The sequence below is a fragment of the Heteronotia binoei genome, chromosome 1 (genome assembly GCF_032191835.1).
Source record: "Heteronotia binoei isolate CCM8104 ecotype False Entrance Well chromosome 1, APGP_CSIRO_Hbin_v1, whole genome shotgun sequence".
Classification (NCBI taxonomy): Eukaryota; Metazoa; Chordata; class Lepidosauria; order Squamata; family Gekkonidae; genus Heteronotia; species Heteronotia binoei.
In genome coordinates this window covers 207,214,017-207,327,922 of record NC_083223.1, presented here as the reverse complement: position 1 = coordinate 207,327,922, position 113,906 = coordinate 207,214,017, and the positions used below count along the sequence as shown (strand labels likewise).

General features: G+C 42.4%; 1 protein-coding gene across 3 annotated transcripts; it reads left to right on the top strand.

Annotated features, from left to right (window-relative positions):
• The first annotated feature begins 19,614 nt into the window (after positions 1–19,614).
• Positions 19,615–100,964, top strand: VASH2 (vasohibin 2). Of its 3 annotated transcripts, XM_060247169.1 has the most exons (9): positions 19,615–19,798; positions 20,649–21,107; positions 32,991–33,079; positions 38,349–38,405; positions 62,079–62,153; positions 80,251–80,632; positions 86,505–86,620; positions 87,344–87,382; positions 98,870–100,964. In XM_060247169.1, the coding sequence occupies exons 2-9, from the start codon at positions 20,832–20,834 to the stop codon at positions 98,940–98,942; spliced, it is 1,107 nt and encodes a 368-aa protein (XP_060103152.1). In that variant the 5' UTR covers positions 19,615–19,798; positions 20,649–20,831; the 3' UTR covers positions 98,943–100,964. The 3 variants fall into 3 exon arrangements, with proteins under 3 accessions (XP_060103152.1, XP_060103160.1, XP_060103168.1); XM_060247177.1 differs by lacking the exon at positions 87,344–87,382 and having other exon boundaries at positions 98,870–100,963; XM_060247185.1 differs by lacking the exons at positions 87,344–87,382; positions 98,870–100,964 and having other exon boundaries at positions 86,505–86,624.
• Positions 100,965–113,906: the final 12,942 nt, after the last annotated feature.

Below are 113,906 nucleotides of genomic sequence, written 5' to 3'. Positions count from 1 at the left end.
TGTCCCTGAACTGAGAGTGGTACACAATGCCTTATTAATTTTTTTAAAGTTGATGGATTTGCAGGTGTCTTGAGCCAGTAGGGTGCACTATGGTTTGAAAAACTAGATCTTTCAAGTAGTATTTTGAAGATGCCATTTCTGTATTTCCAAGTAGCTTGGAACTGTATGAATGTGACAATAGGATTTGTAAGTAAGCATGTTCTCAATGTCACTGAGATAAAAATGCCATTGTTTCCATTTATGTGAATCTACAGAAGCCTTGTCAAACTCTTCCTTTAATATGTTGTGTATATAGCGCTTTATAGTTCCCATGGGCTGAACCTGCCATAACTGGCTGAATGCTAAACCGCTTTTCCAAGGAACTGACTAAATAAGGCATGTTGTCAATATGCCACTAGATATGCATGTTGTCACTGGCAATCTAAGCAGGTGGATGAACATTTGTCAGGAATGCTATATGCTTATCCAGCAGTGAGTAAGGGGTTGGACTAGATGGCCTGTATGGCCTCTTTTCAACTCTGTGATTATTTTAGTAAAATAATAGACTGGTTAATATTTATATCCATGCTTCATTAATGTAGGCACACATTTAAAAATGGGCTAACTTACTGGACTGACTTTTTTTGCTAATTTATTGTTTGTTCTGATTTTTATTTCATCTTTCCTGCAAGTGAGCTCAAGGTGGATCACAACATAATATATAATGGTAAAACTGTAGTCCAATAATTTAAAACCGGAGGCCAACAATGGGATGCCCATCACCTCATCCAAAGGTCTGGCAGAACAGCTCTGTTTTGCAGGCTCTGCAGAACAGTAGAAAGTCCAGTGGGGCCCTGATCTCAAGTGGGAGCATGTTCCACCAGGCCAGGGCCAGAGCAGAAAATGCCAAGCAGATGTCTTTTGGGCTGGGGAGAGCCAGTACATGTTGATTTGCTGAGCATATGACTCTTTGGGGCAGATACGGGAAGAGGTGATCCCTCAGATATGTTGGTTCCAGGCCATGAAGGGCTTTGAAGGTGAGACAGGTGAGGTCAGTTTCCACTGTGGTACTCTTTATCAATGAAAACAGTTGGGTTGTTTTTTCAATATGCAGTACTGTCCAAGAATGTTGATGTGCTATTGAAATGAGAATATATTAGATTGGGTTGAAGAGTAAGTTTTCAGCCTTGTTTCCTCTTGTACATCTTTGTGGAGACAGTCTTCCACTGCAGAGCCTGTTCCTCTCATGCTGGGTGCTTCTTGGCTCCTTGAAAGGCTGTGGTCTTGCCTAAGAATTTCCTAGCACCAGAAGAACACTTATGCCATGGCAGAGGATTGCCTTTGCAGCAGATGAAGGGAGTGCCAGTGGCAACAAGATACAGGATCTAAGCCTCCATTTATCTTAAAGATGTACTTGCTTTTTTGTATTATAGATAATTAGGCAGTTGAAGGAAAGCTAGTAATGTCTGTCATAGAAAAGTTTTAATTGACCTCAAGTTGATTTGGGAGCCACAGGTTCCCTGAATTATGTTCCAGACTAGAGCTTGTACTACAGTATCATGAATCATCTTTGTTTGGACAGGCAGCAAAAGTGCATTAATGAGAGACTGGTCTGTGGTTCAGGGAAGTTATGGATCACTAGGGCATTGATGGGGTTGGAAGAAAAAAAACCTCACTGAACAAATCTTAAATCCAGTATACAATATAAGCTTTTATGAACTTGGACCCACTTCAGATACAATGAGTGGTTTCTCATTATACTCTCATTTTATGTAGTAGGTAATGAACAATATTGATTAACAAACTCATGAAATACATGGTCCATTCACTAGTTCTAAGAAGCTAGTTAGCACCAGTACTCAGTGGGGAATCTCAAATTTGCCAAGTCTGTTCCCACATGGATAACTTGCTGCCTTGACTTTCTTGTAGCACTGATGTCATCATTTTTTATTGATGCTTCTGAGTAGTCCCAGAGGGGTGGAAATCATACAGCACTCTGGCAGTGACAATATCCTAGCACAGGCAAAAGGCAAAGCAATTAACTTTATTTTTTATATTAAAAGTACATTTGGGGTTACGCAGAGATCCAGAGGCTGCTAAGGTGTTTTAACTGAAATGCAAGGGTGTGGGCTGGATCCATTCAGCCTGTGGACTGGATCCATCCCCCACAAGGCTCAGAGCTGATCCATGAGCAACTTCCTTCTGCTTCCTTTTCCACAGCTGCTACTGAAGCTGGACCATATCTTGCTCCCCACCCCCACCCCACCCCCGCTCCCTCAGTGGCTTTTTGCTTCCTGCCTCTTGCCTCCCACCCCACCCTTCTCTCTCATACAGAGAGCTCCCTCAGTGGCTGCTTTGTGCATTTCATATGCAGGCTTTATTAGGGGAATCAGAGCATTTTAGTGCTGAAACTGTCCACAGCAATTGCTGTGGATGCTCTGATTCCCCCTGCACTGCAAAATGCATACAGACTTTGTTCAATAATAAATAATAATAATAATAAACCAGTCAACTGTCATCTGACATTTTCCCCTTTTTGTTCTACTCTAGGAAATTGTCACTGTTTGAGAAATGGGCCAGCAATAGATATATTGATCAATAGATATATTAAGAAATATCTATTGTTTTCACTTCTCAGACTTGGAAAGACAAAAAAAAAAAAAGTTTTGCTTTAAGGTTAATATTTTCCAAAACTAACAAAATTGCTGCAATGTTATGGCACAAAGAAAGCCATTAATACTGCCACAGTAAAATAGCCACCAATCAACTGTATAGGACAGATGGAGTTCTGATCTAGATAGGCAAGAGCTAACATACCCTTTACCATGCTGTGTGTTTATCCTATTTTTTTCTTTTGGGTGATTCCAATACAAACTTTCCCCAAACTTACTTATGTGGTATTGTATAATTCTCTACAGGGCTTTTTTTGTAGAAAAGGCCCAGCAGGAATTCATTTGCATATCAGGCCACATACCCCTGATGCCAAGCCAGCCGGAACTGCGTTCCTGCTTTTTAAAAAAAGCTCTGATTATATTTATGCACTAAAATGCCTGCATTTGCTAGAGAGAAAAAAAAATGGCTTGTGAGGCTTGAACTAATTATGCAGATTAAGCAAATGTTATTTTTTTAAAAACTAGCAACTTAAAAAAAAAGAATTTAAACAACTTGGCGAGGACATAGTGTACAAATGTTCTGAAAGCAGGCTGAAAAGTGTGAGGAGAGGGAGAGGAGAGGAGGGAGTATAAGGAGACAGCAGAATCAGGTCAGACAGTACCCAATGGCTGTGCAGAATCCTACCTCCTATCTTATGAGCCTTTAGTAAGCACTGTTTGCAGAGCTGCCTCAAAGGTTTTAGGATGGGAGGAAGGAATGAGGCAAAACAGAAGGTATATTTGCATTATATTGTAGTCTAGAATGCCCCATGATGGGTGCAGGGGATTCTGGGCCATGGTCCCTGGTAAGAACTGTAAGAATTGAGGAAAGAAAAGGTCCCCTGTGCAAGCACCAGTCGTTTCTGACTCTGGGGTGACGTTGCTTTCACAACATTTTCACGGCAGACTTTTTTTTTATGGGGTGGTTTGCCATTGCCTCCCCGAGTCATCTAAACTTTTCCCCCAGCAAGCTGTGTATTCATTTTACCAACCTCGGAATGATGAAAGGCTGAGTCAACCTCGAGCCGGCTACCTGAAAACCCATCTTCCACTGGGGATCGAACTCAGGTCGTGAGCAGAGCTTAGGACTGCAGTACTGCAGCTTTAACACTCTGCGCCATGGGGCTCTTATTGAGAATTGAGACTACTATACTATTCCTGGCATGAGAGTTATCTTGAACTGTGTAGCCCTCAGTGACTTCTAAGTTCACCTGAAGAATCAAGGGCCAATTATGCACTTACTGCAGATTTTCAGAGCACCATTCTTTTTCCTCCAAAGTATTTGTTCTGCAGCTACAATTTTAAAGCAACCTGCCCTTTTTTCTAAATTGGGATGGAAAGTCACATGTAGGGAGTGACATCCAAAGTTTTTTTTTTTAAATTATGCAATTGCCCTATTGCAGCTGTACAGTAGTGTCCAATAAGCACCTTCCATTTAAATCCTCATGGTTCAGGTTTTGTGCATGCATTTTAACTTTAGTTTGTTGAATTAAAAGGAATGGAAAGGAATTCAGACAAAGGGGGAAACCACGTTGAAATTAACAAGAATTTTTTGAAACTGACAAGCAGCTATGAAGCCGTTTTCCATATTGCCATGCACTAGGGGATTCTCTGCTGTGTTATCAGTCACTGTGAAAAATGGGAAAGCGTCACATAATCTCATAATATCAGGGAACATGTTGAGTGTACAGAATGCACAATAGAACCCACTGACACTGGCATTGCAAGCTGTGATTACTGGCTGTGTGTGTGTGTGTGTGTGAGGAAAATGTTCCTGCTATGCTTTTTTAGTTCTAAGGTTTTGTGAATGCCTAGTTTCAGCTGTATGTGGCTTGTTCCAACATTGTATCGCTTTCTTTCTGTGCTGGGTACCTAATTGCTTTGTCACAGTCAGGACATTTATCAGGGTGCCATAGTAATTAGATTCTCTCCCAGGATTTCTCCTCTAGGATTTCTCCTTCAAACTGGCTGGCCTGGAAGACACTGAAAATAGTTTGCTGGGAGACACCTGGATGGGAAAAAGATTGAACAGACTTTGAGCAGGATTATTCTGGTGGGGTATTTTGGCGCTCATCATTAACTGTTAATTGCATATAAAAGTAGAGATGTGACCATTACAGTTAGTCTTGACAAGAGCTGTTCATGCATCAGCTTTGCTCTTCAGTTTTAATCAGGGGTCATTTCGTAGAAGAAGAGGTGCTGGAGCTCATTGGCACAACTTATTTGCATAACTTACTTGCATATGCCACACACCCCTGACATCACCAGAAGGTGTACTAAATTATATCAGATCAGCATCTACCTTAAAATGCTTCTTGAATTATAATTGTCATAATAAAACCTTACTCCCATGCTGTGTGGCCACAGTGGCATGATGAAGATTTCCATCTGTTTTATATGTTTTGATTATTTTTCCATTTTTTTGTGAGAAAAAATATTAGAAAGTTTGTAAAATCTTAGAGTTCAGCAAAATTCTCACAATGGTGCTCAGAAGCAATTTTTTTTGGGGGGGAGGGTAAGAAAGAAAGAGCATAAAGGTTCTGAAGCTCCGTTCCTGTGAGCTCCTGCCCAAAATGAGGCCTGGTTTTAATAAAGCCTTTATCAATGAACACATTGATAAAGGCTTTATTAAAACCAGGCCTCATTTTGGGCAGGAGCTCACAGGAACGGAGCTCCAGAACCTTTAAATTTTATTGTGCTCTTTCTTTCTTAACCCCCCCCCAAATAATGATATTTGCACTTAAGGCAAATGATATTTGCCAATGATATTTATCAATGATACTTGCACTTAAGGCAAATATTTCTAAGACAAAGTAGCCTTAGTAGCAAGAAGCAAAGTAGCAAGGCTACTTTGTCTTAGAAATATTTGCCTTAAGTGCTTTGGAATCAAATAGAGTGCCTTGTCTAAAATAATTATTTGAAAACTTGGACTTAATCATGCTATTAATTAATTGGACCTACAAAATATACAGGGTGGACATAAAAATCATGATGACGGCATAGTTTGGCAAATGCCATTACTATCTGGGGTTCGCTGAGGAAGAAGTCATCAGAACGAGGGATTATTTAGAATCCTTGTGTGGACTAGGACTTCATATTGGATTTCTCATGCACTTGATGGTTTCCATTTGAGAACTAATGAGTGTGAACTTATAATGGACTTTGTGAATTAATTTATTTGTTTATTGGACTTTATGTACTCTGCTTGTTGCTTTAATGCTCCATGTTAAGAGGCAATAATAGTGTGTAAAAATATAACAAGATTCTGTCATCATTGACATTAATGAAAATTGCTCTTTATTTGTGTGCTATTGCAGCTAACAGTTTGTTGGTTCAGTTTGGTCACTCAATCACACAGCAGAACTACTGAGTCAAGCCTCTCTTTCTTCTAGAGAGAGCCAGTTTGGTGTAGTGGTTAAGTGTGCGGACTCTTATCTGGGAGAACCGGGTTTGATTCCCCACTCCTCCACTTGCATCTGCTGGAATGGCCTTGGGTCAGCCATAGCTCTGGCAGAGGTAGTCCTTGAAAGGGCAGCTGCTGTGAGAGTCCTCTCAGCCCCACCCACCTCACAGGGTGTTTGTTGTGGGGGAGGAAGATAAAGGAGATTGTGACCCGCTCTGAGACTCTGAGTGGAGGGTGGAACATAAATCCAATATCTCCTTTTTCTTCTATTGTCTGAGGTTCCTCCCCCTCCTGGTCCCCTGGGGAAAGAAGGAAAGAGCCAGAGCGTTCTTTGCCCAGTTCCATGGATCCCATGGGAAAAATACAAAAAAAGCACCTTTAAGACCAACAAGTGCCAATGTTTTGCATGTTTTATTTAAGGTGTTTTGTTTTTTTTTTAAACCTATTTAATTGTGTTTCTGTCCTTTATAAAGTTTCTATCTTTGCTACCTAATCTTAAATAGGGAACACACATGGCCTGGCCCTACAAGGTCTTGTTTATGTCAGATCTGTCCCTCATAACAAATGAATTTGACACCTCTGTTTTAGGCTTCCCATCTCAGAGGCTGTCTTTACATTTCATGTCACTGTCACTCTGTGCTGACAATCAAACATTCATTTTGTTTGCATGCAGCACTGAATCCTGTTTTGTTGTGCTGGGGATGGTCCAACTTTCAAATCAATACCAGCAGGAAATTAACCCTTGCACAGCTCCTTTTAAATCCCCCCATAGTTTTAATTTTGTTTTATTCAGCAATCTAAGACTAGCAGTAGTCTTATATAGCTAAACTCATGCTGCTTGTCAAAAAAATCCAAAACTTTTTAAAAACAAGGGGGATATGGAGTTTGTAAACCGATAAAGGGAGGAGGATGGTGGAAGGTGCAAAGTGGGTGGAATGACCTTGATCTAGGCAGGGGAATGAACTTTGAGGGGTGGCAAAAGAGTAGGGGGGAATCCAAGGAAATCTATATGCTTTTGAATTACCTTTGGCTTGGAAATGAAACAAGGGAAAATTGGCACAAAAGCGCTTTCAGAACACCTGAGGAAACAGCTACCAGAAAGAGAACTGAGTGCTAAAGGGAGGGAAATCAATGCAGAACAACAAAGAAAACCTGATGGACATGCATGGTGAAGGCAAGGGAAAGCACCCATGCATAATAGGCCAGTGACTACAAAATTTGCTTCTGTACAATGACAGGTGACCTTTACAAGATTCTGTCCAGGCCATCAGACTGTTGCCTCATTAGCACTCTCTTACATGTGATCTTGGCCAGTCACAGTTGTCTCAGAACTAGTTCAGCCTCACCTACCTCACAAGGTGACTGTTGAGGGGAGAAGGAAGTAAGGAACTTTGAGACTCCTTAGGGTAGAAAAAAACCCACATAGTTCCTGGCTAGCATATTTGAGGAGATACAGAACATTCAGCCTGGGTATCAGCTGTGATGGGAAAGTTACTGAGTACCTACCACACAGGGTGTTTTTACATTCAGTTTGATCCAAAGTCTTTAAATCACCTGCCACTGTTCTGCTTTAATTATTTTCCTTTTACATTTAAGCATTTCAATTTGGGGCGGGGGTGTCTCTGATCACAGGGCAGCCGGAATACCAGTGCTTAGTTAAATGTATACGATTGCTTGGAAATTGTGTCAGCTCTGCAAAAACAATACAAATTTAAATTACTAGATGAGGCAAGCAATGATATGTAAAAATTTGAAGTGCTGTCAGTTCTTATGCAGATTACTGCACCTTGTGGTGGAGAGCCAGTTTGGTGTAGTGGTGAAGTGTGTGGACTCATCTGGGAGAACCAGGTTTGATTCCCCACTCCTCCACTTGCACCTGCTGGCATGGACTTATGACATATGAAGCTGCCTTATACTGAATCAGACCCTTGGTCCATCAAAGAGAGCCAGTTTGGTGTAGTGGTTAAGTGTGCGGTCTCTTATCTGGGAAAACCGGGTTTGATTCCCCACTCCTCCACTTGCACCTGCTGGCATGGCCTTCGGTCAGCCATAGCTCTGGCAGTGGTTGTCCTTGAAAGGGCAGCTGCTGTGAGAGCCCTTTCCAGCCCCACCCACCTCACAGGGTGTCTGTTGTGGGGGAGGAAGGTAAAGGAGATTGTGAGCCACTCTGAGACTCTTCGGAGTGGAGGGCGGGATATAAATCCAATATCATCATCATCATCATCATCATCTTCTTCTTCTTCTTCTTCTAAGTCAGTATTGTCTACTCAGACTGGCAGTGGCTCTCCAGGGTCTCAAGCTAAGGTTTTTCAAACCTATTTGCCTGGACCCTTTTTTGGAGATGCCAGGGATTGAACCTGGGACCTTCTGCTTCCCAAGCAGATGCTCTACCACGGAGCCACCGTCCCTTTGTCCAACTTGTGGCAACCCTATGACTTCCAAAACTTCCTATCATTAACAGCCTTGCTCAGGTCTTGAACTGAGGGCTCTGGCTTCTTTTATTGAGTCAATTCATCTCATGTTGCATCTTTTTCTTTTCCTGCTGCCTTCAATTTTTCCTACCATTATTTGGGGGTTTTTTTCCAGTGAGTTTTGCCCTCTCATAAGGTACAACAGCCTCAGTTTCATCATTTTAGGTTCCAGAGAGAATTCAAACTTGATTTGGTCTAGACTCCACTTATTTGTCTCTTTGGGTGGTCCACAGCATCCACAAAACTCTCCTACAACATCCTACAACCGGGTTTGATTCCCCATTCCTCCACTTGCACCTGCTGGCATGGCCTTGGGTCAGCCATAGCTCTGGCAGAGGTTGTCCTTGAAAGGGCAGCTGCTGTGAGAGTCCTCTCAGCCCCACCCACCTCACAGGGTGACTGTTGTGGGGGAGGAAGATAAGGGACATTGAGCCGCTCTGAGACTCTTGAGTGGAGGGCAGAATATAAATCCAATGTCGTCGTCTTCTTTTGGAGGAGTCTTTTAAAATGCATGAAAACTTCTACAATACAAGTTTGAAATACCTGTAGAGAAAAGACCAGATCAAAACTAGTGTGGAGAACAATGCTGCAGCAGCAGCTCCAAAACTCATCTCACCAAAACAAATGTAGATGCTTCGGGGGCAGCAATGATGCAAAACAGTTGTGAGAACATTAGGTAATATAAAAGGTGAGTTTCCAATGTGTTGATAGAGAGTTGCAAACTGCCAGTGTAGAAACACCCATAGTGTGATAGCCCTTGGCTGAGCAGCTCTTTTGGTATTTCCATATACACTGCAACCTTTTTCCCAGATGAAAAGCTCAGGCAATGGAATGGGAATGATGTTAGCAATTTATTCAGTAGGTGGCAGCATATTCCTCTGAAAGCTTGTGGCATTCAGCCAATGCTGTTTGCATGCAGCACTCATGCTTTCTATCAGCTGTATTTGATGCGGAAATATCTCCCTTCTTGAGCTCTGTAGATCTGGCCACAGTAATCCGTGTTTTTGTAACTTTCAGGCTAGACTATTGCAAAGCAATATATGTGTGGCTGCTCTTGGAGACTCTTGGAGAAGCTACGTTTGGAAGCTACAATTGGCTAGAAACTGCAACACTGGCTTCTGCTATTGTTTCTAGGTCTAAATCAGGGTGCTGTTTTTTGCCTTTAAAGCCCATCTTGGGTCAGCTTCCTTGAAGCTGTTCATCACCTTGGATCCTCTCACGGCTGCCTCCATGCTGAAACCTCCTTGAAAACTCTTTGATCAGCCATGGCCACAGGCCTGCTTTAGTTCTGTAGCAGCTCTGACACTATGGATTGCCTACCCTGAAGATGTGCAGAGAAGCCCTACTATGTCTCTTATTCAGCCGTTGTAAAGGTCATTCTTCTCAGAAAAGCATTTGGCAGTGTGTTTATAAGGAGGGATTATCTGGAAGGCAATTTCTATAGCTTTTCTTCCTCCCTGTTGGATTTTTATTTAAAATCCTGATTGTTTGCTGTCTGTTGGTCAGATTTTTGCAAGCACCTTGAGCAATTGTGGTTGGCAGGAAAGGCAGCATATCCAAGTGTGAATTAACTGATTCATTAAAATACATGGCTTGGTTCTATAGGAGCATAAAAGGCTGCAGTGTAGGGAAATGTTTACCCAGCAACCAGTGTGCACACATAGTACTCCTGTACTTCATGCAGACAGCCTGATGGGTTGCTCTTGTATCACCCTCCCAAGCCACTTGGATGGGGGGCATTATTGTATCTGGAAAGTACAAAATTCTTCACAAGCTTTGATTTACAACAGCCTTGTGAAGTAAGTCTAATGGGACCTAGCCAGGCCATGTGATAAGAAAGACCTTTGGGGCCTGCATGACTGAGCAATGAGGCCTCAGAGGAGGGTTCAAACGTTAAGATGCTTTAACACCCCTTGTGTACATGCACAGATTTTTCTTTAAGTCCGACTGAAGCAGTGAAGAGGGATTTAACTGTATTTGCCTGCTAGTGCACTTTTCAAAGGCAGGAAGGCAGACACTGGCAAGCAGGTTAGGGAAATTCAATCAGAAAATATCTGTTTCATCCGTTGTCAGCACAGACAGAAACCAGGAGTTAACAGGCCTGGAAATCTTTCCCACGCAGCACGTTCACAGCAAAGAGAAGCATTGTTAGCAGTGCCCTTCCTGAATGCTGCTTTCTGCAGTAACTAAACACTGTGTAACCCCCACAAAACCCATACAGCTAGTTTACTTTTGCTGTTCAAACAGTCCCTCCATAGGCTCCCTGGTGCTTGTGCTGATACTAATGATGGGCTTCAGTAATTCCAGACTAACAGGAATTAACAGAGATGATTACTGATGAGAGGCAGGAGGAGAGCTGGCTCCTCAGGGTATTGCTTTGTGTTATCTTCCTCTATTAACATAAAATGAATGTGTTAATGACTCAAAAACCAGGAGTGAGCTTGATTAGTAGTTTTAATGTTTTCTTTTACAGAAAACAAGGCAAGGCCAGAAGGTTTTCATCTCAATTATTGTTGTTGTTCAGTCACACAGTCCAGTCCAACTCTTTGCGACCCCATAGACAGGCCCTCCTGTCTTCCAACATCCTCCAAAGTCCACTCAAATTCGTGTTTGTTACATCAGTAACGCTCTCCAGCCATCTTGTCTTTTGCCATCCCCATCTTCTTTTGCCTTCTGTCTTTCCCAGCATCAGGATCATCTCCAGTGAGTGCTCCCGTCTCATTTGGTGGCCAAAGTATTTGAGCTTCAGCACCTGACCTTTCAGGGAACAGTCTGGGTTAATTTCCCTTAGGACTGACTGACTGACTGGATCTTCTTGCAGTCCAAGGGACTCTCAAGAGTCTTCTCCAGCACCACAACTTGAAAGCATCTATTCTTCTGCACTTGGCCTTCCTTATGGTCCAGTTCTCACAGCCATACATTACTACTGGGAATACCATAGCTTTGACTATACTGACTTATGTTGCAGGGTGATATCTCTACTTTTTATTATACTGCCCAGGTTTGCCATAGCTGTTCTCCCAAGGAGCAAATGTCTTTTAATTTCATGGCTACAGTCACCATCTGCAGTGATCTTGGATCCCAGAAATGGATCTACTTCCATGTCTTCCCTTCTATTTGCCAAGGTGTGATGGGGCTGGATGCCATGATCTTAGTTTTTTTGATGTTGAGTTTCAAGCCTGCTTTTGTGCTCTCCTCTTTCACTCTCAACAAGAGGTTCTTTAGGTCCTCCTCACTTTCTTCCATTAGAGTGGTATCATCTGCATATCTGAGGTTGTTGATGTTTTTCCTGGCAATCTTAATTCCGGCTTCAGCTTCATCCAGGCCAGCATCCCACATGATGTACTCTGCATATAAATTAAATAAGCAGGGTGACAATATATATCCTTGTCGAACTCCTTTTTTTTGTTCTAAACCAACCAGTTGTTCCATATCCCGTTCTGACCATGGCTTCTTGATCCTTATACAGGTTTCTCAGGAGACATGTGAGGTGGGCTGGTACTCCCATCTTTTTAAGGATTTGCTACAGTTTGTTGTGATCCATGCAATCAAAGGGTGTTTTTACACTGACAGTTTGCAACTCTCTATCACCGCATTGGAAACTCACCTTTTACATTACCTAATGTTCTCACAACTGTTTTGCATCATTGCTGCCCGAAGCATCTACATTTGTTTTGCTGAGATGAGTTTTGGAGCTGCTGCTGCTGCAACATTGTTCTCCACACTAGTTTTGATCTGGTCTTTTCTCTACAGGCATTTCAAACTTATATTGTAGAAGCTTTCATGCGTTTTAAAAGACTCCTCCAGCCACCACAAGGTGCAGTAATTTGCATGAGAACTGACAGCACTTGAAATTTTTACATATCTTTGCTTGCCTCATCTAGTAATTTAAATTTGTATTGTTTTTTCAGGGTTGACATGATTTCCAAGCAATCGTATACATTTAACTTAGCACTGGTATTCTGGCTGACCTCTGATCAGAGACACCCCCCCCCCACCACCACATTGAAACGCTTAAATGTAAAAGGAAAACAAAGTGGAACAGTGGCAGGCGATTTGAAGGCTCTAAAACTCTGGATCAAACTGAATGTAAAAACACCCAAAGGCTTTAGTATAGTCAATGAAACAGAAATAGACATTTTCTGATGCTCCCGTGCTTTCTCCATAATCCAGCGAATGTTGGCAATTTGAACTCTAGTTCCTCTACCTCTCCAAAACCCAGCTTGAACTTCTGGTAGTTCCCGATCTACATACTGCTGAAGCCTAGCTTCTAAGATCTTTAACATGACTTTGCTGGCATGTGAAATGAGTGCAATGGTGCGATAGTTTGAACATCCTTTGGCATTACCCTTCTTTGGGATTGGAATATAAACTGACCTTTTCCAGTCCTGTGGCCACTGTTGCGTTTTCCAGATTTGTTGACATCATGTGTGCATCGCTTTAACAGCATCATCTTTTAGGACTTTGAATAGGTCAACTGTGATACCGTCATCTCTGCTCACTTTGCTGTTAGTAATGCTTTCTAAGGCCCATTTGACTTCACACTCCAGGATGACAGGATCAAGGTCAGTGATTTCACTGTCATGGTTGTCAAGGTCATTGAGATCCTTCTTGTATAATTCTTCTGTGTATTCTTGGCTCCTCTTCCTGATCTCTTCTGCTTCTGTTAGGTCCCTACCATTTTTGTCCTTTATCATGGCCATCTTTGCATGAAATGTTTCCTTGATTTCTCCAATTTTCTTGAAGAGATCTCTTGTCCTTCCCATTCTATTATTTTCCTCTGTTGTTTTGCATTGTTCTTTTAGGAAGGCCTCCTTATCTCTCCTTGCTGTTCTCTGAAAATCTGCATTCAGATGGGTGAATTTTTCCTTTTCTCCTTTGCCTTTTGCTTTCCTTCTTTCCTCAGCTATTTGTAAAGCCTCATCAGACAGCCACTTTGCTTTTTTGCATTTCTTTTTCTTTGGGATGGTACTGATTGCTGCCTTCTGTACAATGTCATGAACCTCCGTCCACAGTTCTTCCGGCACTCTATCAACTCTAGTTCCTTAAATCTATTCTTCACCTCCGCTGTATATTCATAAGGGATGTGATCAAGGTCAAACCTGAATGGCCTAATGACTTCCCCAGGTTTTTTTTCAGTTTAAGCCTGAATTTTGCAATAAGTAGCTCATGATATGAGCCACAGTCAGCTCCAGGCCTTGTTTTTGCTGACTGTAAGGAGCTTCTCCATCTTTGACTGCAGAGTATATAATCAATCTGATTTCTGTGTTGCCCATCAGGTGATGTCCATGTGTAGAGTCGCCTTTTAATTTGTTGGATGTTTGCTATGACCAGTTTGTTCTCTTGACAAAACTCTATTAGCCTTTGCCTGGCTTCATTTTGTTCTCCAAGGCCAAACTCATCAGTTGTTCCAGTTACCTTTTGACTTCCTACTTTGGCATTCCAGTCCCCTATGATGAGGAGGACATATTTTTTTTGGTGTTAATTCTAGAAGGTGTTGTAGATCTTCATAGAACTGGTCCACTTCAGCCTCTTCTGCATCAGTGGTTGGGGCATAGACTTGGATTACTGTGATATTGAATGGTTTGCCTTGGATACGGACCGAGATCATTCTGTCATTTTTGAGATTGTATCCCATTACTGCCCTCCTCACTCTCTTGTTAACTATAAAGGCCACACAATTTTTCTATGGGACTCTTGCCCACAATAATAGATGTATTGATCCTCTGAGTTAAATTCACCCATTCCCGTCCATTTTAGTTCACTGATTCCCAAGATGTTGATGTTCAGTCTTGCCATCTCTTGTTTGACTACATCCAGCTTACCTTGATTAATAGATCTTACATTCCACGTTCCAATGCAGTATTGTTCTTTGCAGCACTGGACTGTTCTTTCACCATTAGACACATCCACAGCTGAGCGTCCTTTCAGCTTTGGCCCAGCCACTTCACTCTTTCTGTGGTTACTTGGACTTGCCCCTCCGCTCTTCCCCAGTAGCATATTGGGCACCTTCTGATCTGAGGGGCTCGTCTTCCAGCACCATATCTTTTAGCCTTTTAGGTTACGCCTTTTAGCCTTATCTTTTAGATTTTCTTGGCAAGGATACTGGAGTGGTTTGCCATTTCCTTCTCCAGTGGATCACATTTTTTCTGGGTTCTCAGCTGTGGCCTGTCCATCTTGGGTGGCCCTGCATGGCATAGCCCACAGCCTCACTGAACCGCGCAAGCCCTCTCACCACATCAAGGCAGCAATCCATGAGAGGAAACTTTACAGAACCATAAACAAATACTTTCTGGCCTGTGATCCAGAAACACCCCCCCCCACACACACACACAGCTACTTTCATCATGTAAGTGGATAAACCCAGAATCTCATGCTCTGAGGCTGGGGCCTAGAATGATTTGCTGCCCCCCCATCCCAGCTTGCATCAGTGGTTCTTAACTTGGGGTCTGTGAACCCATCCAGCTTGGGCTTGTTTCTGCCTTACTCCACCTGTGCCTTCCCCCCAGCCTTGTATCCATGATGGCCAACTTTGTGCTGACTTGTCAGCTTGCCACAGTGCAGTCATGCCTCCCCAGCTGGATTCACCTCCTCCGAGCTCCTAGCTGCCATCAGGCCAGCCCCAGCCTCCAAGCATCCATTGGTCCAGTCAGGGTTTCTCAAGGAAAACCGCCACTTGTGAGAGTTCGCTTCCACATTAACAATTTGAAGTATGCTGATGACACCACATCGCTGGCAGAAAAGAGTGAAGACTTGAAATTACTTGGTTAAAGATTTTATATTGCTTGGCTCCATCATCAACCAAAAGGAAGATTGCAACCAAGAAATCAGAAGGAGATTGGGAAGAGCAACCATGAAGGAGCTAGAAAAGATCCCTGAGGGTAAGAATGTGTCACTGGTGACCAAGATTAAGATAATTCATACTATAGTATTCTCCATTCCTATTTATGAATGTGAAAGCTGGACAATGAAGACAACAGACAGGAAGAAAGTAGATTCCTTTGAAATTTGATGTTGTAGGAGAGTTTTGTGGATGCTGTGGACCACCCAAAGAGACAAATAAGTGGATTCTAGACCAAATCAAGTTTGAATTCTCTCTGGAACCTAAAATGATGAAACTGAGGCTGTTGTACCTTATGAGAGGGCAAAACTCACTGGAAAAAAACCCCCAAATAATGGTAGGAAAAATTGAAGGCAGCAGGAAAAGAAAAAGATGCAACATGAGATGAATTGACTCAATAAAAGAAGCCAGAGCCCTCAGTTCAAGACCTGAGCAAGGCTGTTAATGATAGGAAGTTTTGGAAGTCATAGGGTTGCCACAAGTTGGACAAAGGGACGGTGGCTCCGTGGTAGAGCATCTGCTTGGGAAGCAGAAGGTCCCAGGTTCAATCCCTGGCATCTCCAAAAAAGGGTCCAGGCAAATAGGTTTGAAAAACCTTAGCTTGAGACCCTGGAGAGCCACTGCCAGTCTGAGTAGACAATACTGACTTTGAAGAAGAAGAAGATATTGGATTTATATCCCGCCCTCCACTCCGAAGAGTCTCAGAGTGGCTCACAATCTCCTTTACCTTCCTCCCCCACAACAGACACCCTGTGAGGTGGGTGGGGCTGGAAAGGGCTCTCACAGCAGCTGCCCTTTCAAGGACAACCACTGCCAGAGCTATGGCTGACCGAAGGCCATGCCAGCAGGTGCAAGTGGAGGAGTGGGGAATCAAACCCGGTTCTCCCAGATAAGAGACCGCATACTTAACCACTACACCAAACTGGCTCTCTTTGATGGACCAAGGGTCTGAGTCAGTATAAGGCAGCTTCATATGTCATAAGTCCATATGTCCATATATTGGCTTCAATTCACACCCCCATCTCTGGTGACATCTGAAAATGCCCAAGCCCTGAACTGAGGTATAGGCTGCTGCCAAAGGCAGCAACGTTTCACTGGTGGCGGGCGGGACAGTGTATAATATGGTTTGCATCTAGCACACCATCATCTCTCAACAAATTATTTTGACAAAACCCTGGGAACCATCATTGGGCAGGCTAATCTCATCATGAGACCCTGCCTCGGGATATGAAATTGGCTATATAAGGCCAGCTTTTTGGCCATTCAGGTATGACTCTGACAGTACCCCTACCTTGCTGCCAAAGTTACCCCCAATCCTGATGAGTTTGAATCCTTTATTGCAGGTGACGCTGGTCATCTCTTGCTCCCTCTCCCTTATCTTGTCTTTGCTGAGGAAACTCTCTTCTCCAGTCATCAGATGGGTATTAGTATTATTCATCCATCACAATTCTTTCTAATGCAAACATCCCTACCTATTTTTCTTAGATCTGTGTATAAAGAAGCAAGTGGGCCTGGTCTGGTTAAATGCTGTATAGTCAATGAGGGCCAAATGCCCATAGCTGATTTGGAATAGGTGCCAGGTTGTCACAGTTTATAATCGTCCAATATAGTTGGAAAGGGGGTCCAGGGCTAACAGTATATATATAGTCGCTCAAGAGTAAACCTGAAAAGATCTACTTTTTACTATTGGGTAAAGTTATAGCAAGAAAGTCACAGGCTTTTATAAAAGCTCACTAGGATTTCACATAATAGCATGTTCAAACAGTAGGTTAGAATATACCTTCGTGCAATAGATTCATCATGAATATTAGAGCTCTGAATATTAGTTGCAGGAGCTAAACAACAGGGGAAGCTGAGGTTTTCATGGTTCTACTAATGAGCCTCCTGGAGGCAACTGACAGGCCACTTCAGGAAATGGAATATTAAATTTGGTTGACCTTCCGTTTTGGTCGTGAGGCCCTTTGTAGGTCCTCTTGTTTTCTTACCCAGAGACCAACTCCCAGTACTTATAGTATTAGTTAAGGAAATAATTGTTCAGTCAATGAGAACTCAAACTGGATGAAAGCAGTACATATTTCATAAGTGGTAAATGCATGAATTTTATACATTTGGGAAATTTCATGTGATGAGTCAGATTGTCTTATCCATGTTTTCAGTGCATGCATTTTGAGCTTGCATTTCCTCTACTGAGCTCAAGACCATGCACATGTTTTTTTCAGAAGCTGGAGTGATCTTACCTGGCTTATCTGTTTCTAAAGTTTCTACATCAGAATATGTGCAACGCCAGTTGTGTTCCAAAGGATTTTAATGGTTTATTGGATTTATATCCTGCCCTCCCCACTGAAGCAGGCTCAAGGCAGCTCACAATCAGTAAAATCACAGTAACATTCCAACACATTATGCATCATAATTAGAATTAAAAATTAAAACATTAAAACAGTCAGGTGCTAATATCATTTGATGTCATTTGATTTCCAATGGTGTTCAGCATTTATTAGATGTCATTCCTTACTTACTATATTGGTATTTCAGAATAAATTAAAGGTGATAAAACAACCACATGCCCATAATAATGACAGTGAGAATCATGATTAGTTTTGTAAAAAAAACAATTGAGAGGCATATAGCCCCCACTTTGTGGAATGCTCTCCCTGAAAACATCAGGGTCCTGCAGCACCTGCCACAGTTGCACAGGGCCAAATTATTCAAACTCGCCTTCAACAGTTAGGGGGAGGTGGCTATTACTTTACAGCACCAACAATCTCACTGAATTAATATAATGGAAATCGGAAACGTGCCATCTTAGACTTTTAATGAATGGATTAATGATTGCTGATGTATGGAAATGTTTTATTATATATGTTATGTTTGTTAATTGTTAATGTTTTTAAACTGTTGTTTAGCCACCCTGAGCCCATCAGGGGAGGGCGGGATATAAATCTGATAAATAAATAAATACAAAATAATCATGAAAATGTGAAATGTCTGCATAAAAACAGACTTCCTTCCTGAAGTGCTTGTAGCTTCCAGAGTCCAGCATTTTATTTCATTTTGCATCATCCCCATCAGCCATCTGGGATAGATTAAAAAGGGAATCTGAGGTCTAAAAGATCAAATGCACTGATCCCTATAATGGGCCTTTTGTAAACCCTGGATTATGCCACTGCCCATCAGACAGCAAAGGAAGCTAACACAACTGGGTTACTTCACAGGGATTTTAAATCTTAGCAGTCACATTTTAAGATTATAGCCAGAAGTAAAAATTACCACTTTTTCTTTTCTAAATATCTTCCACTTACTGACAATGGTGATGGGAGAGACAGATTCAGTTTCCTGACATATTTAAGTCCCTGCATTACATGTCAGAAATTATGATGAATAATGAAGTTACACTTACACATGGGAGACTGGAACATCGTGCTTTTGTCAACAAAATGGTCTTTTGTTTCTCCCCCCCCCCTGTGAATGTAACAAATTCTGCATCCAGGAGTTTTGTGGTTTGATTGATACCCACATTCTCTAGGACTCCTTTGGGTTTTTGTTCACTGACCACATTCTCTAGAAACGTGTTGAGATTCGTTCACTTGACATTTGTTTGTATGTTCTATTATAGAAAGTAATGCAAAACCTCGGCTCTCTGATAGGCGTTGGCTACATGTACAGGAAAGAGGTCTTGCAGAATAAATGGTGTTAGATTTAAAGCTGTGACCGAACTCCTGTTTAATTTTGCAAACTCTGTGGTCTTTGTCATATATGCAGACCTACTGTCACTCCCGTACACATTTCTAGGCAGCTGGGCGTGGAAAAAAAGTTCCTGGGCCTGAACCAAAAACAAAGGTTTTTTGTTTGTTTGCTACACAAAACAATGTTGTTGTTTTTTAAAAAAAGAGAACATTTTTTCTTACCAGCCAGGCCTGGTAAGAAAATACCGCGAATTTGGGACCCAGGATTTACCAGTGTATTTAGACACGTATGTGCCTGTGAATGAACATTAAATGATACCACGGCATAATTATTTTGGGTGACTAAGCCAACGTCAGTGTTATTTGTAGAAAAGCGTTATTTGTAGAATATACAGTGTTATTTGTAGAATGCCGACAGTGCTGGAGAAAGATGCTCGGAATAGCCACTGACTCCGCGGGAAAAGCTCCCAGCGCCCAAGTGATCAGATTTCCCGGGCTGGTCTTGCTCGGCTGCCGGATCAGCAGCCAATCGGAGTGCCGCAATGCCGCGACGAGAGGTCGGCCGCTCCCTTTTGCACCTCCCTTCTTTGTTGCGGTGCCCAATGGGGGCGCTCCGAACGTCTGCGGCTGCCGGGTAACATGGTTACATGTCAGAGAGTAACACTTGATCATGGAACATGGAATGAGGCGAAAGCGAGCGAATCCGCTGCAGCAGCACCAGCCACAGCCGCCTGGAGAAGCTCCGGTGCAATGAATCCCGCCGCAGCCAGGTGAGGACGGCGGAGTCGGGGGATGGGTGGGGTCCTCTGTTGTAAAGCAAGGGAAGGCGGGGTGGGGGGAGAGCTGTCTTCGCTGAAGAATGGCTTGCGGTGCTGGCAACAGGCAGCGAAGCCCCCGAGTCCCAAGGCCGTCGCGTTCCATAATCTCCTTGCTCTGTTGCTGGGATCAGGAGCTCGGTGCCTAAAAGGAATCCCCGGTTCCCTTCGACCTGCTGCAGACCAGAATGTCTATCGCATGCCAGTTCCCTAGACCTGAAAGGAGGATGAACGTGCAGAGGCGCATAGTGATGCTAGATCGGATCTCCTCTCATCAGTCCCTTAGCGGGGGACTTGTGAGGTCTCGGTCCCTAAAACGGGCAGAATCTGCCTTTTCCATTTGAATCCCCTTCTTCTTCTATGGAGTCCAGCACGCCATAGCAGCTGTTTCCCCTTTCCCCGGCATCTCTGTGTGATACAACCTAGGACAATATGGTTAACCAGGGACCCAGCCGGCCAGCAGGTTTCATTCCCTTTTGTGTGACAGTTTCCAGCGGCTATATAAGAGAGTGAAGGAGCTCTGCTGCCTGCTATTGTCCCGGTGAGAAATAGCTCCAGGGGCGTTGATCCAAAGAGGGGCTCTTCGGGACCTCCTCTTTTGTTTGCAGACCCAGGTGAACAGGATAAGCGCCCTAACCTTGATTGCTGCCGCCCTATTGTTCAGGAATTGCAGTTGCCAGCAGAAAGGGCTCTCAGGTCCTGCATCTCCCTGGAGCAGATTCTGACCACTGTTTTGCTTCAGCCGCTTTGTGTGGCCCTGTCTTCTGCTGACATGTGTTTGCCCGCCACTCTGCTGTTTTTCCAGATTCTGTCTGCAAGAGGAAAGACCCGCCAGTGATCTTCTTGGCAGCTGTTAGCAAGCAACTTTGGGTTGGCCTAATTCCTTGAGCAGGAGACGGGGCAGAAAAGATGGCTTGGCTGGGGTATTGAGCAGCCTGTGTTCCCCTGCCCTGCTGTGTCTGGACTGCTTACTCCTGTGAAACTCACAATGACAGGATCCAGCTCCAATGCTTCTCGCAACCCCCACCCCAAAGGAGAGAAGGGGGGCCGCTCAAGGAGCACGCACGCTCGACCCATCAGTACAGCCAACAATGGAGGCTCAGAAGAGGAAGACAAAGATGGAGGAGTGCTTTTCCTTGTCAACAAAAGTGGCTTTCCTCTTGATGGGCAAACCTGGGAAAGGATGTGGGGGCACGTGGCAAAAGTGCACCCCTCAGGCAGAGAGATGGTAGCCGCCATAAGGAATGCAGTCTGCCTTCCAAAAGTAAGTTCTGTCTGTTACCCAACATCCTTGTGCTCTTCTAAAATGGTCCCAATTTAGCTGCGTTGCCAGAATGCAAAGTATGCAAATTCAAACACTTACAGATACTTCCTTATCTGTATGATTGTTTCAGCTTCCAAAGTGATGGTTTCCCAAAGAACACAGAGATTTTTTAAACCCCTTTTGTGAGGAAAGGTGTAAGGTAGATGGCCAGAGCAAGAGACAAATATAAAAATCACAGATCAAATCAGGGCACTGAAGACTTGCCCTGTGACCTGCTCCAACCTCCTTGGTTTCTGGGCTTTGCCCAGGTGTCAGCATAGTGCTGGGCCCTTGTAGCCATGAGAACTAGTAACATTTTTTTTTTAATCTTGGATTACCAGATTTTGTGCTAGAGATTCTGCACCTGAGGTGTGGACTACTCCCAGCCCTTGCCTTAGCAGGCCCTAGAGATTATCTATGTATGTTACCCAGCAGCTGCTGCTCTTATTCCTGGGAGAAATTTTGTAGTTGCATATTACAGTTGAGGCTGGTACCAGTGAGACAGTCATCTGGCCATTTCCATTCTAAGCACTTATTTTGACCAAGTAATCACTTTCCACACATCTACTGAGTGATGTTGTTTGTCTCCAGGAACAGTTGGGGGTGGGATTGCAGCTCTCTGTGAACAGCTCCTGTGTGAAAACTGCAGCCAAAGTCAGAGATGAGGCTCTCCAAGTGGCTGCATCTCTGAGGCTGGGCTGTATGCAACCATTTGCAGCCCGTGTCTATGCCTTTCTCGGAGGTAAGTCCTGTTGACTTCAGCAGGCCTTTACTCGCAAGCAGGTGTGCACAGGATTGCTACCCAGATGACTGAACAAAACAGGTAGCCTTATGTGGTTGAGTAGGAAAATAACCATATCAATATTGTAAGACTACACTGATCACAGACAAGGGGGGGCATCTTTATTAAGCAGATCTAGTGAGCTGCACTTCTCCAAAGCCATGATATAAAACTCTTTTATTTTTCACTTATTGCTTTCACTTGCCTTGTAACTGTAAATGAAGGTGTGACTGTGTTTAGTAAGAAAGAAATGTGAAGTTTGTGTTAATCAGGGGAGGGAGGCTGAGGATGGCATAAGTACCCTCCAAGGAATCCAGTGAAGCATCCAGGGGCTGCAGTTGTTTCAACAAGTCAGAGAGAAAGTCTCTTGAAACCCTGTTTCTAGAAGGCTGAAAAGATCAATGCAGGAAGGCAGAGTCTTCCCCAGAGCTGATGGAATGTAGAACCAGCATTTGGGGTCATATTGATATCAAGGCAACCAGTCTGAATTAACCTTAAGTACACTTCTTGCATGCCCTACAGACAGGTCTGTGAATATCCTGCACTAAAGACCCTGAATTCTGCAGTCCATTTGAGGAACACACTATGTTTTGTGACTTTATTATGCGTCTCTGTTGCCCAAACAAGACAAGATGCTAGGAGACTTATGATTAGAGATCCTGCTTTTTTTCAAAAATGGCAAATCTCAACAGGGTATGGGAGTGCAAAGAATCAGAACGGGGTGGAACCTGCCATTCCCTCAGTTAAAATAATCTCCCCTGCCTGCTGCTGTTTGCCCCACTGGAGGAAAACATACAGAGACATACAGATGTACTGAGCCAGTGTGTTTCCTCCTATAAAGCAAAGAGGACAATTTAGACTGAGCCAACAGCCTGGATAACACCTCCGCCCCCCGCCTGGGTCTGATAGGGACATTTCTGTTAGGTTTGCCAGGTCCAATTCAAGAAATATCTGGAGACTCTGGGGGTGGAGCCAGGAGCAAGAGTGTGACAAGGATGATTGAACTCCAAAGGGAATTCTGGCCATCACATTTAAAGGGACTGCACACCTTTTAAATGCCTGCCCTCCATTGGAAATAATGAAGGATGGGGGCACCTTATTTTGGGGCTCATTGAATTGGACCTCCTAGTCCAATATTTTTTAAACTTGGCAGGTGTTTAGAGGAGAGGCGCCAAATGCTATGCTGAAAATTTAGTGCCTCTATCTTTTTTTAAAAAGCCTCTCCAGATCCCCATGGATCGATTCTCCATTATATGGGAATCGGTGTCCATAGGGAATAACAGAGTGCCCAGCAGACATTCCCTCCACCATACTTTATAATAACCCTGAAGCAGGGGAGGGCCTCCAAACCAGGGGATACCCTGTCCCCAACTGGAGACTGCCAACCCTAATTTCCATGGCTACTAAAGCAACCCCCTCCAAATGCATGGGAACTCTGATTGGTGATCTTTCAGCAGTGCATTGAGTTTGGCCCTAGTCATGGGAAGCAACGTGCTAAAGTCCTGTTCTCTGGCTTCCCCTGGCTCCTAAGATTTCATTGTTTACACAGTTCCAAACAGCTGGTCATAAAGGCTAGGATATTACTTATAAAGAAAGAAATCTGGGATTGGTTATCAGCTTTGGCATTTGTTATTAATTCCATATTTTGCATGACAAAATATGGTATACACACTGCAGGGACCCGGTCACATTTGAAAAAAAAATTCCCTTTCAAATGAACTGGGTACAATGAAAAAACTATTAGGAAAAGGAGATGCTCAGATCACTACTATCCTGGGTTGTGTTCACACTACACTAAATAATGTGTTTTGCAACTGGATTTTTACTCTGTAAGAATAGCAAAACTCCAGTTTCAAAATGCATTATTTAGTGTAGTATGAACACACCCACAGTCACAGAGATATTGACAGTGCCATCCTAAGTAGAGTTGCACCCTTCTAAGCCACCGTCTTCAATGGAGTTTTCCCCATAAGCATCCTGAAGAATGCAGCACCAAGGCAGTAGGAGAGAGAAGAGGCCTCGCCTGAATTGTTCTTTCTCCTCTCTTTATTAATTTCTATAGTAGGGCTTCAACTTACACGCAATTGTTCACTTTGACAGCTGGTGGCCCAGCATCTGTGCATTAAAGTGAACCCAGTTAGTTCAAATATGGCTTAGATCTGGGACATGCATGTGGATCTGCAGTTAACTTTCCATCAGCAATACTCATGGTTCTCTCCTTCTGGTTTGAATCAACTGTATTTTGAAGATTGCAAATCACAATTTCATGTATTCATGTCACTGACGATAAATTATTTAAACCTGGATAAGCTTTGCTCTTGGAGGTTAGGAATGATCTTGACAATGGGATCTACTATCACAAGGCAGTGAATATATTTTGGGTTGGGCTGTTCTGTCCTTTGTGTGTTTGATAAAGTTTTGGTTTAGTTTTGGACCTCAAAAAGGCCCGGTTCCCTTTGTTCTGAGCCTCCTGTGTTTTGTTTTTTTACTATTGTCAACTGCACAATCCCTTTACATTTGATTTGAAAAATGAGCCTAGTAATATTTAACTCTTAAGCTTTTAAAAAAAGTTGGCCACTCAAGTGCCTGTCCATCCATTTTAATGCATTTGCAGCTGGATGAAACTGATTCCATATGAATGGTACTACTGAAATAAGTTCTAAATTACAAAGCATAGAATTCTGGCAGATATAATAAGAATGGAATCTGTGATTATGGGTAATTTTCTTATTAGAGGGTTGGAGCCAAGGAACACACAGAATTCCTCTTGGTCAGAAAGAAAGAAGGATTTGGATTTCAATGGACTTCCAACACTCCAGTTGCTACTGCAAGCCAGTCTCCTCAGATGCTGCCTTTTATACTCCCCCAAAGTTTCCATTCTGAATTCTAATTAGCCATCATGTGAGCATTGGTTGAAATGTCTGTGCTGATTGATGGAACAGTTGATGCAAGAGACACTTGAGATGGAAAAAGATCCCAACCCTTCCAGCCACCTGTTATGCCTGCAAGACTCAAAGGCTGGAGAACGTTTTTCTTCTTTCAGGCAGTGATTTCTCATTATCTCAGCTTTGTTCATTCCAGCAGTACCTTAAACAACACCAGAAAACTGATAATAAAAACCAGGAGGATTTTATAGTCAATTGCTCTTGCAGTTTTAACACTGCAGTAAAGATGTGGCTTGCTTGGCAGGCTGAATTCTTGTTTTCCCACTCTAGCGGTTTCCTTATCTTTAATTCCAGCCGAATATCTGGAGCCTCATCAAGGTGGGCAGCCTTCATGTTCTTACAGAGAAATTATCCCAGTGTGCTGCCCATGGGGGTCTTGGTATCTGCTAAGGTGTTTTCTGGTGCTTGTTTCTCTTTGGGTTTTGAACAAAAAATCTTCCTCAAAGGGTATTGAATGGAACAGGAGGCCTCTCCCTACAACCTGATTGACTGACAGCACCTCCCAGGCAGGTTTATCATGTCCGCTCCTGTAGATTTTCTTATGGCATTGGGCTTGGCAACCTCTTCCTTGGGTCTACCAGATGATCTCAGGAAAGTTGTTCTCCTGGGCTGGTAACACAAGCAAAAGCCCAGCCTCTCACAGAGACCAGATGGGAAGGAAGGACAGAAAGAGTTACCAAGGGGTTTTTATTGGGGAGGGGGAGGCAAACCAAAGACTTATGCTGGGAAGTGAAAGGTAAAGGTAGTCCCCTGTGCAAGCAATGGTTGTTTCCGACTCTGGGGTGATGTTGTTTTCACAACGTTTTCATGGCAGACTTTTTATGGGGTGGTTTGTCATTGCCTTCCCCAGTCATCTACACTTTACCCCCAGCAAGCTGGGTACTCATTTTACCGACCTCAGAAGGATGGAAGGCTGAGTCAACCTTGAGCCGGCTACCTGAACCCAGCTTCTGCTGGGATCTAACTCAGGTTATGAGCAGAGCTTGGACTGCAGTACTGCAGCTTTCCACTTTGCGCCACTGGGCTTTTTATGCTGGGAACAGCAGTCCTTAAGATTTGTGCATTCCAAGTCATGAAATACTTCTTGAATTAAGCCCAGAAGCAAATAGGTAACAGATGAAGTTGTTCCAGCACTGATGTCATGTGCTTGAACTGGCTTTCTCTCATCAGTTGGCATGCAGCTGCATCTTGGACCATTTGAAATTTCTGAGTCTTCAAGGCTGACCCCACACAGTGTGTGTGGCAGTTATCCAGTCTTAGCATTACAGTAGCTTGGTTTGACAAGACAAGATCATCTGAGTCCAGAATGGACAGCCTTAACTAATTTTGAATGCTTACTGCAGAATTAACAAGTTGGGATGCAAGACAGTCATAGTTTATATCATATATTTACAAAAATGTGAGCACGCGTGTTCATAGTTTGAGCTCTGGCATCTCTCCTCCATGTTTTCTGCCTCCAGATCATCATAATATGCAACCTTCACTTACAAAGCATATCTTAGTTTTGTTTGGCGGTATCCCATAGCCACCAGACACTTCTAGCCTTGATTCTGAGCAGAAAATTTACTGTCAATTTTTTAAATTACTTTTTTAAAGAAAAGAAGCTTCTTGGTAGCACTGAGGAATGAAAATAAAATAACTCAAAAATCACTATGTTCACAAGGCTGAGAATGATGAAATCCAAAGTTCATTAGCTATCAATTGCATCAAAGTCAAAATCTTATCTGCCCCATCAACATGGATCCATTATAATTCTTCCCACACCTACTTGACCACAGCATTGGCACCAATTCATGATGGAGCCAGCTGCCTTTGGGACATAGCCAATAAAATATAGAGTTGAGTGTCATCAACACTTTGGTGACACCCAGGGCCTAGGCTCTGTATGATCTTATGCAATGGCCTAATTTGGTGAGGTGGTTCAGAGCCACTTTGGTGTAGTGGTTAAGTGTGTGGACTCTAATCTGGAGAACCAGGTTTGATTCCCTACTCCTTCACATGCAGCATCTGGGTGACCTTGGGTCAGTCACAGTTCTATGAAGAGCAGTTCTCTCAGAGCTCTCTCAGCCCTACCTACCATACAGTGTGTCTGTTGTGTTTAGTGGAGGGAAGGAGATTGTAAGCTACTCTGAGTGAAGGGCAGGGTATAAATCCAACTCTTCTCCTCCTCCTCCTCCTAGGCATGAGTATACAGCTCTGAGGGACTTAACAGGTTCAGTAATCAGATTCTGCCTCTCTGATGTTCCCTACCTGACAGAATAGATCTTACCTTATTTTCCATTTTGTGCAGAGTACAGCATCAAAATCTAATGATTAGACTAGCAAAAGCAACATGGGAAGATATGCACTTATCCAACTGAAGATAAAGATGGTCTGCCTGTGTGACAAAAGTTGTCTCAGTCTCAAAATCTGGCCTGAAGCCCAAGTTGATCAAAAGTAGAAGTGTTGTTTGGGTAGTCATGGAGTTGCTTTGCCACCATCTTCTCAGTCACCTTGACCCAAGTCACATGGCAAATTTGAAGCTGGCCTGTAAGTTTGGCAAAGGATTTGCAAAGGATTTTCCTATGTGGAGGTCTTTTGTATTGCCTTTGAAAGGTTTGCAGAAATCCCCTTCCATGCAAGTATCTTAGTCTTAGTCCTCAAAGGAGTTCTGATCTTATCCTGACAAGACTTAATAATTTAATAAACCAGAAAGGGCAAGGGTTTGTTTTTCAAACAGCAGTACAACCCCAAGGGGCATCAGTCAGGGAGAGCAAACTGAAAACATCTCTACAAAATGGACAAGTGGATGCTTCTAATGCCTCTAGCCCAGGAACTGTACTGAATCCAACATTTCAGGAAGATTTTATCAGGGAAAAAAATCTAATCAAAGTGCCACAGTGATTTTTGAAAACCAGCATCACAAACTGAAGTGTAGAGCTGTGCAAATAATTAAAATTTAGTGAGAAAATATCAAATCATTAAAAGTCTGTACAAACAAGTGGCTGCAGCCTGGATAATCAGCTTTTAAAATGTTCTTGCACAGCCTCTGCTTTCTCTTACTCCAGCTCTTCATACCAAAGAAACTAGGCAATCCTGTAGCTCAGACGCCCAGCATCTGGCCACTGTCTCCTGCTGCAGCTGCCAAAGCTTCAGCTGTTTAACACATCTCTTGCATGTGTCCATGTCAGTTTGTCAGTTGCTGCCACAGAACCTTGACATGTGATATCATAATGAGCTGTCTTTTGTGGGTGCACAAACAGCTGCAGTGAATATGCTGTTGATGTACCAGTCTGGGAGTGGTGTTGAGAGATGGAAATGTCTCTCCTGTGCTCCACAAATGAGACTAGAAAACATTGCTTTAATTAGAAATATAGGTTTGCAATTAGAACAAAGACTGGACTAACTTAGACCAAGCTGGTGCCAGCAGGCATTGCATGCGATTGTTGATGAAGTTGGAATCCTGTGTACACTTTTCTGGGAGAGAGTCCTGCAGAGCCCAGTGACGTTTATGTTTAGAAATAAAAACTTAAGATTGGGCTGCATGTGCTTCCTTTTTGTGGGTGGGACAGCATGTTAAATGTAAATATATGGGCCAGGAAGGCCTGGGTTTAACTTCCTGTTCATCTTGGTGCAATTACTCCCTCCTCAGTTTACCCTTCCTCACAAAACTCTTGTGAAGATAAGAACATAAGAGAAGCCATGTTGGATCAGGCCAATGGCCCATCCAGTCCGACACCCTGTGTCACACAGTGGCCAAAAACTTTGTATATACACACACACACACACACACACATACACGTACCACCTTTTATCCGTTCTAACCCAACTGCTCAGCAATTTCATTGAATGCCCACGAGTTCTTGTATTATGAGAAAGGGAGAAAAGTACTTCTTTCTCTACCTTCTCCATCCCATGCATAATCTTGTAAACCTCTATCATGTCATCCCGCAGTTGACATTTCTCCAAGCTAAAGAGCCCCAAGCGTTTTAACCTTTCTTCATAGGGAAAGTGTTCCAAACCTTTAATCATTCTAGTTGCCCTTTTCTGCACTTTTTTCAATGCTATAATATCCTTTTTGAGGTGCAGTGACCAGAATTGCACAAATGAGACCGCACCATCGTTTTATACAGGGGCATTATGATACTGACTGATTTGTTTTCAGTTCCCTTCCTAATAATTCCCAGCATGGTGTTGGCCTTTTTTATTGCAATCGCACACTGTCTTGACATTTTCAGTGAGTTATCTACCACGACCTCTTGGTCAGTCTCTGCCAGTTCACACCCCATCAACTTGTATTTGTAGCTGGGATACTTGGCCCCAATGTGCATTATTTTGTACTTGGCCACATTGAACCTCATCTGCCACATTGATGCCCACTCACCCAGCCTCAACAGATCCCTTTGGAGTTCCTCACAATCCTCTCTGGTTCTCACCACCCTGAACCATTTCGTGTGCTCTGCAAACTTGGCCACTTCACTGCTTACTCTCAACTCCAAATCATTTATGAACAAGTTAAAGAGCATGAGACCCAGTACTGAGCCCTGCGGCACTCCACTGCTTACTGTCCTCCATTGCGAAGACTGCCCATTTATACTCACTCTCTGCTTCCTATTAATTAGCCAGTTTTGGATCCACAAGAGGACCTGTCCTTTTACTCCATGACTCTCGAGCTTACTAAGGAGCCTTTGATGAGGAACTTTATCAAAAGCTTTCTGGAAGTCAAGGTAAACAATATCTATCGGGTCTCCTTTGTCCACATGTTTGTTCACCCCCTCAAAGAAATGTAACAGGTTAGTGAGGCAAGATCTTCCCTTACAGAACCCATGCTGAGTCTTCCTCAATAACTCGTGTTCATCAATGTGCCTACTCATTCTGTCCTTGATAATGGTTTCTACCAACTTTTCCAGTATTGAAGTCAGACTGACTGGCCTGTAGTTTCCCAGATCTCCTCTGGAACCCTTTTTAAAGATGGGGGTGACATTTGCTACCTTCCAGTCCTCAGGAATGGAGGTAGATTTCAATGAAAGATTACATATTTTTGTCAGAAGATCCACAAGTTCAACTTTGAGTTCTTTCAGAACTCTTGGATGTATGCCATCTGGACCTGGTGACTTATTAGTTTTTAATTTATCAGTTGTAGGACCTCTTCTCTTGTCACCTCAATCTGACTCAGGTCTTTCAACACCCCTGCCAATATAAGTGGTTCTGGAGCAGGCAAACACTTCTCATCTTCCACAGTGAAGATGGAGGCAAAAAATGCATTCAGCTTCTCAGCCATTTTCCTTTCCTCCTTCAGTAATCCTTTGACCCCTTGGTCATCCAAGGGCCCCACTGCCTCCCTGGCTGGTTTCCTGCTTCTAATATATTTGAAGAAATTTTTATTGTCGGTCTTTATGTTTTTTGCAATATGCTTCTCATAGTCCCTTTTTGCCTGCCTCATCACAGTCTTGCATAGGGTTGCCAAGTCTAATTTAAGAAATATCTGGGGACTTTGGGGGTGGAGCCAGGAGTCTTTGGGGGCGGAGCCAGGAGACATTGGGGGCGGAGCCAAGAGCAAGGGTGTGACAAGCATAATTGAACTTCAAGGGAGTTCTGGCCATCACATTTAAAGGGACTGCACAAATTTTTAAATGCCTTCCTTCCATAGGAAATAATGAAGGATAGGGGCAGCTTCTTTTGGGGCTCATAGAATTGGACCCCCTGGTCCAATCTTTTTGAAACTTGGGAGGTACTTTGGGGAGTGGCACTAGATGCTATACTGAAAATCTGGTGCCTCTATCTCAAAACACAGCCCCCCCAGAGCCCCCAATACTTGCGGATCAATTCCCCATCATTCCCTATGGGAATCGTTCATAGAGGTGCATGATGGCTCTGGGGGCGGGGCTTCCCCCTCTGGCCAGCTGGCTGGGGGAGGGGGGAAGCCTGTAAAACCAGGGGATCCCCCTCTGGGACCTGGGGATTGGGAAGGCTAGTCTTGCATTTGATTTGGCACTGCCTGTGTTCCCTTTTATTAATCTCACTTGGACTCGCTTTCCACCACTTAAAGGAGTCCTTCTTACCTTTTACAGCTTCCATTACTTTGTTTGTTAACCATGCAGGCCTTCTCCTATACCTGTTTGTGCCTTTCCTAACTTGTGGCATATATTTTATCTGAGATTCTAGGATTGTAGTTTTAAGTAGCCTCCAAACTTCCCCAAGGATTTCGACTGTATTTACCTTTCCTTTCAGTTTCCTCTTCACATGCCTCCTCATCTCAGAGAATTTACCCCTTTTATAATAATAATAATAATAATAATAATAACAATAACAACAACCACAGCTTTTTATTTCTATCCCGCCCTCCCCGCCGAGGCAGGCTCAGGGCGGCTCACAACATAAAAATACATTATACATCGAGTTATACTTATAAAATTTTAAAGTTTTAAACATTTTAAAGTTAAATGTGGTTGTGCTGGTCTTTTGGAGCAACTCTCTACAAATGGTGAAATCAATATGGTTATGGTCACTGCTCCCAAGCGGTGCAATCACTTTTACATCTCTCACCAAGTCTTGGGCATTACTTAGGACCAAATCCAGGATCGCCCCACCCCTGGTAGGTTCAGAGACCATCTGCTCCATAGCACAGTCATTGAGAGCATCTAGAAACTCAATCTCTTTCTCTCGACCAGAACACATATTGACCCAATCAATCTGCGGGTAGTTAAAATCACCTATGATGACCACACAGTTTTACGTCTAGCCATTATCTTTAAGCCTTCCATCATATCTATTCTTGAATGAACCTTGGATTGAAGGTTGGGATACAAATGTAACCATTTAGCCAAATGACATCTTCTCTGAAGGAAGCTGTCAGCTAGGTAAGTCTGAATCTGAATGTCCTTGAGACAACACAAGATTACAAGTCCCTGACACAGCAGACCTAATGCTGCATCTGCACAAGCAATTTTGAGGGTGTGATGCTGTTAGTGTGCCAAGGCAACTGTGTGGCATGAGTTCTTCTCCTTGGAAGTGAGCTAAGAGTGTACCAGCAAGGAACACTGAAAGAGGCATCAACCAGCAGCCCTGGTTGCCTTGTGAACCTTGAGACTGTGAACCCTGCTTGTGCTGGTGCAATGCTCCATTCAGTAGTCACTCATGGTCACTGTGTAGTGAGTTGTTGAGGTCACAGTATTATGGTTGGTAGAGGGACTGTCCACTCACTTGTATTAGGGTTTGTATGAAATTATTTTAATGTTGTTACCGTGTTGATGTATTTCTGCTAAAGGAGAACCTGTTTTGTGCAGAGGAAAACAGGGCATAAAGGCCAAGGCCTCCCTCAAATGCTGCCTCCTGGGCTAGCAGTGATATTCAGAGGCTTACTGCCTTTGAATATGGAGGTTCCCTTTAGTCACCATGGCTAGTAGCCACTGATGGAACTGTCCTCTATCAAACCTGTTCAGATTTCCCCAGTATAAGCAGAGGCAGCCATCTTAGCTGAACCATTTGCCTTTACAACACAAGGCATTGGATCCCTTTCTGTGTGTGCGGGTGCTTGTGTCCTTGCAAAAAAGCTTTCTTCTGTTTCCCAATAATACCAATAACCTAGACTATATACATCTAAAACTCTTGCTGATTTCAAAACAGGGGGAAAGGAAGGCTTTTATTTTGCAACCCCCACCATAGGAGAGAGGAGCTGTGGAGGAAGACAGGAATGCTTCTCTGAACAGGAGTCAAAGTCCTCAATGAATTATTTCAAAGAGGCCTTTTTTGTAGAACAAGTTCAGCAAGAACATATTTGTATATTAGGCCACACCTCCTGACATCACCATTGTTTCACACAGAGCTTTTTTTTGTAGAAAAAGCCCAGCAGGAATTTATTTGCATATTAGGCCACACCACCTGACACCAAGCCAGCTGGAACTGCATTCCTGTGCATTCTGCTCAAAAAAAGCCCTGATTTCAAATTTTATTGGTATTGAATGCATCTGACAGATTAATCACTTAACAACTGTACTATTTGTGTGAATTCATTGATTCTAGTTTCAGAGAGGCTTCAGAATTTGGGTTTCTGTGACTGAACCACTTTTTCCCCAGCACAAAAGCAAATATGGGATTTGACTCCAACCCATCTAAACATCTCTTTCTCTTTGTGCTCAGCCTTCAGTGCCAGCCGTGCCAAACTACAAGGCTTCCATGACTATCCCAGAATGGCTTCAGGCAATACAGAATTATATGAAGATGCTGCAGTATCCTTTCTGGAAAGCAGACCGGAGATGCAAAGCTGAAGTGTTAAGCTTATCTGTTGAGTGGTTGATGAAACGGGGGTGGAGGGAGGGCATAATTTATGAAGTATCAACCTGACAAGAGGGTAGGAAATTAATTAGGAGAAAAGTGCTCTTTGCTGTCTTTTGCAGCACTCGGGAAGATTTGTAAAGCTACCTATGCAGGGAGCTCTCCTTTTGGTCTTTAGGGTCCCATAATTAGTATTAACTGACACTGAAGAGGATATAATTGAAAAGAGATACTTCACCTCTATCGACAGTTCTGTTCCTGGCTTGCAAGATCGTTGGAATGAGGTTTTGCAGACCTCTGTGTTGATAAATTACAACTGCATAAGTCCATGATCCAGTTCTCTAGCCATCCTTGTTGTCCAAGCCCTTGGCAAACCACAGGAGCCTGTTGTGAGCTGAAGCCATCAGAATCTGAATGGCAACCCGTCATTAGGCTAAGAACACTATGGAAGAAGGACTGAATCAAATGGCAGAGTTGTAAAAAGCAACCATCATCTGTGAATGGTCCTCTGCAGAAAAGCTGTGCCTGTCCTACTCCCTGTCACGGGTTCCATCAGATTTCTTCACAGGTCAGAAAGACATTAATCCCAATCTGGTTGAAGTTGATGGTGTGATTCATTTCCATTGAAAGCCCTGGGACTTCAGACAGCTGTGATTAACTTGTTTCACAGGACCTGCACAAATAAATGAAGCTTAGGGTTGCCAGCCCCTCCCCCAGTGAAGGATGCAGGGGTTAGCATTGCTAGATCCAGCTGGGAAACTCCTGGAGATTTGGGGGTGGAGCTTGAGGAGGTCAAGAAGCTCCGTGGGGTACAGTGCCCTAGAGTCCATCCTCCAAAACCATCCATTTTCTCCAAGGGAAGTGATCTTTATAGCTTGGAGATGAGATGTAATTCTGGGGAATCCCCAAGTCCTACCTGCAGGCTGACATCTCTAGCTGGAACAGGACACATTTTGACTTTTCTTTTACCATAAAGTAGCATAGGGTCTGTTGTTCTAAGTTTAAAATTTTGATTGTGTACAGACATACATCAACATAGCATTGTGTCAGCTGGGGAAGTGCTTCACTAAAATATACATAAAGGCTTTTGTCCAGGATTAGTCTCAGGGGGACTCCCCACCATCACCATTGTGAGAGAAACTGATTGGCAGAATGTTGGTTGAACAGGCAACTCCTCCTCCCCTTCTCTAAACTGGGATGCTGAAAGCCTGGATTGGCTGGCTGTTATGTTAGTCACAAACTTGCTGTTCCTCCTCTCTTGGTACAGTTGCCAACCTCCAGTTGGGAGTTAGAGATCTCCCAGAATTACAGCTGATCTTCAGATTTGAGTCCAGTGGCACATTTTAAGACCAACAAAGATATATTCTGGGCATAAGCTTTTGTGTGCATGCACAAAACATTGAACTTTGAAACAAAACAGGTACATTGAAAATCACCAACCATTGCATATAGGTAGAGGGTGGGGAAGGTGTTGCATTTCAGATTTCTGCTATCTTAATTCTGTTTCATTACTTACTGGACATCCTGTCCTGTTGGTTGTATTGATCTACACTGTGTAATCTGCCTGGAGCCTCAGTGAGAATGGTGAACTATAAATAATGTGAATAAATAAATACTTCAGACAACCAAGCCAGGATGATATAGACTGCAGAGAGGGAGGGAAGCCATATTCATGTGGGCTCAGCAACAGTAAAGATAACTAGAAAATTTTCAGATTCTGAGGAAAATTCACCTCCCTAGGAAAATTAATATCAGGTTTGGAAACCTGGTTTATTTTGAGTATGGATCAACCTAGATGCAGTGGGAAAAACTTCCCCTTAAATTAATATGGCCTAGGACCTGCCTATGTGAGGGATCGTCTCTCCCCACATGTTCCCCAAAGAGTACTGAGATCGGGAACCCAAAATCTTCTCGATGTCCCCGGGCCAAAGGAAGCCCGCCTGAAATCTACCAGGGACAGGGCTTTCTCTGTAATGGCCCCTTCCTGGTGAAACCAGCTGCCGGAGGAGGTGAGGGCCCTGTGGGACCTTGCTCAGTTCAGCAGAGCCTGTAAGACAACCCTCTTCCGGCTGGCTTATAACTAACCGGCATAGGAAACTGAGTGTAGTTCTATTAGATTTCTGTTATGTTTTAATGTTTTAAACTGTGTAAAATGTTTAAACTTAATATTTTTATGTTAGATTTTATGTGCTGTGAGCCGCCCTGAGCCACCTTAGTGGGAAGGGCGGGATATAAATCGTAAATAAACTAAAACTAAATAAACTATAACAGCAGTTTGAAGTTAGTGTGCAACAGTGGAAGGCTTGAACTCATTCTGTATGGTCCCATGCTGAATCATGGCTATGTGGAGTGGTAAATTGCCTTTAAAAGATAAATATAAATTGTTTTTAAAAGATCAGTGAATGACTGGATTAAAATGGTTATTCTCCACTCTTCCTTTGGGGCTCAAGGCAGTTCAAAAATTCAAATATAAAACATACAGAGTACAATAAAACTATGAATAGTCCCCCCCCCCCCCCATTTCTGTAACCTATACTCCATTATAGAGATAAAAGTAGTCCCCTGTGCAAGCACCAGTCATTTCTGACTCTGGGGTGACGTCGCATCACAACGTTTTCACAGCAGACTTTTTACGGGGTGGTTTGCCATTGCCTTTCTCATCCCCAGTTACCTCCACTTCCCCCCTAGCAAGCTGGGTACTCATTTGACGACCTCGGAAGAATGGAAGGCTGAGTCAACCTTGAGCTGGCTACCTGAATCCAGCTTCTGCTGGGATTGAACCCCATTATAAGCCCTACCAAATAAAATGGCCTAGCAGCATTTCCTAAATACTTCTAAATATTGGTCCCCTTCACTACATCTAAACAGACTCTGATTTTTGCTGTAAAGACCTTCTGTCATTGTGAAAGGATGCCTGGCTGGATGCCATGGATAAATTTTCTCTTCCCAAGCACTTGTCAGGAAAAGCTGTTTCCAAATCCTGTCAAGTGGAAGGAACAACCCACTTATGTGAACACCCTGAGTCAAATCATTGCTTCTTCCCTCCTCTCAGGCCTAAATGGCTAGAGCCTCTGGACAATCAAAAATTCCATCAGCAGATCGAAGAGGCTTCTGTGTACTAGGAGTTCTTGTGAACTCTTAGAGGCAATAGCCCCCATCCCCCACTGGTCATCAGGAGTGAGATCTGGCAACCCTAGATGAACCTGCTTAACTTCCGTTGTCATGTATGGGCTACTTTACTGATCCTGTCTACAGACTAGAAACAGAGGCTCTCATTTTTGCACCCATCTGGGTAAGTCTGCTGTCCTCCTTCTGAGAATGATTTAAAAGCTACCAAATACAAACTGCTAAGTTAGCCACATGTTGAATATGGGAAGCTCAGCATGGGTAGCACCATTCTAGTCACATGATGAGGTTGTTGCAAATTTCATGGACAATGAATTGTATGAAGAATTTCCAGTAGATTTGTAAGCTCTTTCCTCTTTCCCAACCCCTGCATACCTTGGCAGAACATAAGAGTGGATGAGGCAACTCTGATGGACAGGAAATTATTAATCACGCCGCAGAAATTCAGCAGTTCAACCAGGGTAGTCAAGATGTACCACAGGCCCCCCGGTAATGATTTCTCACTCCGCATCACCCAGATCCAAATACAATATCATTTAAAAGCAAATCACAGGATTTGTTTGACTTCATAGGCCACAGGATGACTAGGGTGCCCTTAGTCACCTTATCTTGGCGGCTCTGAATATAAGAACTGTGGCTACAATCCAGAAAACCATTTCGGGGGGGGGGGGGGCTATTGAATAAATTGGGGCTTACTTCTGAGTAGTTGTATTCACATTGCTTCCTTTGAATAACTGGTTATGTTGCTATTTCAGTCAGCTTGAAATATCTGGTTCTCTCCAAATAATGTAAATGTAACCCTCCTGTGCTTTCAGGGTCCCCAAAGGGGATACAAAAAGATCCAAAATGTTTCCCCATAAGCCATAACCCATGATACATCATCCTCCATATTCTCCTGCAGTAAATGGGCTGATTGTTCTACCTTCTCTCCTTTTGAAAGTCTCCTGAAAATGATGTTGGATTAAGTTACACCCCAGTTAGGATGAACACAACATATAATACTGCATGTTGTAAAACCTGGTGAGGGAGCATAAGGGCCCCGGCCCCCTGGTATGGTGAAAACTCCTTTAAGAACCTAATACATGTTTTATATTGATATGGCAGTTGAGAGAAGAATGTGTCAATCATTTAATATTTTAAAATGCTTATACTTCCCACAAGTTTTGTGCTGAAAGAAAAGAACACGAGACTCCCAAGAAATTAATATCTGATGTCATTCTGGAGTTGCCAATCCCCTGTTGGGGGCAGGGAATATCCTGGTCTGGAGCACCCCCCCCCCCCCCGGCTTCATGGTCATCAGAAAGCAGGTGTGTGTGTGGGAATGGAAATGTCTGCTGAGTACTTCATTATACCCTATAGAGACTAATTCCCATATGATCTGTGGGTATCTGGGGCTTGGGGGTGTGTGTGATTTTTTTGAGGCAAAGGCACCAAATTTTCAGCATAGCTTCCAGTGCCTCTCTTCAAAACAACCTCCAAGTTTCAAAAAGATTGGACCAGGTGGTCCTATTCTGTGAGTCCCAAAAGAAGGTGCCCCTATCCTTTTTTTCCAAATGGAGGGAAAACATTTAAAAGGGATACTGTCCCTTTAAACGTGATTGCCAGAAGTCCCTTTGAAGTTCAATCATGCTTGTCACAACCTTGCTCCTGGCTCCACATGCAAAGTCCCCAGATATTTCTTGAGTCAGACCTGGCAACCCTGTTGCAAACCCCAGATATTTTTATATTTGTACCCCTGCACAATATACTTCCTGAAATAATCCTTGAAAATGCAGGGTTTTTTTGTAAAAAAAACATTGTATTGAATGCATCACAGTGAAATCATAAGTCATTATTAAATTTGAGTCTATTGGATCCCAATAGTTCATTACTAAAGCCCATTCTTCGTTTTAGGAGGGTTAAATTCTTCAGGCAAAGGCAATTATGAAGTAAGATTAAATTACTTTTCCTTGCATGTGGGACTTTGTGATTAGAATCAATAGCTTTTTTATACCTGAGTTATGTTGCCAGATGAGCTCCCATTAGACTCACCTGTTCAAATCTTCTCCGATTCCTCCCCACCCCTGCAGTTATTTTGCCTTCACGTAATAAAACCAGATACAATCACACAGGAACTCAATTCTTCGAAATTAGAAAATCAAGACCTTTAAGTGGGTAAGTCATATCATTGCTGGTGCTTAGTTTCACTGGGCAATATTTTTGCAGGAGTTTGTGGGGTTAGAAAACACTGGCTGCTTTAGCTAAGGATCTGCTTGAGTGTCACTATCAATAATATTATATCCAAGACTGAACTTCATATTTGGTGGTGATGTCCCCATCCAGAACTTTTTTTCTGGAAAAAGAGGAGCCGGGAATCTCAAGAGGGAAATGAAGGAGAAACATGTGCCGTTCATAAACTTTTAAACATTTTTTGAGAATTTTGTTTCTGCAAAGAGGTTCTGGAACTCCATCAGGAAAACAGTGTACGGACCTCTCCCCAATGCTGGTCCAAATTGGAACCTGTGAATCTGATAATTAAATTAGAAAGATGCTGGGAGCTTCAGAACGTGTGTACATTCATTCCCTGGTGTCTATCATCTTCCTCTCTGCCCCCTTTGTTTTCTCCCTATAGGCTGAAATGTAGACTGCATGGTCCTTAGGGCAGGAATCCACCTTTTATGTTATGCTGTAAAACACCATGCTCCGTGGTGTTGCTAGAGAATTAATAATCTGCTTTATCACAGAAAGTTGTGTCACCCTATAGGCCAGTGAGAAAGAAATGCCCAAAGTATCTTGTCGTAGCCAGACTATGCTGTCACTGTTGCTCTGTTGCATTTGCTGCTGTCAAATCTCTGGGCCTTTCCAGAAAATTCTTTTTAGTGTTATAGTTAAGAACATCCCCTTGTGTTTTTCCTGCTGCTTTCTAGCATGAACATAGGTTTCCATGCAATAGCAGGATTGTAGTATAACAGTATGCAATCAGTACAGTTATAGAGATTTTTGTCTGTGACATCAGGCTCTGATTAGCTTGGTTTTTATGTTATTTTTAATTATTGATCTGTAAGAAATCTTGAAAATTATACATTTAAACATTTTTTTAAAAAAGAGAATAAACAATTGATTTGCTGGACCTGACCCAAGTCTGTCTAACCTTTCTGTTTCCAAAAGAAGCCTCCCAAACTAGGCACAAAGATAATGACTGTCCCCTGTCTCCAGGGCCTCTTAGTTAGAGAGATTCTGAGTCTATAGCCAGAGATTCCATTTTGCGTGTGCTGTTTTTACTTCCTTGTTGTGTGAGATCTAATTTATAGAATATAACATTTATCTGTGCTTGGCTGGAATTTTTAATGTAAAGATATTTAGTAAGTTGGTGGGTGGGGAGTTTCCATAGCATTAAATTAGCAGAGAGCTTTTTTTTTTTAAAATGAACAATATTTTCCATATCCTTCATGAAAGTAAGCTCATTTGGGCTGAATATTTACCATCTGGGCTGACATCCATCTTCAGTTTGGCACGTTTCTTTTTCTGTCCAAGGCTGAAAGTGGCTCTGACAAAATTCAGCCAGTCTGTGCTAATTTATTCAGTAGCTTGCTGGCAAGCCTTTAAAAAAACTTTCTGCAGTTCTGAGACAGTCTCTAATTTTTTTAATAAATCCAGCTACATTGCATAACCAAGCCCAGACACTGGAAGATTCCTGACTGGATCTTCCCAGTTTTTTTTAAAGGCTTATAGGTTCCACACAGTCTCTTGATTTGGAGGTTGGGAGACAAGAAGGTTAAACATTCGGTCATGTTATTTTGATGCCCCTCCCCTTTGCTGTTGTTTTGCCTGGAAAGAACAAAAAGATGGACAAAGAGAGGGTTCATGTATTTTTTTCTTCTTCTTAGTGATAATAACTGTGTGGAGCACTAAAACCACATGGAATGGAAGGGTTAAAACAAACTGGGACCCCATACCACATGACAGCTTAATCTTTTACAAATGCTGGGAAGAGCCAAACATAGAACTCCCAGCCTCACCTCTGTTTTGGTCCACAGGATGTTCAAGGAAGAGCTTATTCAACATATTTTTAATACCAGTGGGAATATCTATATAATGATAGCTACAGCTGGCTCCTACTCCAGTATTTAAATTCTTAGTAAGAAGTGCTTGCATATCCCCCCCCAGTTATGGGTGCAAAAATAAGCTGATGTCCTATTTTGATAGGAATTGTTAATGGCTGTTTGTTTAATGACTAGATCCTGTTTTTCAACCTGCATGCCTAAAACAGCTAACACAGCATTCTTTAAAATCCAACCTTTCCATTGCAAAAACTTACTATTTCTAAATGAAAACCATTAAAAATGAGCCCATGTGGAGGAGCAAAGAGAAGAGAAAGAGGCTAAACACTTAAAATATTGAACTCAATAACCAAAACTATTTGTCTATTTCAGCTTCTATTTCGCCCTCCCTGGCAAGCAGGCTAAAATAACAAAAGCAAAACATAAAAATCCTTCAACATATGGCAAACGTTTAGTCCCTCTGAACATAGGAGACAAAAGTAGAAGGTGCAACTCCGATGAGATCCAGGAGCAAGTATGTCCTTCTAGGCTTGCCAGCCCCTGTCCCAGTAGTTTTGTAGGCTTCTCCCTCCCCATCAGCCAGCTGGCCGGTGGGGGGAAGCCCTGCCCCAACAGCCGTGATGTACCTTTCCATCTCGGCTGGTTTTGAAATTTGCAAACTGCTTGTGCTTGTGCTTGGGTTGTGTTTTGCTTTTAAATCTCAGCAAGACTAAAGCCGCGGTAAGGGGGTGAGCAAGCAGAGCTGTGTGGCTCTTCTCAGTGAGTGTGTGAGAGGAAAAGAGCGATCACAGTCCGTCTGGGGTTTTTTGTATTCCTTTCAGAAGTCATTTGCACAGCAAAAGGGATAGCAAAGAGTTAATTAGAATCTGATTATGGGATGTAGAAAAACACCCCCTCTAGACTGCTCTGCTCAGTGCTTTCATTTTCCTGTGTTAGTCTGAGGAGGTGGTTGAAATACAGCTGATTGCTACATCCAGCAACTCCCATGAGTAAATTACCCCAGAGAGTACAAAAGTGTGGACTTGCAAACTGTTTATTTTGGCTGCTGTGTGTGTTCACTTTCATTTAGTGGAAGTGCTACTGCTAGGGAACCCTTTGAAGATTAAAAAAAGAGGAGGAGAAAATGAAGACTGTAATCAAGGGAACTGCACTGCTGTGTTCTTATTATTTATTTGAAATGGGAAAGTCTTATGGCTCCATCCCCAAAGTCTCCCAGTGCCACCTCCAAAGTCTCCAGATATTTCCTGAGTTGGACTTGGCAACCCTATGTCCATTCCTTCTTTTACCTCTTGGGTTCTATCACAATGCTGTTGTTTGGCTGCTGTGGTGATAAAGAGTCTGTCTGCTGAGACTGGAGGGGGTGTGTGATGATGTTTTTACCTGTCTGCTTTTCTCCTCCTCTATATTACATTTTTTTTATTTTAATCTTTTATTTTATTTACTTTATTTATATCCCACCCAAAGTGTCTTACTTTATTCTCCTCTCCTCTGTTTTATCTTCATAACAACTCTGTGAGGTAGGTTAGGCTAAGAGTGTGTGACTGGTGCAAGGTCACCCAGCATGCTTTCATATCACAAGTGGGAATTTGAACCTGGGTTTCCTAGATCCTAGTCTGACACTTAAACCACTACACCACACTGATTCTTTTCAATATGAGGTTGCAAAGAAGCCAGTTGAATTGCAGTGGCATGTCGGTAGTATATTTTGGACCTAAAAGAATGGTCTTTATTAGAATTTGGGCAGTATTGGTTTTTGGTTCAGTCTTCCTAGCTGCTACCTTCTCCATTCTGATTCTGCTATAACATTTTGGGTAAGTTGCTGGTATTTATTAACTATCTATTTACAAGTTTTGGTGACTGTGAGCAGATGCTGGATTTAATAGGCACAATAGTGACTGAATAGCTGTCAAAGTTGCCCAAGGAAATTTATCTCACACATTCTTCTATACCTAATATAAGCAAATTTTTTGAAGGGAAGCATGTTGACTGGTCTTGTGATATACTTAGACCACCAGTCTGGTCCCCAGCCCCAATCTTGACTTTTGCTATTGCCAAGTGAAGAGAATCAAGTGAAACTAGATGACATAATCTTAGAGCATGTCATGGCACCTGCTGCCATGTTTCCTGGTGCCCGCCAAGTACTTTTAGAAAGTGGATGGGGCTAGGTGGGGCTTTTTCTCAGCAGGGCTTCTGGTTGGCTGTGCAGTTTAAACAGACCTGCCTGAAATGTTGAAGAGTAACTATTAGAGTATATAATCTTGATCTCTAACATTTTGTGGTTAGTCCCACCTGCTATGACAATCATTTTATGGCTGGCAACACCTCCTGTGGCAGCCATTTTGTGATTGTACCCACCGCCCTTTGTCAGAATTACAAAGGTGCCCACAGGCACAGGCGCTTGTTGATTTAGAGGATCAACAAGTGATGGACCTTCAGCTGGCAGTCCTTTGATATGAAAGATTCAGATGGCTGCAAAATCCATATCTCATTAAGTCTCCTCCACCAAAGTGGGTTTGTTTAGTTTCTATCACTTGGCGGGAAAAATGTTAATTTGAATTTGATCCTGGTGAGTTGAGACTCTGACTCTGAGCTGAGACTGTTGACATGTGAATAAAACCAAGAAGTAAGGAGTCATAACGTCCAGTCACACCTAAGAATTGACAAAACCAGTTACAAGTCAAAAAAAGTTATCACATAGTAGTTTCATAATAATTTACTGTGGAATAACTAGTTGTGTGAAGTAACCCTAAAATAGCAACCTGACTTTGTTCCAGTATTTCTCTAGATTAAATGGAAGTTGTAGATTTTGGCTGCATTAGACAACCTTAATCCTCAGAACATTGATTCCATAATCATAAAGCCTCCTGTTTCTTTAGTAAAGAATGGAAATGATCTCTGCCACTAGCTTCAATAGCAGGAGCCTCAATAACAGGAGTCAGCCAGAGAATCTGTGGAGTATTGTAACCCAGAAACAAGCACAATGCTTTCAAGATTGAATTCAAATCTGCCATAATAGCTATTCAGTATGTTAGAGAAAAAAGGATCAAGACAAGGGGTTCATACACTATCAACAAAGCATGCATTAAACATGACTTGGTATTTTCACAATATGAGTAGGTGCTCTAGCAGATAAGAAAAAAAATACTGTTCATTTGTAGTGCTTAGCTTGCAAGCACTGTCAGGCAATGGAAACATTAATATTCTACCAACCTTGATGAGTTCTGGAATCTGGGATGATAATTATCATTATCCTGCAAAGTTCAGTATTGAGAAGCTGCTAAGAGAAGTTCTTTTTCTGCAGCTAGTGAGCATGCTGCTAAGCATGATGGAGCAGGTGCCTTGCTTGCTTCGGAGCTGGGTGTCAGGAGTTCTTAAAGCATGAAAATTGGAACCCTATATGTATATGCAAAAGGGTCACTGTTCTCATTTATTCCAACATTTGTCTTGATTGAGTCGAGAGGTTGCCAGTTCACCTCCCAATCAGTGCAAAATGTGGGAAGTTGCATTCCACATATATTAATATATCTAACTAGTAATAATGCCCATTATGAAGAAAAATACAACAGGCTCTAGAAAGAGGCTCTGGGTGAGTGCTCCCCCACACAAGTGAAGGCATTCACTCCCCCTGATCTTTGCCATCTGGAGAGCAGTTGTAATTCTGAGTGATCTCTAGCCCTCACCTGGGCCTGAGTAGGTGAGGGCAGGGGAGTCAGCCAATGGGAGGCCAGAGATTCTGACTGAACCATGATGGGACAATTTTATTTATTTATTTATTTAAATCGATTTTTAGCCCACCCTTCCCGTAGAACAGGCTCAGGGTGGGTTACATCATAAAAACAGTCAACAGTTAATTATTTGTTCCTGCAGATATTATCCAATGGCAGCGCTGGATTTGGCCATGCCACAGGAGAATTATTTTTATAGATTCTCAATATGGCCAAATATACAGATATTTAAATTGAAAGACTTGGAGAATGAGAAGTACAAAAGGAATGGAAGTGCTCTAAAAGTAAGGCAGGATGTAGCTCATGCAGTCAGGGACTTAATGCAAAGTCTGACTGAATAATATCAAATGTCATGAAAAGCCTATCAGTATAAGTGTCATTCAAGTATATGTTCCAGCTACAGATGTTGAGGAGGAAGAAATTGAAAGCTTTTATGCAAATATCCAAGAAGAAATAGATTACACATCTAATCAAGATGTGTTGATAATCATTGGTGACTGGAATGCAAAAGTAGGAAACAAAGCAGAATCAAATATTGGAAGATTTGGGCTAGGAGCATAGAATGAAGCGGGAGAGTAACTCATAGAATTCTGTGAGGACAATAATTTGTTCATTGCAAATGCACATTTCAGGTAAGGTAACCAAACAGATGATTGTATATGTGAACATCACCAGACAGCCAATACATAAATCAAATAGATTACATAATCAGAAGCAGTGTTTTGTCTGCTAAAACAAGAACAGGAGCTGATTGTGGTGCTGATTGTTAATATAGAAAATTAGAATAAAACTGAAGAAAAACACCAAAACATTAATATTGCTGTTCATGACTCTGGTTGCAAAAGCAGTAAAGACAATAAAGTAAAAATAAACATAGTTCCGAAATATAATCTAAACAACATTCCTGAAGAGTTTAAAGACCACATAAAGAACATTTTCATTACTAAGTTCAAGTAGATGTGAACTTGAAGAACTATGGTTTGAAATCAGACATTATCAAGAAACAACACACAGACTATTCCTGTAGTCAAAAGATAAGAAAAGCCTTGATAGATGACTGATTAAACTCTCAAAATTGCTAAAGATACACAAAAAAGCAAAAGTGAAAGGTGACAGAAACAGAATGAAACACCTAACTGCAATGTTCCATTGACTTACACACAGAGACAAAGAGAACTATTATAACAACCAGTGTAAAGAAATACAAGAAAAGAAACAAAAAAAGGAAGGACAAGATATCTGCTCCCCAAGATCCAAGAAATTAAAAAAATAAAGCATAGTTAGGCATGCTGAAAGATCTACACCAAGCTTGTCCAACCTGCGGCCCATGGACTGCATTTGGCCAGGACAGCTTTGAATGCAGCCCAACACAAACTTGTAAACTTTCTTAAAACAGTGCTTGGAACTGTGTGTGGTGGCAGATCCTGGAACTGAGGCTACATCTGGTTGCTTTTTCCTCCCACTTGCTTTTCTGCCCTACTGCCAGAGAGGGTGCCAGAGCTGACTCAGATCACATGTGTATGAGTGCTCTTCTTTTGCGCCTGGGCACTCTCCAGCTCTTCTTTCTTCCTGCTCTGGCCTTTCTGAATCTCCTGCTCAGGACAAGGAGCCCTCTAGGCTGTCCTCCGGAGGTATCAGGGCGGCTGTGGGCCTCTCTCTGGGAAAGTTGGAGAGTAGAATAGCCAGCCTCCCAAGCTCCTGGGCGGGCTTGTGGGGTGAGGTGGGAGTTTTCCCCATCAAGCCCCTCTCTGTGAAGGTTGGAGGTGAGGTGTGCGTGTGGTGAAGCTGGGGTATGTGTGGTGGATGAAGCACACAAAGAGTAAAATTAGAACCAAAACATCTGATGAGCACCTTGAGAACTCACTGAGAATTGCAACTACTTCCATCAAACCAGATCTTGATGCATTAGTTTCTCAAAAACAATGTCAAATATCCCGCTAGTTTTATCTTGCCCACTTTTATTTTACTTTTATAATAAAAATATCAAAAAATGAAGTTTTATTAGCTAGATATGTGCATTTTCTATATCAGTGATCGCAAACTTGGGACCTGCTCGACAATTTTTAGAGACCCTCCAAATGGGGCAGCACATAATTAGGATTCTTATGCAAGAGCTTTTCTGCTTATTTGCGATGGCAGATAGCATGAAAATTATGTATGGACCTTTTTTTAGCGCATCAGCTATCATTAGTGTTAGTGTATTTTATTTGTGGCCCAAGACAATTCCAGTGTGGCCCAGAGAAGCCAAAAGCTTGGACACCCCTGATCTACACAGATACATTAACTGAACACAACAAAATAAAGAAAAGGTGGAAACTATACACTGAAAAACTATTTTAAAAAGAGATAGTAGGATGACAGATTCCATCCAAGAAGAATCTTTTGAAGAACCTGCAGTTTTAGAAAGTGATGTGAAAGTTACGTGGAGAACAGAAGTAGATGGGATATCAATAGAGCTATTCCAAGCCCCAGGAATGGAGTCCATCAAAATCTTAACAAGATTGTGCCAATAAATATGGGAAACAAAACAATGGCCCACAGACTAGAAACACTCAATTTACATTACAATTCTACAAAGGAGACTTCAAAGATTTCAGTAACTATTGGACCACTGCATTGATTTCTCATGAGTAAAGTGATGCTCAAAAATCTAACAACAAAGACTATTACTATATATGGATTGAGAAATGCTGGATGTTCAAGCAGGATTCAGAAAAGAAAGAGGCACTAGAGATCATATTGCAAATATTTGTTGGTTATTGGAGCATATGAGAGAATTTTAGAAGAAAATTAGTGCATGTTTCATAGATTACAGCGAAGCTTTTGACTGTGTGGATCATGAAAAGCTGTGGTTGGTTTTAAAAGAAATGGGTGTAACACAGCATCTGATTGTTTTGATGCACAACCTGCAGTCAGATAAGAGGCTCCTGCTAGGACAGAATACAGAGAAGCAGAATGGTTTCCAATTGGCAAAGGTGTCAGACAAGGATGTATTTTATCTCCCTGTCTCTTCAATCTATAGGGACATCATAAAGAAATCTGGATTAGATTTAAATGAAGGTGGAGTAAAAATTGGTAGAGGAAAAGTTAAGAGTTTAAGATACGTAGATTGCACCGTATTACTGGCAAAGATCATGAAGACTTCAAATGACTACTGCTAAAGGTTAATGTGAAAAGTGCCAAAATGGGACTGAACATCAAGAAGACAAAATAACCACTAGGGAATTATACAACTTTAAGGTTAACAATGAAGAAACTGAAATTGTTCAAGATTTTCTATTGCTTGGCTCCATCATCAAACGAAAGGGAGACTGCAACCAACAAATCAGAAGGAAATTGAGGCTGAGAAGGGCAGCTATGAAGGAGCTAGAAAAAATTCTTGTGTAAGGATTAGGGATATGCACAGTCCAGCAAAAAAACCCTCGGTCCATGAAGGTCTGGAGTCTGGGGTGTTCATGGACCCCCCTGGACCCCACAGTTTTAATGGACCGGATCATGGTCCATTTGGTTCGTTCATCCACTTCCAGGTGAACTGGAAGAGGGTGAAGTTTCTGCTGAGCCTCTTTGCAAAAGCGATTTAAATTTTAAATGGCCTTTGCAACACCACGTGATGTGCGAGTGAAGGCTGAGTGGCAAGTTCACCCATTTCCACTGCACAGCGGAAAGACAACTAAGTGGGTTCTAAATCAAGCCTGAACTCTCCATAGAAGCTAAAATTACTAAATTGAGGCTGTTGTAGTTTGGTCACATTATGAGATGACTAGAGTCACTGGAAAAGACAATAATTATTCAGGATTGTGAAAACCAAGGTTGACTGTGAAGGACCTCCACAAACTGGGTGAGTGGCTAACAATGTGGCAAGTTAAGTTCAATATTGGTAAGTGTAAGATGCACATTGGAACAACAACAACAAAAAATCCTAGCTTCAATTATAGGCTAATGGGGTCTTGAACTTGCTGAAATTGACAGGAGAAAAGCTCTTCAGGCTGTAGTAGATAGATCAATGAAAGTGTCAACCCAGTGTGCTGCTGCAGCAATGAAAAGGGCACACTCTCTGTTAAAGATTATTAGGAAAGGGATTGAGAATAAAATGGCCAATACTGTAATGCCCCTGTATAGATTGATGGTGTGGCCTTATTTGGAATACTGTATCCAGTTCTGGCCACTTTATCTCAAAAAGGTCATTGTAGAGCTGGAAAAAATATAGAGGAGGGCAGTCAAGATGATTAGGGGGTCGAAGCACTTTCCCTATAGGGAAAGGCTGAAGACAGAGCTTGGGACTTTTCAGTTTAGAAAAAAAGATGACTAAGGGGGGGACATGATAAAGATTTATAAAATTATGCATTGGGTGGATAATGTTGTTGACAAAGAGAAATTTTTCTCCCTCTCCCAAAATACTAGAATTTGAGGGTGTCCAATGAAACTGATGGGCAGTAGGTTCAGGATGGACAAAAGGAAACACTATTTTACACAAGAGTGATTAAAAAGTGTAATTTGCTACCTGAGGATAAAATGATGGCCACAGGAATAAAGAGGGGATTTTAGGTTTAAAAGATAGATTCATGGACAATAAGTCAGTTGCTACTAGCCATGGTGACTGGGGGGAAGCTACACATTCAGAGGCACTAAACATCTGAATCCCAGAGTTAGGGGGCAATATCGGGGAACGTCTTGGTCACTATGCCCTGCTGTTGGCCCTCCAGAGGACCTAGTTGGCCACTGTGTGAGACAGGATCCTGGACTAGATGGATTATTGGTTTGATCCAGCAGGGCTCTTCTTAATGCTAAGAAATGCTGAAGGTAGCAGGAAAACAGGAGGGCCCAACATGAGATGGATTGACTCTGTAAAGGAAGTCACAGCCCTAAATTTGCAAGACCTAAGCATGATAGAATGTTTTAAAGGCTATTAATTCATAGGGTTGCCATAAGTCAGAACTTAACATCACTTAAACACACACACACACACAGCCTTTTCAGAGAAGTTTGGACAAAGACTGTCAAGGATAGCTTAGGTGTAATCTTGGGAGAGGAAATGCATGTTATTCACCTCTTTCTCCTATTGATATGCTTCTCTCCAGAGTCAAAGTTAAGAGTATGTTCTATTTTGCGGGTCAGTTCACAAAGTTAGTTTCTGCTACAAACTAATAATTATTTCTTGGCCCTGTGTCTGGCCATAATCATGAAAGGTGAACCAATGTGTGCTCTGTGATTTCAGTAACAGCAACAACAAATTACTGGGAGCTGCTGGGAAAAATGGTTGTTATTGCTGCTAGCTCAAACTGTGGTACAGCCTGGTTCATAATAGTACCCCTATATGATCTCAGTCACATGCATGTGCAAGGATCCTTTGTATCAGATCCCACAAAGGGGAAATTGTGTGAGTAAAATGGAGTAAAAGGACAGGTCCTCTTGTGGATCAAAAACTGGCTAATTAATAGGAAGCAGAGAGTGAGTATAAATGGGCAGTCTTCGCAGTGGAGGACGGTAAGCAGTGGGGTGCCCCAGGGCTCAGTACTGGGTCCCATGCTCTTTAACTTGTTCATAAATGATTTGGAGTTGAAAGTAAGCAGTGAAGTGGCCAAGTTTGCAGATGACACTAAATTGTTCAGGGTGGTGAGAACCAGAGAGGATTGTGAGGAACTCCAAAGGGATCTGTTGAGGCTTGGTGAGTGGGCGTTAACGTGGCAGATGAGGTTCAATGTGGCCAAGTGCAAAGTAACGCACATTGGGGCCAAGAATCCCAGCTGCAAATACAAGTTGATGGGGTGTGAACTGGCAGAGACTGACCAAGAGAGAGATCTTGTGGTCGTGGTAGATAACTCACTGAAAATGTCAAGACAGTGTGCGATTGCAATAAAAAAGGCCAACGCCATGCTGGGAATTATTAGGAAGGGAATTGAAAACAAATTAGTCAGTATCATAATGCCCCTGTATAAATCGATGGTGCGGTCTCATTTGTGCAATTCTGGCCACTGCACCTCAAAAAGGATATTATAGCATTGGAAAAAGTGCAGAAAAGGGCAACTAGAATGATTAAAGGTTTGGAACACTTTCCCTATGAAGAAAGGTTAAAACTCTTGGGGCTCTTTAGCTTGGAGAAACGTCAACTGTGGGGTGACATGATAGAGGTTTACAAGATTATGCATGGGATGGAGAAGGTAGAGAAAGAAGTACTTTTCTCCCTTTCTCACAATACAAGAACTCATGGGCGTTCAATGAAATTGCTGAGCAGTTGGGTTAGAATGGATAAAAGGAGGTACTTCTTCACCCAAAGGGTGATTAACATGTGGAATTCACTGCCACAGGAGGTGGCGGCGGCTACAAGCATAGCCAGCTTCAAGAGGGGGTTAGATAAAAATATGGAGCAGAGGTCCATCAGTGGCTATTAGCCACAGTGTGTGTGTGTGTGTGTGTGTATATATATGAATTTTTGGCCATTGTGTGATACAGAGTGTTGGATTGGATGGGCCATTGGCCTGATCCAACATGGCTTCTCTTATGTTCTTATATTCTTGTATATAGTTTAAGAACACAGTGTGGTGTTGGCTGTGTTAAACTATTGCTCTTCGAAGTGGACGGACAGTGGCAGACAAAGGCAGTCACAAATCTGCTAACTTATACAATGACAGGGTTATGGACCCAGTCTGCCCAGTTTGCCCAGTCTGACCATTTTGGACCAGTCTGCGGTGTTTGGTGAGGTTGGCCTGCTGTGGAGTGTCAAGCCGGAGTGGACGTCTGCTTTCGTGGTTAGTGTGCGGGAGTGTAGACTTGCTCGGAGAGGCTTGGAACAGCGGTGCTAAAGGTTTTCATCATGGCTCTAATCGCAACAGCTCAGATTGTGGGAAAGCTCACCTCCACTAATTACAGTGTGTAGGCTCTCCGCATGGAGCATTATCTCAAACATGAAGGTTTGTGGACAGTGGTCGAGACACCTCTGAACCGGCTAGATGTGGAGGACACTGTTAAGGATGAAAAGGCATTAGCAACTATTGTCCTGAGTGTGGAAGACGATCAATTAATCCACCTGACTGGTAAGCACACGTGGAAAGCTGCTTGGGACTGTCTGAGAGCAGTGTATGTGCAAATAACAGCCGGTTCACTTATCGCAATTACCCGGTGGCTTTACAGGACTGTGATGAAGCTGGAGGAGTCCGTTAGGGTACTTCTAAATGCTCTGGCTCGGTGCTGCAATGAGTTAGCAGAGAGGGGAAAAACAGTATCGGATGAAGATAAGGTCTATTTCATCCTGAGCTCACTGTCGGTGGAGTTTAACATGCTCGTGACGGCACTGGATACGGTTGATGCCAGCAAACTAACATTGGAGTATGTTACGGGACGTCTACTCGAGGAGGAACGTCATCTGCAATAGTCTGGTCATTTATCAGTTTGGCAGCATACCAGACTGGGGGAGACAGCGAAGGAGGAGGCCAGCAAGGAAGCGTCAGCCGGGAATCGACTTGGAGCGGAGTTGGAGGTTGCCCTGAGAGTGAAAAAATGTTTTCGTTGTGGCTCAGCAAAACATCTGAGGCGTGAGTGTCCAGAGGGGAGAGCCAGACGGAAGCATGGAGGCTGGTCCGCAGGAGCTGAGAGCTCTTCCAATGCATCACTTGTGGTGACTAACACAGCTGCTGCTTCAGGAGTATGGATTAGTGACTCCGGAGTGTTGCAGATTTTTTGCAAGGATGAACAGTTGCTACAAAATAAACAATCACCTCGACGGCAAAATGTCAGCTTGGCTGATGGCAGCAATTCAGAGGTACTTTGGCAGGGGTGTGTGACTTTTTCCACCTTGCGTCACACGTTTGCTGATGTTTTATGTGTACCAGCTCTGAAGAACAACTTGTTAAGTGTGTCTGTGCTTGACAAGGCACGATTTACGGTGACATTCACAGATAAGACTTGTAAAATATGCAGAGGGGATGAAGAGCTGGGAACAGCTAAGTTACAGAACAATGTTTATGTGTTGGACAATAACGCTGTAACAGCTAAAACTGTGTTGAATGTATCTCCACATAATAACTTGTGCACCTATTGCATAGACGGTTAGGGCATGCTAGCTTTCGTACAGTTAATAAGACACTGGCAATTGTGGAGAAGAATGGTGTAAAGGAATGCAGTAAATATTTAGACTGTGAAGTGTGTAAATGTGCCAAGTCACAGGCATTCCCAGTACCACAGAGAAGTGAAAGAGTGACAAAGAAGCCCCTAGAATTAGTTCATGCTGATGTTATAGGGCCGTTTGCCAAGAGTCACTCAAACAACAAATTTGCATTGTTACTGACAGATGATTATTCAAGGTTTTTGTGGGTATTTGTGTTAAAGCAAAAGTCAGAAGTATGCAACACTATCAAATATTGGCACAGGAGAGGGACACTTCCGGTTTCAGTGAGACGAGGCGGTCGCGTTTCAAGCCATCAGGGCAGGAACGGATCGAACCGAGCGGGTTGGGGGGGGGGTTCTAGGACCCAGCAAAGCTCCTGTCGGGGGAGCATTGCTAGCAAAAGGGGTCTTGGGGAGAGGCACGGGGGAACTTCTAAGTTCCTGGCTTTTCTACCCTCCCTTTGCCCCATCCGCATTGCGCACCATTAGGTGAGAAAGTCTTGGCTACCGGAGACAGAGGTGAAGGTGGAGGGCGTTTGGTGAAAGTAAATTAAAGTAACCCAAAAACAGAAGACTAAGAGGAGACGAAAAGAAAAAAAAAGGACAGTATATACCTGAAGTAAGGCGCTTTTTGTTTTGATTGCAAATTGGGCTTGGCTTGGTGACGTATGTGGAGTGTGGCTGAGAGAACAACTTTGAGAAAACTACTTTGTGGCTGGCAAGAGGAGCAGAGGAACAAAGTTGGAGGAAGGAGAAAGGAGGTGGGTGGCGGCAGCAGAGGTGGATTTGGCGCCGAAGGAACAAACTAACTTTTTCTTTCCCTGTCTCACCTCCTCTCCGTGTCTAACAAACACGATAATTGGTATTTTTCTTTCTTTTTGAAGTATTCTACTTTTTTCTTGGAGAGGAGACGTATTATGACAACTCTGTTAGTTCAGATGAATATTTGGAGCTACAAGAATGGAAAGACCTCGAGTTAGAAAGTAAATTTCTTGAAACTTGCCTAAAACTAAAGACTCATTCAAAACATTGCGTGTAAATATTGCTACGTGTAGTGGAGATCGGATGGGAGAAAATGTATAATGTTAAAGAAGATTTGATTTGTACTAAGGATTAGGTGGACTATTCTTTTGGACTGAGAACTGTAGAAAACAGTAAATAGTTCATTAAAAGACTGTGTTCAATCAATATCATATAAGTAATTTGTAAGAAGAAATTTAAAGACTAGAAAGACAAAAAGGGGGCAAAACGGACAAAGAAGAAGAGGAAGAAAGGGGAAACAGAAGGACTGGAGGACGAAAGAAGAAAGAGAGGGAAAGCAAGGAATTGAATGCTGTTTGACTATAACTGTATAATTTACAAAAGTGTGTGAATGTGTGCGGGTCTATGTAAAAGTGTATGGCTAATGAGAAAGGATTCGGATGGAGAATGAATGAAGAAGTGAGTGTATGTAGTCTGTAAGAAGTAGTGAGTGGAGTGTTTGAAGGGGTTAAGTGGTGCAAGAGGAAGGCAAATAATGAATAATTATTGAAATCAATTGAACACGAACCATTATTGCTTGGGGAACAAATTGATTTAGACTAGTTGGTAAGGGGATACTAAATCTCTGTATTGGTGTCTTCATTCTATATTAGTATAAGATAATTTGGAATTCTCCTGTTTAACTCAAAGATAGAGGGAATCATGTCGCAGGATGCTCTCAAAATATTTCAGTCATCTTTTGAAGACTTTTTTTATGGGGGCATTAAATCTGATACAGAACAATTTAATAGAACAGATAGGGGGATTAAAATTTAAGCTTGATGGATTAGAAAATGGATTGAAGGACATAAAAATGGATATGACAAAGTTGACGCAAACCAAAAATTCTATTGATACAAAACAAATACTAAAGGAGCAAGGTACAGGAGACTTTGAAATTAAACAGGAAGAAACAGAGAATAGGATTACTAGATCAGACATGGATATGGTAAAATATACTTCAAGATTTTTAAGCATACCAGAAGAAATAAATGTTTATCTTGTTCAGTAGCGGATACATTGGCCCCTGTGCTGGAGAAAGAACAAAAAAAAAGCCGAGAGGGAAATTTAATATATATATAGGCTAAATTCTCTAAAACTAAAAAAGAATGGTTCACTTAGAGAAATACATTCAAGAGACATAAGGAAACAGATCAAAGCTGCAGTTTGGAGAAGGGAAAGGGAGCAACTTATTAGATCTAGAGGTCAGAAAAATAAAATAATGAAAGAGATATTATGGATAATTAGGCATTTAATTCCAAAATCAAGAGAGGTTTTAAATAACCAAGAGAGAAATTGGCGTAAACGGAAGAAATACCAAAAATGGAAGATTCATCAGGATAGTAGGGAATTTATCAAAATTAGATAATGGGATGGTGCCGCTGAATGGAATGCCAAAGCAAATGGTTAGATTAGTGGGGTAGGTCATATAGACGGTTAAAGGCGTATGGAAGTAGTAAGGTATTATGTAAGGTGTCGAGCGTCAATGATAAAACATATTTAATGAGTTTTCCTTGAGTGTAAGTGAAAAGGATAAATGGGTTTAATTTGTAATGCAGTAGTGAAGGTGAATGTATTAAATGGTGCATAGCGATAATGGAATTTGAATGTATATATAACAGTGAAAACACTGCCTTCGATCTCTGTTTTAATAATAGTATTTTTTTTGTTTGGTTACGGGTTTGTACACAATATATTCAGTCAATAAACTATAAAAATATAAAAAAAATATTGGCACAGGAGAGTGAAAAACCAGCTAGGGAGTCTGTGTGCCATACAGACGGACATGGGCGGTGAATTTATGTCTACAGCATTTAAACACTGGCTACATAGTCAAGGCATTAAGCATAGAGTGGCCAACACAGCAACACCCCAAGAGAATGGTATCGCTGAACGCAGGGGTGGTATGCTGCAAAACATGATGCATGCAATGCTTAAGGATGCTGATTTACCCATAAGTTACTGGGCAGAAGCCTTGAAGGCTGCCTGTTACATTAAGAATAGACTTTGGACAAAGCCAATAGGCTTTGACAATATTCCCTACAGGATGTTGTATAACAAAATCCCTTCTCTGGATCACCTGAGAGTATTTGGCACAAAGGCTTGGGTGAATATTCCCTTGAGTCAGAGAAGGAAGGGGGGGGGGCAATAGATCAAAGAAGCTTGTGTTCCTTGGGTATCAGTCAGGCATGAAAGCCTACAGGTTTGCCAATGAGAACCTGAGCATAAGCTTCAGTAGATCTGCCAACTTCTGTGAGAATCTGGGATGGAACTGAATACATGCTAACGATGTGCCTGAGCAGATAGCACTACCCATGACGGTGGGAGATGAAAGCACTACCATCAAACAGGAGATGAGGTCTCCAAGTGTGTCTGAGAGTGTGCAAAGTACTGAAGGACTGAGGAGGTCGGCACGTAGTACTAAAGGTATACCACCAGAGAGATTTGGTTATCAAAATAGCTCTGTGAACCATGTATTCATTAAGGAGCCACAGAGCTACGAGGCAATCTTATCTATGCCTAAACCGGAGAGAGTCGCTTGGCAGCAAGCCATGCAAAATGAGTATGACTTGTTAACTGAAAATAATGTGTTTACTATAACGTCTCTGCCAGCGGAGAAAAAAGCTATAGGGTGCAGGTGGCTACACAAGGTCAAAATGCTGCCGGACGGCAAAATGCAAAGGAAAGCAAGACTAGTTACTAGAGGCTTCTCACAAGTAGAAGGGGAGGACTATGATCAGGTGTTTGCCCTACTGTGAGAGCTGATACTTTGAAGACAGCACTATGCAAGGCAGGGCAAGAAAAAATGCAAGCATATCATTTTGACTTTAATACTGCATACTTGAATGCACCTCTAGAACAGGAATTATACATGGAACAAATACCAGGGTATGAAAATGCAAACAAAACCTTGGTTCTAAGATTGAATAAGGCATTATACGGGTTAAAGCAAAGTGCCAGAGAATGGAATCAGTGCTTAAGCAAAGTATTAATCGCTCTTGGCTTTGGACAGCGCGTAGCAGATCCATGTATGTTCTATAAAACAATTGAACAGACAAAGTGTTATCTCCTAGTTTTTGTTGATGACATTTGTTTCCTGTTTCATACTGACACCCAATTAAAGTGGTTTATGGATGCCACACAAAACTTATTTAAAATGAAACATTTGGGAAGTATAAGCCACTATTTGGGAGTGGATATCAGTAGAGATTCACGGGGCTGGTTTGGTCTAAACCAAAAGGAAAAGATATCTAAGCTACTTGATAAATATAACATGCAAGAGGCTCATTGTGCAGACCCGCCAATGACTACAAGCTATAAGAATGACCCAGATGAAAGACTATTTGACAACAGAGCAATGTACCAATCTTTAATTGGGTCATTATTGTATATTGCATGTTGGTCCCGACCCGATATCTGTTTTGCCATACACGTGTTATGTCAAAAGAGTGCCAATCCGTATGTTAAAGACTGGATTGCAGCTAAAAGAGTGCTAAGATATCTGAAAGGTTCAGCTGACTACCCGTTAGTATTAAAAGCAAACAATGACCAACACATCACTGCCTACAGTGACTCAAGCTGGGGAGATAGGCAGGATGGCCCCTCTACAACTGGATATCTTGTGTATATCAGTGGTGCTTTAGTTCTATGGAAATCGTGGAAACAAACTTATGTATAATACAGGTTGAATGGTTGTATCAACTACTACTTGATCTGGAAATGAAGTGTAAACTACTGGTGCGGGTATACTGTGATAATATTGCAGCTATGCAATTGTCCAATGCACAGGGGATAAGACCAAGAAGTAGACATATCAATATACGATATCAAAATGTGAAAGATGCTGTAATCAGAAAGTTAATAATGTTGCAGGATTGCACGTCAAAAACAAATGTAGCAGTTATGTTTACCAAGAACCTAAATGTGGAACAGTATACCAGGTTAAGGTGTAACTTAGGATTCATTGCCTAATGCCTTAGGGGGAGTGTTGGCATAAGAAATAATGCCAGTAAGGCATGAGGCACTGCTGCTGATCTGACAGCTACTGTCAGGTAGATGACTCAGGAAGATCTGTCAGAGGAGAACTGGTTCTAGCCAGTAGAATGATGTAATCGGGTGAGGAGTACAGAATGACTCAGCACTGCCTCCTCATTGGTACAGTAATTAGGAGCAAAAGTATATTAATGAAGCTATGTTGTACATATTACCCTCTTACTATTCTATGATTGATTGGCGGAGCATTATGATGGAGAGTTTGTATATATGTAAAATAAAACCTTGTATATAGTTTAAGAACACAGTGTGGTGTTGCCTGTGTTAAACTATTGCTCATCGAAGTGGACGGACAAAGGCAGTCACAAATCTGCTAACTTATACAACGACACACTCCTGGTCTCATCTAGTTCAGACCCCATCAACATATATATATATATAAACCAGGTGTGTGTTTTTGTTCCAATAAGCATTAACTTACACTTACCCAAGTTTAACTTTGTTTGCCATGTTGTTGGCCATTCACTCAATTTAGAGGGATTCTTTAGTAGCTCTTCAGAATCCACTGTGATTTTCACCATTCTGAATAATTTGGTAGCATCTGCTCAGTGAAAACCAAAGTGGGTTGTAAAGCTACACTATTATTTTCTTCAACATGGGAGAAAGAGTCTATGTGGGATAATAATGGAGTTCACCCATCAGTATCGGGAATCACTCAGCTGTACAGGAACATGATCCTCCAGGTCCAGAAATATATAAAACCGCCGTATATTGAGTTGATGATTGGTCCATCTAGCCTGGAACAATCAGTTCTGTTCAGTGGTATCTTTTGATCCAATCTCCCAATCTTTCTTTCTGAGATTCTTTTAGTTGGAGATGTCAGGGACTGGAACCTTGAGTTTGGTGTATGCAAAACACGTGTTCTGCCACTGAGCTATAGAGTCTCCCAAGTCTCCTGGAGGTGATGGTCTTGGCTTCTCAGAAGGAGGAAATATTATTTCCCTTGCTTGGAATTGTTTGCTAATGTGGCAGTCATTCTCTGTTATAGCTACCTGGTCAGCTCTCTTTCAAGGCCCCCACCCAGAAATTGGTGATATTTCCAAAGATCACTGCCTATAGGTGCTGATGCGTGCTCACATGGCCTGTCATGCACAGCAAGAACAGAAGGGCTCCACGGTGATACAATCTCTGTTCATGAGGTTTCAAAAAGTCATATTTTAAAATAGTTTAGCTGATTTCAAAGCTTGTCTATAATATGGTTAAAAGCCAGTGATTTTCTAAGATAGGAATTTTTGCAGTGTTTTAGTTATAAGAAGCTGGTTTTTAAAAGGAAATTACCCTGCTTGAAATGAAATCTGAATAATGCAAATATACAGGGTGTGCTCACTGTGTAAGAATAACAAAAATTCTGCTTGCAAAACACATTATTTAATGTAGTGTGAGTGCAGCCTTACAGATTCTTAATTTATGACTTGTGAAATTATGCTTTTTTTGTACATAAAAGATCTGTGTCATCAGTCACCATCATAAGGCATAACAGTATATGCCCTTACATTATGTCTTTATCTTGATGACCAGGAACTTGGAAGTCACCTCATAGGCCATCCTCTGATCCATATGTGTGACTTTTATGTCTAGGAATTACGTGAATTCTTATAATATTATAATTTAATTTAATTTAATTTTTAGATTTATACCCCGCCCTATCCTGCAAGCGGGCTCAGGGCGGCTCACAACAATAAAACAACAGTTAAAACAATGCCATAAAAACAGACATTACAAAACAGGAGCAGCACAGTAAACAGTCTTACAGACATAGGCAGTAAACAGCATGAGGCTGATGGCTAGTAGCATAATATAACACCATAATGGTGAAATGCTGGGGGAAGTGATGACTTTCAAAGGACGCCCACTGGATTAATTAAAAGCCTGGTGGAAGAGCTCCACTTTACAGGCCCTGCAAAACCTTGATAAGTCCCACAGGGCCCAGATCTCTAGCGGGAGCTCATTCCATCAGGTTTATAAACATTTATGACTCTCTCCACCAATCAAGCAACCTTTCATCTCATGAGAAACAAGCCAATAAGTATCTACTATGGCCCTGCCTTCTGATTCAGATTATTTACTTTTCTGTAAAGTGGATCAAGGCAAATATAAAATAGTGATAAATAACAAGGAGTGGCTTAAAGCAGGAAACAACAACAACAAAACCCCCAAACAAACCAAAGAAGCATCTTTTAGTCCTGATTCCAACATACCTCTGTCTCCAGATTCTTGTTATGACTACAGACTTTAAAATGAGATCATATATGGGGCCCTGGGCATTAACAGTGCAATCCTAGGAGGGGGTTTTGTTGTTGTCAAATTGCAGCCAACTTATGGTGATCTCATAGGGTTTTCAAGGCAAGAGACATTCAGAAGTGGTTTGCTGTTGCCTGTCTCTGCATAGCACCCTGGTATTCCGTAATGAAATCCCATCCAAATAGTGACCAGGGCTGGTCCCCCATAACTTCCCTTCTAAATCCATTTAAGTCAGTGGGCTTGGAAGGGCATAACTGTGTTAAGAATTGCACTGTAAGTTTTCTAAATATGTGTATGTGTGTATATATATGAGTATATATTAGCAGTTTTGCTATGTATGTATGTAGTAAAAATGTTAAATATTTAAGAAACTTGTAGTACACCCTCTGAGACTGTATAATAATTCTATGCAGTTTTATAGTTATAACAGCTAATTTTATTTATTCAATACCTAAATATTAAATAGGAAGTTTTGATTTAAATCGAGCTTTCCCCCCTTTCAATGAATTAAGAAATAATTTAAATTGCCTTGATTTAAATCACTCCACCCCAGTTGTCTGTTACTTCAAGATGGAACGCTTAGATGGGTTGCCCTTATTTTAGAAAATGCCCGGACTGGATCCCGACTGTGCAGAGGTCACAGTACTACTGGAACTATTCAGCTAGCGGTCTTAGCCAGAAAGCTAAAAAAGGCATATTCGGTGCTACTTGGAGGGTGGAATTGCTTGTGCCAGCTACTCTTTGAACAGACTGTGTGCCTGTGTTTTACTCTGTTGCAGTTCCTTAGTGGAAATCCTGATCTATGAATAGGGATTGTCATGAACATAGTGAACTAATGCTCCAAATGGGATCCTTCAAAACCTGCAGAGCTGTGACTATAAGCAGCTTAGGATGTGGTGACAGATTGGGGGGAGGGATCAGGAAGTTACTTCACTGTCTCTCTGCAGGGGAGGCGCAGAAGCTCTTCTCTGGTTCTTAAATAAGAAGCAGAAGTGCTTCTGCTTCCTGCTCCGTGACATTGTTATGGCATCCAAAAGGGTTCTATAGCAGCAGTTTTGGGCTTAAACTGCTTAAATCTATATGACTCAGAGGTCTTGAACAGATTTAAACCCAGCCCTCTCTGTAACTGTTTGGGATTGTATTGTTAAGCTCAGAAGTATGAACTGAGATGAAACCAAAATCTTAAAAAAAGAGAAGCTTTTCTTGAGAAAATTTGAGATGCCTCTAACAAGGCTGCTTCTCATAATCAGAATACAGTCTAAATTATAAAAATGATAAAGGTACAGTATTAAAATTTAACTTATAGCATTTGTAATTATGTGTATCTTGGGCTGTGTACAGAAGATAGATTTTTCAGGTGTGCCAACAGTATTGTAGAGCTGCCACTGTTAATGCACATTCTCTCCTTTTTAGTGTCTTTGTTACACTGTTTTTCAAAGATCCATGGCATTTCAAGTTGTACCTTGTGAAACTAAAACTAACAGTACCTCCCAAGGAGAGGTACATCCTTCTAAATCCATTGAAGTCAATAGCTTCAGAAAAGTGTAATTCTGCTTCTTATCTTTCAGTTCTTCTGACTCAGAGGTCTTGAACAGATTTAAACCCAGCCCTCTCTGTAACTGTTTGGGATTATATTGTTAATCTCAGAAGTATGAACTGAGTTGCTGCAAGAAACATATGCACATTTTGAGACAGTGCAGTGTCCCTGAAGGTTGTTTATGCCATGCTGTCTGGCTATGCCATTTGTAGCCTGCTCTTTCCCCAGTGAGCTCAGAGCATCTTGCATAGCTCTCCCTTTCTCGTGCCATTTAGCCCTGTAAGGGAGGTTAGGCTTTGAGAGAGCAATGAGCCCCAGCACATCAAGTGAGAATCATGGCACACAAGGGATTTGAACCCAGGTCTCCATAGTCCTAGCTTGGTTCTCTAACTGTACACCATATAGGCTCTCCATAGCAACTTATCTCCAGTGCCCAGAGCAATTTTTGGAATTGTTTTTCACTTTTGTGCTTTCAGTTGGTGAAAGGATTGTTATTTCTTCATAAGAGTTCTCATGTACTTTGATAAAGAAACAGCCAATTAAAAGGGTCTTTTCAGAACGGAATTGACTAGACCAGAAACTGGTTGAAAACAAATATCATTGTAATAATTCCATTCAGTTGTTCCACTGTATACAGTAAGGCAAAGCAGTGTGAATAGACTCCCCACTTCACAGCAAGGCTCACTACTCTTCTTCCAGTAAACGTCTATAGTTATCAAGCCACTAATAAGTGGATATGGGAATAATAGTTCAAAAGGGGAAATTACTTCCAGTTGTTCTCAAAATAATTTTGTGTGCTGCTTCCATACGTAAGCAGGTGAGATGTCTTCCTGAATGACTAAACAGGACAGAAATCTTCTGACAATCTTTATGGAAGATCTAAATGAAACCTAGAGGCAGTGTACCTCAGAGTATCAGTGCTGGGGGAGGGGTGGTCATCAGCAGGGGGAAGCCTTGGCTTCCATGTACTTGTGGGCCTTTGGCAGCATCTTCTTGGACAGAATGTAAAACAGGATGTTGGATTAGATGGACCATTAGTCTGATCTAGCACAGCTGCTCTTATGTGACCCAAGGTGTTATATAAATAATTTTTTTTCTTCTCCTGTCTTAGGTTGATGGAAACAGCAAGAGAAATGACCAGAGAATCTTTACCTATCAAATGCCTTGAAGCAGTTATCTTGGGGATGTATCCTTTTGCCAACAAGTTCTCAGTGCAGACAGGCTAATCTATTTTTTAACAAATGCTAATTGAATGACTTACACTTCTTTGATGATGTGTGATAACACCAGCTAAAGGTGAGTTATAACAGAGTTGTTGATTGTTTGGAGGCTAATTTCTTTTCTATATACTTTTTCTAAAACCCCAAGAAACTCTGTCAGTGGGATTTTTATAGGTGTAGAGTGGGAAAGAGCCCCGTGGCGCAGACTGGTATAGCTGCAATACTGCAGTCCGAACTCTCTGCTCACAACCTAAGTTTGAACCCAGCAGAAGCTGGTTCAGGTAGCCGGCTCGAGGTTGACTCAGCCTTCCATCCTTCCGAGGTCCGTAAAATGAGTGCTCAGCTTGCTGGGGGGAAAGTGTAAAAGACTGGGGAAGGCAATGGCAAACCACCCTGTAAAAAGTCTGCCATGAAGACATTGTGAAAGCAACATCACCCCAGAGTCGAAAACGACTGGTGCTTGCACAGGGGGACTACCTTTACCTTTTTAGAGTGGGAAAGGTGTGAGGGAGAGCATCAATAGTTTTGTTGTAGATTCATAAATTGTTCCATCCAATCTTGGGGTTGCACCCAAGTTGAGTCTACTCTCTTTTAAAGCAGTGGCACACATGGCGGATATTTATCAGGGAGCTGATTTATTGACAATGTGCATGTTTCTCATGGCAAGTAGCATCATGTCTTTCAGGCACTTCCCCTCTGATTGGTATGTTTTCTGACCCCATTGATCCAGCCTAGCTCTCAGCAGTTGGATCACTGCTAGATGCATATTGCCCAGATAAGGCCAAATAAAGCAGATGTTAATCTAATTTCAGTAACCTATGTTCAAACCCTTTTCACACAAAGTTTACCAGTAATTTGTGATTTGCTTACTGTCAAGATAAATGAATATTTCAAAGCTAATACCTAAGAGAGAAAAGCTCAGTTTCTTGTTATTCTTGGGATGTCCTAGGTTTTTAAAAAAATGTTTTGTCAAAACTAAGAAAGCAAAGGTGCAGCATTGTTTGTTAAGCTAATTCTTTATAATCCTCTTACAATAAGTTAACCTGCTTTGTTGCTAAGTATTTGCAGCTCTGAAGTTGCAAATCGTGTGTTCTACTGAGCTCAGGAGCCTTGAACAAAAAAGGCTGGGATAGGATCCAGAATGGTACAAGAGCCAGATCACATGCAATGCTGAAGGTGTGTGCTTTGGTCCCGTTTTTGTTTTTAAAATCTCTTTTCCATGTACCAGTTCCCCAATCAGAAATGTCTCTCATTACTTTTAGTCCCAAGTAAAGAAAAAGATAGTTATCCTTATGCTCCTGTCTTTTCCCTTCCTGGGGCATAAGTCAGTCTGGTCAGGTAAATAATCTAGTTTGTACCCAAGAGTGTTTTTTTAAAAAGCAAATAACTGAGACAGGAGTTTGATAGGGTCTGATCCAGCTAATGGTGTGGCAGCTCAGTGATAAAAGGTGCCCATGCTAATTAATGTGCACTGATATGCCTCATTGCTGCCAGCACTCAGGAACAGTCCCAAGCCAGTTCCTCTGTTCCTGTTTTGAAACCAGGAGCTTCCTTGTACCAAGCTGATCAGCGAAATGCCATTTTAATCGGGCCCCTTGCCAGTTTGCGCAGTCAGCTTTTGCAAGTGATTTTTTTTTTGTGGGGGGAGGGGAGGATTACTTTAGTAAGCTTGCTTTGGGTGTTGAATTGGGTTTTACAGAGCCCCCTTCTTGCTAGATCCTTTTTGAAGAGGTTTTTTTTAACATGCTGAGTAAAGTTGTCAAGTAACTGCAAGATCAGGCTCATGCATGCATGCATGCTGAAGGTGTCTTATCAGAATAGCTGTGTGGCTATTAGATTCTGATTAAATAGAGCAGAGGAGAAATGATGCAGGCTTCTTTACTGGAGGTTTCCAAGGAAAACTTCCTGTGGAAACAGTGTCCAAATGTACTAGCCTTTATACAGTTATAGTCCCATATACCCTATCACCTCATAATAGTTTTCTTTATATTTAAACCTGCCTTGCTGACAAACAGTCAAGGCAACTTGCATTCTAACACATCATAGAAACTGTGACAATTAGAAACCAGAAAAAAAAATCCATTACCAGAAACAAAAACAGCTATATACCTACTCGGCTAAAATAAATACAAAGCCCTGGAATTGTAGTTCAAAAGCAAATGTCAGTGTAATACCTTTTATTAAGACCAACCAAAATAACACAACACAGTGTGTAAACTTTAGAATTCTGTAGAACTCTTAATCAATCTGGAGTAGTAGGAGAAAGAAAAGGGTATCTGGAATGGCAGTGTCTGGCATTATAGATGAATTTTCACTGCTTTGCTGAATGCTTAAGGATGGTGCAACAAATGTTCTTAGTCAGGGGCCTGTTATCTGTGGAGCAATTAGAGACAATATTCTGCTCTCCTCTGAGCTCTCCTTGTGAGGGAGAAAACACATAACAGTGTCTCTCTTCATTATCTAAAAGGGCTGGGGAGGGGATTTTAACTCATCAGGAAGATAGGCTAAGAGGCTACAACAATGAATCAACCATAATCCTCTAGGCTAGTATAATTTGCCCCAAGCACAAGACAAGGATTAGAAATATATGCAGAGACAGTAAAATTCTTCAGTTGGTATAATGGAATATGTATGTGTGTTATGTAGTATGTGTAATCTTTTGAGAAAAAAAATTAAAAACAAACTGAAATGTAATTTTTTTAAACATTTCTGCTAACCTAATACAAGTAAAAAGTTAAATGCTGAGAACCTCACAGAAGTGAAAGGTGAAATGAAACAGGATAATAATGTAATTTAATTTTAATGTAATTTTTCAATTTATATCCCACCCTATCCCGCTAGCGGACTCAGGGTGGCTTACAACATTAAAACAACAATTAAAACAACATTAAAACAAATCACTTCAAAACATCATCACCACAAAAATGTCGATCAGATTCGAGAGCAGTAGTCAGTACAACAAACACACAACATCGGGTAGGCTGGGACTTGCGCACCTTGATGGTAGGGTGCTGCTGGATGGTGAGGGAGTGATGGCTTCATAGGATGCCCGCTGAATCAAGTAAAAGCCTGGTGGAAGAGCTCTGTCTTACAGACCCTGCAGAACTTGGATAGGTCCCACAGGGCCCAGATCTCCAGCGGGAGCTCATTCCACCAGGTAGGGGCCCGGACCGAAAAGGCCCTGGCCCTCGTCGAAGCCAGATGGGCGTCCTTAGGCCCAGGGATCACAAGAAGATGTTGTGTAGCTGAGTGCAGTGCCTGGGGGGAGAGGCAATCCCGGAGATATGCAGACCCCAGACCATAAAGGGCCTTAAAGGTAAGAACCAACACCTTGAAATGGATCCAGTACTCGATGGGTAGCCAGTGCAGTTTGCACAGCACCGGATACATCCACACCTGGATAGGCCTCGATGCCATAATTTATTTATTTGATTTATATCCCACCCTCCCCGCCAAAGGCAAGTTCAGGGCGGCTCAGAAATTAAAGGTCACACAGTCACAGTAGTGTGACCAAATCAAATAAAAAACATAAACATAAAAACAATTTCTAAAACATCTACGAGTGCTAGTATCATGGTTTCAGACAATAATAAGACTAGGTAGTCTGGGCCCACCCTTTAGAATAATTGAATCAAAGTGGCCTGCTCTGTATTTCAGCTCCAGAGAGGCTCAAATACGTGGAAATTATTAGAGTTACCAATGGTTGGCAACTGGGGGGAGTCTGGGGAGGGGACACCAGCACATGATAGCATGATGTCACTTTGGGGGGAAACCTAGAAGTCATGTCATATCTCTCTAGGAATTACTGGAAACTCTGTGGTAAAACATGGGCATTTCCTAGAGGGGGCTGGCATCACTTCAGGATATTGGGTGTATTCTTCAACTACGCAAATCAGATGCAATATAGATTGTATGTACTTGAGATAGCACATGTCTTTTTGTTTATTTTCCTTATTGTGCTTAGATCCTGTCCTTTGCAATGCCTTGAGTGGGTGCCTTGTAAGCCAAAATGCCCTCAAAAGAGGTTGGGGAATTGACAGGTGGGCAACTTTGGCTCAAAAGGACCTAGAATCTATATATACAGGATTCAACTTCTAGAAATTCTCTAAATTTACAGAGGACACTAATTAAGTAAAACAATTATGATTTTATTATAGAAAAATATAGAACACACATACAAGATAATGGATACATATAACATACATACAGACCTAATAAAAATAGAGAGAAATATATAGCGGTAACATAAGGATGGACAAACAGGGTGATAATTACCGATCGTAGTCTTTGAGGAAGGCTCCAATGGCGACAAAGTAGGGAGATGGGGGAAGGGACCCTCAACTGATCAGGAATCGGGAGCGTATCTAAACAGCAGGACTGGGGTACTGTCAGATGCACACCTGTGGGGAGTTGGGTCAGAGGTTATAAGGACTACCTTGAGCCCTTAGAGGGTAGGAGGTGCAGGGGCGGATGACAGGTGGTCAGCTGGCACGTGACCTCAGAAAAAGGAAGGCTCTGCAATGACCTTAAGGGCTGGACTTATGCGGTGGCCAATGGCCAGTTTATTAGGGACACCTGATTGGATACCCATATCCAGCCAATGAGCGACCTAGCCTAGTTACCTGATTGGGCTTCCAGGTAACAATGGGCAAGAAGGGGGAGGCTCCAGGGTGATCATTAGGGTAAAGAATGGGCGAGGGTATTGGGGTGGAGGTGATTAACAAGCTATCAAACTTATCTATATGTGACAATAGAGAGTCAAATTGATACCTAAGGTGACACTCGATTTATACAATAACTATGGCCCTGAGTGAAGCTGTTCTTCCTCTTCTTTACTCCTCTACTGGCACCATCTTTTGTCTTGGGTTCCATTGGTCAAAAGCTTAGGCAGTCTGGCAGGATCCATGCTTAAGATAAGCTTGATTGCCTTATGCATAAGTGACAGCTGTTGAGTACGTGAGCCTCTTGCTTCGCTGTTATGGAGTCTGACACTGCAGGAAGATAGTTGCTGATGATGTTAGCCTACTAACATGGCTCTCCTGGTTAAGGCTGGAAGCCGCTTGCCTGGACAGTTCCTGGTGGCGCAAGTTCTTTCACTGCATCGGCCGAGATGGTGCGTGCACAGAGCGGCTAGAAACCCATCTGTCCTCCTGGCTAGCACTCCTCCAGAGATACAGAGTGCTGCTGCAACGCTGTGGCTGTTAGTACTCACATAAGTCTCTTACACTCTGGTAGACAAAACCCATGCTTCCCTGGCAGATGTGTGTGCGTTGAATCTCCAGTCACCCTGGCAACCAAATAGGTGATTATGATGTCTGTATATTACTGAAATTAGGGGTCTTTTTCTCACAGCCTTGTAGAAGTAACATGCTTTTTTAAAACTTGAGAGATCTGCACAGGTCCTTTCCCACATACCTGGTTCCTTGGCATGCTATTGAGCAATATCCTTGCATGGCTGACTTCAAGCAACCATGTGTGAGAGAGAGTGGGGCAGGATTTTACCCAAAGTGGTGGCAGTGACAGTAAAGGGGAGCAAAGCTGTGGCTTTGCCCCACAGCATGACAGAGACCATTATAGCAACACTATTTCTGGTCAAAGAAATGGAAGAAGTGACACCATGCTGCAGTGGCAGTCTAAGAATCCTGTCAATCACAGGATTTTTACTGTAGAGGTTCAGGGGATTCCTAGATTGCTTCTGCAACACAGTGATGTTGCTTCTAGATTTTTGGCTGAAATAGTGTCAAGGTACTGCATGGTTCCGTTTCCACCTCTTTTTTCAACTGATCTCTCCAGCTGGTTGCCTGTATATTTCAGAAGTTCCCAGCACTGCTTTGAATCATTCCTGGAAATAAGCTTGTAACATTCCTGGAAATAAAATTGGCAATGTGCAGGAATTGGTGTTACAAGCTCTCTGTGAACATAAGAAGAGCTCTGTTGGATCAGACCAGTAGTCCATCTAGTCCAGCATCCTGTCTCACACAGTGGTCAACCAGCTTCTCTGGACAGCCAACAACAGGGCATAGAGGTGGAGGCTTTCCCCTGACATTGCCCCTTGCCTCTGAGATTAAGAGGTTTAGTGCTTCTGAAATTGGAGGTTCCCCTCAGCCACGATGGCTAGTAGCCATTAATAAACTTCCATATCTAGGATTTTTTTTTCTGGAGGGGGCACCAGGGGACACTAATTTAATTAATGAAGCATAAATAAGAAGAGAGGGTGGTCTTGACCAGAAGGGGTTTGCTTGGCAGATTTGGGAGGGGGTGCTGCCCCTGTGGCCCCCACCTAGTTACCCTGTAGACTTATCCTCCATGAATCTATTTATTCTCCTTTTGAAGTTGTTTATTCCTGTAGGGCCATCTCTACATCCTCTGGAAGCTAATTCCACATTTTAATCACTCTTTGTAAAGTAGTATTTCCTTTTGTGTATCCTGAACCTACTGCCTATCAGTTTCATTGGATATCCTTAAGTTCTAATATTTGAGGAGAGGGAGAAGAATTTCTCTCTCTACCCTATGCATAAGTCTGTAAACCTCTGTCATGTCTTCCTATAGGGGAAGTATTCTAACCCCTTAATCATCTTGTTTGCCTTCCTCTATACTTTTCCAGCTCTGCAATGTATGGTGATCAGAACTGGACACATTATTTTAAATGAGGCTGCACCATAGATCTATACAGGGGCATTGCAATACTGGCTGTTTTCTTATCAACCCCTTTCCTAATAATTCTATTAATAGAGTTTGACTTTTTCACCCCTGTGGCATACTGGGTTGACACTTTCATTGGGCTATCCACTATGACCCCAAGATCTTTTACCCTCTCAGTCACAGCAAGTTCAACCCCCCTAGCCTATACTTGAACTTATAGTTTGGAATTTTTTGTGTCCCAATTTACATCACCTTACACTAACCATGATTGAACTTCAATTGCCACATTGTTAGCCAGTCATCTAGTTTGTGGAGGTTCTTTTGGAGCTCTTCACAGTCAGCCTTGGTTTTCACCATCCTGAATGATGTGTCATCTGCAAACTTGGCCACTATACTACTCACCACTAGTTCCAGATCACAGAACTTCTGAAAACCTATATTTTGTACCAACTGAAACTTTATTAAGGCTTTCTGGGGCAGCTTCCCATGGTTGAAGGAATGACTTTGCTCCTGTTTGCCCAGACAAGTGTTCTAGTGCTGGCTTTGTAAGGCAGAAGATGTGCATTTTGTAGGCAAATTTAAAAGGAATGTTTAAATGTAGTCTCCCTCCCAAAAGAACAATGGGTATGATGTGAATTGTGTTATTGTTATATCTGGAAATGCATACAGGTGCCAATGACATTTGGGTAATCCCATTCTACATGGCAATGACAACGGAGTAATTAGTTCTCTCAAGCATGACATGAACAATATTCTTGCAAGAGAAGTGCAGTATAGAGGGAAGCTATCTTCATAATGGGCATGACTGCAATTAAGTAATTTTGTACTCTGGGTTTAGTGGTTTTTATGGGGGCTCTCTCAAGATGATAGGGTGCACTAGTTCAAGTACAAAGCTACAATCTACTTTGAGGGACTCCCCACTAAGTCTGTGAACTGAGCCCTGGAATTCCACCCCAAAGCCCAACCTTAGGAAAGGCCCTATCATGAGACTTCATAACTTGGGTCCTATCAAGAAAAACATAATCTGCCCTGATAGTCCAGGCAAGCCTGATCTCATCAGACCTCGGAAGCTAAACAGGATTGACTCTAGCAAGTACTTGGATGGGAGACATTGGAATACCAGGAGTTGGGAGGCAGGGGCAGGCTTTATTCAGCCACCTCCCTGAATATCCTCTAGGCTCCCAGTAGAGGTCAGTCACCAGAGGTTGTCATGACTTCCTGGTGCATGCACACATGAAGAAGATATTGAATTTATATCCCATCCTCCACGCTGAATCTCAGAGTCTCAGAGCAGCTCACAATCTCCTTTTCCTTCCCCTCCCCCAACAGACACCCTGTGAGGTGAGTAGGGCTGAGAGAGCTCTCACAGCAGCTGCCCTTTCAAGGACAACTCTGCAAGAGCTATGGCTGAGTCAAGGCCATTCCAGCAGCTGCAAGTGGAGGAGTAGGGAATCAAACCCGGTTCTCCTATGGTTCTCCTAGATAAGAGTCTGCACACTTAACCACTACACCAAACTGGCTCATAAAAATACTACACATAAAAATACAAAAAAGAAAAAAACCCACAATCCATCATCCAGGCTGCCTAAGATGAAGAAAATGGGTGGATCATCCAATTTATGGCAGATTGAGATAATGGTTAATGCAGAATGCATGGGTGGGTGTTCAGCGCAATGGATCAAAAACGGCACAGTCCTGCCCTTATATCTGGATCACTTGTATTTTAATCCCTTCATACTTTTGCCAGGCCTGGCTTTGAAGTTAATAGTCTCCTGATAAAAACATTCTAATTTAACAGAATAATTTTACTAAAAAGAGAACAAGAAACTTGATGCAAAATTATCTATCCTTGGCAGAAAAGTCACTAGCCACTGAAATGGTAAGAATCAAAGTAAGAATCAAACCAAGGTAAGAATAAAAAAGGAAACTAACTTCAAGCACTTTTTCTATTTGCTATTGTTAAATCCATCTTTGGCGCTTTTGTGCTCCTCTAGATTTCTCTGGCACTCAGCTGTCTCTTGTGGTTGCCCACTGGCTCTCAGCTAGCTAATAACAGATGTGGAGAAGGGAGAAAGAAGCTACCGCATTGTAGGCCACCTTCACAACTTAACTTTACATCTTCAAAGGGGTTTTAAACTTCAGGGATGCCTCATACATAATGCTGTGAATGTATGTTGCCCTATTCAGATACTCAGTGCAAGGAGCTCCAGGCTGTTGTCTGTGGAGGGTGTCTGTATTGCAGATGGCTTTTAGAACACAAATGATAAGTTTTTTGTTTGTTCAGTACAATACAGATATATGCTGTTTGGCAAGGGGGATTTGTCCTGGCTTCAAAGGTCTTGCGACTTACCTTGGCTGCTTCCACATGGAGATTATTTGCTTTCATTTAATTGCCCCTGCAAATGCAGAAGCATTGGGAGTGTCAACAGAGCATCCATTCCATGCAGGAGTTTTTCCTGCACTTTCCTTGCCTCAGCCCTTGCAGGTGCTATTTGTTGCCCCTGTCCCATCTGAGGGCCCTTTTCAGGCTTTAAAAAAGCATTGGCAAGTGACATATCCCTATAGCATTGAAACAATTGATCAACTAGGACAGTCCTCTGAATTCCCAGGACATGAACAAAGCTATAAAGAAGCAGCAGACTGCAAAGACTCCATAACTGAATAGACAAACATTAAAAATGAAAGATAAGCAGTCAGTAGAAGAATGAATGCATTTTAAAGTAAACTGAATATGGAACAGAACGATCGTACTGGGGTGAACTGGCCCTCTGTGTGTGTGTGAAGTGCCATCAAGTTGCAGCCAGTTTATGGTGACCCTGTAGGGTTTTCAAGGCAAGAGACAGAGATGGTTGGCCATTGGCTGCCTCTATATAGCAATCCTGGTCTTCCTCAGTGGCTTTCCTAGCTTCTGAGATATGACAAGATAGCACTAGCCTGGGCCATCAAGCTCAGGGTAATCGGCCCTCTAGAGTGTCTCATTTGTTTAGCTTGTTTATAGAAATCTGTACAAACCATTTGTTTACTTATCATAAAATAAGCCTCTGTCAAATGTTGATGGGTGTTTGAATAGAGTGTTTTCCTGGACTTAGAAAGGTCTGGGTTCAGATCTTTGCCTGGCCACTTATTTAGCAGCCATCAGGAGTCACTGGACAGCCCTAAACTACCATGCCTGGAAATGCAGGCTTAATTTCAGAGCGCTTCAACTTCCCCGGCTCTGGCAGCTAGCAGCCATAGAAAAGGAAGTAGAAATGCTCTGGTTAGTCAACAGCTTCTGTTACCTACCGCCTCTAGCCACTGGGATTTTCTGTAGGTCCTAGCTTTGCTTCTTTGCTGACCCTTCTGAAACCCATGCTTCTTTCCTTCTGGTCTGTTCCCTATCTGCTGGCTAGAGCTGCCACCTCTGGGCTGGGAAATGCCTGGAGATTTTGCAGGTGGAGCCTGAGGAGAGCAGGGTTTAGGGAGGGGCATAATGACATGGAGTCTAACTTCCAGATGAGCCATTTTCTCTGGATGAACTGATCTCTGTTGCTTAGAAATAGATTATATTAGCAGGAGTTCTTCAGCCATCACCTGGAATTGGCAACTTTACAGCTGGCCCTGAGGGTTTCCCCTCATCTATTTCTGCCACCTACATTGTGACTTGCCTTGGATACTAATGGTCAAACTAGACAAAGGCACTGAGAAATCTAAACACTAAATGTCATGATCAGTCCAAAGTTTTTAAAAGGTAAATTGGAACAGGATTGATTCTGGGCAGTGATTCAGATTGGGGCCCAGATGTGGTACTGGTGCTGGTGTGTGTGTGTCCCTCTGCTCAGTTTTGCCAGTTGAACAAAACCACTGCCCCAAGCTGCCAAAGAGATGCCTACCTTCTCCCTGCTCTTCCAGGCTCGTAACAGTCTGTGGGAGGTGTCAGTTTTGGTAGTGGATAGAGTTAAAACTACGCCCTCCCTGCGTTGTGGCCTTAGACAGAAATTAGATCCCGTCACCTGCATTTTACCTTTATAAAGCTCAGGTCCCATCCATTTGTAGATCTCCCAGTGTCTAGTTTGGCTATACCTGAGCGTGAGCAAGTCACTGTGTGCTACAGATTGTGTCCCTCATATTTAAACAGTAAAGATAATGATCGATCTCATAACAGTACGTGAAGATAATGAAGATGAAGCCCTCAGTATTAAGTGCCATGTAAATTAAGTGCCATGTAAAGAAGGGGAGCCACTTAAACAAATAGCATTTAAAGAGGATATATATATATATATATATATATATATATATATATATATATATATATATATATATATATATATATATATATATATATATATATATATATATATATATATATATAATAGAATGCCAGCAGGGGGGTGGGGGCTTTCCAGTGTTTTGCACTGAGTGTCACATGTACGACTATCTGCCCAAAGGATAGAAGTCTTGGGTGTGTGCTCGATGCAAGGAGTTCCTGGTCCTCAGGGAACGAGTTCGTACCCTTGAGGCCGAGGTGACTGCCTTGGAGAAGCAGAGACGGTCAGTTAGGCACTTGGGGAAGACTCTCGGGGGCGTATTAGATGAGCCCCGCTCTGAACGTAGCAGCCCCGTTGCTGCCAGAGAGCGTGAGGGTCGAGAGTGAACAGGGCACCATGCTGAGGATAAGGGGAATGCGCCCTCAGAAGGGACCTCTTCTTCGGTTGGTGAGCAGGAATGCTTTCGCACCAAGGAACTATCCCTGGGCAGGGGGAGAGGGTGGGTTTTGGTAGTTGGTGATTCGATCCTTAGGCAAGTAGACAGCTGGGTGGTGAAACCGTGTACTGACCATATAGTGACTTGCCTGCCTGGTGCGAAGGTAGCGGACATTACTCGTGTAGTCGATAGGCTGATAGACAGTGCTGGGGAGGAGCCTGTGGTCATGGTGCATGTTGGCACCAACGATGTGGGGAAATGCAATCGTGAGGTCCTGGAGGAAAAATTTAGGCTGCTAGGCGGGAGACTTAAGGCCAGGATCTCCAAGGTAGCCTTCTCAGAAGTGCTACCTGTTCCACGTGCAGGGCAGGAGAGACAGGCACAAATTAGAAGTCTCAATGTGTGGATGAAACAATGGTGTAAGGAGGAAGGTTTTAAGTTTCTTAGGCACTGGAATGCTTTCTGGAACAAGTGGGAGCTATACAAAAAAGACGGTCTCCACTTGTCCCCAGATGGAACCAGGCTGCTGGCGCTTAAAATCAAAAAGGTGGCAGAGCAGTTTTTAAACTAAATCTTGGGGGAAAGCCGACAGGAGATGAATTGTCTCTGGTTTGGGAGGACTCGTCTCAAAAAGATGAAGGGTTGGCTGCTATTTTTCTACTGGGTAACGGATCAGAGTTGTCCACTGTGATGGTGACAAACAGTATGGACTGTCTGCCAGAGTCTCGAGGCGGCAGGAGGAAGGTGGCGGGCCTAACTTGCCTGGGAAATTATAGATGTTTATATGCAAATGCTAGAAGTGTTCGAAGTAAAATTGGTGAATTGGAATGTTTAGTGTTGGGAGAAAACATAGACATTGTGGGAATTTCAGAAACTTGGTGGAATGAGGAGAATCAGTGGGACACGGTGATTCCTGGATATAAGTTATATTGGAAGGATAGGGAGGGAGGGGTTGGAGTTGGGGTGGCTCTGTATGTCAGAGAGGATATACGGTCTAGTAAAATTGAGGTCAGAGAATTAGATTCACTTTTAGAAATGCTTTGGATTGAAATAGAGGGCCCAAAAGGAAATTTAACTATGGGAGTTTGTTATCGCCCACCAAATCAAAAGAGAGAGGACGATTATAATATGATGGAAGGCTTAAAGATAGCAGCTAAACGTAAAAACTGTGTCGTAATCGGTGATTTTAACTACCTGCAGATGGATTGGGTCAATATGTGTTCTGGTCGAGAGAAAGAGACTGAGTTTCTTGATGCTCTCAATGACTGTGCTATGGAGCAGATGGTCTCAGAACCTACCATGGGTGGGGCGATCCTGGATTTGGTCCTAAGTAATGCCCAAGACTTGGTGAGAGATGTAAAAGTGATTGCACCGCTTGGGAGCAGTGACCATAATGTTATTGATTTCACCATTTGTATAAATAGGGAGTTGCCCCAAAAGACCGCCACAACTACGTTTAACTTTAAAAGGGGTAAATTCACTGAGATGAGGAGGCATGTGAGGAGGAAACTGAAAGGAAAGGTAAATACGGTCAAAACCCTTGGGGAAGCTTGGAGACTATTTAAAACTATAATCCTAGAAGCTCAGATAAAATACATACCACAAGTTAGGAAAGGCACAAACAGGTATAAGAGAAGGCCTGCATGGTTAACAAACAAAGTAATGGAAGCTGTAAAAGGTAAGAAAGACTCCTTTAAGCGGTGGAAAACCAGTCCAAGTGAGATTAGTAAAAGGGAACACAGGCTGTGGCAAATCAAATGCAAGACTGTGATCAGGCAGGCAAAAAGGGACTATGAGGAGCATATTGCAAAAAACATAAAGACCAACAATAAGAATTTCTTCAAATATATTAGAAGTAGGAAACCAGCCAGGGAGGCAGTGGGGCCCTTGGATGACCATGGAGTAAAAGGATTACTGAAGGAGGATAGGGATATGGCTGAAAAGCTGAATGAATTTTTTGCCTCCGTCTTCACTGTGGAAGATGAGAACTTTTTGCCCGCCCCAGAACCACTAATTTTGGAAGGGGTGTTGAAAGAGTCAGATTGAGGTGACAAAATAGGAGGTCCTACAACTGATAGACAAATTAAAAACTAATAAGTCACTGGGTCTGGATGGCATACATCCGAGAGTTCTGAAAGAACTCAGAGTTGAACTTGTGGATCTTCTAACAAAAATCTGTAATCTTTCATTGAAATCTGCCTCCGTTCCTGAGGACTGGAAGGTAGCAAATGTCACCCCCATCTTTAAAAAGGGTTCCAGAGGAGATCCGGGAAATTACAGGCCGGTCAGTCTGACTTCAATACCGGGAAAGTTGGTGGAAAGCATTATCAAGGACAGAATGAGTAGGCACATTGATGGACACGGGTTATTGAGGAAGACTCAGCATGAGTTCTGCAAGGGAAGATCTTGCCTCACTAACCTGTTACATTCATTGAGGGGGTGAACAAACGTGGACAAAGGAGACCCGATAGGTGTTGTTTACCTTGACTTCCAGAAAGCTTTTGATAAAGTTCCTCATCAAAGGCTCCTTAGAAAGCTTGAGAGTCATGGAGTAAAAGGACAGGTCCTCTTGTGGATCAAAAACTGGCTGAGAAATAGGAAGCAGAGAGTGAGTATAAATGGGCAGTCTTCGCAGTGGAGGACGGTAAGCATTTGAGTGCCGCAGGGCTCGGTACTGGGTCCCATGTTCTTTAACTTGTTTATAAATGATTTAGAGTTGGGAGTGAGCAGTGAAGTGGCCAAGTTTGCAGAGCACACTAAATTGTTCAGGGTGGTGAGGACCAGAGAGGATTGTGAGGAACTCCAAAGGGATCTGTTGAGGCTGGGTGAGTGGGCGTCAACGTGGCAGATGCAGTTCAGTGTGGCCAAGTGCAAAGTAATGCACATTGGGGCCAAGAATCCCAGCTACAAATACAAGTTGATGGGGTGTGAACTGCAGAGACTGACCAAGAGAGAGATCTTGGGGTCGTGGTAGATAACTCACTGAAAATGTCAAGACAGTGTGCGTTTGCAATAAAAAAGGCCAATGCCATGCTGGGAATTATTAGGAAGGGAATTGAAAACAAATCAGCCAGTATCATAATGCCCCTGTATAAATCGATGGTGCGGTCTCATTTGGAGTACTGTGTGCAGTTCTGGTCGCCGCACCTCAAAAAGGATATTATAGCATTGGAGAAAGTCCAGAAAAGGGCAACTAGAATGATTAAAGGGCTGGAACACTTCCCCTATGAAGAAAGGTTGAAACGCTGGGGACTCTTTAGCTTGGAGAAACGTCGACTGCGGGGTGACATGATAGAGGTTTACAAGATAATGCATGGGATGGAGAAAGTAGAGAAAGAAATACTTTTCTCCCTTTCTCACAATACAAGAACTCGTGGGCACTCGATGATATTGCTGAGCAGAAACGTTAAAACGGATAAAAGGAAGTACTTCTTCACCCAAAGGGTGATTAACATGTGGAATTCACTGCCACAGGAGGTGGTGGCGGCCACAAGCATAGCCACCTTCAAGAGGGGTTTAGATAAAAATATGGAGCAGAGGTCCATCAGTGGCTATTAGCCACAGTGTGTGTGTGTGTGTGTATAAATTTTTGGCCACTGTGTGATAGAGAGTGTTGGAATGGATTGTCCATTGGCGTGATCTAACATGGCTTCTCTTATGTTCTTGTTATAAAAGAACAATGAACACAGATAGTTAATGTGAAACCTTGGATCTAGATGTGCTGTTTTTCACATTCTCCTCCCTTTACTAGAATATTCTCTTTCCCACTCCTCGTCCCAGATGTTGAGAATCCTGGAAAGTATGATTTTGGATTGGTTTTTAGTACTAATTTGTATTCTCTAGTACCAATTTGTATTCTCCCACCCAGTCCCTTAGGCCTTCAACCTTTTTGACAAACCTATCAATATGTGGCTTATTTTGGTGTCCTTTCTGCCAGCTTGTTCTTGATTAGCAGTCTTCCTCTTGTCACAGTTTAACTTCCTTTTAGTTATCCTGCTCTTTAACTCTTCTCCTTCATCTGATTTTTAAAACAGTGAGGCTTTTGGTGTATTGTTTTAATAATGGGTGAATGAATCCTTTGTGTATGCTGCTAGGAAGAGGAGCTGTGTATTTTTGTATGATGACCAGGTGAAGAAGCAATTGTTTGCTTCGCCAGATTTCCATCCACTGCACAATGAGTAGGATACAATGCTTCATTTGCTGTGAGTTGAATGGCTATCTGGACAAGGCATGGTATTTGTGACAACCGTAATCTTTCATCCAGGCTGGTATTTCTGAACACTCTTGGGGTTAATCACTTTCAGGACTTATAAGGCATTGGGAGCACTAACAAGAAATGAAGGAGCAGTTTCGTTGATGATAAACAGTTTTGGTTTTTTTTTTTTTTTTTGTGATAGCACTCACTGGTACTTTGCCCTGGCACCTTTTTGGAAAGTTCTCCCAAGTTCTGAAATGGTGGAAATTGGCACAAATTTACATATGAGTACTGGCAATTTTTTAAAAAAACAAGCAAACAATCAAGAAAGCACTGAGTAACCTTTTTTCTGCTGCATCCAGTTCTCATTCTTAAAAGGGTACAGCCCCCTAATTACAGCATAGGGGCACAAACTTTTTTTTTAAACTTAGGAGTCAGTCATATTATCTAGGATTTAGGATGGAGGGAAGAAAAGATGGCGACTTGGGGGTACCAGTGAGATAAAAAAGAAGCCCTGTTCTTGTCTCTCATCTGTCCTGTTTCTTCTTGGAAGGGCTTAACTGAAAACTGACAGGGCTTGAGTTTATCTGGGAACTAGAGCATCATTCTCGGGAATGTTTCTTTTAGTGAGTGGCTACCAGTCGCTGTTTGGTGAAGGAGGAATAGGAAATCTCTGCATCCTCCACACAATAGCACAAAAGGGAAGAGGAAACCCCTGTTTGTTTGTGGGGGAACAGGTATGTGGAGTTAACAAAGAGCTGCTAGACTTCATACAGAGTTAAATGCATTTGTAATGAAAGGAGCAATTATAACAGATCAGTATAATATCTGAAAGTTTTGATAGATGTTAACAAAAGCATAGCAGGTCTAGAGAGTATTACACAAAGTTAAAAATACTATTGGCGTTGAAAGGTATTTTTGATTCTTAGTTCTACATTTATTTCATCCCTAGCATAACCACCCAAGAGCACTGCAGTTCCCACCTAGCAACTTCAATACAGACACTTTAATTTTAAGATCACTAAATTCTCTAGATAGACTCCATTAACAGTTGACTTACACAGGTATCACTGCTGTTTACAGGTGGTAATAAGTAATAATAGTAATAATATTAGTAATAAGTAATTGTATGTAGAAACTTTGAACCCAATACTGGGATGCTTTTGTTTCTGATTTATAGATGTCAGATATAGAGAGGTGTGTGTACAGTTGTGGGTTATCCTGTTAGTCCCATGGTTGCCTACAGCTAGGGTCCCTCAGGGGACCCCCTTGTTTGGAGTCCCTCCCCCTGCTTCAGGGTTATCAGAATGGGGGGATGTCTACTGAACCCTCCATAGGGATCATAGGGTATAATGAAGAATCAATCCATGGATATCTGCCCCCCCCCCCCGTTTTTTTAAGTTAAAAAAAAAGGTAAAGGTAGTCCCCTGTACAAGCACCAGTTGTTTCCAACTCTGGGGTGACGTTGCTTAATTTTCAGGATATCATCTGGTGCCTCTCAATTTTATGAGCACCAAAAGAAGGTGCCCCCACCCCCCATTATTTTCCATGGAAGGTAGGCATTTAAAAATAACACAGTCCATTTCAATGTGATGGCCAGAACTCCTTTCAGTGTTCAATTATGTTTGTTACAACCTTGCTGCTGGCTTCACCATCAAAGTCACCTGGCTCCACCTCCAAAGTCACCAGATATTTTCTGAGTTGGACCTGTCAACCCTATCTCTGCTCCTCTTAAAGATGTGAATAGAAGCAAATGAGGCTGGGAAAAATTCACTACAAATAAACAATAAGAAACTAATACTCACTACATTTACTACAAATAAACAATAAGAAACTAATACTGAAATGGTACTTTGTGGCACCAAACTGGCGTATATCTAAAGCAATTGGTGCTCTGTGCTCACAAAAATATAGTTCTGAGCACCAGGCTGTTGAAAAGTATTTAAGTTTCTCCACAGCTGTCTGGCACTTGAGGAAAGCAAAAAGAATAGCAACTCATATTTGTGTGAGAATAGAAGGCAAATTTCTCACAGGTGGGTTCCATGCTATTTTGATTATATGTGTCCTGTTGTTTTCCTTCTGTGAAGGAATTTGAGGCTGTAGAGGTGGAAATGTCTGAACTGCTAATCTGGATTCTGAATGAGACTGAGCACTGTGTTTCATAATGGCCTGGACCTTCAGCTATGAATTAATTAGCCACACACTGTGGGTGGGAAGAGATTCCTTACACAGCTTAAGTTATCTTGATGGTTTGGGATTCTGGGGGAAAAAAGCAGATCCAAATAAAAATATTTTTGCTTCATAGAAACAGTGTGATCTTTACCTGCTTCATTCTTTAATTCTGAAGAATATAAAAATGGCAGAAAAATAAATTTAATGGAGGAAGAGGGAAGTTTAAATGTGTGAGTAGTCTTGATTCTTTTTTTCAGGAGAAGGTCAAGGCCGGTCTAGTATATTTTGACACAGGAAGGATCCAAATGGCCATAATCTGTTTCCCTTGATTGACACATTTTTTGTTGTTGTTACCTTGACATCAGTCATTCAAGATATTTAACCAACGGGCAACCTTCTGTGGAACGATTCCCCATCAGCTTTAAATCCCACTTCTCAGGGAACAATTTTCATCATGTGGTGCTTGGAATTTATTGCAATGGCCGATACGGATCACTGGGCATGAGCAGACGGTCTGAACTGATGGACAAGCCTTTGATCTACCGAACTCTGAGTGACCTCATCTTTGAATTCGAAGACTCCTATAAAAAGCACTTGCACTCAGTAAAAAAAGTAAAAATTGGATTGTATGTCCCACATGAGCCACACAGTTTTCAGCCCATTGAATGGAAACAGTTGGTGCTCAACGTGTCAAAGATGATGCGGTCGGAGATCAGGAAGGAATTGGAGAAATATGCCAGGGATATGAGAATGAAGGTATGTGCAATTTCTGTAATACCTGCAGATGATGGGATAAACAAAGGCCCAATTCACATATACACTGACCAGCATGGTGGCTACTTACGCAACTGCATAATTGCTTCATTTCTTGGGGAGATATTTGGGTGAAGCAGCTTCCCGTGTGGTTTGGCTGATGGCATTCAAGGAATTACAGTTTGCCAAAGAGTCATAATCAGTTTTTAGAAAGCAGACTTGAAACTGTGACTGCTAAATTTGCCTTTTTCTATTGCCATATTGTTTGGAGCCCTGGCCAAAAGCTCTGAAGTTGCAGAAATCCCAAGGAAACTGTATGCAAGATCCAAGTTTGCTTACAAGGATATTTTAATAAAGCATCAAATTTACAGAAATAGCAGACTAATTTCAATCTGCTGGGCCTTGAATATATACACACAGAGTGAAGCTAGCCAGAACTTCAGATGAGATACATAGCTAAAACTAAACATCTTATATCCTAATTGCTAGCTGCATTCTGAACAGCTGCAGTTTTCACACATTATAGCAGCCAAGCCTGGCTGAGGTGAAAAGTACAATCCATAGAGTTTTCACTAGGGTTGTCAAGTTCCCAGCTTCTCATAGTGGGTACCTATTGTACCATAGAGTTTCCCCTCCCAAATGGCTAGAGCGTCCGGGAAAACCATAGAGTTTTCCCGGAAACGCCTAGAGCAGCCCCCACGAGGTGCCACCATTTTGATGATATCACTTCCAGGTGATGTCATCGCACTAGCGATGTAGGGGGAAGTTCCCCCCAACAGCCCAATGTGGATCGGCGGGTTGGAAACCTCCTGGGTGGGGGATTCCCGGCCAAGACCGGGGGGTTGGCAGCCCTGGTTTTTATCCAAATGCTAGAGTGTCCCCCACACAATGTGCGATAACATCGCTTCTGGATGATATAATCATGCAGTGCACACTTTGCACATGTGAGAACCATCCCCCACTGGCAGCCAGGTAAGACCTGGCAACCCTAAGTCAAGAACAGCATCATCAAAACTACATCCTAGATACAGAGGTCTTGCACCTGGTACTCAGTGGCAGAGGAAAACAAGTCAGCTTCAGAGATAAGAACTCAGAAGAATGTGAATAATCCTTTACATTAGTTCTACCTCAGGCAATTATATGGAGATGCATGATGTAAATGTTATAAATAAAGGCTGTGTGTACTTGAGCTGGATTGAACATCTGGAAGATGCAAGTAGTCCTGGCTTGATAGAATGTTTACTCCTGAGGAGGCCAATGTGATTTATAGGCATTTTAAATAATTGCCTTGGAGCCAGTGAAGACCTGAATGATCCATGAAAAAAGAAATGAAACACTGCAAAAACTCTCCCTGTTCCTAGGAATTGTATTAAGTCTTGGAGGCTTGAGCCTCTGGCACCAAATTTCTAGGGGATAATTTTTGTGTTGCCTTACATATTTACTTAGTGCCCCTCCCCAGAAGGTTATGTGAAACGGTTTTTATTACTGTACAGAACTGTAACATATATATTATTTTAAGACTCCCCTCTTTTCCTTGATGGTACATGTGGGAAAAACCCCTTTCTGGCAAACCATGGTAGTTAGACCCTGTGACGGGCTCTTGACAATTATATGACTATGTATAGATGGATGTGTTGAAATTCAGCTCCATTTGCAAGCATAGTTATCTCATAATTCTCTAATATACACTAAAGTTCTCTACATGTGGCTTCCACAGATACTCTTCATCTAACACTGAGCATCTGGTATAGCATATTCCCTAGACATGTGGTCTCAGTTCTGCTTTTGATCTATATTAACAGCTCTCTGATCCTTGGAGCATCAGACCTATCAAGAATGCAGACTGTATATTTTAAATATCAGTCTTCCTAATTTTCATCTCTTTCCCCTTGGGTTCTTTTAGCTGAGGATGGCTTAATTTCCCAGCCTGCTGCTGTCATATGCTGAGCTGCAAGAAAAATCTCTGAGAAAGCATAATGAATCCCTGGTGGATGGGTTGGAGATTGCGTTTATTCACATGATGGGAACAATCCACCAGGAGATCTGTGCTCTGGTGCCATTTTTAATCATGTCAGTGGTGCTGGTGCTGGATGGTGGTGGTTGTTTTGGTCCCTGCATTGTGTTTGCAGTGCTATCTAATATTGGCCTCAGCCAGACTTGGCTGCTATAGTGTGGTCTTTGAAAAGTGTGTGGAAACTGCAGCTGTTCAAAATGCAGCTTCCAGTTTGCTGGTAGGGTAAGGTTGCCAGGAACATAATAATAATAATAATAATAATAATAATAATAATAATAATAATAATAATAATAATAATAATAATAATAATAAAATTTTCTATCCCACCCTCTCCACAAGTGGACTCAGGGCAGCTAACAATCAGTTTAAAACAATTCAAGAATACAGCTTAAAACAATGAAACAACAATTAAATACATAAAATACATAAAATACATTTCATGGTGCTGTTCACAACTTCAATACTCCCACTTAGTTTCCTTTACCTTGGTTGCCAGTTAGTTTTAGGGTTGACAGGCCCAGCTTGGGAAGTTCCTAGAGATTTCGGGATGGTACTTGGGGAGAGTGGAGTTGGGGATGGGGGAACTCAGCAGGGATGTGATGGCGTAGAGTCCACCCTCTAAAGCTTCCCTTTCCATCAGGAAAACGGATCAATATAGTCTTGAGATCAGTTGTAATTCCCAAAGAACTCTACTTTGTTTTAAGGGCCAGTTCAAATTGTTGGTTGTGATTGTTAAAGCCTAACAGTTTGAGAACACAGTATCCCCATGACTGCCTTCTTCTATGTGGATCTATCGAAGTACTGTTATCATCACTGGGAGTTCTATAGCATAATTCTCTATAATATACACTAAAGTTCTCTGCATGTGGCTTCCACAGATACTCTACATCTAACAGCATCAGCTGGGATCAAAAAGGCTGCTGAATCAAATCTCATCTCAACCACAAACTTACTAGGTGGGCTTAGGCAAGCCACTCTCTCTCAGCCACAGTCCCCCATCTGCAATATGGTAATAATACTGACCTACTCCTTCTAGGAGGTGCCCTGTGGCGCAGAGTGTTAAAGCTGCAGTACTGCATTCCTAAGCTCTGCTAACGACCTGAGTTCGATCCAAGCGGTAGCTGGCTCCAGGTTGACTCAGCCTTCCATCCTTTTGAGGTTGGTAAAATGAGTATCCAGCTTACTGGGAGGAAAGTGTAGATGACTAGAGAAGGCAATGGCAAATCACCCCATAAAAAGTCTGCCATGAAAATGTGAAAGCAATATCACCCCAGAATTGGAAACGACTGGTGCTTGCACAGGGGACCTTTCCTTTCCACTCCTTCTAGGGCTTTCAGGGCTAAAATGGGGAGCTTTAAAATGATGAAACAACTCTAAGTGATCATCTCCCACCACAGTCCTGAATGGAAATACTTCTGCTCAGCTCTTCCCAGCTGTCCCTTGTGCTCCAATTTACTGGTGCATTTACTAGAAAGCAAGTCCCATTATTGAACTCAGTGGGATTTATTTTCAAGCAAATATGCGTAGGGATCATGCTATTAGAACATTGATGTCCCTGGGAATTACTGTGTACAGTCTGCTGGGACTATGCCTTGGGAACCGTATTAATTAAAGTATATGGTATAAGGAGGTTGTTGCTGCTGCTCTCTAATTTATGAGAATGGGTTTGGCCTAAAGGAATGAGGGCCTTTGACAACAGAATCAGATTCTTGTTAGGAGGTGGTCTTCCCCCAGTGGCTTGACAGAGTTTCAGGAAAGCTACCCCAGCTGGGAGGAGGGGGGCAAGTGTGTGTGCATGTATGTGTGTGAAGAAACTACAGGTATGAGCTTGGAACAGACAGAGCAGGTGACTGATCTGTGAATAGGCTGAAGCCACCTTGAAGGTGCAGAATCACTCTCTCTGCATCTTCTATAAGGTAGTGGATCTGCTGTTTGGTAGGAATGGCTCTTTGCCTTTATTTCTGTTCTATTTGTAAATATAGCAAACATTGCAAAAATTCTATAAGACAAGGAGGCTGGTGATTTCCCCCATAGAATTTTGGGCAGTGTCCCACAGAATCTCATGACATCATATCTGCCCCCCCTCCACCCCCAGAAGTGACATTGCACATTCCATGACATTGGTGTGCTTCTCCCCACCCCACAAATCCTCCTGGCTGATTGCCAGTTGGAATTTACAATTCTACATAAGACTCCACTGTTCTTGGACAGCACCAGTCAGGGAAAATGTAGTAATATTAAACCCTCTGACTCTTAGTCCTTTAAATCTGAGGAAACTTCATTGAAATGAGGCTACTACACACTGTATAGGTGCAGAGACCAACTGATGCTGTTTCCTCTTACTGTATTCTCCTGCAATATTCTTTATGACAGCTTTATAGCACTATGATATAGCAAGCTGCTTTTCAATCAGTGCAGACAGATGCTCTTTTATATCAAGGACTCAGGAAGCGCTGGATCCAAAAACATAGCTTAGGGCTACCAGCCCCTTTGTGGGCGGGGGGGGGTGTTCATTGCCCCCAGCGCCACCCCTCTACCATTAATCAGCTGATTGACCAGGAGGGGGGTTAAAATGGAGTGAAAAATGGGAGAGACACCAGCAGCATCCTGACACACTGACATTACTCCCTGTACTCCCAGAGGTGACATCAGCACATCACCAGCTACATGGGGAATACTCTGGTGCTTGAGTAAAGCTGTGGTTTTACCACAGTTTTTTGCTCAGATACCAGAGTACCCCTGTTGTCACTGGCAATGTGCTGATGTTGCTTACGGTGCACTCCAGAAGCAATGTTCCCTCTAAGCTTCAGAGATTTGTGAGCAAAAATTCTACTTCGTGAGCCACTGGTATTAAAGTTGTGAGATACTGGCATTAAAATTGTGAGCTACTGCATAAATTAGTTTGCTCTGGGGCCATTTTTCCTGAGCTAACACAAAAATGTGTGAGCTGGAGGCTGAAAATCTGTGCGTTAGCTCATGCTAACTCAGTTTAGAGAGAACACTGTCCAGAAATGACATCACCATGTTACCAGCGACATTTTTGCATTGCTGGCCTGAGCCTTCCATGCCACTGGTGACTCCCCTTGCTCCCCACAGGTTGCTGGGGGTGGGAGAGATCTGGAAACGCTCCTGGAAATAGAAGAATATTTTGTTATTTCTTTGCACATTCTTAACTTTGCCCTAAATTTTCTAGATTGGGGTCTTTGGGAAGATAAATAAACCATTTCCTAATAAGCACAGAAATGTCTGTTAATTTTGAACTGTTCTTACAACACTCAATTGATTATTATTTTTTTAAAAGTAACAGATGTAGCCAAAATTTCACAAATGGTCCTTTACCAGGAAAATCAATCACAAGCAGATAATCAAGCCTTTAATTATATTAAATCAATATGCAGTTTATGAAATAAAAGAATTTCAGAATTTATTTTAATTAATACTAAGAGAGATATCTTGGACTGCAAGAAGATCCAATCAGTCAGTCCTAAGAGAAATCAACCCTGATTGTTCCCTGGAAGGTCAGATGCTGAAGCTGAAGCTGAATACTTTGGCCACCAAATGAGAAAGGAGCACTCACTGGAGTGAGTGCACAACTCCCTAATGTTGGGAAAGACAGAAGGCAAAAGAAGAAGGGGACGGCAAAAGATGTAATGGCTGGACAGTGTTACTGATGTAACTAGCATGAATTTGAGCAGACTTTGGAGGATGGTGGAAGACAGGAGGGCCTGGCGTGACTTGGTCCATGAGGTTGCAAAGAGCTGGACTCAACTGTGCGACTGAACAACAACAATATTTATCATTTGGAGGGGAAAAATAACATTATGAAGGATTTTTTTCTTAGTTTATTTCCTTTCCTTCCAGATTTTGAAACCCGCAAGTGCCCATTCTCCAGTCAAGCAGCGATCACGAGGGAAGTCCCTATCACCTCGAAGGAGACAAGCCAGCCCTCAGAGACGAGCGTGCAGAAGAGACAAATCGTGAGTATTATTGTGCTGAGATCTGGGTCAGAATTAGGGTTGCCAAGTCTCTCTCTATGGCAAGGCAAACCTTCCGCTGGCAACCTGTGGTTGTAAGATAAAAATAAAATCATGATTGTTGTGTGTGATGTGATGCCATTTCCAGGGAAAACCCTAAAGTGCCATCATGTTGTTCTAGGAATTACGAGAAACTCTTTATTGGGCTTCAAATTTTTCAAACCATATTTTGTGCATTCCTGGGGTCCTTTGGAAGCTTAACAGGGTTTGCCACAGAGAAGATTAATAAGGGTGGAAAAAGCTTTCCCTGACAGTGTGCCTCCCCTTCCCTATGAACCTTCCTCTGAAATCCACAACTGCTAGAGACTGTGTTCTTCTAAGGCACAATCTCAGTTTAGGCAAAGTGATGGCGAGACCTAACTAACTGGCCCAGGACCCAGTATGCATTGAGTTTGCACCAAGCATCCCACAAAATTCTTCACAGCATGCAGGGGTGCCCTGACAGATGGTTCAGACTTCCTCAGCAGAAATGTCAATGTGGACAGTGTTTCCAGAATACAAAGAGCCTGAAAGCATGATGTACTAAACTATCACTTTATTTATCTGCATATCTAAATGGAAATACATCAGAAGTGGCTTAAGTATTGGACATTATATTAAAGCACACATGGGTATGAAGTAATGTAATATATCCCACAGCAGATTTTGCTTTATTGATCTTTTTAGGAGACACCTGGATCCTATTGAACTGACTGGAATCTTCAGGTATCAAGTGGCATCACAGCTTTTCTTAGTGAGAATATCCAGAGGTTTGGAAAGAGTAAATTAGAAATAGCTACTAGCATTCTAAACTGGGAAATATCAAGCACCTTATCCCTTGGACTTGAAAGTATTATCATAGTCCCAGATGTCTGGGGACTGGTCACGGTTAAACAGTTGTGAGGAAAAAGCACTCTGTGCATGTTCAAAGGCACTCAGTTATTGTATTTTATGTTACAGGGCTACTAAGCCTTTATGCTAAAATAGTATCAGAAGCCTTGGCACCTTCTCAGAACCCAGGTCTGCATAGAGCCTGACTCACCAAACCGAATTGTATGCACCAGCTACATATTAGGGTCAGCAAGAGACTATGGTTCTCTTACCATTTTTGACAGGAAAAAAAAGGAGGGGGAAGTAGATTTAAAAAAAAAAGATTTGAAACATATGCCCACCTGCTTGTATGCTTTCTTGTGTATGTACAATCATCAGCATTGTCAATTCTAACAGCAAACTTGACAAAATCTGAGGATATTTAAATCTGGAGACTGGACCCATGAAGTGCCAAGACAGATCTTTTAACAAACAAAGCAAAAATAAAACAATGTGTGGGTGGATGCCAGCCTCCAGATGGGAACTGGGGATCCCTGGGAATTACAGCTCATCTCCAAACTACAGAGATCAGTTTCTCTGGAAAACAGGAATGCTTTGGAGGGTGGACTCTATAGGGCATTGTACCTCACTGAGGTTCCTGTCCTCTCCAGGCTCCATCTCCCAAATCTTCAGTAGTTTCTCAACCTGGAGCTGGCAACCCTAATCCAACTTGATAAAAGGAGGGCCTGAGCCTTTAAAACAGTGCCCTCATTGGCCTTGCTAGGCCACTTTCTGTCAGTAAAAGGCAGAAAGAAGGAACAGGACCCCATTCAAAACTGTTTGGGCCTTTGAAAAAGGACTCACTGATGACCATAGAGTTGTTTCCCAAATGCTAGAGTGTCCCCCTGCAACATGCCCAGCACGCTAACGTCACTTCTGGGTGATGTTATCACACCCCACATGCTATCCCCTGCAGGTTGCCAGGTAAGACCTGCCAACTTTACAGAGGGTGGTATTTGCCCTGCCTGAGCCCCAAGAAGCTGAAGCAGACAGTGTTGCTCTTCCTGGCTTAGCTGAGGTGATGGTGGTACCTGGCCATTCTCAACTCCACATGTAGGGTTGCCAAGTCCAATTCAAGAAATATCTGGGGACTTTGGGAGTGGAGCCAGGAGACATTAGGGGCGGAGCCAGGAGCAAGGGTATGACAAGCAAAATTGAACTTCAAGGGAGTTCTGGCCATCACATTTAAAGGGACCACACATTTTTTAAATCCCTTCCCTCCATAGGAAATAATGAAGGATAGGGGCACCTTCTTTTGGGGCTCATAGAATTGGACCCCCTGGTCCAATCTTTTTGAAACTTGGAGGGTATTTTGGGGAGAGGTACTGGATGCTATGCTGCAAATCTGGTGCCTCAACCTCAAAAAATAGCCCCCCCAGAGCCCCAGATACCCACGGATCAATTCTCCATTATTTCCTATGAGAAGAAGTCTCCATAGGGAATAATAGAGTTCCCTCCCCTCCCCCCCCCGTTTTCTCTCTCTTTCTTAACTGTCTCTGGTGCAAGTGGGTAGCCATGTTGGTCTGAAGCAGTAGAACAAAGCAGGAGTCTCTGGTGCCTCCACAAGGAGGTCCGGAAAGTACAGGGGCTACGCTGCTCTTTTACACACACACGCTCACTTGTCTGAAAGGAAAGCAAAACAAACAGAGGGGCTGCACTCTCAGAGGTCTGCTGTTGCTAACCCTTCCCCATGAAGTACTTCCTGCTCCAATTTAAAGGCACACACACATTTTAAAACTGGACCCGTTTGCAGGTCCTGCCCAAGATTTAGATGTATAGGGTTGCTGTGGAGGAGGAGCTTCTCCTGCTGGCCAGCTGACTGGGGGCAGGGGGAAGCCTGTAAAACTGGGGAATCCCCCACTGGACCTGGGGATTGGGAAGCCTATCCACATGAGGAAAGGCACAGTGGGAGGATCTGAGCTTTACACGAGAGGAGGGAGGAAGGGAGGCTCTTGGGATTGGCCGGACCCCACATAAAGCAATGGAGTCAGCATAGCAATGTCTCACATGAGATGAAGGAAGTATCCAGGCTGCCTGGCTGAGCCACACATGCGATGAGGGAGGCAGTGCCTGGCCAACTGGTTACACAGGCTGCCTCTTCTTCTCTCCTTCCCTCCTCCCCTTTGGGTTGGTGGAGCAGGTGCAGGCAGACTGCCTCTTCCTCTCTCGTTTGCTTCTCTCCTCCTGCTCACAGGGTTCTGAGGATAATATGGAGGAGAGGAGAATGATGTAAGCTACTTAGGGTCCCCATTTTGAAGAAGGGTAGAGTATAAATGGAGTAAATAAATTATAAATTTATATAGCTATAGTTGCAGGGACAGATAACAGTTAAGTTGGTGGGTGGCTGAGAAGGAAGGGTGAGGATATGGGGGTTGCCATGTGGAGGAAAGTTGAGATGGGGGAAATGGGGTGCCCCTTGAAAGTCCTTGAAGGTTCCTCACTGTACAACTGGGCCTGCCCTGGCAACAAGCACTACACAACTTTGCCATTGTTTTCCCAAGGAGAGTTTGCCAGGTGTAGGCAAGTTAAAAGAAAAAACCACTGAAGCTGGGGAAGAGATAAAGATATGTTGGCTCATAGATGGGAAGGAAAGTAGAAGGCAGGAAAAGGAGAAGTCTATCAGGGCTTTTAAGAAAGGGAAAGAAGAAATGGCAGGGGAGAGGGAAATGAGATGTATTCCACAAGTTCCCATTTATAGCTCTATATCTACACATAGTACTGAATGCACTAGCAGCAAGTTCACATCAGTTTAAAACAAAATGAAAACAAGAAACCAGCTCGTAACATACTATGCAAAAGAGCGGAAATGTCCACAGTATGCATGCCAACTACATTGTACATCTATCCCCATGGAGGGGATCTTCCCTCCTTCCCATATCAGGGGTTCATTAGTTGTCCTTTAGAAGCGAAGTGTGTCATCAGTCCACCCCTTCTAAATATACTTCAGTGCTCATAGCAGCTGCTGAATTAAGAGCAGGCTTCTGTTTTGCCTAGGAATCTGTCCTATAGCTGCATCACAGCATTCTTGCAGGCCCCTTAGTGGGAGTTCCTGCCTTCATTTGGTGTCTGGATAATTATAGTTATCAGAGGCTGCAGGCCTCCACTGATGCTCTTTCCTGCCTCAGGAGATATTTTAATCTTCTTGTTTCTGTGGCTGTTTCCACAGTTGCTAGGGTGGTACAAGTGTTCATGGGGGAGGTCTCTGCTTGACATACCAGTGTCAGCTGAGCAGGCCTCTTGAGTGCCAACTGTTGAGCAAACACCAGCTGCACAGTCCCCAGCTTCCCCCCCCCTATTTTCTTTTAAAGACCCTTATTAGATAGTGGCAAGCAAATCAAAATTAATCCCATGTGCATGTCAAGCGCTGAGTCCTGTGTACAGGTAAGCTTCTTAAAACTCACTGAAGTCAGTGGGATTTCATGAGGCTACCTGTGGTCAGTGCTCAACCATTTTCACATGGTTGAAATAAAGTGCAGCTTGATCCTCAGTAATAAAAATCAGGTTTTTCTGCACATGCTCAGAAGTCTTCTCTAAAGACAGAATAGTATTGCCAGCAGATTCTGACAAATGCAGTTCCATTGAGTTGCAGCATTGCAGCTGTCAACCCAAGCTGGTTTTAGAGTGTATCTGGTCTGACTAGTTACTCAGAATATCTGATCTGAAACCTGTTAGGCGTGAGCAGCTTCAGGCTGGGGGAATAGGCAGTCTGGAATGGGAAGCAGCAGTGTTTGGATAAATATATATATAGGTCTTTTTAAATTTGTAGCCTTAGATAAATAATCAGGCTGTGATGGAAAGTAAGCTTCATTCTTAAAACCTATCTCTTCTGAGAAGGCATTGTCTTAAACTTTCCTACCAATCTTTCCTGCCAAAATGCACTTGGGCTTGATGATGATGATGATGATGATGATAATAATAATAATAATAATAATACTAATAATAATAATAATAAAATTATTATTATATCCCGCCCTCCCCCGCCGAAGCGGTTTCTTGTGAACTGTGATATAAATGTAGTGTAGCAAAGCATATGGCAAGTGACTTCATTTCCTTTGCTTCTCCTTCTTAAGTACAATGTTCAGAAAGAACTTGCACCCATAATGTGGGCGAGAAAGATAACACACCAAACAAAAACCACCTGCAGAAAAAAGGAAACAAGATTATTAGAATCAGTTTAATCATTTCAGTATATTCAATTAATCTGGTTAGAATCAATTTAATCATTTCAATTTGCTCAATTAAACAAATAAATCAAAAGTAAATAAATCAATCCCAAATGCTGTCTGAAATAAAGGTGTCTTGATTTGACAGCTAAAGCTAACAGGGATGAATGCTAAACAGAGATAAGATATGGTCTGCTTTGTTGTGAACATAGAATTATGATCTTTGTTATATCTAAGGATCACTTTTGTGTCTTCATTTGAAATTTTTGGTGATGTGTCTTCACTACATTGGCATTCTCCGAGACTGTGTGAAGATGAGGGGCTTTGGAGGTTAACAAAAGTTGGACTGTGCTTATGTGATATTGGACTTTAGTGATGTTTGGATTTGTATGTGAAATCGGGATTTTGTATTGTGACAAATTCTATTGCATATATATAAATCTATTGAGATATCTTGGAAAGTTTTCACAGTACTGAGGACTTATTAGTAACTGGATTGTGACAGCCTTAGGCTTTCTAGTACTCAGCTACTTTTCACAATCTTTCCTTCCTTTTTTTGTTATTCCCACCTGGAGGTTGGCAGCCCTAACTAACACCCAAAATGTCACAAATACAGATATACCCTGAAATGTTCCTCATTATACAACATGTCTGAAAATGGTGTCAGGAGAGATGGAATAAGCTCAGAGCAATTTACACTTTACAACAATAACACCTTGATTATCCTGTCTGGAAAGCTGTATAAATTAGTGTGGAGCAAACTTATCATAAATACAAGTATTGTATAGATCATCAGTAGCTGAGCTATTGTAGCATTGCTATAAATCAGGAAGTCCTGAATTAAATATGAATAGTTTGATAACCTTAAGCAAGCAGCTACAGCTCAGCCTCCCCCTTCTGTATGGCGTTAATAATATTGGCTGGTACTCAACAAGATCCACTCATGGAGTGGTGCTTCTGTGCTTCCCCCTCCTCCTGCAGCCCTTGAAATTTTGTTCCTCTAGGTTAGCAGACCTTCAGGGACAACAGAAGGGTCAGGGTGAGGATCTGCAGTGGCGAAGGGAAATTTGTTGGAATCGCTCTTTGCCCTCTTCTGATGATGGAAATGCCTCTAGCATGTCACAGGCGAAAGCAGGGATGCTTGCATAAATAAATTCATGAGTGTGAACAGTAACACACTGCATAGACCTTAGACTGTCATTTTCACACCAGAAACTCATGGCAGTAGCCAGTGGCAGAAACTAATGCCAGTCACTGACACTGCTTACAGGATTGTTGTAAGGTTGGTCGAGATAATGTGTGGTGTTCAACTGAATATTCCAATGATATAGAAATATTTGCCACTCGTGGTGGATCAGCCCATCAATGGCTATTAGTGTTGGATGCCTAAAGGATCCCTCCACTGGATTCAGGTGGAGTAGCCATGTTTGTCTGAAGCAATAGAACAAAGTTTGACTCCAGTAGCACCATTAAGATCAACAGAGTTTAATTCAGGAGGAGATGTAGGCATCTGTCCTAGTGGTGGGCTTTATGGATCAGTACAGGAAAGAGAATGCTGGCTCTTTGTACATTCTTGTTATAACTATACCATTCTGTAGTCATGTACTATGCTTTTGTTCTCTCTGTGTGCCTAAGGAAGCAGTAAACAAAGGGTGCTTGGAAGTTTTATTTCCTGCAGGGACATATACTTTAAATGTTTTAATTCATTCCAGTTTGGGTTTACCTATAACTGAAGTTATCTGATTTGCTTCTTGCTTAGGCTGGTACAGGTTTGGTAACCAGTTTAGAATGCTTGATCCAGTTCATTACTACTTGGGATAAACATTATTACTTCATATTCCATGACATCATACACTTCATCTTTTCAAATTTACCACAGACTGCCTTTATTTTCTGATGCTTGTCAGACGAATCACTGTTTCTGTTTGGGGAGTGGGATTTAGGAGGATGCCTTTTAGAAGTTGTGTTTATTGCTAGAATTCCATTCCTTAGGTTTCTGTGCTATCAGAATGAGTGTATCTATAGCTTGTTTTTAGTGCACATGAAAATAAATCCATGAGTATGAACAGTAACACACTACATATAGAGTGTAGACTGCCATTTTCACATCAGTTTTCTTGTGAACTGTTGATAACTTGCTACAGGTCAATTATATTTGTCTGGTATATCTTTACATCCCCTCCCCTAAATTATTTTCTTCTCTTTTAATTTAGTGCAGAGTAGGCAGCTGTGGAGTATATTAGTAGGATGTTACGAGCAGGTGGTAAGAACCCTGACAACATGTGGGGTTGCTCACATCTTGTAGAACCAGAAGTTTTTAAAAGTACATAACAGTGTTCCTGTTTTCGCCTGTGACATGCTACAGGATATGCAACAGATCAGCAAAGTATGGCAGAACAACCCATTTCTTGTCTCTGGTCATGGGCCCAGGAAGACCATAGCTCTGCTTATGGGCCTATAGAGGTGGTCTGTCTCTTGAGTGATGACAGGCAAAGCATTTGGAACAATTATGGCTGTTAGGAAACTTGGAACAGATGCCAGCAATGGACAGCAATTGTTGTCTAAACCAGTAATAAACCCACATTTCTCCACCCAATTCTCCCAAGCAGTGTTGTACGGTGGGGACGTCACAGTAGAGTGTAACATTTAATGACGTATAAATGTACCTGACAGACAAATGTACCTGTGGAACTTTTTCTCTAAATTTGTGATCCGATTTGGTGTGTGTGTACACACACATACATACATATACAAAAAATCATATATTTCTAGTTTTGGGGGAAAATAATGGTTTGATTCAGTTTTTTCTCACACTGAAATGTGACTTCCTGATTCCATGGTTAAGAAACTCAGCAAAAAAAAATGTGTCATTAGTCTTGAGAACTGGAAGTAACAACAGTCCACAGTTGCAACTGCCTGAAAAATGTCACTTTAAAAATGAATTATCTTCATGTATCCGAAGTTTTGCAAATCATGTGCTGTGAGTACTTATGATGGTTTTGTTCAGATCTAACATAGAAAGTATGTTTGGGATTGTTTTTCCTTTAATTGTAATTTGGCTGGCAGCTACCCTACAGCACTTCACAGATGAAAAATAGGGACAGTTCTGTGTGCTGGTAACAAGAAGTAAGTCCTGTGAATGAGCCCTTCACTCCCTGCCCCATCATAGGCTGCTGAAGGATCTCCTTTGCCTCATGTATGTTGTATTGATGTTCAGTCTCACCATGGAGATCACAAGCAGTGGATTTGCCTGTATATATTATAGGTGTCTAAACATAGAGCTACAGTGTAAAAGATGTGCAAAAAGCCTCTGAACCCACTATGTAATATATTACTAAATCTATATTCACAAAGTGTGCTCAATACAAAAATATGCTATTATGAACATATGAACATATGAAGCTGCCTTATACTGAATCAGACCCTCGGTCCATCAAAGTCAGTACTGTCTACTCAGACTGGCAGCAACTCTCCAGGGTCTCAAGCTGAGGTTTTTCACACCTCTTTGCCTGGACCCTTTTTTGGAGATGCTGGGGATTGAACCTGGGACCTTCTGCTTACCAAGCAGATGCTCTACCACTGAGCCATCGTCCCTCCCTAGTGACATGTATCTCATATAGTGAAATGCATCTCATATTAGTGACATGCATCTCATATAGCCATGAATATAAGGCAGAAGATTTCAAATACAGAATTCCAGTTACTGCATAATATCATCACATTTGCATTAAAACATCAGTCAATCCATACTGTGGGAAACTGGGTTCAACTGGGCTTAAACCAGGGCTTTTTTTGAGCAGGAATGCAGAGGAACACAGTTCTGGCTGACTTGGTGTCAGGGGGTATGGCCTAATATGCAAATAAGTTCCTGCTGTGCTTTTTCTCCAAAAAAAGCCCTGGCTTAAACCATAGAGTTTGCCCAACAATCAGAGTGTCCCCTGTGTTTCGTCCCTGACATGATGATGCCACTTCTGGGTGACGTTGCATCAGAATATCACTGCTTAGGGAAAGGGTTTCCTGCATCAGCCAGTCGGTCCATGGTGGAGAGGAGCCCTCAAAAATGGGAGATTCCCTGTTGGGACCTGCAGGCTGGCAGCCAAACAGAGAAGTTGGTCTCTTGAGTAGGCTTCCTAAAAAATCCTCACATGAAGTGCTTGTGAATAATTTCTCATCCTCTTGGAGAGAAGTGACTAGTGAAGTACCTCAAGGATCTGTCCTGGGACCTGTTTTGTTCAACAACTTTATAAATGATTTGGATGAAGGAATAGAGGGAATGCTTATGAAATTTGCAGATGATACTAAATTGGGAGGGGTTTCAAATACAGTAGAAGACAGAAACAGGATACAGGATGATCTTGACAGGCTGGAAAACTGGACTAAAACCAATAAAATGAATTTTAACAGGGATAAATGTAAAGTTCTGCATTTGCCCCCCCCCCCCCCAGTTGAAATAAAGAGGCTGACACAAGATATTGGGAAACGGGCCACTTTATTAATAAAACTAACACGGCAAGGGCAACCTGCAGCTGAACAAGCCCTGGGGTCTTCCTCCGACCCTTCCAAGTCCAACGAAAGGGGGCGAGCCATCCTGCCCCCAGCACGAGCCATGAGACTATGGCTAATGCTAGGCCAGCCAGGCGAAAACTACCCTCCCCCAAAACTCCGCCCCAATACCCAGAAGGAGGCGAGTCCAGGGGGAGGCATGACTACGATCTGCATTATACAGCATTGAGCCGTAAAGCCCATCTGCTGCTCATGCGCATCGACTGCACTAACAGGTGCAGATGCCTGGGTGCTCACCTGCAAGGTATAAACCCCTTGCTCCTTCTGCCACCGCCAATGCCAAGCCTTTGCTTAGGCATTAGCGCCCCACCGGGTGGCCTAAAGCTGTCCAAAACGCTTGCCGAATGTCATTTAAGAAGGCCCGATTACCCACGTCCGATAGATGAACTCCATCTGGCTGGTATAGCTCTCCCATATCCACCCTAATTCCCGGGTGAGGGAGAAAGGTACCCAGACCTCCTTCCAAGGCCTTCCGCAGGGCCCGATTCATCTTTTGTCGAGCCCGCTCGACCCCAGCCGGGTCCCAGGCGGCTCGCCAGACTCTTCTTGATAGGATGGTGGACCAAATCAGGCAGACTCCGGGCCACCTCCGCATGATAACCCGAAGGTCTGCCACCGCCTGTAATGAAAGGGCCTTCCCCTTCATCAGCCCCAAGTCATTCCCACCCAGGTGAATGACTAGAATGTGAGACGGGGGGCCGGCCCTGCCAGAAAACAACAATGGCAGGAGCCCTGGCCACCTTAATCCCCGTCGCCCCTGCCATTCAACTACAGCCCATTCGCTCAGCCCCAACTGGCTGCCGACTGGTGATCTCCTTGCATAGTGGGCTGCCCAGAAAATAAAGCTGTGCCTGCAGATGAGTATCCGCATCTTCTCCTGGCGAGACACAACACCTGGAATGAGAAAACAGTCACACACAACTGAACTTTAAACATATAACACACGACAGCCACCCCGATCACCCTCATGGAAGCACCAATGGGCGTACATAGGTGTGAAAAGCTGCTGAACGCCATCGACCCACCTTTTGGATGGCCAGCCTCGCGTAACCCATTGCTGCTGCAGTGGACGCGACCCCAATCCGAAACGAATGAATGCCAAACTTAAACCCAGCTAAACCCAACTTGTCCAAGGCCCGAGCCATAACCACCCAAAACTGATACTTCGTGAGGGGAGCCCCGCCCTTGTGGCAAAAAAGTGGACCCTGGGCGCTCCCCCTTACTGCCACGTAGTGCTGCAACGCTTGCACAGGGCACAAACCTGCCTCTTCACAGGGCCCTAAAACGATCTTGGTGCTCTTACACCGCTGATCCATTTTGGACCGCCGTACATTCAGCACCACGTCTCCCCCCACAAATTTAATGTCATTATGCTGCAACGCCCCATCAGACTGATCATTCCTAGACAGCTTGACCAGTTCACATACCCATAATGTACCAAAAAATTCAGTCAGTTCCGCTGCATGAAACAGTGCAATCTCATAGCTAGAACTACACACCTCAGGCCATACACTACCCAACCCACGAAGTATGGATGGCAAGATGGGTTGCCGGGAATCCGCCCGCGCCCCCCGCTCATGTGACCAGCCTTCCAACATCTTTTTAACTCTAAAATCCCCAATCGCTACCGGAAAACCCTGCGCCTTGCTAATAAAAGCTAAGGTGGCCAACTGCCCCCGAATAGACTTAACTGTTAAGCCCTTATCTTTCAGATGCACACAAAACTGCATCAAATGTAACAGTGGAATGGGCTGTCACCTATCCCCCAATTCAGCCAAATGTCTAAACTCCTTAAACTGTCGAGCAGCACACTCATAGGCTTTTTGTGTACTCGGGGCCAAAGCTAACATAATCGCCCTACCGGCTTCAGCCTGCCAAGCTGCCACAGGTCCTGGGGCATCCGCTCCGGCCATGGATCTGCCTCCGGGGCCAGTTGGCGAAAACGCTCCATCTGTCGACGAGACAGGGCGTCCGCCACACCATTACAAACACCAGGCACGTGCTTTGCCAAAAAACAGCACATTTAATCAGAGTGGACAGAGGCTTTACGAGTGTCCACAGCCGAGAGCATGGGAAGAAAGGCCAGGTTGGTGTGCAGCGGCAGCAGCGGACCCGTGGGGTGATAGGGACTGTGTGGTCAAGGCGGTTTGAAGCTGTGGGGACCAGGGGTGGTTAATAAGGGTGCTGAGTGGCGGGCAGAGGGCAGCGGCCCTTGGAAGGGGCTAGGAAGGAGCCTTAGGGGATACCCCCCCTTTTTTCTGGTGGTTGTGCATTTTGTGGGGTGTTTAACTCCCCACATATACACAGGAGTTATTGCCAGGGCGCAGCCATGTAAGGCAGCCCCACTTTTTCAATACTGTGATATCATATATAGAGCTTACTCAGATTTTGCGGGGACTGCCTGGTTACAGTATGATAAAACGTTTAGGATGAGGGCAGCAATTAATCCGACCTTACCTTGGGACCAAATTAACCAGCAGTTGTGGCTGCAGCTGATGGCCCCCGCAAGAAACAACAGATATACAGCTTTAGCTCATTGTTGACAGTAGCTTAATTCTGAGAAATGATTTAACTTTCAGCTTTAACCTTTTGCATTCTTTTCTCTTCCTGATTGTAGGCCAGCTGTAATGGATAAGAAGGTGGGTGACTTCTCTACACTGAATGAAGTAGGCTACCAGCTACGCATCTGACAGAAACAGAGGCCAAATAAGATGGCTTCCAGGGTGCTTCTTACCGCACTTTACCCTGTGACCTGTGGACATGATGGGGGAGGGAAGGGGTTGCAACTATTTATGATGGACATAAGGATTTTATTTACGTTCCCCCCTTAGGAACTAGGAATCCTAGAATTTTATGATGGTATTATTATTATTATTGCTTTTTAAATCCATGAAGTGGAATCAAGAAAAAGGGAAATTCAAAATTCTCTTCACCTCTGATAATGTTATTAATCTCTATCCAGTTAAAAGGGATGGTAATGTGGCGTAGCTTGGTTTTGTTTGGGTTTGGGTTGGAATAATTGTTTCTATATTGGCTGTTTTTCATTGGCTTAGAGCATTGTGTGATGATGTCTGTAGGATTTAGGAATGGCGACAATGAAAGTATATTCCTTGGTATTGTTCAAAAGGTGCTGGGGGGCAGCAGGTTGCAAGTCCATGGCACACTATGAAGGGAACTTCCCTTGTGGAAATCCCATTAGAAATTAATGGAATTTGCAAAAGTCCTATTCATTTCAGGGGCATTCAATATGAGAGATATAGTTAACAGACTGTGTCTCAAGTCCAGTATTAATGTGACATTCAGCAATAAAAAAGCAGTCTAGAGGTTGTGGGAGTTTTTTGTTTTTGAAGCATCAGTATTACCTCAAGAATCTTTACAATAGATATGCAAAACTGACAGTATTTTAATTTTGTAACAGATTTGTACTGTGTTCCCAGTTTTTCTGATAGCAGAGGCTTTACTGCACCATCTCTGACCCACCCATTCCGCCTTATTCTTATGTGCATGTGTATGAAAGAACTGAAGGTGTATTATATGCAAGTGTCTTATTAAAAGCACTGACAACTTTGTTAGGAATACAGCAAACTGTTAATTGTCCACTGAAAAAAATGAAATGACTATGCTTTTCTTTTTTATTGCTGGTTTATAAAATAATTTGTCACAAACTTTTAATCTCCACCGCTTACTGTCTTTAAGCACAATTGGAACAATCCAGTGGCTCTGACTTGCACATGTGAGCGCTCATCTTCATATGGAGCTCTGCGCATTCAAGTGCTGCCCCATTATCTTTTCTAAGTTAGGGAGTGCTCTGCACATGCAATGGGGATTCCCCACTGTGTTTGTGGGATATTCTCCATTGTAGAAAAAATGGGGACTTCTACATGTGCATTTGAATTTGATGTGCATGGTGAAGCTCTGGATCATCCCGAAGAAACAGAGATCAATGTTTTGTACAGATGAACATTGTAACAATAGTCAAATCATGTGCATTGACCATTCTTACAAATAATGTCAGTATCTATGAGCTTCCCTTTAGAATGTACTTTTCTTCGTCTGTTTATATGCCTGCATTTTTTAAATAATATGTTCAAAGGGATTGATACTCCAAAACAATGATGTCTTGTCATCTTATATTAAGATCAGACATCCTGCATGAAGTGATGGCTAATGCGTTTGGATAACTGGCCCTTTGTATGGGTTACGGTCAAATAGAAATAAATGAAGGGATAACTCCTTAGCTGAGGAAACATATCTTGAGAACACAGCTATCAAAGGAAGTCCACTCTATAACAGGAATAGTCTGCTCAGTAGTTTGGGGGAGAGCAGGCCACTGGATTCCTGTAGCTTAATGCTGATGTAACATCAGGGACCGCTTAAACATGATGAAGAACTGTTCTTTTGCACGCTTCTCTTCTCCTTTCTCTCACCGGGCCAATCTCCAGCCCACTTCCCATTCCAGTATTAACTGTGGTTTCGTATTAGATGTGTGCTGCTGAAAATCTTTTCCCTTGCAAATGAGGTTCACTCAAATGGGTGATCTGAAAACCCACTTCATAATTTCAGCCCTGGATTATAATCAAATCATGATTTCAGTTGGTGCACCAATAATGTGAAGCCATGCTTAGCAACAGGAAGCAAAGGGAGTGTGCCATTGTTCTGAAGAGTGGAGGAGTAAGAGAGCCCATGATCTGCTCCTGTCTCTGAGCTATGGTTAACAAAACAGTGCTACACCTGTACTAGACCTCTTGCTTAGATTAACGGACAGGTCTATTGTGGTCTCCTCAGCACAAAGCTAAGGGCTAGCATAAGGGAGAACTGGGAGGGGGAGAACTCAGCTGACTTCTGGTGGAGAGCTGATTCATGCCCTTGCTTAGGACATTGTGGGTGTGTTCCATCACATTATAACTTCTTGTTGCAAAATGAAACAGTGCGGATAGATTTTTTAGAAGAAGAAAAAACACACACAAGTGTTTTGTAACTACTCAAGGGTGACATACAATTCCCCCCATCACAGTTGGTTAGCCTGTGATGAAATTCAGGTAATATATGGATTCTTAAAAAGTGGACCATAATGTATGTCTTTAATGTATCAGAAACAATTGGGACACAATCCTCTTGCATTAGTTATCTTGAAATGAATAGGAGTTGCACAGGAAAATATAACACTGCATTTTGACCTTTTACAAATTCCTTACATAGTCTAATAAAACTTTTCTAAGATGGGTGGTTTGTTTTATATCCCAGCATTGTGTTTTCCTTATGTATAAGCAAATCCTGTTCTGTTGCAACACAGACCTGCAGTTTTTTAAATCTTAAAACAAACAAACTGTGATTTCAGTGACCAGATTTCTATTTTGTTATCAGTTTGTCAAAAAATACTGTTCTGTTCTAGTTAAGAAACATGCATGATTTTACTTTTCTCCTCATTTGTATGTTCATGTGCAGCATGAAACTTTAATAAAAACATCTTGGAAGTCTTTTTAAATACACATTTTGAGGTTTTTTTTTTAAATTGCTGTAATAGTTGTTATAGAAAGCTAACTGGCCACAATCCAGTGGCACTGGCAGACATCCACATTACACTGAATTGTACAACTCTGTTTAAACAGCAGTTTTTTAATAACAGAAGGGGGAATTGATCCAGCCCTCTTAGGGTTGCCAGCCTCCAGGTGGGGCCTGGAGATCTCTCATTTTTGCAAGTGATCTCCAGCTGGCAAAGATCAGCTCCCCTGGAGAAAATGGCTGCTTGGAAGGGTGGATTCTTTGTGTACTGGATTTGAAATAGCTGCTCCACCTTTCATCTTCAAGGTCAGTGCTCCAGTGTTTCATTTTCCTTCTACAAACAAGCAATGGTTTTCAGCCAATCAAACATACGTATTATTTGGGATGGATTAAAAGTATTTGCGATACCAGAATGTAATTCTGAGCATATAAGGCAGTTTGCTCTTTTAAAAAATTGCAGTAGTATCCAAGTTTTGCACCAAATCCAGTTGGATTCTGTAACCTCTAAAGGATGATATCTTATATGAATTGGCATGCAATTTGTATTCCTCAAACCAGCTACTATTTGTAATCCCCTCTCCCAAGGTTGGTAGATCTGCTGCTAGACCCCTTGCCTTCTCAGTTGTGGCACAAGCCCCAAATAAATGGAAGCAATGTCAGGGCATGGTACCTCTGTGTAAAATGCACAGGACATGATATACTGTGGAGCCTTTCCTTTTGTGAAACTGTGGATCCTTTCCTTTTGTGAAACTTTTTGATATACTGTGTATTTGGTATTATTTGAAATTAATATAACTCTAAGAATTATTTTGTATATATTTTTATGGTGGGTTTTGCACACAGTGGTTGTTGTTTTCAGGCCTCATTTGGGCAGGAGCTCACAGGAGCAGAGCTCCAGAACCTCTAAATTTTATTTTATTTTTTTAAAAAATAATTTTATTGTTATATATTCCAACACCACTCCACCTCTGTGAGAGTCCCAGGCCATAGATACATTATAATATTCCATATATTTATAACTATTAACATTTCATCCAAATACAACTCCATCACTCTATTTAAACTTCTTATCCATTCATTTTCTTATTAACCAACCAATCGTCTTAAATTGTTTAAACTTTTCCAAATACCTCACCATCTTTCTAAACCAGCCCTCCTCCTGTTCCCTAACCTTTAATCCGTTCATTCTTCGTATCTTCATCGTTAAATTCTCCAATATTATTATATTATTCATTTTATCCCTCCAATGATTAATTGTCAGTTCCTCAGCTTCTTTCCAATTCCTTGCTATCATTTGTCTTGTTGCTACTAACATCAAATTAATCCATTTACTATCCTCTTTTGATCTTAATCCCACACCATCCAAACTTATAATTGCCATTGCTTTAGATATACTTATTTTTCTTCCCATAATCTTTGTCATCTCTATGCCAACCTGAACCCAGAATTTTTTCACTAAAGGACAATCCCACCACATGTGACTGAAAGTTCCAATTTCTCCACATTTCCTCCAACAATTTTTACTCCCTGATTTAGAAATATAATACATCTTAATCCGTGTATAATACCATTTCTGTATCATCTTCAATCCCTGCTCCTGCATTAACCTAGATGTTGTAACAAAGGGAGGTAATCTAAAAATCCTCTCCCAATCTTCATCTAAAATTTTATCTTCAATATCTGTTTCCCAATATTCCTTCAAAAATTCTCTCGGGGATTTCCCTGTACCTAATAAAATCTTATACAATTTTGAAACTATTTTTGACTTATCTTCTCCATACTCTTTCACCAATTTTTCAAAGGGAGTATTAATTCTTTTACCAATATTTTTAAGTTCTTCCTCCTTCAACAATGAGGAGATTTGACTTTTTAACAACCAATTAATATTATTCAAAATATTATACTCCTCTTTCTTCACCCCATCAGTACCCCAAACCTCTTTCAATTCTCGAATCGTAATCCTCTTCAGTTTATCTCCTACTTCCTTTGACAGCGATCCCCTTAGTGGAGCAAATTTATCATAATACCACATTTTAGTAATAGATGATATCTCCGGAGCGAGTTCTTTTTTTCCACTTCTCCCATACCCTACTGGGCCCCATGAAGGTTGATAATTTATCACCTATCTTCTTCCTCCTTTTCGTTCTATCAAATATAGAACGAAATAAACTTTCCTTTCCTCCTACTACCTCTAAATTTTCCTTTTCTATCCCGTTCAGCTCTTCTCCTAACTCTCCCTCCAACCAAGTCATTAAGTGCCTTAATTGATATGCATCATCATAATAAATTATATTGGGAATCCCCCATCTTTAATACCATAATATCTATACCTACTAGCTGTCCTTGGTTTCTTTGATGCAAAAACAAATCTATCTATATCTCCTTGCCACTTCTTCAGTACGTGTTCTGGTATATGCCAAGGCAATACATAAAATAAATAAGTCAACCTAGGAACTAGAAACATTTTAACTATAGCATTCCTTGTACTAATTGATTCTTTCCTCTTCCTCCACTCTCTCATTTTAACTTGAATTCCACTCCAGATTCTTTTATAATTATACTCAAATATTTTTTTAATATTCCTAGGAATATTTACCCCTAGATATTTCACCATTTTATTTGCTATGGGAATACCCAAAATTTTTGAAGCTGCTAATTGTAATCCTGGTTTTACATTACCACACATCATCGAAGATTTTGAAAAATTCACTTTTAACCCTACACTTCCTCAAATTCCTGTAATATCTTTTTTAAAGGTGCCACTGCGGGCTCCACATCCTTAATTGTCACCATCATGTCATCTGCATACATTGTTAAGAGATTCCCATCTATTTTCCCTTTACCTGGAACTTCAAAGCCTATAATTCTTTTGTCCTTTTTTAATTTATTCACTAACGGTTCCAATGCTAAAATAAATAACATAGGGGATAAAGGGCATCCCTGCTTCGTACCACTCATTACCTGAACATATCCCTCTACTGATCCACCAACTCCTATCAACGCCTTGGATTTAGAATATATTGCCTCAATCATATTTTGAAATTTCTCCTCAAACCTATACTTTTTAAATATAATCTTCATGTACGTCCAATCCACAGAATCAAAGGCCTTATAAATATCCAACGCCAAAAGCGTAAGCGGCAAATCCTTATTTTTAGCTAAATAAACCATACCCATCACCTTCCTAACTGCCTCTACTAAATACTTTCGAGGCATAAACCCAAATTGATCTTTCCCTATCAATTGTGTTATACATTTTTTAAGTCTCATTGCCATAACCTTTGCAAATATTCAATAATCCATATTGGTGATAGAAACTGGCCTATATGAATCCCTTAAAGTCTGATCTTTCCCAGGTTTCGGAATTAACACCAATCTCGACTCCAACCATGTAGGCGGTGTAGGAGATCCATCCAAAATTCCTTGAAACAATTCAGTCACATGAGGCACCAATATATCCTTAAAATGCTTATAAAATACTGCATTAAAACCATTCAGTCCAGGTGCAGATTGCATATTCATAGAATCTATAGCCATCTTAACTTCTTCCGTTATATCCTTATCTAATTCTTTCCTACTATCTTCTCTTAATTCTAAAAATTCCAACCCCTCACAGAATTTTTCTGTATCATCATTTTTAATCCCTTTATTTCCATACAGTTTATTATAAAATTCTCCAGTATCATTTTATGTTCAGTTTTCAAAAACCCTATATCATTCCTGATTGCCTTAATATTTTTCCTTACCTGAAAATTCTTAATTTTATTTGCTAAAATTCTTCCTCCTTTCCCTTCGAACTCATAATACTTTGGTCTGTTATACCATAATTTTAACGTAGTCCTATTAACATCCAATACATTCAACTCTTCCCTTTTCCTAACTACTTGTTCTTTATCCTTCTCCTTCTTCTATTTCCTAAATTTCTCCTCCAATACTCTAACTTTTTCTTCTACTTCTTTAATCTTCCTATCTTTACCTTTCTTCAATCTCACCAAATTCTGTATACACACACCTCTAGTGGCTTTCATTGCTTCCCATATTATTGTTAATGAAGTATCTGATTTCCTATTCTCCTCAAAATATCTTTCCATTGCATTTTTAATATTACACTTACTTTCTTCATTGGCCACTAATCATGGATTAAACTTCCAATTATAAGATCTATTACAATGACCTATTTGCAAAAAGGCTGAAACAGGGGCATGATCAGTAATCTTAATCATTCCAGTCTCCATATCTTTTACCCAATTCCTCATTTCTTGAGAGACTAAGATTACATCCAATCTTGAATAAGTTCCATGAACAGCAGAGTAAAAAGAATACACATCATCATTAGGAAACATTTCCACCCATAATTTTAGCAGACCAAATTTCCCACACACTCTTTTAAATTTCTCTGCATTTCTTTTTTTTAACATTGCCTTTCCCTTGCAAGTTAATATTAAAATCCCCCCCTATTATTTTAGTATAGGGCGAAAATTTTTCAAACTTCTGCAAATATCTGTACAATACATTCAACTGATGCACATTAGGGATGTACAAAGAAGCTAAAGCCACCAGCTCTCCCTCCAAATGACCCTGTGCAAAAATAAACCTTCCATCCTTATCTCTCATTACTTTATCTTCAACAAAATCTATTTTAGAATTAAATACTATTCCCACCCCTCTGCTCTTCGAGGAGCCTGGAGCAATAAATTTCTTACCTTTCCCAAATCCAGGAAAATTCATCTCTCTTCCCCCCCCCCCCCCCATTATATACCTCCTGCAAAAACACCACATCTGCTTTTAATTCTTGAATATATCTCCCAATTCTTGCCCGTTTCACTGGATTTCCTAGCCCTCTAACATTAAGAGTTGTACATATAACATTAACATTTTTTGTCATATTATACCTAACCATAGCTCTTCCCCTTATCTCTTCTGTTCTCTACCAGCCTGGAATTCTAAACCCCAACAACCCTTAACCAACCCCACCTGATGTTGCTTATCTACCCGCCACCTACACTCCCTTACCGGTTCTACCCATCCAAGAGAAATGCAATATGCCAATGCTTGTGGCATATCTCTTGTATAAAGAATTCTTCCCAATATGCATTCACACACCTTCTTACTCCATTCATAATCCACCCATTCACCCCTTAGATCCCAATCATCCAACCATACCCCAATCACACCATCCAAACATACCAACATCATCCCAATCAGCCACCATCTATACTTCTTCCCATTCATACCACTAAACACATCAGACATCTAGCTACCACTGACATCCATATGGGGGGGGGGAGAAAAAAGACATCTCTCCCACACTGTAAACTCAAAAAGAACAACAACAACCCCCCCCCCCCAAAAAAACCCCCCTGTTCATGTTGAGCTATTCTGGTCCTTTTAGCTTCTTTCCTTCTTCCTTAGTCCATCTTTCCTTAATCATTTCTTAGTCCTTTCCCTGAAGTCTCAAGTCTTTTTTTCATCCTTTTTTTCCCTCTTCTGTTTCTGAGTATTCCCCATTTCCTCTTCCAAATTATTTTCCCCTTCTGACTCCCAGTTATGGAATTGCTTGTAATCCTTAGGCAGCTGCAGTCCCACACGTTTAAATAGCTTCTCCATCTGCTTCTGATCTTTTGCAAACAACTCTACTCCTTCATGCAACATTTTCAGAGCAAAGGGTGCCATTCTCCAGCTGTATTTCATTCCTTTATCTTGCAGCACCTTGGTAAACACTCTTAACTTTTTCTTCCTGTTAATCGTTTCCTGTGATAAATCTTCAAAAACCAACACTTTCTTATCATTATACAGTAACTTATCGTGCCTGTCCAAGGCCTTCATACCCTTAAGCACTTGCTCCTTTAATATATATTTTCCAAAGCACATTACCACATCTCTCGGCCACCTCCACTCAGCTGTCTGCTTCCCAACTCGATGAACACGATCCAAAACTTCCCTTGAAATTCCTAAGTCCGGGAGCATTTTAGCCATCCATTCAATCACATTATCCATGTCCTCCGTTTCTGGAATATTTTTCAACCGCAAATTTGACTTTCTGGCCCGATTTTCCAAGTCCATCAATTTATCTTTAAAGTATTTATTTTGCTTTTTCAACTGTCTGGACTGTTTTTGCAACAAGTTAATTTTCTTCTCATTTAACTGCGCCATTTCCCATGCACTATTCACAGTCTCTGCCATGGCTTCAATGGCCTCTGCTAAATTAGTCATTTTTTCATCCACTATCTTTGTTACTGCTTTAATAATGCTATGTTTGGCTCTTTCCACTGCTTTCTTTACTTCTAATTGAAAGTCTTTCGGTTTCATCACCTTATCTTCACTTTCTGCTTCTGAGTCCGAAGTCGCCATTGCCGTTTCTCTCAGCACACCAATTAGTTTTAACCTTATCCTCTAGCCAACTTCCAGACAACTTTACTCCCACTTCACAACTATCACCAACTTATATTAATGTCTTCAAGGCTTTATTTGATATTTTTATCACCAGAAGAAGGAATGCTTAATTCCCTTTAGCATTCTGCTGGGAGCTCAAACAAAACGCGTCTTCCTCTCAGCTGAGCATGCCACGCCCCCCTCTAAATTTTATTGTGCTTTTTTTCTTCTCTCCCCCCAAGCCCCCCCCCCCAAAAAAAACCCCTTGCTTCTGGGCTCCATTGTTCAACTTCCCTCCGTGAATTTTGCTGAACTCTAACATTTGACAAACTTTTAAATATTTTTCCACACAAAAAATGGGAAAATAACCAAAACACATAACGCAGACAGATGGAAATCTTCATCATGCCACTGTGGCCACATAGGCGAAAGTAATTTAAAAAGTCTGATGGGAGTAAGGTTTTATTATGACAATTATAATTCAAGAAGCATTTTAAGGTAGATGCTGAGCTGATATAATTTAGTACACCTTCCGGTGATGTCGGGTGTGTGGAATATGCAAATGAGTTGTGCTGAGCTTCAGCACCTCTTTTTCCACAAAATGACCTGATTGTGCCCTTTGTAAGCAACAACAAACTGTGAACAAGCATGCTGCCTGTTTCCTGTGTCTTAACATTAGCAGGAATAGGATTTTTATTTTTGGTTTAACTACCGTATTTTTCGGACCATAAGACACACTCCCCCCCCCCCCAAAGGGGGGAAAAGTGTGTGCGTCTTATGGTCCGAAGGTATGTCCCTTCCGGGGGGGGTGATCTGCTGCCTCTTCCTCCAATCCGGCGCTTCCCCCGCGCCTGCCTGCCTGGCTCCATCTTCTTCAGGCAAGCACTGGGATCGCTCCACGTGGCCCCACCGCAAACCAAGCGCTTTGCAAGCGCCGGCTGCGGAGGGGGCAGCGTGCTTCCTCCTTGCCTGTGTGCCTAGCTTCAGCTGTGATGTTTAAAGCAAGCGCTGGGATCGCTCCCTCCCCCCTCCGATCCCAGCGCTTGCTTTAAACATCAGAGGTGGAGCCAGGCAGACAGATATGGAGGAAGCATGCTGCCCTCTCCACAGCCGGTGCTCGAGAAGCGCTGGGTTTGCGGAGGGGGCGGGTGCTTCCTCCTTGCCTGTGTGCTTGGCTTCAGCTGTGATGCTTAAAGCAAGCGCTGGGATCGGAGGGCGGAGGGAGCGATCCCAGTGTTTGCTTTAAGCATCAGAGGTGGAGCCAGGCAGACAGACGAGGAAGCACGCTGCCCCCTCCGCAGCCGGCGCTTGCGAAGCGCTGGGTTTGCGGTGGGGCCACGTGGAGCGATCCCAGCGCTTGCCTGAAGAAGATGGAGCCAGGCAGGCAGGCGCGGGGGAAGCGCCGGATCGGAGGCAGAGGCAGCGGATCGCCCCCCAGGAGGAAGGTGCGTCCTATCCTCCGGAGCGCCTTATGGTGCGAAAAATACGGTAATTTGGATGCACAGAACTGAATAAGCTGATCTTGTCAAATCTCAGAAATGCTAAGTAGAGTCAGCCCTGGTCAGTACTTGGATGGGAGACCTCCAAGGAAAACCAGGGTTGTGACACAGAGTCAGGCAATGACAAATCACCTCTGAACGTCTCTTGCCTTGAAAACCCTACTGGGTTTTCATAAGTCAGCAGCACCTTGATGGAGAAAAATAGTTTAACTTAAAGCCTTTCTGTCTGTTAATCAACTTTCACATATAAATGTAATTTCAAGTATATCTTATTACTTTGTGCTCCAATATAATTAGCTGGTCTTAGCTTTCATTAAAGAGATATCCTATCTGCTTGTCAATAAAACCTGCATGACTTCTATAATCTATCCTAAGGATCCTAACATGGTGCCTGTTGGACTGGGTTTTTTTATTTTTTTTAAAGTAGGTGGGGCTAAGTGGGACTAGAAGCCTATCATGGCTTCTGATTGGCTATGCAGTCCCCTTTTCTGAACATTGCTGCTTTTGTAACATGGGGAAGACAGGTAACTCAGCTCACTTGGTCATTGAATGCCCTGTTTAGTGAAGTTATAGTTGTTAGAAAAAGATGAATTTATGAGTGTTCAAAGTTTTTCCTTTCTTCTGCAGGCTCACGGCTATGGTCCTAAAGCCATGCTATTCAGAAGGATTGGCTATGCAGATTGCAATAATATTGCTTCATCAGGAGCTGCCACTATGGTGTTTATTCATCAGGAGCTGCCCCTATGGTGTTTATTCTCTTGCTATAATTTCCAGTGTATTTTTAAAATTACTTCTCTCCCTCCTCCACACTTAGACTTCCTCTTTGTGTGTGTGTATACAGGTACGTGTGTGTGTGCTTCCATTACTAGCCACTTAGAGGCTGTTCCCACCACCCTGTGTCAGAATTTCAAAGTGCTCCACAGGATCAAAAAGGTTTGGAACCTCTAATTTATACAGCTTGTGAAAACCCAAGTAGCCAAAGGAGAGGGCTGCGGCTCAGCAATAAGAGTATCTGCTTGGCACACAGAAAGTCCAAGGTTCACAGAAAGTTCAGTCCCCAGCATCTCCACTTAAAAAGGATCAGGCAGTAGTTAATGTGAAAGACCTCTAATGGCCATCTGAATAGACAATATTGACCTTGATAGACCAATGGTCTGATATAGTAAACAGCAGCCTTTAAAAGATGACACATCACTTTCCCCTTATAGCTGCTTGAGAAGCTAGCTGCTTGCTTGTAGTGATCAGAAATCACTTCTATGCAACCAGAACAAGCAGAAATTACTAACTTGAAGACATGCTCATGTGTAGATAGTGAACCCTGCTGAATCAGACCAATGGTCCATCTAGTCCAGCATCCCGTCTCACATAGTGGCCCACCAGTGTTTCCCCCCCCGATTCATACAACTTCATGCCATGTAAAGCTGCACCTTTTACATTTCTGCCTGTAAGATATATGGCCCCTCTCAGGAAAATGAGGAACAACACTACCAAACAATTAGGCCGGGCATTTAGGCATACACAGTAAATGCAAAGTTTATAAAACTCCATGAGGTGGCCATGAAAGCCACAATGAAGGAAGTCTATGTGACTTCCATTGCATCTGCAAGCTCTCACCCACCTCAATTGTTTAGAGTAATTGAATCCTTAACATTCCTTTTTCCAGGGAATTCAAAAAGATATGAATTTGACAATCAGCTGTGAGGCTTTTAGAAGCTATTTGGCAAATAAAATCTTGTCCCTCTGCCAGGATCTGCCAACCACTATTGATACAGCACATAAACTGGACTTTCCTTGGCTGTATTCATGTCCAGTACAGAATGAGATTGACAGGATCCTGCATGCTGTGAAGCCCACCACTTGTGTCTTGGACCCATGTCCGTCATGGTGAAAACTGGCAGTGATGGGATACAGGCCCGTTAGATATTAACATGTGGAATTCACTGCCACAGGAGGTGGTGGCGGCTACAAGCATAGCCAGCTTCAAGAGGGGATTAGATAAAAATATGGAGCAGAGGTCCGTCAGTGGCTATTAGCTACAGTGTATATGTGTATATATATATGTATATATATTTATTGTTTTTGGCCACTGTGTGACACAGAGTGTTGGACTGGATGGGCCATGGGCCTGATCCAACATGGCTTCTCTTATGTTCTTATGAGAAAGCAGTAGTTGAACAGCTCTAGGCTTTCTTGGAAGATTCCTCTATCCTGGACCTGTTTCAGTCCAGTTTCAGACCTGGCTATGGGATGGAGATAGCATTAGATGATCATTGTTGACATCTGGATCAAGGCAGGTCAGTGTTGCTATTATTACTAAACAGCAGAATTTAATGTGGTTGATTACAATCTTATGACCCACTGCGGGATACATGGTACAGCCATTCAGTGGCAGTCTCATTTCTCCATAGTCAGGGACAGAAAGTGGTGCTTGGGGAGTGGGTGTCACCACATTACCTCAACAGGCAATCCTCTCTCATATATGTGCCCCCTCCCACAGACAGTCCAGAGCTTCAGGCTGGGTTGTCAATACGGTGATGGCACCAAGCTTTATTGGATGATGGATGGCCAGCCAGATACTGACCCAGATGTATTGGCCAAGGGTTTGGACACTGAGAGTGCATGGTTAAAACAGAGTCGACTGAAATTAAATCTAATGAAGACAGAGGTCCTGTACCTGGGTCATGGGGTGATGGGATTAGGGACCCAGCTCCCAACTCTTGCTAAGGAGTGAGGAGTTTGGGGATGATCCTGGATGCTTTGTTCTCAATGGAGCCCAGGTCACAGAGGTTGCCAGATCTGCCTTCTTCCACCTTCAGCAGGTTAAGCAGCTGATTCCCTATCTCCCCCTAGAGCCAGTTTGGTGTAGTGGTTAAGTGTGCGGACTCTTATCTGGGAGAACCGGGTTTGATTCCCCACTCCTCCACTTGCACCTGCTAGCATGGCCTTGGGTCAGCCATAGCCCTGGCAGAGGTTGTCCTTGAAAGGGCAGCTGCTGTGAGAGCCCTCTCCAGCCCCACCCACCTCACAGGGTGTCTGTTGTGGGGGAGGAAGGTAAAGGAGATTGTGAGCCGCTCTGAGACTCTTTGGAGTGGAGGGCAGGATATAAATCCAATATCTTCATCTTATCCTTCTCCCTGTGACTTAACTACAGTGATCCAAGCAACAGTCACCTCCATGCTGGATGACTGTAACTTGCTTTACACAGGGGTACTGACCCAGAAATTGCAGCTGGTCCAGAATGCATGTCTTTCTAGGAACATCACATATACATCTGGTGCTGCGTCCACTACACTGTCTCCCAGAGGAATTCCAGATCAAATTCAAGGTTCTGGTTTTAACATTTTAAGGCGTATGCATACTGGGACCAACATATCTACAGAACCATCTATCCCAGTATGTCCCTTGAGGGGCTTTGTGCTTCTCTGATTAACATCTACTGGTGATCCCTGACCCCTGACCCAAAGAATGTATACCTGGCCTTAACCAGAGCCAGATCTTTCTCAGCTTTCTCACCAGCGCCAGCCTGGTGGAACACTCTCCCAGATGAGATCCAGGCCTTGAGGGATTTAATGCAGTTCTGCAAGGCCTGTAACATAGAGATATTCCATGAGGCCTAAGTTGAGGCGATGGCAATTCATCTATACTGGCCTCCCCTGCTCTGCCAGAATTTACTCTATCATGGCTGACTTTCTCACCCACCCATTTGCTCTGCACTATTCCATCTATTGCTACCCACAATCAGAATCCCTTGGGACTTTAATTTAATTGTGTAGCAGATGCTATCAAATGTTTTAGCAATGTTCCAGTAATTCTTTGTAATTAATAATTTTTATAGTTTTTAACACTATTATAGTTAATTCTGTAGTATGTTTCAATCATGTTGTAACCTGCCTTGCGCCTGGGTGCATTAAAAACAAAGGAAATTATGATGATGATGTCAACATGGCCTGGACCCACAGGATTTAAAAGGTGACGTCCCAGCATAAAACCTGATATTACAAAATGCCTCTGGCCAATTTTGCAGGGTCAGCCATGGTTACTAATTGGATGGGTGACCAAGAAGGAAGACCAGGTCACTATGCAGAAAAAGTAAATTGCAAACTACCTCTGAAAGTCTTTTGCCTTGAAAATCCCATGAGGGATTGCCACAAGTCAGCTGTGACTTGATAACACTTTATTATTATTCCTCCAAATAACCCAGACTAGCATATACAGTTCCCTGTCCCATTTTATCATCACAATAACTCTGTAAAGGAAACTGGGCTAAAAGAGAGTGACTAT

Coding starts and splice junctions, on each gene's coding strand:
- VASH2 (XM_060247169.1), top strand. CDS start 20,832: ATGACAGGATCCAGCTCCAATGCTTCTCGCAACCCCCACCCCAAAGGA. Junction 62,154..80,250: donor GAAGCAGTTATCTTGGGGAT/GTATCCTTTTGC, acceptor CAGTCATTCAAG/ATATTTAACCAACGGGCAAC. Junction 86,621..87,343: donor GCGTGCAGAAGAGACAAATC/GTGAGTATTATT, acceptor TGATCTTTTTAG/GAGACACCTGGATCCTATTG.